Raw genomic sequence first — 144,179 nt, forward strand, 5'->3', positions numbered from 1 at the left:
TACTTTGGATGACCCAAACTCTTAAAGATTATGGGATATATGTGAAACATGTTCCATTGCTTTGTGACAATGAAAGTGCTATTAAGATTGCTCACAATCCCGTGCAACATTCTCGAACTAAGCATATTGAAGTTCTTCATCATTTCATTCGAGATCATGTTGCTAAAGGGGACATTGGTCTTAAGCATGTTCGTACTGATAAGCAATTGGCGGATATATTCACCAAACCGCTTGATGAGAAAGTATTTTGCCGTTTGAGAGGTGAATTGAACATCATTGATGCTTCAAACTTGGAGTAGAAACTCCATTGATACATGCAAGGCATGAGCCTTTGACTAATCCTTGATATTTCTCTTATGATGATGATCATATGTCTTGGATATATACTTGCACCTTTGCATGCTATCTAAACCTTGTAGGTACTTGGATGAATCTAAATCTATGAGATTGCAAATCACTCACATCTCGAGCAATCTCTACATCACCAAGTCTCTACAATATGGTGGTTGAAGCCAAGGAAGCATGAATCCCTTTAAACATATCCTTTGACAAATCCTATATATCAAATTTCATTTGGCATCAAATTCATGATTGTCATTTTGGATACACAAGTGCTCTTCCTTGCAAGACTAACCCATGTAGGTAGATGAACTCAAACTACAAGTGGTTCTCCCAATTATTGATGAGCTACATCAACCTTGAGCATCCTACAAAAGTTCAACTACATGATCAAGATCAACACCACCACCCAAGGTATGTTATTCCATCTTAGAGAAGCTTTACCCCAAGTCTAAACGATTAGTATGACCTACGATCAAATGTTCTCACTTGAATCCTCAGTCAATATACTCTAACATAGGTGACTTTGTCTCCGATCAATTCTATATGAAGTTCTCTAGTGTTTCTCTGAGTTCTTGCATTTGTCTCTTGCATATTTGTTCCCCTTCTTTATTCAAAAAAAACTTCATCTAGATCTATTTAATTTCTCTGTTTGTTTCTGCATTCCCTGCATCCAATTCATTGCAAATCCTTCAGTTAATTCCTTGTAAACCTTTGTGAGATCTTATTTGCCTAGTGAGCTGAGATGACAAGTGTTCTCTCTGTGTGAAACTCGGACACACCGGCTTGCCTCTTTCGGTCTAACCGAACCATCTTGGTGCTACCGAAGAAAACAACTCGGTGCTACCGATCTCAATGTTGAGAAGACACTTTGCCATTTGCATCCTACATATTTGTTCCAGCTCCACTCAATGATTCTTGTCCTCTATCTGCATCACATTCTATATGCTGCTTTGCTATGTGACTCAAGGACCAAACCCATTCGATTCAAACTCCAGAAGACCCTTCTTGGAAATTGATGTCAAAGGGGGAGAGAGAGATCACATCAAAGCTTAATCACTTCAAAAGGAGGAGAATACTTCAAAGGCGGAGAGTGCTCAATCACATCAAAAATCCCAGATGCTTGGTATTCAAGAGGAGATAAGTCACATGTCTTTAAGAGGGGAAAGACATGATAGCTTGTGTTATGATTATTGTTCTCTGTTTTATTTTTTCTCTGATTTCCTTTTTCCTACCTTCTCCATTATCCAATATAAGATTCAGGGGGAGAATGACCTCTAAGGGAAGGAAATCTTTGAATTCTTTGCATATCTTTACCTTTGGGGACATGTCTATATCCAATAAAGTACTTCGTACTCACTCTCTACATGTCATCCCAATCTTGGTACTCTCGTGGTTTACCGTTTGCTCTGTTTAGTAGATGTATCTGTGTTATCTAACCTTATTTACTCAGGTTCATCTCTTCCAAAGCCAGCTCAAGACCACAAGGTAAGTACATGCATCACACTCATGTGCATGATGATCTCTTGCTGATGTACGTATTGTTTGCAAGAAGGACTCATGAACATGAAGGTACAATTCCTATGTTCACATCATTTGCTCTAATGCATATAGCCAAGATACATGTAACTCATTGCTTGCTCTGTCATGCTTATGCATTCACATGCTCTTATATTCCATATTTACTTGATTGCATACATGTAGGGGGAGACTATGCATGTTACATGTTCTTCCAAAGCTTTACTTGCTATTATTTATATCTTTATCTAGAGCTTTAATGTATGTTGTCATCAATTACCAAAAAGGGGGAGATTGAAAGCACAAGTGCTCTCTAGTTGGACTAATACTTTTATCTAGTATATTTCACATAAGTTCAACAGTCGAGTGGTGTGGACAAGAGGATGTGGAAACCCCTTCAAGATGCTAAGGACAGAAGATTGGCAAAAGCTCAAGTGCTTAGGACTCTACATTTTCATTTTAGTGATCCAAGATCACATTGAGTCCATAGGAAAAGCCAATACTATTAAAAGGGGATGAGGTGTTGCTTAATGACTTCCTTGCTCAAAGTGCTTAGTGATATGCTCCAAAGCCCTCAACCACTTTCTCATATCCACATATGTCCCAAACCAAAAGTCAAACTTAGCCCTACCGATTTGATCTACCCGGCGCCATCGAGTTCTCTTGACATATCCACTGCCAGAAACCCTGATCAATTCGGTCTCACCGATGGGATCCCGGTCTCACCGAGATGGGCTTGCAAACTCTTTGGTTCCTGTTGCAATAATTTCGGTCTCACGGAGATATGTAATCAGCCTCACCGAGTTTGCTTAACCAACTCTCTGGTTAGCTTATTACCAAAATCGGTCCCACCGAGTTTGTGTAATCGGTCAAACCGAGATGAGGTTTTACCCTAACCCTAGCACATCGATCCCACCGAGCTGATCATATCGGTCCCACCGAAAAGCCTAACGTTCACATTTTGAACTAAATTGGTCTGACCGAGTTTTATGATTTGGTCCCACCGAGTTTGGTAAATTGTGTGTAATGGTTAGATTTTGTGTGGAGGCTATTTATACCCCTCCACCCACTCTTCATTTGTGGAGAGAGCCATCATAACGTGCCTACACTTCTACAATTCATTGTCTGAGAGAGAACCATCTACTCATGTGTTGAGACCAAGATATTCTAATCCAACCATAAGAGTCTTGATCTCTAGCCTTCCCCAAGTTGCTTTCCACTCAAATCATCTTTCCACCAAATCCAAATCTTTGAGAGAGAGGTGAGTGTTGGGGAGACTATCATTTGAAGCACAAGAGCAAGGAGTTCATCATCAACACACCATCTATTACCTTTTGGAGAGAGGTGTCTCCTAGATTGGTTAGGTGTCACTTGGGAGTCTCCGTCAAGATTGTGGAGTTGAACCAAGGAGTTTTTACGGGCAAGGAGATCGCCTACTTCCTGAAGATCTACCCTAGTGAGGCAAGTCCTTCGTGGGCGATGGCCATGGTGGGATAGACAAGGTTGCTTCTTCGTGGACCCTTTGTGGGTGGAGCCCTCCGTGGACTCATGCAACCGTTACCCTTCGTGGGTTCAAGTCTCCATCAACGTGGATATACGATAGAGCCACCTATGAGAACCACGCCAAAATTTCCGTGTCTCCAATTGCGTTTGCACACTCCAATGCCATCCCTTTACTTTCTTGCAAGTTGCCTGCTTTACTTCCGCTGCTCATATACTCTTGCCATGCTTGCTTGAAATGTATTGTGAATGTTTAAACTTGTGCCAAAACTCCACCTCAACTTAAAGAAATTGAAAACTGCTACTTTTCCTTATTGAGGGTCCCCCTCTAGACACCTCTTCTCAATCCTACAGGGCGTGTGAATGACAGGGTAGTGTCTTGACTGGTGGATAGATGGATTCATGCACAGTACTATGGGGGCCCAATTAGATGTCATGTCTACTCGACTCCCAATTAAATGGCTTCATGCATCTGTGTGTTCGCACATCAAGCGTCTTGAAAATTACAGGTGATATGAAGCTTTCCATGCTCCCATGATACGGGCTTCCGAGAGCCCTTCGATCTGAGATCGAACGGTTGCATGGCGTGATTCTCTACCTATGGGTGAATATCCTATCCTGAAGGGTTATTCTACAAAGTTTCAGCAACTTAGCATGCGACCGTTCGATCTCAGATCCAAGTGCTGCCAGCAGCCCGTATCATGGTCGCGCCTACCACGACTGTCACCTCGCTCGCGCGGTCGCGCCCTTGGAAATTTTACACGGCTATAAATGAGAATTTTTATTGCCTACTCCCTCCATCCATTTTTATAGGGCCTAACTTTTGAATCTCCCATACCAAGGCTGGTGTGCAAAGGGAGGAGCAGATTTTGGGCGCAGTGTAAATCTTGCATGCAACCTCATTTAAATGCCTAACCCACTCACCTCCCTCTCTACTATTAGCATCTCGCATGCAACTTCCTCTCATCAATTTTATGCATGCATTCAATTTAATGCGGCATCTAGCATGATTTCACAAGGAGGGCTCACGACTTGCGAGAGAGAATTGAAAGGGAGACACGTTGGGTATCTAATCCGTCCTTGTATAGATGGAAAAATGAAATTTGGGGTTATGCCTTGTATAGATGCATAGAGGGACTACTTCGCATGCATGAAACTACTTCCTCCATCCAAGTGCGTTAGGCTATCTGATATTGGCATGTCATACATAGTCATCACTTAGTCACTCATACAACAAGATTAGCTATAAGGTTGGTTATAAGAGTATTTTTTAGTTCTCTCTATCTCTTTCTTAGTAGTATTTATTGCATTTGCCAAGGAGCAATCTCTTCCAATGAAATGGTGCTTAGATGAGGTGCTAAGGGCATTAAATGGCTTAGCAACTCAAGTCCCCAATGCATAGGTGCTTAGTTTTTTGTTGCTAAGCTTGCTTCATTTAATTAGCTATAGACTCAAAATTGTCTTTTCACCTAGGTACACGCGCTTAGCACCGTTTCTTCCTGGGGTCACCAAACTAGTCTCTCTCTTCTTAATTAACTTGCCACATCAGACTTTATGCCTATGTGGCAGGCTTAGCACGTGGACGAGCAAGTATAATAGTGGGCTAAACCCCCTTACATGGCATTTTTGCATATGTGGAGGAGAGAGGCAAGGAAAAAGTAGAGGAGTGGGCTCTCATGCAAGAGCCAGCCTCTCCACGTGCTCCTAGACAAAAGCATTTAATACAAGGAGAGAGATAGAGAGAAAGTGAGAAAAACCTTATAGCCAACCATATAGCCAACCCTAGTGTATGACTAATAAATAATACTACTAACTTTTGATGACATGGCATGTTTATATACTCATGCAGCACTAGCAGCTGGCTATACTATTAACCATGCTCTACATGGTGGAGCATTGGGTAAGGCACCTGTATACCATGGAGGTGGTCAGGAATCAGGAGACTCACGCCGGTCGTAGCCCCGTAGTTAAAATGATAATGGCAAGTCAAATCACACAGCCCCACCTGTCCAGCAGTAATTCGTTGTCAAATCACACAGCCCTACGTTTGCAGCAGCCTACTCCCTCATCTTCCCGCGTCTCTGTCGAACCGACTAGGCGGAACTGCCCTGCCTACCGCGTGCGAAAAGCTCCGCCCTCAACTTTTAAATATAATTTCATATCCATGGATTGTGCCATGGAGCAAAGCCTTAAGAAAACGGCGGTACACATGTACGGAGTATATAGCACGCATGTCGCGTTTGTGTCGCACCCTAGATGGTCGGTCCGTCTGGCACGCCGCTCTCCGAATGGAACGCGCGTCATATTGCGTTTGCACACACATGTGGGACCGCAGTTGAGAACCGACCATAGGCACACTCCCCGGCCCCGCAAGTCAGGTGAGTTAATAGAAGAGAGAGACGAGCGATAGTACTGGAGCAGTGTTGTATAGATGTCAGTGCCTGGACTATCCCTGCATGACATGGAAGATCAGTTCCTCCATGCATGTGACCAGACTCTAGTAGACACGGCTAGATTGGCTATCGTCTACATATCGTGCAGGTTGTGTTGTAGAGGGTTGTAGTTCTGATGAGAAATCTAAAAAAAGGTTTCTTGTCATCTCGCAATATTAGGTGTCATGTGAGGGGGTCCTGGACTGAGGGGTCCTTGGGCGTCCGGCCTGTTAGCCATGGGCCGGACTGATGGGCTGTGAAGATACGAAGACCGAAGACTGCACCCGTGTCCGGATGGGACTCTCCTTGGCATGGAAGGCAAGCTTGGCGACCAAATATGTAGTTTACTTTCCTTTGTAACCGACCTTGTGTAATCCTAGATCCTCCCGGTGCCTATATAAACTGGAGGACTTAGTCCGGAAAGGGGAGAGACTCATTACCATAGTCATACAGGCTAGACTTCTAGTGTTTAGACATTACGATTCCGTGGTAGACCAACTCTTGTAATACTCATATCCATCAATATCAATCAAGCAGGAAGTAGGGTATTACCTCCACCGAGAGGGCCCGAACCTGGGTAAACATCGTGTCCCCTGTCTCCTGTTACCATCGACCTTAGACGCACAGTTCGGGACCCCCTACCCGAGATCCGCCGGTTTTGACACCCACATTGGTACTTTCATTGAGAGTTCCATTGTGCCGTCGACGAAAGGTTTGATGGCCCCTTCAATCATCGATAGTGATGCCGTCCAAGGAGAAACCTTCCTCCCCAGACAGATCTTCGTGTTCGGCGGCTTCACACTGCGGGCCAACTCATTTGGCCACCTGGAGCATACCGATAGCTACGCCCCTGGCCATCAGGTCAGATTTGAGAGTTTGAACTATGTTGCGGACATCCATGGAGATTTGATCTTCGCCGGATTCGAGACCGCGGCGACCGCGTCCGGTCACCTTGACGAACATGAGCTAAATCTATCGTCAGACCACATCCAGGAGATAGCTCATGTGACCACTCCGGCCTTAGATCCAGAGCACACTGTGACATCCAAGGATTGGAGGTTCAATCCCACCACGGAGGCCACAGACTCCCCGGCATTGGAGCCGCACATGGACTTAATGTCACGCAATACTCGTGTCACCAGAACTCCGGACTCTTCTCTGGGTATAAGTTCCGAACCATGCGAGTCCGCGGATACTGAACTTGATCATTTATCGATCTTCGAGTTCAGCGCCGCAGACATCTTCTAGCACTCGCCCTTGGGCGATGTTCTGAACTCATTAAAGAACTTGTCCTTGGCGGGGGACTCACAGCCAAACTATGTACGGTTCGAACTAGAGCTGATGATGGGGAATTTTGCTTCCCACCCGCCACCCACTTCATAGCCACTGTCGAGGATTTAACCGACATGCTTGACTATGGCTCCGAAGACATCACCAGTACGAACGACGATGCTGACAATGAGCAAGGCCAAAACCCGCCATTCACTGGACGACGGACGGCCACTTCTTCCTACAATGTATACATGGTGGACATGCCTGGAAAAACTAACAACGATGACAAAGAGGATCCAGTTGAGGATAAACCTCTTGAGAGACAACCCAAGCGCCAACTTCCTCGACGCCGCTCTAAGTCACGTCATTCCAAAGACTGCAGTACGGGCACCGGAAAAATTAATACTCCGGACGATGCCGAAAATAATGAAGACCCCGTCAAGGTAACCTCCGAACAGGGGGAACGGGATAATGGGCAAGTTAGCCCTGATGAACAGGCCATACACGGAGATTCGAAGGATAGTAATTATCTTCCGCTCTCTGAGGAAGAGGAGAGCCTCGGCAACAAGGATTTAATCATGCCTGAGGAACCTCTCGAGCAGGAACGCTTCAAACGCCGGCTAATAGCCACTGCAAGGAGCCTGAGAAAGAAGCAGCTGCAGCTTCAAGCGGACCAATATCTGCTCAATGATAGATGGACCGAAGTCCTGGCCGCCGAAGAATACGGCCTTAGTGGCCCAGCCAAAAGCTACCCGAAGTGTAGATTGCTACCTCAATGCAATGACAAGGCGCCGGTGCCCGTACCATCATCGCACAATGCGGCAAAGTCGACCACAACTCGGTCCAGATAAAGCGGGAACTCAAGCCGAACACCAGACCGCCCCACCTTGCCGTAAAGGCAAGAATAAAACAACTCGGGGTTGTACATACGACCTCCAACAGGACTTGGATAGTAGACCAGGACACGCAAGATCGGTCTACGGATCGCAAGGATATGCCTCGACACGCGACGACAACTACCTATTCGGAGGTGACAAACCTAGCCACGCCCGGGCCGAAAACCGCAAATGGACTCCATCGGAGGTACATCGCAGTGTGGTCCAACATAGAGGTGCCGCACACCCTCTTTGCTTCACAGACGAAGTAATGGAGCATGAATTCCCAGACGGGTTCAAACCCATGAATATCGAATCATATGACGGAACAACGGATCCAGCGGTATGAATCGAGGACTTCCTCCTCCATATCCACATGGCCCGCAGAGATGACCTTCATGCCATAAAATACCTACCACTAAAACTCAAAGGACCAGCTCGGTACTAGTTAAATAGTCTGCCAGAAACTTCTATTGGCAGCTGGGAAGATTTGGAAGACGCCTTTCGTGACAACTTCCAAGGAACATATGCCCGGCCATCGGACGCCGATGACTTAAGTCACATTGTCCAGCAGCCTGGAGAGTCAGCCAGGAAACTATGGACTAGATTCTTAGTTAAAAAGAACCAAATCGTTGACTGTCCGGACACGGAAGCCCTTGCGGCCTTCAAAGACAGTGTCTGGGATGAATGGCTTGTACACCACCTCGGTCAAGAAGGACCTAGATCCATGACAGTCCTTACCGCTCTAATGATCCACTTTTGCGCGGGAGAAGATAACTGGCTCGCTCGTAGAAGCAACAGAGCCAGCGACTCGGGCACTTCCGAAATCTGAGACGGAAATGGCAAGCCACGACGAAGCAAACACAACAGTCGCAATGATAATGAAGGATCAGCGACACAACGATCAACGCGGGATTCAGCAATCCAAAACCCGGTGAACGGAAAAAGCTATTCAAGGCGAACCGAGACGTACCATCCAACCTAGACAGGATACTGGACCGACCCTGCTAGATTCACGGCCACCCCGATAAACCAGCTAATCATACCAACAGAACCTGTTGGGTCTTCAAGCAGGCTGGCAAGCTCAACGCCGAACACAAAAGGGAGGAGGCCGCCAGGCGATAGGAACGATGGAGAGGTTCACCAACCAAATACTGGGGTCAGAAGCAATTTCCCCCCGAGGATCGATCAACCCCGGAGCGGAAATAGCAGTTCGGCTTCCGCCGCCCACCTCATATACCCACAAAATTTGTACCGCGCATACATCACTACGCACTTAAGATAGGTGACGCAAAGGACAAACATCTAAACCGACTCCATCGGAGTTCGGATCCGTACACTCACCTAAGGGGCTACTTCCGTCAAGGATTCATTCCACCGAGGACAGGCGGCGCAGACGTGCGACATGAGGTCCAAAATAAACTTTTTGTAGACCGCACTCTTTATTTCGAGCCTGTAATATGCCGTTTTCCTCCGCCTTCAACCCCGGGCATGTCAAATAGTCGGGGTCGAGGTCTTTTTATATATAAAGTAACCATTGGCGTACCGCTCAGGTCCCAGTAAACATTATCTGAATTAATCATTCGTGTCTTTTCGCAAATGAATATGGCCCCTGTGGTTGTTTCATAGATATACCTTGGCATAACCTGCCAGGGGCTCGGTATGGGAACAAATGAGTTGCCAACAAAGTCCGAACAGCTTTATAGCGTACTTCGGCGTCGCGGGTTTGGCCTTATATGCATCAGCTCCGAATCATGTCTTGGGTCAATGGTTGGGTTGCCCGGCTCCTGTGCTTGCTACCTTATGTTCCGCTCTATCGGCTAAGGTAGTAAAGGGATAACTACTGCGATTGTGCTTTCGGTTCATCTGGTCAAGCACCTCAGTAGAGAAAGCCAAAAATCGACTGTCATGATGATGCGAGAGCTGGTTAACCACTCGATGACTTATCAGAATCTGTCGCGATTCCCTCCGTATCACACGAAGGACCCTTTTTTCAGGTCATATATGTAACGCACCATATTGGAATAAGTCGTACGCATACCAGGGGCTATACCGTAGTCCCCCGTATTAAACTCCTATGGCTAAGTGAAAGTGTTAACGCCCTATAGTCTGATTGCCTGGTTTGTCGCATTATCACCTCCTTCATGGACCAAGACGTTGGATCAAGAGTGATTAAATGCTTTTCCGAACACCCCCGTACTTCCTACGAGGGGGCTGAAGCCGACGACTGGAAACCTTTCAGATTATATTAAAACGTCCCACACAGCAGGAACACAAGCTTTCGAGCAAAACATAAAAAATAGATTAACTATAAAATGTCTTTTACAATTCTCATATACCTCACTCGAACATTATGTCTTTCGAGCATTGACCCTCTATCAAGCGGGCGGCCTCTAGGACGTCTTCAAAATAATGCTCCGATTCATAATGGTCCTTGCCCTTGGGTATACTCTTCTTCGCAACATCGATGGCCTTCATCTTCCCCCAGAATGTCTTGACTCGGGCAAAGGCCATCAGTGCACCCTCAATGCACACCGACCGCTTCACAGCGTCGATACGTGGCACCGCATCAACAAGCCGCTGCACTAAGCCGAAGTAGCTATTCGGAACAGGCTCAGTTGGCCACAACCGGATTATGACGTTCTTCATGGCAGCGCCAGATATCCTATGAAGCTTGGCCCATTGGGACATCTGTTCATTCAGCAACAGAGGGCGCTTCGACGTGCCAAATTGCGACCAGAAAAGCTTCTCCATTGCATACCCCTCTCGTGCCTAGTAAAACTATGCCGCATCGGAAGAACTCTTTGGCAAGTCTAAAAACTCGTCTGGAGAACTCCACACTTGATTAAGCTGAGCATAGTTTGGATCGCCGAACTTAGTCTGTAGCAAAAAGGGCCTACTGGCCACAATCTCCCCAGCTTGCCGGATGTCCTCACGGGCTGCTCTGGATTAGGACCGTGCTTCTCTCGCCTCTCGTAAGGCCTTGTCAAGTTCAGCCATTTTGGCTTCATTCTCCTTCTCAAGAAGGCCACAGCGGCTAGCAGCATTTTTTAGTTCGAGCCCCATCATGGATATCTTCTCCTCGTCTTGCTGCCGAGCAGCCTGTTCGGATTTTAACTCAGCCGATGCCCTTTCGGCAACCGCATTGCTAAACCAGGCCTGCTCCTATCCCGGGCCTGCTCCGCCCGAAGAATTTCAATAGCGGCAGCACCATCTGCAGCCATGCATATTCCAGCATAGAACTTTCAGCGTCATGCTTATATCACAAAAATGTATGTGAAGGGACTGCCCCGAATACATACCTTGCGACTCGTCAAGATGCATATTGATTAACGCAATGTCATCCCTGGCCACATCAAGCTTCCGCTGCAGCACGGCAATATCCATAGTCTGGTAAGTAGCCAGGGGGGAAGCAACCTGTGTTCAAGTTAATCAAATTAGTCCTTGAATATTTCTTTTCGATCCTCCGTTCGCCTCCCATGAGAAGCCAACCCGAGTCTCAGGGGCTACTACCTATACACAGGTGGATCTTTGCAAATAAAATATAGTTGAAAACATTACATCACAAACATCGAAGCCTCTTAGCAGGCTCATGAAGGCTTAATTCAATCCGCTCTTCATGGACAGAATCTTCTCAACCACCATACCCATCAAGGTACAATGTTCCCCTGAGACAGATGCTTTTCACAGCATATCCCTCAATATATCCGGCGCCGCCGGGTCTCCGGAAGCCGCTGTAGGAGCACGACCATCCTTTGAAGGAACCCATTCACTCGTCTCTAGAATCATCATTGGCTGAAAACCGGACAGTCTGGGGCCTTCATTATTGGCCCCCGAATCCCGAACTGTAGCGACCCGACCTCAAACTATCAAGTCTCCGTGCTTCAGTGTCATCCCTGGGTCGGTAATGCTGACACACATAGTACTCGAGGATTTATAAAAGAGTAGCGATCACACACTTATTACATCGAATTTCTCAAAAGAGAACTTATTACAATAAATATGGCTTAAGGCCATCTAATACGATAACAACGGAAGGCTTGGAAGATAAAGTGAGTCCATCAACTCGAACGGCATAGCTGAGCTGCACGACAACGACCTAATGAACCTTACTCCTTGTCTGAAAAGTCTGCAACATAATACGTTGCAGCCCGAAAACGGGTCAGCACATGGAATATGCTGGCAAAGTAACACAGTAGAGCAAGAACAGAATAATACTATCACTACATGCATATTTGGCTGGTGGAAAGCTCTATTGTTACAGTTTTTTGAAAAGCCAATTTTTCCCTACAACAAAGGAACATATTTTATTTAACTATCATGGTAGTTGAAACATCATTGAGAAGGTTCCTCCAACTCAATCCCAATTAAAGTAATTAACAACCCAACAATATTATTTTAGAGTGATGACATACTTATGATACTCGAAGTAATAGATACTCAAGATGTCCATAACCGGGGACACGGCTAACCATGATTAGTTCATACAGTCTGCAGAGGTTTGCACACTTTTCCCCACAAGACCCGATCTCCTCCGTTGGATTTCTCGCACTACATGGTGTTTGAGAAACGGATGACCGAGAAACAGTGTTTCAAAAGCATTAACCCCTTACTCCGGGCAGACCATACCAACCTACATCCCTCTACCTGCTGATCCACCTCTTCAGGAGCTTCACGCAACTTACTCAACTATGCTAGAGCACATAATAGCTTGTGGCTGCACACGGAAGTTTCTAGCATGAAAATATCTCAGTTCCCTTTGAGCCTGGGTGGCGGACCATTGGATTATCACACGGGTACTCCGGGATATCCTAGGACAACACTGGATTCCCCAAGTGCCCAACAAACAATCCACCCAGATGTGTAGACAAGTTGCCACCTTAAGTTGAACTATTAATTTAACAATCTCACATCTGTCATGGATTTCACTCATCCAACCATGTCTACGAGCATAGCATAGCAATAAGCAACACGTAGAAGTAACTCCCAAGGGTTTGATAATAACAGGGCAATAGGTTCTACCTCATCAACTACTTCCCAACCCACATGTTAATCACAACCTAACCATGCAATGTTTGAGGATTGGAACTAATGCATAAAAACTGGGTGAATAAGGGATATGATCAAAGTGTTACTTGCCTTGCTGATGATCCGCAAAACCTAGGGATTCGTAGTAGCACGCTTCGCACTCCGGGTGTTCTATAGCAAACAAACAATAGCATACATAAGCAATCAAGCAAAGATACACGGGTAAATCTCAAATAAGAAGATCTAACCAGAAAGTTCAACTTAAGAACTCCGGTTTGCGAAAAGAATCAAATCAAACGGAGCAACGAAACTCAAACTGCGAAAGAAACAAGATCCGTTTACTAATATGGACTAAGGTCAAATTTTACAGTAGCAAAAACTTGTTAAAGTTGGTTAAACGGAAAGAGGGTTTCCTGACAAAGATCTAGGCGCTTGAATCGCCTGATTCCGACAAACGAGCGAAAAGATAAACTAAAACAAAAATCGGATCAGAAATCACGATTGAAAATAATCGCAGAAAATCCGAGAAAAAGAAAACTGACGAACAGGCTAACGAACGAGCGTTCGTTGTCTGTGGCTAACGAGTGAACTCCGTTCGTTAAAACGAACGTACGGACGAACGTCCGCAAAGTAACTAAACCAAAAAAACGGCGAACCGATCTATCCAAAAAACTAGGGTTTCTAAAAAAACCGAATCGGTTTTTATTAAAAAAACCAAACGGCGCTATACCTCCGGCGAGCGGGGCGTGGTGGCGCGATGCAACGGCGGCGCGGGGCAGCGGCAGCAGCGGCGAGCGGCAGCGCGAGGCGGCGGGGTGGCGGCGTGCGGTGGCGGGTGGCGCGGGCAGGCGGCGGCAAGCGGCTCGGGCTCCAAGGGGGGGGGGGCGAGGCGCAGCTTATAAGGAGGGGGGCGACGTCTTGGGGGAGGGGCAAGGCGCGCGGGAGTCCCAGCCGGACTCCGCTTCGCGGCGGCGGCAGCGCTCTCGGTCTCCCGAGCGGAGATGAGGCGCGGGCGGCTAGGCCGGCTCGACTAGGCTTCGGCCGAGTCGGGCGCTAAAACTTTTTTTTAAATAATTCCACCGAAGCTAAAAAAATCCTAGAAAATAAAATAAAAATCTAAAAATGCCAAAACAAATTTTCGTCATCTAAATAAAATATTTAGAACGAGATGAACATTTTCTTGGCCCTAAAATGCAACTTTGAAAAATGTGCAATTTTTCTAATTCAAATAAAATAGCAATAAACTCCGAATAAAATCAAATATTTGATTTTAGTATTTTCCCTCCAATGTTTCATTTATTTTGGAGAAGTCATATTATCTCCTCTCATATATTTTAACATGAAATATTTCGGAGAGAAAAATAATTAAAACCAAAAATCATTGTTTCGATATTTGGTAAAACCCAAATATGACAACAGTGAAATCCCCAACTCTCTTCGAGGGTCCTTGAGTTGCTTAGGATTTCTAGGATCGCGAAACGAAATGCAGTAATATATGATATGCATGGATGATCTATGTATAACATTCCAAATTGAAAATTTGGGATGTTACAAACCTACCCCCTTAAGATGAATCACGCCCTCGAGATTCGGGTTGGCTAGAGAATAGGTGTGGGTGGTCTTTGCGAAGATCATCCTCTCGTTCCCAGGTGGCTTCATCCTCAGTATGGTGGCTCCACTGAACTTTGCAAAACTTGATAACCTTGCTGCGGGTGACTCGGCTGGCAAATTCGAGAATCCTGACTGGCTTTTCCTCATAGGTCAAATCACTGTCCAACTGAATCGCCTCTAAGGGTACTGTATCTCTTAACGGTATATTGGCCATCCCAGCATGACACTTCTTCAGTTGTGAAACATGAAATACATCATGGACTCCTGACAGTCCTTCAGGTAACTCCAACTTGTAGGCAATTTCTCCCATACGCTCCAAAATTCGATACGGTCCTACAAATCTTGGGGCTAACTTTCCCTTAACTCCAAAACGTTTCACTCCTCGTAGGGGTGACACTCGCAGATATGCTCTGTCTCCAATTTCATAGGTTATTTCCTTGCGTTTCGAATCTGCATAACTCTTCTGCCTGGACTGAGCTATCTTCAGTCTATCTCTGATCAACTTAACTTTCTCTTCAGACTCTTTGATCAAATCTGGTCCAGACAACTGTCGTTCTCCAACTTCATCCCACATCAACAGTGTTCTGCACCTTCGTCCATACAGGGCTTCGAACGGTGCCATTTTCAAACTAGCTTGGTAGCTATTGTTGTATGAGAACTCCGCGTAGGGCAAATTGTCATCCCAACTAGATCCATAATCTAGTGCACAGGCCCTCAACATATCCTCCAGAATCTGGTTGACTCTCTCGGTCTATCCATCTGTCTGCGGGTGAAATGCTATACTGAACTCCAGCCTTGTCCCCAAAGTTTGGTGCAGCTGATGCCAAAACTTTGAAGTAAAATGTGTCCCTCTATCTGATACGATGGTCCTCGGCACTCCATGTAGACATACGATCCTGGTCATATATATCTTGGCCAACTTTGCACTTGTATAGGTGGTTTTCACTGGGATAAAGTGAGCCACTTTGGTCAAGTGATCAACTACTACCCATATAGAATCACATCCTGATTTGGTCCTGGGCAATCCGGTGATGAAATCCATGCCAAGTTTATCCCACTTCCATTCTGGTATCGGCATAGGCTGTAACAATCCTGCTGGCTTTTGATGCTCAGCCTTCACTCTCTGACATACATCACATACGGCTACATACTCGACAATATCCTTCTTCATACCAGTCCACCAGAAACGCTCCTTCAAATCCAAATACATCTTGGTGTTTCCGGGGTGTATCGAGTATGGTGAGTCATGAGCCTCTTGAAGTATTAAGTTCCTGATCTCTGTGTTATTGGGCACATAAACAGGGTCCTCGAACCATAAGGTGTCGTGCTCATCCTCACGAAAACCTTTGGCCTTTCCTTCGCTCATTCTTTCTTTTATCTCGGCAATCTCTTTGTCATCCTTATGAGCTTCTCGAATCTTTCCTAACAATGTAGATTGTACCTCCATTGTTGCCACAAAACCTTTAGGAACAATCTCCAATCGAAGTTCCCTGAGATCCTCTGCTAAATCCTTCGGCAATCCCGTGCTCACTAGGGTATTAGCATAACTCTTCCGGCTCAAGGCATCTGCTACGACATTGGCCTTGCCTGGATGATAGTGAAGCTTCATGTCATAAACCTTATAAGCTCCAACCATCTCCTCTGCCTAAGGGTCAGCTCCTTCTGCGTGAAAATGTACTTCAAACTCTTATGATCCGTGTACACATCACAACGATTTCCAATAAGGTAATGTCTCCATGTTTTCAACGCATGCACTACGGCTGCTAACTCCAAGTCATGCGTGGAATAATTCAACTCGTGCAGTTTCAGTTGTCGCGAGGCATATGAAACAACCCTTCCGTCCTGCATAAGCACACTTCCAAGTCCTAGGCGAGAGGCATCGCAATACACTTGAAACTCCTTGCGTATATCCGGCAGAATCAGCACTAGGGCTGTAGTCAAACGTTTCTTTAACTCCTGAAAACTTGCTTCACATTCTTCCGTCCATTTAAATTTGGTATCCTTCTTCAATAACTCCATCATTGGCTTCGCAATTTTGGAAAAATTCTCAATGAATTTTCGATAGTATCCTGTGAGTCCAAGAAAACTGCGGATCTCGCTAACTGAAGTGGGTGCCAACCATTCAGTGACTAACTAAACCTTCATAGAATCTACTGCTACACCTTCTCTTCATATAACATGTCCAAGGAATCCAACTTCCTTCAGCCAAAACTCGCATTTGCTGAACTTGGCATATAACTGATGTTCCCTGAGTTTCTCGAGAACTAAGCGCAAATGCTCTTCGTGCTCCTCCTCGTTCTTCGAGTATACCATTATATCATCAATGAACACCACAACGAACTTATCCAAATATTCCATGAACACTTTGTTCATCATGCTCATGAAATAGGCAGGGGCGTTAGTCAGTCCAAATGACATGACCGTATATTCATATAACCCGTACCGTGTGGTGAATGTTGTCTTTGGTATGTCCTTCTCTCGTATCTTTAGCTGATGATATCCAGATCGTAGATCGATATTTGAAAACACCTTGGCTCCTTGCAACTGGTCGAATAAATCATTGATCATCGGCAGTGGGTATTTGTTCTTGATCGTCACCTCATTTAACGCACGATAATCAACAACCATTCATAAAGACTTATCCTTCTTCTCGACCAAAAGCACTAGGGCTCCCCACGGTGATGAGCTCCGTCGAATGTAACCTTTCTCTAATAACTCCTTGATCTGTTTCTTAATCTCCTCTAGATCATTTGCGGGCATCCGATATGGTCTCTTTGATATAGGCCTGGTGCCTGGCAATAACTCTATCAAAAACTCGTTGTCTCGATCTGGTGGCATGCCTGGTAACTCTTCTGGAAAAACATCCTGGTAATCCTTGACTACAGGCACTTCCTCCTGAACAACTCCCGTGAGGGTATTCACTTGGCTACTTCTTGGCGCATGCCTAGATACATACTTGATCCCTTTTCCCTCCGGGGTGGTGAGACAAATTGACTTACTAACACAGTCAATGCTTCCTCCATACTTTGACATCTAGTCCACTCCTAATATCACATCCAATCCTTGTGACTCCAAGATTATTAGGTCGGACGAAAAAACATGGCTACCAATGGTTAAGGGTATCTGGTCGCACCATCGACTAGCCATATACTCTGCTCCAGGTGAACTTACTAACAGATGGATCCTAAGGGTTTGGGTTGGTAGTTTAAACTTATCCACGAATTCCCTTGATATATATGAATGCGATGCACCAGTATCAAAAATAACAAGGGCGGTAAAAGACTTAACCAAAAACTTACCAATAATCGCGTCTGGCTGCTCTTCAACCTCCTCCACGTTGACGTGGCTCACTTGTCCTTTGTTGAATGGATTGTGCTTCTTTCTAGCGCTCCCATTGCCATTTCCATTCTTTGCTTCAGGGCACTCCGTGGCATAGTGTCCAGTCTTCCCGCACTTGAAACAAGTAACATGGCTTAGGTCTCTCTTCACGGGTGTGGCTGGATTGGAGCGGTTCTGATTGTTGCTTGCTCCATTCCCATTCCCATTCCTTGGGCCAGTATGACTATGGTTAATTCCTCCATTATGGGTGTGGCCTCCATGGTTATGAACAAGTCCTCCCGAGTTCGGGGTTAGGCGAGACTTCTGCTGAGCTCCTGAATTATACCTTCCTTGTCCATACTTCCTCTTACGGCTCTCAAAATCCTGCTGCTTCCCTTCAATCATAAGAGCTTTATCTACCAACTCCTGGTAGTTGTTGAATGTTGCCACCATCAACTGCATGCTCATCTCATCATTCAGACCTTCCATAAACTTCTCCTACTTTGCGGCATCTGTGGCCACATCATCAGGGGCATAACGAGATAACTTGCTAAACTCATCCGCGTATTGGCCACAGTACGGTTCCCCTGGCGTAAGTTGCAAAACTCACGCTTCTTCATACTCATAGCTCTGGTTGAGACATGGGTTGTACGGAAATCTTGCTGAAACTGATCCCATGTAACAGTGGCTATAGGGTAGGTGACAGTGTAATTCTCCCACCATGAGGCTGCTGGTCCATCCAACTGATGTGCGGTAAAACACACCTTCTCAGCATCGGTACATCCTGCAGTGGTTAACTCCCTTCCAATCCTGCGGAGCCAATCATCTGCTACTATGGGCTCGGTGCTACTAGAAAACACCAGTGGCCGCAACCTCAGAAATCGGGCTAAGTTATCAACTGGTGGGGGTGGCGGTGGATTGTTGTTGTTGTTATTGTTGTTGCCTTGGTTCTGAACTAACAACTGCATCAGGGTATTCTACTGCTGGATCAAATGAGTGAGCTCTGGTGAAAAGGTAAATCTGGGGTCACGTCTCCAAGGCATCTAATGGGTTTAGAGGGGAGAGAATAGAATGAAGTCTAATGATAAAGCACTACCCATATGCACATGAGACAAACACAGTCATTTCACTCAATCAATCAAATAAGGGCATACAATCGATCTAACTATCGTTACAAAAGTGCTCGGTCTATACTATTTACATGGTGGAATACTACTACTGATGTGGTGGTCTACTAAAAATATTCTTTGGTTAAAGACTCCATGATGCCTGCTCCAGCTTCGTCTTCATAGTCATCGTCACTATTGTCGGGGTCCGAGTCGGTGTCGTCGATGACGATGTAGTCCTCCGGGCGAATCTCATTGGGTTCTTCGTCTTCTCCTCCTGGTGTGGGGTATCCCAGGAATACTCCTAGCTTCATTACCATGTCAGCATTCTTATCCACTAGTACGACGATTTCCTCCTCATAATCTTCACGTGTAGCCTTGAGTTCTTCCTCCAGTTCCGTGATCCTAGTCATTGCCTTCTTCAGATCTATCATTCCTGCGCACATCTGGTTCTCCTGGCGACGAATATGTTGGTTTAACTCCTAGATGAAAGCTGCAATTGATCTATCCTTCCTGGTGCTAATCATCTCCCATTGCTCGTCTCGGCACCCACAAATCTAATAGATAGTATCCTTAAGCTCCTTCTGATAAACTTCTCCAATGCGTCCCATGGTGATGTGAGCTGCCATACTCTTTCCTAGACTCCAGGTTGGTGCATCAAAGGAAAACTCTATGGGTTTAGTGACTGGCGTGAATGTCCTTCCGGGAACTTGAACTTGAATCATCCATCGCTCCTCTTTTGGTAAAGCGGTGTTGTAAGTCCCGGTGAAACTTGGTATTCCAATGTTCAAGTACCTAGTGACTTCCTTCAAGTGTCGTCCAAAAGGTGCTTCTTCATCCGGTTGTGCAAACTTGTTCCTTGCGTCCGCCATCCTAAAGAGTAGAAAGTGGAGAGGAGTCAGAAATGAGAAGAGAATAGTGATATAGGGCTTTTAGCTTAGTGGTCGTCTCCTACACTCAGCGTGTGCTCTGATACCATCTTGTAGCGACCCGACCTCAAACGATCAAGTCTCCGTGCTTCAATGTCATCCCTGGATCGGTAATGCTGACACACACAGTACTCGAGGATTTATAACAGAGTAGCAATCACACACTTATTACACCGAATGTCTCAAAAGAGAACTTATTACAATAAATATGGCTCAAGGCCATCTAGCACGATAACAACGGAAGGCTTGGAAGATAAAGTGAGTCCATCAACTCCAACGGCATAGCTGAGCTGCATGGCAACGACCTAACGAAACATACTCCTCGTCTGAAAAGTCTACAACATAATACGTTGCAGCCCGAAAACGGGCCAGCACATGGAATATGCTGGCAAAGTAACACAGTAGAGCAAGAACAGAATAATACTATCACTACATGCATATTTGGCTGGTGGAAAGCTCTATGGTTACAATTTTGTGAAAAGCCAATTTTTCCCTACAACAAAGGAATAACTTTTATTTAACTATCATGGTAGTTGAAACATCATTGAGAAGGTTCCTCCAACTCAATCCCAATTAAAGTAATTAACAACCCAACAATATTATTTTAGAGTGATGAGATACTTATGATACTCCAAGTACTAGGTACTCAAGATGTCCATAACTGGGGACACGGCTAACCATGATTAGTTTATACACTATACAGAGGTTTGCACACTTTTCCCCACAAGACCCGATCTCCTCCGTTGGATTTCTCGCACTACATGGTGTTTGAGAAATGGATGACCGAGACACAGTTCTTCAGAAGCATTAACACCTTACTCCGGGCATACCATACGAACCTAGATCCCTCTACCTGCTAATCCACCTCTTCGGGAGCTTCACGCAACTTACTCAACTATGCTAGAGACCATAATAGCTTGTGGCTGCACATGGAAGTTTCTAGCATGAAAATATCCCAGTTCCCTTTGAGCCTGGGTGGCGGACCATTGGATTATCACACGGGTACTCCGGGATATCCTATGACAACACTGGATTCCCCAGGTGCCCAACAAACTATCCACCCAGATGTGTATTCAAGTTGCCACCTTAAGTTGAACCATTAATTTAACAATCTCACATCTGTCATGGATTTCACTCACCCAACCACGTCTACGAGCATAGCATAGCAATAAGCAACACGTAGAAGTAACTCCCAAGGGTTTGATAATAACAGGGCAATAGGTTCTACCTCATCAACTACTTCCCAACCCACATGTTAATCACAACCTAACCATGCAATGTTTGAGGATTGGAACTAATGCATAAAACTGGGTGAATAAGGGATATGATCAAAGTGTTACTTGCCTTGCTGATGATCCGCAAAACCTAGGGATTCGTAGTAGCACGCTTCGCACTCCGGGTGTTCTATCGCAAACAAACAATAGCATACATAAGCAATCAAGCAAAAAAACACGGGTAAATCTCAAATAAGAAGATCTAACCAGAAAGTTCAACTCAAGAACTCCGGTTTGCGAAAAGAATCAAATCAAACGGAGCAACGAAACTCAAACTGCGAAAGAAACAAGATCCGTTTACTAATATAGACTAAGGTCAAATTTTACAGTATCAAAAACTTGTTCAAGTTGGTTAAACGGAAAGAGGGTTTCGTGACGAAGATCTAGGCGCTTGAATCGCCTGATTCCGACAAACGAGCGAAAAGATAAACTAAAACGAAAATCGGATCAGAAATCGCGATTGGAAATAATCATGGAAAATCCGAGAAAAAGAAAACTGACGAACAAGCTAACAAACGAGCGTTCGTTGTCTGCAGCTAACGAGTGAACTCCGTTCGTTAAAACGAACGTACAGACGAACGTCCACAAAGTAACTAACTGAAAAAAACTGGCGAACCGATCTATCCAAAAAAACTAGGGTTTCTAAAAAAATCGAATTGGTTTTTATTAAAAAAACCGAACGGTGCTATACCTCCGGCAAGGTCCGGCGCGCGGGCAGCTCCGGCGAGCGGGGCGGGGCGGCGCAGTGCAACGACGGTGCGACGTAGCGGCGGCGGCGACAGCGCGAGGCGGCGGGGCGGCGGCTTGCGGCAGCAAGCGGCTCGGGCTCCAAGGGGGGCGAGGCGCGGCTTATAAGGAGGGGGCGTCGTCTTGGGGGAGGGGCAAGGCGCGCGGGAGTCCCGGCCGGACTCCGCTTCGCGGCGGCGACGGCGCTCTCGGTCTCCCGAGCGGAGACGAGGCGCGGGCGGCTGGGCCGACTTGGCTAGGCTTCGGCCTAGTCGGGCGCTAAAACTTTTTTTAAAAAAATAATAATAATTCCGCCGAAACTAAAAAAACTCCTAGAAAATAAAATAAAAATCTAAAAATGCCAAAACAAATTTTCATCGTCTAAATAAAATATTTAGAACGAGATGAACATTTTCTTGGCCCTAAAATGCAACTTTGGAAAATGTGCAATTTTTCTAATTCAAATAAAATAGCAATAAACTTTGAATAAAATCAAATATTTGATTTTAATGTTTTCCCTCCAATGTTTAATTTATTTTGGAGCAGTCATATTATCTGCTCTCATATATTTTAACATGAAATATTTTCGGAGAGAAAAATAATTAAAACAAAAAATCCTCGTTTCGATATTTGGTAAAACCCAAATATGACGACAGGGAAATCCCCAACTCTCTCCGAGGGTCCTTGAGTTGCTTAGGATTTCGAGGATCACGAAATGAAATGCATTGAAATATGATATGGATGGATGATCTATGTATAACATTCCAAATTGAAAATTTGGGATGTTACACGAACGATCGGAGGTCCGCCTTCGGGTACTGCCTCTTTCATCCCCTGCAAAGCTTGTTGATCAAGAAAAACCCTCCGAGATGACACTTCGGAGTCGTCTGCCTTATTGGGCGAGGAGGTCAGGGGAGGCGTCTCGCTTTCCATCATCTCTGGGAGGAGATCTCCCGAAGAAGAGGATTGCCCAGAAAAACTCTGTGCTGAACTGTAAAAATACACAGGCGCGTCACGTATCTCTTCGGTAACAGGAAAGGAGCAGGACGCTATCAAAGCACCCTGGATTCACTTACTTACGGTTTGGTTGAGGCCTTGTCCTCATGACGGAGCTGTTCAACGGCGTCGCCTTCCAGTCCCGAGCTGCTCGACGGTGGCATCTTGCCCCTCTTAGGAGATCGCCCCTCCCAACCTTTGGAGGCGACCCTTTTCCTCCTGAATGGAGAAGGGATACTGGCTTCTCTTTCGCCTTTGTCTTCGGGCGAGGAAATGTCGATTTCTCCGGACTCAGTATCTAATTTACCTCTGGAACGAAGGTCCTCTCGGGTCCTCTCACTCTCCACCTTGTCCTCCCCTACCGGCGCCTGGTGCGGTGTCGGTGCCAGCATCCTTGTAACACGGGGTATGTTGAGTCCTCGGGAAGAGGGGTCGGACACCTAATCTGTTCCGATTTCTTTATGCAACCCTGGAAAAGGATGGTTTGGTCAGTGTCTTACCACCGGATAGCTGATTATGAGGTGTTCGTTGGACGAGTACTTACCAGGGTGTCCGGATGGTTATAGTCTAGGCCGGTATCTTCGGTGGTGTCCGGCCATTATTTTCGTCTCCCAAATAATAGTTTCCACATTTCTTCGTGCATAGTGCCGAAGAAGTGCTGAAGAGTTCATGGCCCTTCTGGGTTAAACTCCCACAGACGAAGAGGCCGTCGCTGGCACGGCAGGGTCCGGCGGACTAGCATTACTTGAATAACATTGACAATATTGATATCCTTCTCAATGAGGCTTCGGATGCGACTTTGCAGAGTCCTGACCTCGTCAACTGATCCCCAGTCCAACCCCTTATTTATCCACGATGCAAGCTGAATTGGGGGGCTGGACCGAAACGCAGGCGCAGCTGCCCACTTGGAACTGCGGGGCTCGGTGATATAGAACCACTCCTCTTGCCATAAGTCGGAAGATTCTTTGAAAGATCCTTTTAGCCAGATAGCACCGGTAAGCTTTCTCACTGAGGCACCACCGCACTCCGCCTACTCCCCCTCTATCATTTGCGGTTTCACATTGAAGGTCTTGAGCCACAAGCCAAAGTGTGGAGGAGTTCAGAGGAAGGTTTCGCACGTGACAATAAACGCTGAGATGAGAAGAACAAAGTTCGGGGAGAGATCATGAAAATCTAACCCGTAATAGAACATGAACCCCAGACAAAGGGATTGAGGGAGAACCCAATCCTTCGAGGAAGTGAGAAATGAACATGACCCTCTCACCAGATCTGGGGGTAGGGATAACCAGCCCCTCCGCGGGAAGCCTATGGAGGATTTCTGCGGTCAGGTATCTGGCCGCCCGAAGCTTCGTGATATCCTCCTCTGTGATAGAAGAAGCCACCCACTGGCCTTGATGGATGGATCCGGACATGACTAAGGCTTACGGAGGGTGAAACCTGGGTGTTGGAACTCGAGGTAGTAAGAGTCGAGGAAGAAGCAAGCGTGGAGAGGAAAGGCGGGTCTGTGCCCCTTTATAAAGGCCGAGAATATCGAACGCCTCCTCCCGGGCCTTAAAATTCGCCTATTCCCAAGGAGTTGTGCCCTAAGGATGGTTGGGTTACTCACGTCTGTATCGATAAAAGAATTCCTTAATAAGGGGACACGATCTTTGCTGGGATGAAATGTGTCGATGACAACCGCGTTTCGGAATGTGGGGCCGCGGGCGAAACAACGGTTCGAAATAATGAAAGAACTGACATAATGTCGTATTGTAAAAAGTTGCCAGAGGATAGGATTCATAAATTATTATGCCCTCTGTGGAAGTATGTGCTGCTCGCCAAACTGATCATCTGAAGACCGCTGCAGAGTATCTGGAAAGAAGGGAACCCGCCTTGCAATGCCGAAGACAAATCCGCGCGCCGGACTCCTCGTCATTGAAGCCAGGTTTAGGGGCTACCGAGGGAGGCCTGGACTGAGGGGTCCTCGAGCGTCCGTCCTGTTAGCCATGGGCCGGACTGATGGGCTGTGAATATACGAAGACAACACCGCACTCGTGTCCGGATGGGACTCTCCTTGGCATTGAAGGCAAGCTTGGCGACCAAATATGTAGATTCCTTTCCTTTGTAACCGACCTTGTGTAACCCTAGATCCTCCCGGTGCCTATATAAACCGGAGGACTTAGTCCGGAAAGGGGAGAGACACATTACCGTAGTCATACAGGTGTTGACACACGAACACGTCACGTGTACCCTCGACGCCGGGGGTGATGCACCGCAGCTCACGTCGAAGGAGACCCGACCGACAGCGCGATACGCAAGACAGTCGACGGGCGTTTTGCAGACCCGAAAACCCCACACCCCCGGGAGGGACCCCGTCAGGGAGTGCGGCAGCTATGGGCTGCCCTAGGTCGATTCGCTCGCCCCTAGAGCCTCGGGATTCGCAGCTCTCAAACACGAAGAACAGCGAAGAACGAGAGAGAAAAATGGTGGAGAGATAAAACGTAGATGAAAAAGTAGTATATTGATTTGTTCGATTGTGTGTTGTTCAATCGGCCGTCACCCTCAACATATATAAGAGGCGGCTGGACTGCCCGTACAAGTAAAGGATTCATCTAGGCTTTCCTTACAAGAAAAATTGCATCAATTCACGTCCTAGAGTCCTAATTCTATTCCAACTCGGATTCAGTCTGAATCTGGCCCAAACTCTGCTTCCTTCTTGCGTGGGCCGCCGGGCTTGCATATGATCTCCGATTGAGACGGCCCAAATATCAAACTTGTGCGCCTCGACGATACGAACACCTCTCATGTTGATCATTTTTTCAAATAAGGCCATCTTGAATACTTTTTGGGGTCATCTTTATCTTCAAGTCGGACTCGGTTTTGCAGTAGACTGAATTATCCAAGTCTCGTAGTGAATTTGTAGGCTATATATTATCTCTGATGATGATGACTCCAAAATCAAAATTTACCGTCTTGATGATACGCACAACTTCTGTATTGAACACTTCTTCATCTAAGGTTATTTTGATAAACTTTCGAGCACATGTTCAATTTCACTCGGACTTGAGCTCATCCACTCGGATATTAGATTCTTTCACTCGGATCGTCCGATTGGACTTTTTCACTCGGAAGACAATCTTTCACTTGGATGACTATATTTCCACTCGGATGACTATATTTCCACTCGGAAGGCACTATCTTATTCACTCGGATGACTATATTTCCACTCGGAAGGCACTATCTTATTCAATCGGCAAGTTTTCGTCCCGATGGTAATCTTTTCACTCGGAATATTTTCACCTGGACGACAATTTCACTCGGATGATCATATTTTCACTCGGATGACTATATTTCCACTTGGATAATAATAAGTTCATCCGGTCAGCAAACTTTCACTCGACCGTAAACTTTTCACTCGGATTTCCGACTGAAAACATAGCCCGATCTTGATTTGTCTCTCCAGGCCTCATATGATCTCGGATTGAGACGAATTATATATGAAAATCGATCGGCTCGACGAGACAAAACTTTTCCATGTTGAAGGTTTTTCGATTCAAGGCCGTATTGATGGCCGAATTACTCGCGCAACCTATCAGACAAGTGTCTGGCACCTCGCGCCATATTTCCGTTGAGGTTCGGTCTACAGTATATTGCCTCTAACTTTTGCATATGAACTCGGATTGAGATGATTTATATATCAAAATCGATTGCCTCGACGAGACGAAGATAATTCCTTAAGAGTGCTCCTTCATCCAAGGTCATCTTGAAGACGTGATTGGCCAAAAACCACTCGGAACATTGAACTATGCCACTCGGAGTATAGTTTCGGTCCGTAAGATAAAGTCGAATGAATATAACCGAAACATCAAAGTGGTTCCACTCGGTGACGTGAATATTTTTATGCTGAAAACTCATTCGCTCGAGACCATCTTCGTTGCAATCTGTATCTTGCCAAAATCAGGCGTCAACACATGCCCCCCTGTTTTTCGGCAAAGCTTGCATGCCGAAAAATAATATGCATAGTGTTTGTTCTAAGGACGATATCAACACTCCATCGACCATTTATTTTTCTCAGGGCGATAATTATGTATCGGCCATGTTTGTGCTAAGGGAGATAATCGTATATCGGCCATTGCCCACTTAGGCTTCCTGCCACACACTCGGGTGGTACTTCTTCAAATATTTGCCATTGAGAGCTCGAGGTAACAATGCCCCTTGTATTGATTCCACCAAATATGAATTTCCGGGAACAACTCTTGTAATTCTAAAAGGACCTTCCCAACTCGGAGACCACTTGCCGAATTTTCTATCTCTTGAACCAATCGGCAGAATCACTTTCCAAACGAGATCACCAACTTGAAAATTCTTCAACTTAACTTTCTTATTGTAAGCCCTTGCCACCCTCAACTTATCTCTCTCTATGGCGTTCAAAGCAGCCAAATGTTTATCAGCAACCTCATCAATGTTGTCCATCATCAAGTTATAGAAGTCTATTGCCGATAAATCATTTTGTTTGGCTATTCTCAAAGCATTCAAATTTACTTCCACCGGTAAAACAGCCTCCTGACCATATACTAGCTCATATGGAGTTACTTTCGTAGCACCATGCCTTGAGATTCTATGTGCCCATAATGCCTTAGACAACAAGTCATGCCATCTCCTTGGATTATCCTCAATCTTCTTCTTGATGAGTTTGATTAAAATTTTATTGCTAGACTCAGCTTGTCCACTAGCTTGGGCATAATATGGAGAGGAATTGAGCAACTTTATGTTATAAGATTCGGCAAACTCTCTGACTTGGTGTGACATGAAAGATGAACCTTGATCTGTAGTTAACGTTTGAGGAATACCGAATCTATGAATAATGTGCTCGGTTATGAATTGAATTACCTCCGTATGCGTCATGTTCTTGAGAGGTACTGCTTCAGACCATTTAGTGAAATAATCAGTTGCCACCAATACGAACCGATGCCCTTTTGAGGAAGATGGATGGATTTGTCCAATGAAATCTAAACCCCAACCTCTGAAAGGCCACGGTTTGATAATAGGATGTAGCATAGCAGTAGGAGTCAATTGAATATCACCAAACTTTTGACAAGCTTCACACCCCTTATAATATCTGAAGCAATCATTAATCATAGTCGGCCAATAAAACCCAGCATGTCGCAATAACCATTTCATCTTGGGAGCCGACTGGTGAGTGCCACAAATACCTTCATGTACTTCTCCCATAGCAACTCTTGCCTGGTCCTCGTCCAAACACTTTAGAAGAACATCATCGACGGTTCGGCGATAAAGACCATCATCTCTCATTGTATACTTGAAAGCCATACGCCGAACAGCCCTGTCCACCCTTTCACTTGGATTGCACAAGTAATCAACAATGGGCTTCCTCCAGTCGGGATTGTTACCTGCACTAGACTTTTTGTTAATGGCCGAATCAGTGGGTTCAGGTTCGGCCTCTCCCATATTGGCAAGACAAGACATCGGTCTTTGAGAGATATGAAACATGCCATGACCAACATGATATCCGGATGCTTGTTGTGCCAATTCATTTGCTTTCCAATTGTCATGTCTAGATATATGAGCAATGCTAAAGCAATCCAAAGTAAAAATTATATCTAGACATCTATCAAGATAAACATTAAGTGATTCGTCCAAACACTGAAAGACTTTGGATATTTGCTGCACCACTAGTAACGAATCACCATAAGCCTCAATATGTGTAGCACCTATAGCAAGTAACATCTCTAGCCGAATAACAATGCTTCATATTCAGCTTGATTGTTTGTGCAAAAATATTCTAAGCGGCATGAGGCTTCAAAAATAGCACCATGAGGAGATATATAAACAATACCAACACCTTGGCCATTGCTACAAACTGAACCATCAAAGTATAATCTCCATGGTACTAATGAAACAAGGTTCATATCAACATCATGCTTGTTATTAATCCGATGTTCAACAATGAAATTAGCAACAATTTGGCCTTTCATGGATTTTAGAGATTCATAAGCCAAATCATATTCAATCAAAGCATAAGCCCACTTGCCAATTCTACCACTAAGAATTGGCCTATGCAACATGTATTTAATGACATCGGTTTGACAAGCTACTACACAAACACTCGGCACTAAATAATGTCTCAGTTTTGTGCAAGCATAATATAAGCATAGACATAATTTCTCAATAAATGTATACCTTGTCTCTGCGTCCAATAAACGGCAGCTCAAATAAGTGATGGCATGCTCTTTTCCTTCGGTCTCTTGAGTTAGAACAGCACCAATAACTCCTTCCTCTGCTGCAATGTAAAGTCTGAAGGGTTCCCTATGCTTGGGTGCTTTCATCACCGGAGGAGTGCATAAATAATTCTTGATCATATCAAATGCTTCTTGCTGTTTTGCCCCCCAAGTGAAATCAGCATCATTCTTTAACCGAAGGATAGGAGTAAATGCATCAACTTTCCCTGATAGATTAGCTATGAACCTTCTCAAATAATTGACCTTGCCAAGGAACTTTTGCATATCTCTCTTGCATGTTGGAGCCTCCACCTTCTGTATAGCCTCTATCTTTTTTGGATCAATCTCTATACCATCTTCATGAATAATGAAACCCAAAAACTTGCCAGCTGACACGCCGAAAGCACACTTTAAAGGATTCATTTTCAGTCCATACTTTTTCATTCTTTCAAAAGCTAAACGCAAATCGGCCAAGTGAGATTCAAAAGCATCCGATTTGACAACAATATCATCAATATAAACTTCAAGTATGACACCGAGTAAATCATGAAAAATTAAATTCATAGCCCTTTGATACGTGGCTCCAACATTTTTTAATCCGAATGTCATCACTGTCCACTCGAATAAACCAAGGAAACCAGGACATCGGAAAGCCGTTTTGTACATGTCCTCTTCGGCCATAAAAATTTGATTGTATCCGGCATTACCATCTAGAAAGCTAATAACCTTATGTCCAGAAGCATCATTAATAAGCATATCGGCTATTGGCATAGGATACTCATCTTTGGGTGTAGCCCTATTCAAATCTCTGAAATCAATGCACACCCTCAACTTGCCAGATCCTTTCTTCTCTACCGGGACAATGTTAGAAATCCACTCGGCATACCTGCAAGGTCGAATGAAATTAGCTTCAAGCAGTCGACTGATCTCTTCCTTGATCCGGTCATATGTTTTCGGATTAAATTTTCTAGCCGATTTTTTATAAGGTCTAAAACCGGCCTTTATAGGCAACCGATGCTCCACTAGCTCTCGGCTTAACCCTGGCATCTCATGATATTCCCATGCAAAGCAACAAACATATTCTTTCAGTAGCTCGATTAACTTAGCCTTACAATCGGCTTTTAAATTTTTGTTTATAAATGTCGGTCGAGTGACTGAACCATCTCCAATATCTACCTCTTCTAACGGATCGGCTGATGTAAAACCTTGTCCAAGTTTATCCATGTCATCCAACTCCTCTATAGACTCATACATATCATTCTCATTGGACCGATACTTTACAAGACGTTTTTGTAACCACTCGGAATTAGGATCCATTTAAACATATCATACCTTGGAGCCGATTGCATTCACTCGGCTTTAAAGAGACGGGCACAAAACCATTCTTGGTCACGCTGAGAAAATCAAATTCTGATAAGTCACGTCCCGTCAAGCAAGTAGCGTTGGGATGTTGCCAATCCACCGATGCATCGGCCAAAGCAACACAGGCCGAGTTATCCGCGTGAATAACTTCCACTTCATCATCAACCCACTGAATCAAAAACTGGTGCATAGTGGATGGCACGCACTGGTTTGCATGAACCAATCACGGCCTAGTATGACATTGTAGTTACCTTGCACCTCAGCGACAAAGAATGCAGTAGCCAAAGTTTTGTTTCCGACTGTAAGCTCCACATACATTACACCTTTGGCTTCAGTTTTCTCTTTGCCTTCAAACCCGTTGAGCACCATATTGGTCTTGATCAATTCTTCATCAGGCAAACCCAATTTCTTGAAGACCGAATAGGGCATAAGATTTACCACAGCACCACGATCAACAAGCATCCGAGTGAGCGGCGACCCATTGATATGACCTTTGAGATATAATGGTTTCAGATGTGTTACTGGTTCTTTTGGTTTCTCGAATATTGCGTTTTTAGGGCCAAAATCCAGCTGAGCCACCTCCCCTTCTTCGTCTACAGCACGAAACTCAGCAGGTAAGTAATACACCATGTTGATATCCATACCTTCATGAACCGGCGTAGACTCATAGTCCAACATATCAGCCTCCTCCTTGAGTGCATCCATAGATTCTGAAATTTGTCCGAGTGAAGGAGAAGTAAGAAGTGTCGCAGACGATGTCATATCTGTTGCATGGTCCTCCTTTGGTGATGTAGGTATTGCTGTGATAGATGTAGAAGTTGCTGTATCTTGTATTTGTTTAGGCCTCCATACTTGTTTTGCTGGAACCATGGGTCGAGTGTCACTGAACAACTTATCCCTTTGTTTCTCGGCCTCCTTTTCTTCCATCTCTTGACTCCTTAATCTCTGTAGTTTCCTCTTTTGTGTCTTTGTTAGCCCTGGAGGACACCACTTTGGCTGAGTGTATTTAGGATCTCTCATTTTTACCTAGCTGGTGCTTGCTTCATGGTCATTGGCCGAGTGCTTTGGCGCGATAGCAAGTATCGGCTCAGTCAGATTGCTATGCACAATCGGCTGTCGTATGGCGAATGTTTCGGTGCCCAAGATAAGTGAGTCGGCATCCATTTTCTCCTTGCCTTTTGCCGACTCAATTGCTGCAACACTTGGTGATTTAACACGCCATTCTTTTCGACTTTCCAGATGCATGAAATTTCCACTCGAGCGCACCTTTTTACTCGGATGGAATCCACTCAGATGGAATTCACTCAGATGGAATCCACTCGGATGGAATTCACTCGGATGACTTCCACCTGGGTGCATTCTCACACTCGGTTGCATATTTTGACCAGTCGACTGATAGTCACTGATGTTGAGTCGGCCATTATATGAGTAGTCAAGTCGATCCCAAATAGATTGCGTATACTCTCCTGGAAATTGCGCCCTTGGTCCACTCGGTTTTGTATACCGACTGAACATATCAGCTGATGGTGACCTTGGTCGTTTCAGATGAGTCGGTCAATTGAAACTAGAACCGGCCGAGTGGTTAGCATACTTGGACAGCAACATATCAAAAGTTGGCTTGATCCGCTTGCGCTGCACTTTAGCTTCATTCTTCTTCCACTTGCCAACTTCCGGACTCTTCGGCTTGACAAATTTAACACGAGCATTTTCTTGCACTTGCGGTTGCCTACCGAGTGTAGGGTTCTTGATGGTGATTTTGATCACTTCCTTGCCATCGGGTTGCTTATAAAGCACAACTTGTCTCCCCAAGACCTTGCTGTCCTCCTTGTCTTTCCTGGGCTCACCAACAATGACATTAGCTTTATTAGCAGATTTGGCTACCTCCGGCCGAATGAGTAGTTTCTTCCCCTCCAATCCCATGGTATTCATTGGAAAAGGTTGTTTATCAACTTGCATCTCAGAAAAGTTCAATCGTCCGTCATTAATGGCCGATTGTATCTGTCATCGAAAAACATTGCAATCATTAGTAGCATGAGAAAAAGAATTATGATACTTGCAATAAGCACGCCGTTTTAGCTCTTCAAACGGCGGTAAAGTATGAGATATTCTAATAATCTTAGCCTGCAGCAAAGCATCAAATATTCTATCACACTTAGCAATGTTAAAAGTAAACTTCATCTCTTCATCACGATTCTTATGAATCGGTTTCAGATCATTGCAAGTAAAGGGTTTGTCCTTAGATGGCCAAACAAATTCAGTAGAAAAAACATCACCCTCATCGTCCGAGTGATCACTGTCATATTCCACCATATTCATCTTTGGACGATCGGCTTTGTATCTATGCACTTCTTTGAGGTCTTTGCTTCGGCTTTCCTGAGCCAAAGCCCTTTGTAAGACTTGGTTGATATTTAAGAACTCGTAGCCTTCTAGCTTTTCTCTAATGGGAGTTCTCAAACCACTCAGCACTAGGTCTGCCATGTCCCTCTCGGTTATCACCAAACTAAAACACCGGTTTTTTGTTTCTCTGAATCTCTTGACGTATTCGGAGACCGATTCATCATGCTTCTGTTTAACCGATGTTAGATGTGACAACTTGAGTTCATTGTCGCCGCTATAAAAGTGATCATGAAACTTCTGCTCTAGCTGCGACCAAACCCGAATGGAACCATGGGGTAAAGAAGAAAACCATGAAAATGCGGTACCAGTTAATGATAAAGGAAATAAACGCACTTTCAATTCATTCAATGAGCCTGCCTCACCCAATTGTGCTAAATATTGACTAACATGCTCCCATGTGGTTTTTGTGCCTTCTCCATTAAATTTAACAAAATCTGGAATTTTATATCCCGGAGGGCACTGGATGGCATCAAAGTACTCGGGGTACGGCTTTTGGTAAATCTGATTCCGAGGTAACTCAACTCCAAAATTCTCTCGAAGCATTTTAGCCATCTCCTCTCTAAGATTAGCTAGACCATCATCCATAGTGGACGATGAAGCTTGTGGCAGTGGCATAGGAGGAGCAGGGTTACTAGCTGTAGGTAGGAATTGTGGCATGTACGTCGACCCATAATTTGGTAATGGTCGAGTGGATGTAGCTGTAGGTAGGGTTTGGTTCAGCGTTGCCACCGAACCTGGCATGCTCATAATAGGATTAATGGGTGCAGCCACAATCTGATTTGTTTGGGTAGGATAATAAGTCATCGGCATGGGAGGCGCCGATGAGATGGGCAAAGACAGATTAGGGTTTTGCACACTAGCAGCTACACCATCATTACCACTAGACGATTGAGATATATTCTTCTGAGCATTAGTATTTTCTATGAAAGTTTGATAGACTAGATTGTTACCATCAGCAATACGACTTTCAATCTCAGGCCACTGCTCAGGAGAAAAGGCAATACTTACAGAAGGTTTAACCTGTTCAGTTTGAAGAGGAGGGAACTTGATTTCTTCAATCGGAGTGATGTTGCCTTGGTGATCTTTCTTGAATTTTGCAAGGAACTCCCGCAGGTCCTTCTCCTCGTGCGCCTTCTTGTACTCCTCATAGACTTGGCGATGATCGGCCGATATCTCATCAAGACTGGGCTTAATGATGTTATCGGCGTCTACCTCAGATGGCTTGGGAAGATTGGACATGGTGGATGATGATGATTGATCTTCGTTCCCCAGCGGAGTCGCCAAAAAGTGTGTTGACACACGAACATGTCACGTGTACCCTCGACGCCGGGAGTGATGCACCGCAGCTCACGTCGAAGGAGACCCGACCGACAGCGTGATACGCAAGACAGTCGACGGGCGCTTTTGTAGACCCGAAAACCCCACACCCCCGGGAGGGACCCCGTCAGGGAGTGCGGCGGCTATGGGCTGCCCTAGGTCGATTCGCTCGCCCCTAGAGCCTCGGTATTTGCAGCTCTCAAACACGAAGAACAGCGAAGAACGAGAGAGAAAAACGGTGGAGAGATAAAACGTAGATGAAAAAGTAGTATATTGATTTGTTCGATTGTGTGTTGTTCAATCGGCCGTCACCCCCAACATATATAAGAGGCGGCTGGACTTCCCGTACACGTAAAGGATTCATCTAGGCTTTCCTTACAAGAAAAATTACACCAATTCACGTCCTAGAGTCCTAATTCTATTCCAACTCGGATTCAGTCTGAATCTGGCCCAAACTCTGTCTTCCTTCTTGCGCGGGCCGCCGGGCTTGCATATGATCTCCGATCGAGACGGCCCAAATATCAAACTTGTGCGCCTCGACGATACGAACAACTCTCATGTTGATCATTTTTTCAAACAAGGCCATCTTGAATACTTTTCGAGGTCATCTTTATCTTCCAGTCGGACTCGGTTTTGCAGTAGACTGAATTATCCAAGTCTCGTAGTGAATTTGTAGGCTATATATTATCTCTGATGATGATGACTCCAAAATCAAAATTTACCGTCTTGATGATACGCACAACTTCTGTATTGAACACTTCTTCATCTAAGGTTATTTTGACAAACTTTCGAGCACATGTTCAATTTCACTCGGACTTGAGCTCATCCACTCGGATATTAGATACTTTCACTCGGATCGTCCGATTGGACTTTTTCACTCGGAAGACAATCTTTCACTCGGATGACTATATTTCCACTCGGATGACTATATTTCCACTTGGAAGGCACTATCTTATTCACTCGGATGACTATATTTCCACTCGGAAGGCACTATCTTATTCAATCGGCAAGTTTTCGTCCCGATGGTAATCTTTTCACTCGGAATATTTTCACCTGGACGACAATTTCACTCAGATGATCATATTTTCACTCGGATGACTATATTTCGACTTGGATAATAATAAGTTCATCCGGTCAGCAAACTTCCACTCGACAGTAAACTTTTCACTCGGATTTCCGACTGAAAACATAGCCCGATCTTGATTTGTCTCTCCAGGCCTCATATGATCTCGGATTGAGACAAATTATATGTGAAAATGGATCGGCTCGACGAGACGAAACTTTTCCATGTTGAAGGTTTTTCGATTCAAGGCCGTATTGATGGCTGAATTACTCGCGCAACCTATCAGACAAGTGTCTGGCACCTCGCGCCATATTTCCGTTGAGGTTCAGTCTACAGTATATTGCCTCTAACTTTTGCATATGAATTCGGATTGAGATGATTTATATATCAAAATCGATTGCCTCGACGAGACGAAGATAATTCCTTAAGAGTGCTCCTTCATCCGAGGTCATCTTGAAGACGTGATTGGCCAAAAACAACTCGGAACATTGAACTATGCCACTCGGAGTATAGTTTCGGTCCGTAAGATAAAGTTGAATGAATATAACCGAAACATCAAAGTGGTTCCACTCGGTGACGTGAATATTTTTATGCTGAAAACTCATTCACTCGAGACCATCTTTGTTGTAATTTGTATCTTGCCAAAACCAGGCGTCAACAACAGGCTAGACTTCTAGGGTTTAGCCATTACGATCTCGTGGTAGATGAACTCTTGTAATACTCATATCCGTCAAGATCAATCAAGCAAGAAGTAGGGTATTACCTCCATAGAGAGGGCCCGAACCTGGGTAAACATCGTGTCCCCTGTCTCCTGTTACCATCGACCTTAGACGCACAGTTCGGGACCCCCTACCCGAGATCCGCCGGTTTTGACACCGACATCATGTGCTTCGGATCACTACGAGGGTTAAACAATGACAATTGAGTTCCTCCAAGGCGCTGGTCATTGGGGGCACATGCACGAAGACTACTTGGCTGCCATCTAGGTCAAGTCGGCTATGTTAATTAGGACATCTATCGATGGACTCCTTTTTTACAAGTTTATCTTTAATTTGAGCTTTGATCCTAGTCTAGTTTGTCCGTCGGGATTCATGTTGTCTCCTTGGGGCAGTGAGGTTATGGTTTCTTGTCATGTGGCATTTTTTCGTGTTATATGTTAATCCGGTGCTTCAGATCAAAATGACGAGAACTGCGCCTCCGGGGCATGTGCATGAAGACTTCTCGACAGTCATTGACAAGGTCAAGCCGGCTCCGGTAGATAAAAGAAAACTACTCCAGTATATAGGCAGGAGCCTCCATGCTTGCTTGCTAGTGTTGCTCTCTTCACACTATCTCATCCTCTCCAGATCTAAACACGACAGCGATGGCCACACTCTCTCTCTGCTCACCGCTGGTCACATATCCAGCAGGAGCCTCTGTGCTTGCTTGCTAGTGTTGCTCTCATAACTTCCTTCGAAACCGGCCTTGCTCTACTTCCCCAGCTCCTTACGTCGTTCCATTTGTATCTTTTACTATTTCTAAGTCCCCCTCATAGATAGGATCGATCGCTATTCGAAAGCCACCTAAATTTTTACTGTTAAGAGGTAAAACTAGTTCATGCACTCGAATCTAGTACTACTTGGTTCAAACAAGGAAGAAAGGGGATGGGGTGGGGGAGATTTGTTACCTGAATCTAGGACTTGGTCGAAAGAGGAAATAATGCGGGCGAAAAGTAGTAGAGACTGGCTATCCAACTGGTCTCTTGGTCTAATAGGGAAATAAAGGGAAACGCAGTACAAACTCAATATAAACCCGATCTATTGGTTGAAAAAGGAAAGAAAGTGGGGACTGGGGGACAAGTCAACAAAGTATGTCCAGCACTAGATTTGCTAGCCTCACACAGTATAAGGTGGCTATACCGAACAAAAATGGGACCAACCCAGATATCATGTTCTGATGTTTGTTGCCCCGAGCCGCTCTTATGTAATGCCACTGGTAAAATGTAGCAGTCGCACTGTTAAAAGTAAGGACACGTTAAGCCAATGTTGTTTTCAATGTAGTGCCTCCACTAATATGAATCAATGGCACTGTTTTTCATGTCCTGCTAAATTTGCCATGAAGATAAGTTGCTTCTTTTCGTTAGAAATGCAACTGTCCTGGTCCGCCTACTCTCCCGTGCCCAAATACCAACTCTGTAGTAGCTGTTAATGTAATGTTGCTGGTAAAATGAAGCAATGGCACCATTAAAGTAATGTTGTATTTAACAGTTGTCATAGTTAATCCTAATTAATGCCCACACTAATATCTAGCAATGCTGCTGCTTTAGAAATTGCTACTGTCCTTGTAGGATTGCCATTCAGATAAGGAACATGATTCTTTTCATTTGATGTATGTTTCATCACTTGTTAGTCACCCTCCTTTCCACCTTTTCATGCAAACAAAGATATGCATTTCACGCTTGATCTTAGTTGAACTGCACAAATGATATCCAAATTATAGTTGAACATTTCACGAGCTTCACAACAAACCTTGATGTTGCTCAATTTTATTGCAACTAATGAAGAAGAAGCTGCTAGCTCATGGGACATCGGTTCATTTTAGGTGAACTGTGCAAAAAGGTCCCATGAATTGACTCATCCATGTTGGCGAATGGTGTCATCCTTCTACGATGGCGCTGACTGCAGATATGGTTCCCATCATGAGGTATGTTCCTTTTTGGTCCGACCGTTTGCCAAAGATCCTGCATGTTGAGTCTGCTCTTGTGCTACTGTTTTAGCACTGCCATGATAAAGCAGTAATGTTATTATTTTGCACCTTAATCTAGTGGAACTATTAATTTGAGGCAATGTTTTGGCACCGCTAGTGCCACTGATTTTTTATATATATCGAAAGAGGGGGTTTCCTCCGATTTCATTAAACAAACCCAACCACAGAGAACCATTATCCGACAATATCTCAGTGTAAATGGGAAGTTATGCAACTACTACTAGAACGGACTGACTACTAGCAGGAGACAAGTTCACCACATAAGCTAGGCAGGTAGGGGGATGCAGCACCAGCTCGACCAAGTTTGGATCACAATCCAAATGCTACCACAGAAACATTAGGGGGGGAGATAGGGACCGAAAGAGCCAGCTTCAGCATCCAAGTCTAAGCACCCCCGGCCTCCATCCTTGCGACGAACGATACACCTTGCTTGCCACCTGATCGACCCTAGTGCCACTGATAAAAGTAATAATACAATTAAAATAGAGTGAGTGACCTCTATCATTTTATTTCCAATGTAGATAAAGAAAGTGCTTCTCTTTGCTAGTATATGTTTCATCAACAAGTCCCATTGTTAATGTTTAAGCGTTTCTGCAAACTGGGGTGCTTAATTTTAGTTGATCCGCACAAAAATAGAGATTGGAATGTCTCAAGGCCCCTCCTTGTACTACTGATGTACACTAATGTTCATCGGGGAGAACTGGGTCGATTTCCTGTATGAGGCCTACCATATGAGGCGTCGCAGGGCCCATCTCGCCCTCGCAGCATGGCATACTATGATACCATCGCAATATTTTCTTCTATTTATTAGTGTATGTTTCATCAACTAGTGCCACTATAATGTAATCATGCTTTTTCATAATCTATGCAAACAGGGTTATTCAGCTGCATTTCGGTGGAACTGCACAAATGTACAGATGGAACTGGCATATATGCAGAGTGCGAGGTGTGCCAAGTAAAAATTACCGACACCAACCATGCTCCATATGCACGCATTGGAATCCACCACCACCAGTGGGATGTGTGGCGCTCTCTATGGATGGATCTCTCTTGGCAACAAATCCTCTAACCAAATACTAGTAGCTTATATTGGCAGTTTTCTAGGGAGTACTCTTTTCTGAAAGAAGCACCAATCTATTTTTCTTTATTTGTACATAGTGCCACAACTTTGACCCAAAGGTCCAGAGCTATTTTAGGGTGATTGGCATAGTACTCGGAGACTGATTGTAAGCATGATTTTCATTAGCCGTCACACTGATTGTAAGCATGAGCAGATGGAAGATTAGGTTAGTGGGAAGCTTACCTTAAACCCTACCGCCATCATTGAAACGAGGCGAGCGTCGAGGGAACCATGGAGAATGGTGGGGAAGCGACATCACGCCATCCGGCCTCCTCTTGCGGTGGGAGAATGAATAATCCTATGGCTCTAGATGGCTCTGCACTCATACGCCTCTGTAATATTATACTTAATGTTATGGTTGGGTTTCATGACCTTAATGATCTTTAGTAGTTGCAGATGCTTGCTAGAGTTCCAATCATAAGTGCATATGATCCAAGTAGAGAAAGTATGTTAGCTCATGCCTCTCCCTCATGTAAAATTGCAAGAATGATTACCGGTACTTGTTATCGATTGCCTAGGGGCAAATGACTTTCTTGTTGACAAAAGATATCCACTTTTATTACCTTGCAATTTATTTGTAGTTTTATTCTCGCAAAGTACTCATAGTTTTATCCTTGCTAAATAGTTTCATACTTGTTTCTGGTAAAGCAAACGTCAAGTGTGCGTAGAGTTGTATCGGTGGTCGATAGAACTTGAGGGAATATTTGTTCTACCTTTAGCTCCTCGTTGGGTTCGACACTCTTATTTATCTAAGAAGGCTCCAAACGAACCTCTATACTTGTGGGTTATCAAGACCTTTTTCTGGCGCCGTTGCCGAGGAGCAGTAGCGTGGGGTGAATATTCTCGTGTGTGCTTGTTTGCTTTATCACTAAGTAGTTTTTATTCCCTGTTCTAAGTTGTTCTCTATCCTTAGTTATGGATATGGAACACGAAACACCAAAAAAATAGTGGTACTTTGTACTCATGGAGATGGGGAACCTCCTAAAACCCTCGATGCTTGTTATGTGAAAGATATTATGCAGTCACTACTGCAGGATGCTGCTAATGCGACACTACGACCAGAGACCCTTCGACGAAACTGTGTGCGATCCAATAATCGCAAATGGTGGTGTAAAAGAACCGTAAAAAGGTGCAAAATGTTTGCGATGGCAGAGCCATCAAACATGGTTCAGATTTTAGTTGCGTGTGCGATGCAGGGCATACGGTTCAGTTCAATGAACTGTTTGCGATGAGGCGGAACAAAAGAAACGGGCAGCCAGATGAAGGCGTGTGCAATATACAACATACGGTTCACTCGGATGAACTGTTTGTGATGAGGAGGAACAATAGAAATGGGAAGCTAGATAAAGGTGTGTGCGATTGAGGGCATACGCTTCAGAAGGATTAACTGTTTGCAATTAGGCAACATAACAGAAACGGGTCAGCCAGATCAAATTATCTGTGATTGATGGCATACACTTCACACGGATGAACTGTTTGTGATTAGCCACAACAAACAGAAACAGTTAGATAGATCAACGTGTGTGCGCTAGACGGGCACACACATTCTAATTAAAAAAGCGTGCGCGATGGTAATAGTGAGCGCGCACGGTTGTTGGAACAAGACGTGTGCTGACATTGCCTATTGCCGTGCACCTTATGGTGCAAACGCCACGTACGCGGACGAGAAGGTGTACGTGCCCATGTCACGCCTTCCGGGAATAGTGCCGCACTTATAACCGTCAGTAAATTTTGAGCCTGCATCCCGTCACATTCCAAATTGCAAACCCGTTCACACCGATCAAAACCTAAACGGTTTCCCACTTAGGAGCGTATTAGTACTCGGTTATAAATCCTACTACTCCAAGATGACTTCACATTCCTCCTCAACTCCTCATCCACAAAAACAAACAAGTCATTCATCATCGTTCCCTTGCGTCTGCCATGGCCAGCGTGAGTTCTGGGTCGAGAGATTGCCAGTAGGGAGATGCGAACATGGAAGCGGAAGCACAAGAGATGTCCCGCCTTGTCGCGAACGCAACCGGCTTTTCCTGCCACACAGCCGTAGCAGAACAGAGGTCCCGTCGTGCCGCCGAAGCAGCACGGAGGTCCCGCAGCACCGTCGATGCAGCAGACTGGTCCGGCGCGCCACGGAAGCATAAGAGATGTCCAGTCGCGCCGCGAATGCCGCAGAGATGTCCTCCCGCGCCGCGGTGGCCTAGGAAAATGTCTCGCGGGTAAGCGAGGACTCTTACAGGCGCATGCATGCGATCATCCATAGCCAGATGGATCAGATCTTCAGCTGGGCGAGGTTGCAGGACGACATTAAAGCCTCCTTTGAAAAGGTACCGGTGTCATCCGGCAGCTAAATGAGAGCAATGTGAAGCTCTTGGCCGAGTGCGACCTGCTGAGGGCTAAGATCATCAGAAGTGCGGAGCAGTAGGAGGAGACCACTGCCCTTTTGAAGAGGATTAGCGTCATCGTTGAGAAACTTATGGACGAGAATGCCATGCTGTGCATCGAGCGCAGAAGGCTGGTGGAGGAATCCGTGGATGCTCTCAAGCAGCATCTTGAGGACAAGAAAGAGCCCATCACCGCTTGCTGCGGAAACTAGCTCCCGTGGCCTACAGCAAAGCATCAAGAAAGTAGAGATCAGTGAGCCAGATGATTGTCTTCTTTCTTCTTTTGCCCTTGTGTATTTCGAATGTTGCCACATGCGGATTTTTTTAATTATGTTCCTAAATATGTAAGACAATTATTATCCATTGTCAAGATCCGTGCAAAACTTTCATTTCAGATTTTCATTTTTCTCTCTTAAATCCCAGTCCAGTGAGACATATAGCCACGCCGTAGAACAGGGGCTCGGGCGCCATTAATGGAGACATTGGGAGGGAGGTGCGCGGAGGGTAGAGGTCAAAGGGCTCTCCTCCCGAGAGCACGTGCAGGGGTCTGATCGCATGCCTCCCGTACTCAAATAGCTACCCCACACAGCACCTCCTAGCCAATAAAAAAAGGGGACATGTGGCGGCACGTAACTGATAAGTAGAACGCCCACGATTTCAATAATACTTGTGTTTCTGACTTGTAACGTGACAACACTTGTTCCAAAATGACTTTGTTTATTGTTAATGTGTGCGCCTTCCCAAATCGGATAGAAAAATTACCACAACATGTTGCTGCCATGTCATGGCACCATGCCAAGTTTCATCATTTTCAGGCGTGTTTGGGATTTCCAGGAATTAAAAAACCAAGTTTCTCAATCTTTCCGGCCGAGCCACGACGCACAGATGTTTGAATTTCATTCCCATTTCTTGCATGGGACCTAGAAATTCACCCCAAGGACACACATGTGATTTTTCAACCAGCTTTGGTGCACTGGAGCATGTGCTTGTAGTTGAAATTTGAATTATGCACATTAAATGCCCCAAAACTCAATTAATGTACAAAAAGGCAAAACGAGCCCGGACTAATTCCAAAATTTATCATGATACTTCTATTTGGTCTAATCTACCTCTGTAAAAAAATTAAGGTGGGAGAAGGCAATGTACGTATGTCGTTTCGCACACGAGGTGACACGTTCCCTCTCGGAACGACGAGCCTTCTTGAGGGAAGCTCCGGTTTGCAAGAAGCTTACACCAAATCTTGTCCCAATTCGGCCAAAAAAATTACCGCAACATGTTGGTGCCATCTCATGACATTATGCCAAGTTTCATGATTTTTAGGCATGTTTTGGATTTACAGGAATTAAAAAATCAAGTTTCTCATTCTTTCCGGCCGAGCCACGACGCCCAGATGTTTAAATTTCATTTCCATTTCTTGCATGGGACCTAGAAATTCACCCCAAGGACACACATGTGATTTTTCAACCAACTTTGGTGCACTGGAGCATCTGCTTGTAGTTCAAATTTGAATTATGCACATTAAATGCCCAAAACTTAATTAATGTATAAAAAGGGCCAAACGAACCTGAAATAATTCCAAAATTTAGCACGATACTTCTATTTGGTCTAATCTGCCTGTGTAAAAAATTAAGGCAGGAGAAGGCAGTGTACATATGTCGTTTCGCACACGGAGGTGACATGTTCCCTCTAGGAACCACGAGCCTTCTTGAGGGAAGCTCCGGTTTGCAAGAAGCTTACACCAAAGCTTGTCCCAATTCGGCTAAAAAAATTACCGTAGCATGTTGGTGCCATGTCATGACACCATGCCAAGTTTCATGATTTTCAGGCATGGTTTGGATTTACAGGAACTCAAAAACCAAGTTTCTCAATCTTTCCAGCCGAGCCACGACGCCCAAATGTTTGAATTTGATTCCCATTTCTTGCATGGGACCTAGAAATTCACCCAAGGACACACATGTGATTTTTGAACCAACTTTGGCGCACTGGACCATGTGCTTGTAGTTCAAATTTGAAGTATGCACATTAAATGCCCAGAAACTCAATTAATGTATAAAAAATGCAATCTGATGTTCAGTTATCAGTTTGGTCCTCTGAAATGTAATGTTCAGTTAAAACTTTGGTCCAACAATTGCTACATTTCATAGTATTGTTCTCAAGCCTTTTTTTGTTTTATTAACTGTCTTATCTTCTAGTACATGTTTCTATTCTGCAGTGTCGTGCTCAGTTAACTATTTTAGTTCATTTGGTCCGTTGTCCATTTAACTGTTTGGTTTAGTTCTGCAATTTGACTTTCATTTTCTATGGATACAATTTTGTATTCTTATGCATGTGACACCAATCGAATTTGGCTGTACTCAATACATATTCTACTGATAGTATGGCAACTCTCAGTTAACCTGATCAAGATCTTCCTTATGTGTGTTGCAGGGAAACAATGGGAGACACTGCGGTTTACCATCGATGTTTGTTCAAGCATGGTCCTTTGGCTAATAGCACATTATTGCGCATTTGCAGGAATCATTCTAATATTTAGGTTTCTTACAATTTGGTCTTGCACATGTAGGTCCTGCTGTTAGAGGCTGAGGGAGTCCTGGATTAGGAGGTATCCGGACAGCCGGACTATATCCTTTGGCCGGACTGTTGGACTATGAAGATACAAGATTGAAGACTTCGTCCCGTGTCCGGATGGGACTCTCCTTGGCGTGGAAGGCAAGCTTGGCAATACGGATATGTAGATCTCCTTCCTTGTAACTGACTCTGTGTAACCCTAGTCCCCTCTGGTGTCTATATAAATCGGAGGGTTTAGTCCGTAGCACAACAAACAATCATACCATAGGCTAGCTTCTGGGGTTTAGCCTCTTCGATCTCGTGGTAGATCAACTCTTGTACTACTCATATTATCAAGAACAATCAAGTAGGACGTAGGGTATTACCTCCATCAAGAGGGCCCGAACCTGGGTAAACATCGTGTCCCCCGCCTCCTGTTACCATCCGCCTAGACGCACAGTTCGGGACCCCCTACCCGAGATCCGCCGGTTTTGACACCGACATTGGTGCTTTCATTGAGAGTTCCTTTGTGTCGTCATCGTTAGGCTGGATGGCTCCTTTAATCATCGATAGCGATGCAGGCCGGGGTGAGACTTTTCTCCTCGGACAGATCTTTGTATCCGGCGGCTCCGCACTGCGGGCCAACTCGCTTGGCCATCTGGAGCAGATCGAGAGTTACGCCCCTGGCCACCAGGTCAGGTTTGGAAGCTTAAACTACACGGCCGACATCCGCGGAGACTTGATCTTCGACGGATTCGAGCCCCTGCCGAGTGCACCGCACGGTCACGATGAGCATGATTTAGCTCTACCATCGGACAGTGTTCAGGAGACCGCACCGGCAACCGCTCCGACCCTCAATTCGGAGCCAATTGCGCCATCCATGGATGGGTGGATAGACCCCGCCACGGAGTCCCCATTCTCAGCGGTGATCGAGCCGAGTATCGACCTTACCCTTCACGGGAGCCGTGACGCCGAACTACCGGATTCTTCCCCGTCCACGGACTCCGAACCGCCTGCGCCCGTGCCTATCAAATCCAACTGGGCGCCTATCATGGAGTTCACCTTCGCGGATATCCTTCAGCACTCGCCCTTTGGTGACATACTGAACTCACTAAAGTCTCTCTCCTTGTCAGGAGAGTCCTGGCCGAACTATGGCCGGCCAGATTAGGATGCAAACGACGAAGAAATTCGCCACCCACCCACCACCCACTTAGTAGCCACTGTCGACGATTTGACCGACATGCTCGCCTTCGACTCCGAAGACATCGACGGTATGGACGACGATGCAGGAGACGAACAGGAGCCACTGCCCACAGGGCATTGGACGCCCACTTCATCATATGATGTATACATGGTGGACACACCCAAAGAAAACGATGACGAGGAACGGAAGGACACAGCGAAGGATCGTTCTCGTGAGAAGCAGTCAGAGCGGCAGCGTAAGCGCCGCTCCAAATCCCGCCTCGGCAGAATGAGTGATCATATAGACCCAGCGATAGAGCAGGGTGAGCCAGCGGACGACAAACACGGCATTGAACCACCGTCCGACCACGGCAACACGGAGAATCAAACCGAACAACCCGACTCCGGCGAAGATAACAGTCCGGATGACATCACACCGGACAGGCACCCGGAGCAACAAAATACCCATCAAAGGCTTGTTGCCACTGCGAGGAGTCTGAAAAGGTAGAAGCAAAGGCTCAGGGCTGCACAAGACACACTCAGAATTAGATGGAGTGAAGTACTCAACACTGCAGCAAAGTACGGTGGTAGTCGCCACACAAAGAGCTACTCGAAGCGAAAGCTGCTACCTGAATTCGATGAGGAGGCCTTAGATCCCCCACAATCAAAAAACAAAACAGCCAACCGGTCGGGTAGACGAACTCATGGCCAACATAGAGCGGCAAACGACGCCGCACACAAGCCAATACGCGATCCACGTGAGGGCTCGCATCAAAAGGACGGCGCAACCAGATCCATCTACGGGCCAAGCAAGCGTGCTCCAACACGCAATGCAACACAACAAAAATCCGAACACCACGGTACACCCAAATACAGGGGTGCTGCACCCCCCCTATGTTTCACCGATGAGGTGCTGGACCATGAATTTACAGAGGGATTCAAACCCATAAACATAGAGGCGTACGACGGAACGACAGACCCTGGGGTCTGGATTGAGGACTACATCCTCCATATCCACATGGCTCCAGGAGACGATCTCCATGCCATCAAGTACTTACCCCTCAAGCTCAAAGGGCCAGCTCGGCACTGGCTTAAAAGCCTCCCCGAAAACTCCATTGGAAGCTGGGAAGAGCTCGAGGACGCTTTTCGGGCAAATTTTCAAGGGACCTCGAAAGTGCGTTATATCGACTAGAGGGGGGGGTGAATAGGCGATTTTTACGAAAGTCTTCAAAACATGAGAGTTATGAAGACAAACAGCGAAGATTATGCCTATTACTATGCAGCGGAACTTAGATTACACTAGGCCAGCCATGGTCATGTATTCAGTAGAGTGAAAGCACAAGGACAAACAACTGTAGTGTAATAAGGATCAGGTAGGAAGAAGTTATGAAGCCAAACAGTTCATACATTCACGTTGTGAAGACTAAAGATAAAGCAAGCATGCAATGGCTTCACAATGTGTGACAGTAAGAAGAGGAAGTGAAGATGAAACCAGTGACTCGTTGAAGACAATGATATGTTGGACCAGTTCCAGTTGCTGTGACAACTGTACGTCTGGTTGGAGCGGCTAGGTATTTAAACCTTAGGACACCACAGTCCCGGACACCCAGTCCTGAACACACAGTTCAGGACACCAAGTCCTCACCGTATTCTCCTTGAGCTAAGGTCACTTAGTCCTCGCCCAATCACTCTGGTAAGTCTTCAAGGTAGACTCCCAAACCTTCACAGACTTCGTTCACTGGCAATCCACAATGTCTCTTGGATGCTCTGAACGCGACGCCTAACCGTCTGGAGGATTCACAGTCCTCAAGTGTAATAAGTCTTCAGATCACACAGACAAGAAGACTTAAGTGATGCCCAATTTACTCTGGCTCTGGGTGGTTAGGGCTTTCTCCTCACTAGGAATTTTCTCTCAAAGGCTTCGAGGTGGGTTGCTCTCAAACGACAAAAGCCGTGCACTGAAATCTGAGCAGCCAACCGTTTATGGTTGTGGGGGTGGGCTATTTATAGCCACTTGGCAACCCGACCTGATTTGTCCGAAATGACCCTGGGTCACTAAGGAACTGACACGTGTCTCAACGGTCAGATTTCGAACTCTCATGGCAACTTTACTTGGGCTACAAGCAAAGCTGACTTGTCCGGCTCTGGACAAGATTCGCTCTCATTGTCTTCACTCGAAGACATAGGTTTTTGATTTAGGCATCACTTCAGTCATTCTGACTGGTTCTCCTGGACCCCACTTAACAGTACGGTGGTTCCTATGACTCAACACAAAATAAAAAGAACTACGAAAGATCTAAGTCTTCGAGTTCCATAGGCTTCATAACGTGTCTTGTTTTGTCATAGTCTTCAATGTGAATATCTTCATATACCACCTTTGTCTTCAATGTCTTCATACATTTTTAGGGGTCATCTCTGGTAGTAAAACCGAATCAATGAGGGACTTCTACCTGTGTTTTCCTGCAATTCTCACAAACACATTAGTCCCTCAACTAGGTTTGTCGTCAATACTCCAAAACCAACTAGGGGTGGCACTAGATGCACTTACAATCTCCCCCTTTTTGGTGATTGATGACAAACTAGTTGAAGTTTTCAATGGGGAATATAAAGTGTGAAGTTTGTAAAGGAATTGTCTTCATAAGTTGCAAGGGCTCCCCCTGAAGATGTGCATATAAGTTAATTTGCTTTTGGAATGCAAATGCACATGGCAGGTTGTACTTGTGGAGATCCGCTTCAGCTTATGATGACAATCCACTATGCATGTGAAGGTATATGAAGATAATGACATGCATAATGGAAAATGGACGTCTGCAGAATGAGATAAGTGCGGAATTTATCGTCGCACATGCGGAATTTATCTTCGCAAACAGAGTGGTAAACAAGCAGCAGACGATCGAGTTTTAGTGTTTACAACTCAAAGAACCAAATGAAGCAGAAACAAGAGTTGTAAACACGAAGCAAAGTATAACAAAACATAAGGCACCCGCCCATATTGACCCGCTTGAAGACTATAAACATCATATGCTTCTCCCCCTTTTGTCAGGAATGACCAAAAAGGTTTGAAGACATAGAGTTTTCTACGCGTTCCCAGGCGCAACAGGGTCGGTGGAGTTGTTTGGCGGTGCAGAGCTTTGAGGTGCTGAAGCAGGTGGTGGTGAAGTAGCATCGTCGTCTTCATCAATGATCCTTGCAGTAACTGTGGCAGCAGATGAAGAAAACTCAGAGTCTTCAAGTGACGGTGTGTTGCGCATCACAGCCCTTCTAGGAGGTGTGGTGTCAAATTTGAAGCGCTCTGTGAAGCCATCCTCTTCAAGTTCAGCTTCAGTGCAGATCATTGAGAGCCCTTTCCACGTACGACGGCAAGTCTCATGTGTAACGAAGGCATTCTTGGTGGCAAGGTTTCGAAGACGATTGACATCCACCAAGAGGCTCTTCATCTGACGTTTCAGCCAGTCATGATGCCTATCTTGCTTTTGGTGAAGGGCCACAAGAAGCTATCGGTCAGTGAGGACACGAGCACGCTTCTTGGGTCTTGGAGCATTTGTGCTATCTGTGGCTTCAGTAGATGCCGGTGCACGTGTAGTGCCAGCCATCGGATAGACCCTGGACATGGCTTCAACACCTTCAACATTCTGCCTGAAGCTCTGGTGTTCGGCATTATGAAGACTTATCGGTTGCTTGGCAGGCTCAGGGTATATTGCTTCAGCAGAGATATCCACATCTGGCAGGAAGATCCGATGGTTTCGGGCTGAGGGCTGATACTGGATCGTAGAGTGCAGTTTGATCAGCCTCATCACCCAAGGGGCATAGAACTTTAGACCAAATAAGTCCGAGCCTAACGCTGCAAGTTGGCGTATGAAGAGATCCTGTGCGTTGAAGCATTTGCCATGCATGATATAGAATATGAGAGTCTTCATTGCACCCTCAATCTTGGCATGTGGTGAGTGTCCCTTAATGGGCCAGAGAGTCCGCCGGATAATGTGATATATGGTCCTGGGCAGGTACTCTAGGTCTTCAACGAAGAACTCAGTTGGATAGGGTGCATCCTGAGGCAATGGCTTCATCATTGAGAGCATCTGACTCATATTGGGTTCAGGTCTCTGAAATATACTCTCAATAGCTTCAGAATGAAGTTGACAGCCTTCCTCGAAGAATTCGCCTAGAGTGGGCAGGCCGGTGAGCTCAATGATATCAAATGCATTTGCTTCATGATGGACATTTCCGGTCATCCACTCCAGGATCCAAGTCTTCGGATCTCTGTTGTATCCTTTGATATGGAGAGTGGCATAAAACTGAAGCAGAAGCTCTTCGTTCCAGTGCTCTTCATCAGTCACAAACGGCAGCAGACCCACTTGCCTGAAGCAGTCCAAAGCTTCCTCAAGACATGGCAGACCAGCAATGGCTTCAACCTCAAGGCGCTTGTGAGGGAAGATGCGACCTTGGTTGTATAAGATGCATGAATAATAGCTGCGCTGTGAATAGCTCCAGAACCTGTCTGATACAATCCTTTCCCTTGAATAGGGGTTCTTGGAGCTATTGAAAAATGTATTGTCTGCCTTGAAGCTGTTTATATCAAAGGAGCCAGGTGCTGATGCAGGACCTGGGAACCTTGGAAGCCTTGGGACTGGCTTCTGGACATGAGGCCTGTGCTCTATGTGATAATCAAATTGTGGACCTGCAGCAGACTCAGGAACTGAAGTGTCTGGCTCAGTGGCTTCACTATTCGCTGAAGCAGTTGGTGGGGCGGGCTCCACATTGGCTTCAGTGTTTGTGGTGGCACCCGCAACATTTCCTTCCTCCGCTTGTGTAGTTGGAGGGGCAACTTCAAGCACATTCTCCCGGAGAACTGCATCTTGATGGAGCGGGGGAGTGGGTTCTGGAGGTGCTTCTTCATTGTCTTCGGCTGATGCAGCCAGAATTTCTGCAGACTGGACTTGAGGCCGTGGACCTTTGCGAAGCCTACGGAACGCAGACGACGCTTGTGGTGTCGGAGTGGGCTGGGCCTCAAAGTCTTCTTCCTCCTGAGGGCGATCCGCCCATGACTCATCTTGTGCCATTGGCGTCAGAGGACGACCAATACTGATGAGTTCGCTTGTTTCAAGCTGAGGAAGGGCTGCATCATCTTGCACATTGTCCTGATGACCAATGTCTTCAGCAGCTATTGGGTCGGCTGCTGGAATATCTTCAACGTCAGAAGCCTCTGTGGGAGCAGGCTCATGAACTGTCAGTCTTCTTTCTGCATTGGGGTGAATGACAGAAAGGGGTTCAACCATCAAGGGCTCTGTGGGAGCAGCCCTAGATTTCTTGACCTTGCGCTTCTTTTTGCTGGGGGCAGTAGGAGAGGCTTCAGAGCTCTTCCTTTTTCTGGCTTTAGCTTCTGCAGCTCGTGTCTTCTTTAGCTCTGAATCTGTTAACCGGCTCTTTGGCTTCGAGCCAGTCGTGGCGGTTGGGAAGACAATCGGAATAGCTGCTTGTCTTGATGCCTCTGGTTCACTCACAGCAGGCTGCTTCTTCTTCTTTGCGGCCATCTTGGGGTCGATGCCAGGACGCCCAAGTGCCTTGCGCTTTTCAGCCTCGTTGTAGGCTTGAACACATTTGTCTGCCAAAGACTTCATCCTTTCACGCGAGCCCTGAGCTTCAGCACGCTTCTTCAGAAAGTTTTCTTTGAGCTCATGCAGCATGATTTTGAATCTCCTCACTTCCTGCACGCTGAGGCTGGCCATGTGCTGCTTGAACTGAGCCTTTTGGTGATCAATTTTCTACTTCAGCTCAACAATGCGCTGAGCAATGGCCAGTTCTGAAGCAATTGCGCCTTGGAAGGCGACGCTGAGTCCAACAGGCAGCTGCAGATCATTGAAGCTTATGTCTGGTGAGTCAAACCATTCATCGATGAAGCTGTGGATGATGGCGACATCAAAGAGAGGCAGATTGTTGAAGATTTCCGCTTCTTCCTTGCTTTTGATGAGCTGCTCCAGTGCGTCATCGCCCAGATCTTCATCGCTTGATAGATCAATGGCTTCACTACGCAGAATGGCAGCAGCAGTGAGCTCTTTGCCTGTTTGTTGCTGGGGCTCCTTTTCCTTCAAGGGCTTGGAGACGCGGGATATGTCTTCAGACTGCACACTGACTTCAGGAGGTGCAGTTTTCAATGGCTTCACCCTTGAGACTTTTGAGGCAGGGGCCGGCTTTGAAGCTTTTGGTTTCTTTGTCTGCTTTGGCTTCGGCACAGCAGGAGCTTCATCAGACTCAGAATCAGCTGGAGGGTCATTCACAGCAGTCCCTTGGACTAAGATGTGGGTGATCAGGCCCTCAAGATTGGCAAACGGACCGATGATATTGGGTTCCGCATCGCGTGTGCCATCTGCCCTTGGTGAGGAGGGACCAGGGTTGAAGTCAAGCCCAAATTTCTTCTTGTTTAGCTTTGCTGACTGTTGGGCAAACTGAAAGTTGCGCTTGAAGAGATTGTCGTCACGACACCAGAGAAGTGACGACGGATGTGCATCATCAGGCTGTGGTCCTCGGACCATGCATGGGTAGAAGCCTTGAGCAATGGCTTCATCTCTGGTCCTGGGTACAAGGTTCTTGTATAATATATCCCCCCATGGACTCTTGATAGCATTCTTTTCAGCATACTCCTGGGTGATGAAGCGGTATTTGAACCACTGTTCTGCCCAATAGCGTCGAATCCATTGGATTCGGGTCTTGCACTGCCCATAGCTCTCTTCTGGATCTGTTTTGTACATTTCTGCCAAGTCTTCAGGCAGATCCTTGGAAGTTCCCTCACGTCTTTGTCTGCCCCCCTTTCTTGCTGCTGCTACTGAAGCCATAAACTTTAACTTGAAAGGCTTCAAAACTTTCAAAGGCTTTCTTTTTCTGGACCAACAGGAACTGGCTTCAGGAGAGTTTATGTGATGCTGTAGGAATTCTGCAAATGAATGCAGACTATGAGAACCGAAGGATTCTCCCACGGACATGTACCTGTGACAACATTAAGGTGCGAGGGAAGGGGAAGAGGTCATATGCATTCTTAGAAGGTTTTGAAGATTAATCAGTTTAGAAGACATTGACCTCATCATGCGAAGACATTCACTTATAGACAAGAAGTTGGTTCCAGATTTGTACGAACCCACAGATCAGTACAAGTGAGGAATCTAACTACTTTATGAAGCACAAGTGAATATACTAGGCATGTTATGAGATGCAGTGAGAGATCTAACTAGTGTAAAGAGAAACTTCTTATGGTAGAAAGTGACAGAACCATGAGATCAAAAGAGGCTGTAAAAAGAAGTTTTATTTACCACACTGGAACTGCTAGACGGAAGGAAGTTGATGCCGAGCAGTTCAGTCCTTCGTGCCCTAACTTGGCGACGGAAAACACCTACGGCGACGGCGGAGAGGACGATGTCCGCGGTCGGCGTGAGGACGGCGTTGGAGAGGTTGCGGCAGCGAAGCGCTTCGTCTCCGGCGTCGTCGAGTGCTAGCGGTGGCGCTAGGGTTCGTGCGAGGGTGGAAGAAGGAGATAATGACCGCGATAAGTGTGAATTTATAGACTCAGGGGCGGCACTGTGCTATTACGCAGGTGCCCCTCGCGGTTCGCATTTGAGGAACGCGTGGCCAGTTAGCGGAAATTTGGGGTTTGTTCCACGTCCCACGCACGCCTAAATTGTCGGGCGGTCGTTCCTGCTTCTCCGGATTTTATGTGGAGGAATGAGCATTAAAATGGACTTTATGGTTGTCTCTATGTCTTCAGCTGACAAGGACACAGTGAAGACATTCGACAGTTTCAACAGAATGCATATGACTTGGAGAGATAGAGTTTGAGATAGAAAGCATAGAGAGATTAGGGTCCGATCACATTCACTTAGTTTAAAAGATTCAACCAAGAAGACATAGCTATAAGTGAATGCTGTAGAGGACAGAACACTAGAGTATATATCTATATAATCAACGTAATGAAGATAATCATGAAGACATGTTATGTTCGAAGCCAAACCAAATGTGAAGATATTGCAAGGTAACGCCATGAGTTAAACACTTCAAAATGGAACGTTTGGTGGTGGCATTACCCACCGTATAGGAATTATTAGACCCAGACACGGCGCTCAATTATCGTGGTGCTCCGAAGTCAAATTCCACATTAATGTATTCACACTTAGAATGTATGTCTTCATTGATTGAAGATATACTTTACTTTGTGTGTTGCACATCTAAGTCATCAATATGCATAAGTGTTAGGATGTGTGCCTGATCACAGGACATTTGAGGATTCCAAGATATTTAGCTCACACCGTAACTTGCAAAACCTCTTCTCATCCAAGGGCTTGGTGAAGATATCTGCCAATTGCTCTTCAGTGTTGACGTGTATGATATCAATGTCTTCCTTCACAACATGATCTCTGAGAAAGTGATGACGAATTTCAATGTGCTTTGTCTTCGAGTGCTGAACTGGGTTGTTGGCAATCTTGATGGCGCTTTCGTTGTCGCAGTAAAGTGGCACTTGCTTCAGATGAATGCCATAATCCTTGAGAGTTTGCTTCATCCACAGAAGCTGAGCGCAGCAAGATCCAGCAGCAAGGTATTCAGATTCAGCAGTGGAGAGAGATACACAGTTCTGCTTCTTTGAAGACCAACATACAAGTGATCGTCCCAGAAAGTGACATGTGCCTGATGTAGACTTGCGATCAACTTTGTCACCAGCATAATCAGCATCCGAAAATCCAACCAAATCAAACTCTGAGCCCTTTGGATACCATAATCCTAGAGTTGGGGTGTGAGACAAATATCGAAGAATTCGCTTCACAGCTAAGTGATGCGACTCCTTTGGTGCCGCTTGAAATCGAGCACACATGCAAACACTAAGCATGATATTTGGCCTAGATGCACATAAATAAAGCAAAGACCCAATCATGGAGCGGTATACCTTTTGGTCGAACTCTTTACCATTGTCGTCAGGACCTAGATGATGTTTGGCTGGCATTGGTGTTGTGAAGCCTTTGCAGTCTTGCATACCGAACTTCTTCAGGCAATCTTTGAGATACTTCTCTTGAGATATGAAGATGCCATTGCGCTGTTGTCGTATTTGAAGACCAAGGAAGAACTTCAGCTCCCCCATCATGGACATCTGATATTGCTCTTGCATCATATATCCAAACTCTTCACTGTACTTCTGATTGGTGCAGCCGAAGATAATGTCATCCACATATATTTGGCACACAAACAGTTCACCATCATATGTCTTCGTGAAAAGAGTGGGATCAAGGGAACCAGGTATGAAGCCTTTGCTCTTCAGAAAGTACTGAGTGTATCATACCAGGCCCTAGGGGCTTGTTTGAGGCCATACAGTGCCTTGTTGAGCTTGTATACCATGTCAGGATGTTTTGGATTTTCAAAGCTAGGCGGTTGTGCAACATACACTTCTTCAATCTTGCCATTGAGAAAGGCACTTTTCACATCCATTTGATATAGAAGTATGTTATGATGATTTGCATAGGCCAGCAGTATGCGTATGGCTTCAAGCCTAGCCACAGGAGCAAATGTTTCATCGAAGTCAATGCCCTCCACTTGAGTATATCCTTGAGCAACGAGACGAGCTTTGTTTCTGACAACTTGACCATGCTCATCTTGCTTGTTGCGGTATATCCATTTGGTGCCTATTATGTTGTGCTTCCGTGGATCAGGACGCTTAACCAGTTCCCATACATTATTCAGCTCAAACTATTGAAGTTCTTCTTGCATAGCTTGAATCCATTCAGGTTCCATGAAGGCTTCTTCAACTTTCTTGGGTTCTGATATTGAGACGAATGCGAAGTGCCCACAGAAATTTGCTAGCTGAGTTGCCCTTGAACGAGTGAGTGGACCAGGTGCATTGATGCTGTCAATTATTCTATCAATCTGCACTTCATTTGCAACACGAGGATGTACAGGGCGAAGACTTTGCTCTTGCTGATCTACGTTGTTGTTTGGAGGAATGTCTTCAGGCTGAGCATTGTCTTCATGTTTATCAGGTGCTGAGATGATAAGTTCTTCTTCAGGATGAGCTTCAGAAGGCATAATCTCTCCAGTTCCCATAAGCTTGATTGATTCACTAGCTGGAACTTCATCTAGCACATTTGGCAGTTGCTCTCTTTGTGAACCATTTGTCTCATCAAACCGCACATCCACTGTTTCAACCACTTTGTAATGGAAGAGATTGAAGACTCTGTAGGAGTGTGAATCCTTTCCATATCCAAGCATGAAGCCCTCATGTGCTTTTGGTGCAAACTTTGAGGTGTGGTGTGGGTCCTTGATCCAGCACTTTGCGCCAAATACTCTGAAGTAACTGACATTTGGCTTCTTGCCAGTTAGGAGTTCATAAGATGTCTTGTTCAGAAGCTTGTGAAGATAAACACGATTGATTGTATGGCATGCAGTATCAATGGCTTCAGTCCAGAATTTTTTGGAGTCTTGTATTCATCTAGCATTGTTCTGGCCATCTCAATGAGTGTTCTGTTCTTGCGTTCGACGACGCCATTCTGCTGTGGCGTGTACAGAGCTGAGAATTCATGTGTGATGCCCAAGGTATCAAGATATGTATCAAGGCCAATGTTCTTGAATTCAGTGCCATTGTCACTTCTGATGTGCTTTATTTTGGCGCCAAAATTGTTCATAACTCGATTGGCGAAGCGTCTGAAGACATCCTGCACTTCAGTCTTGTAAAGGATTATGTGCACCCAAGTATATCTAGAGTAATCATCAACAATGACGAAGCCATAGAGGCAAGTAGAAGTAGTAAAAGTTGAGTAGTGAGTGGGACCGAAAAGATCCATGTGGAGCAGTTCGAAGGGTTGTGTAGTAGTCATGATTGTCTTCGAAGGATGTTTTGCCCTTGTCATCTTCCCTGCTTCACAGGCACCGCATAAGTGATCTTTCTTGAACTTGACGCCTTTGATGCCTATGACATGCTTCTTCTTCGCAAGGGTGTGGAGGTTCCTCATGCCAGCATGCCCAAGCCTCCGATGCCAAATCCAGCATTCTGAGGCTTTTGCAAGAAGACATACTGCAAGTTGTGGTCCTGCTGAGAAATCTACCACGTACAAATCACCTTTCCGATACCCTTCAAACACTAGAGATTAGTCAGATTCCATTAGTACCAGGCAACGATATTTTCCAAACATTACGATCATATTCAAATCACAAAGCATTGAGACAGACATTAAGTTGAAGCCAAGGGATTCAACAAGCATGACTTTATCCATGTGTTGATCCTTTGAGATTGCAACTCTACCTAGACCCAATACCTTACTTTTACCAGTGTCAGCAAATGTGATGTGGCTCATGTCGGATGGACGTAATGTTGAGTCCATAAGAAGGCTTCTTTTGCCAGTCATGTGATTTGTACACCCACTGTCAATAATCCATTCTGAAGACTTTGAAGTCGCTGGTGTCGTACCCTACAGTGCAGTTAGGGGGATAGGCTTCACGAAGAGAATTGTGAAGCATAAACATTTGACGAACCAGTGGGTTATGAAAACTTAGATCCAGATTAGGACTAATAGGGAGAGTAGCATGCGATTCAGGAATGAAGTACATAATGATGCCATTCGGGCATTTCATCTTGCGCCCTACAAGATTTTTAAGGTCCCCAGCAATAGCATCAGAAGATTTTGTTTTTCTGCTGGAGACCTTTCCCTGCAAAAGAGAGTTAAGCTTTCTTAACCACCCACATCTTCAAGGGTGGCTTAGAAGCAATAAGTCTAAGTGCAGCATCTGAGAATTTTTGGCTTTGAAGCCTTAGCAAACAGTCTAGCAGGTGGACAATAATACTCATAGGAATAGGCAGAATAATTTTTGGTCATATGAACATGACGGTTCGATGAACCACTCTCATATTCATATGCCTGAGTATGGTTTCCCTGCAAAACATTTGCGTTAGTGTGACTCAGGTGAGTCCTCTGTTGGTATGAAGCCATTGGACCGTATGAAGCCTTTGGTCTGAGGTTTGTCTTCTTCAAGTGAGGTGTCATGAAGACATTCACAGGAAGATTTTCCAGACACTTTTTGGGAACCCAGATCTTCTTCATAGGCGGTCCATTCCTGTAGTTAGTACCAATGTACCTGGCAAACACTTCACCATTCTGATTCTTAAACAGCTTATAGTTTGCATCAAAGGATTCATCAATGATAATGGGGTTAGCACAAGTGAAGCCAGATAAGTTGGATGGATCTGCTGAAAGTTCCTTTGCAGCAACCCATGTGGTTTTGGGGTACTGCTCAGGTTTCCAGTAAGAGCTATCTGCATTGATTTTCCTCACAAATCCAACACCCTCTTTCCTAGGGTTTCGGTTCAGGATCTGCTTCTTGAGGACATCACATAATGTCTGATGTCCTTTAAGACTTTTGTACATCCCTGTTTCAAGCAATGTCTTCAACCTAGCATTCTCATCAACAATAGCAGTGGTATCCTCAGCAGAGGGGTTAGTTACCACATCAACAGTTGAAGATATTGCAATAGCAGTAGCAGTGGAACATTCAGCAACAGAATTAGCATTATCACGCTCAATGCATTTAAGACATGGTGGTTCAAATCCTTCCTGAGCGGGACTGATCTGTTCGGAGCGAAGTGACTCGTTTTCCTTTTGAAGATCTTCATGAGCCGCTCTCAATTTCTCAAGTTCTTGCTTCCTTTGAAGATAATCATAGGAAAGCTTTTCATGAGTTGTTGAGAGAGTATCAAGACGATCTTCAAGTTCCTGATACTTAACGTGAAGGTTTTTTATGTCTTCAATTAAGGATTCAGATCGAGTCATTTCAGCACCCAACAGATCATCGCTTCTGTCTAACAGTTTTTGAATATGTTCCATAGCTTTCTGTTGTTCAGTTGCAATTTTAGCAAGTGTTTTGTAGCTGGGTTTTGAATCACAGTCAGAGTCATCGTCACTAGATGTTAGATAGCGAGTAGTGCGTGTGTTTACCTTGGCACCGCGTGCCATGAAGCAGTAGGTGGGAGTGGATTCGTTCTTGTCATTTGCGTCGGTGTCGGTGATGCAGTCATTGTCTTCAGTGTTGAAGATGGACTTGGCGACGTATGCTGTAGCCAGACTTGCAATGCCAGAATCAGACTCCTCCTCAGACTCCACCTCTGCCTCCTCAGATGTAGACTCCTCCTCTGAATCCATCTCCTTTCCAACAAACGCACGTGCCTTGACAGATGAGCTCTTCTTGTGTGATGAAGACTTTGATGAAGACTTGGAAGAAGACTTTGAGTATTTCTTCTTCTTCTTGTCGTCAGAATCATATTCCTTGCTCTTCTTCTTCCTTCTGTTCTCATTGTCCCACTGTGGACACTCAGAGATGAAGTGTCCATTTTTCTTGCACTTGTGACATGTTTTCTTCTTGTAGTCATGAGCAGAAGCTTCATCATTCCTTGAGCTTGATCGTGAAGATTTTTTGAAGCCTTTCTTCTTGGTGAATTTTTGGAACTTCTTCACTAGCATTGCAAGTTCTCTTCCAATGTCTTCAGGATCATCAGAACTGCAGTCAGATTCTTCTTCAGATGAGGAGACAGCTTTTGCCTTCAAGGCACGAGTTCGCCCATAGTTTGGACCGTAGATTTCTCTTTTCTCAGAAAGCTGAAACTCATGTGTGTTAAGCCTCTCAAGTATGTCAGATGGATCGAGTGTCTTGAAATCAGGACGTTCTTGAATCATCAGGGCCAGGATGTCAAATGAACTATCAAGTGATCTCAGCAGCGTCTTGACGATTTCATGTTTGGTGATCTCAGTGGCGCCGAGGGCTTGAAGCTCATTTGTGATGTCAGTGAGCCGGTCAAATGTGTGCTGGACATTCTCATTGTCATTTCACTTGAAGCGGTTGAAGAGGTTGCGAAGAACACTGATTCTTTGATCTCTCTGGGTTGAGACGCCTTCATTGACCTTGGAGAGCCAGTCCCAGACCAGCTTGGATGTCTTCAAGGCACTCACACGGCCATACTGTCCTTTTGTCAGATGACCACAGATGATATTTTTGGCAGTAGAGTCCAGTTGAGTGAACTTCTTGACATCAGCAGCAGTGACACCTTCTCCAGCCTTGGGAACGCCGTTCTCGACGACGTACCATAGGTCGACGTCAATGGCTTCAAGATGCATGCGCATCTTATTCTTCCAGTAGGGATATTCAGTTCCATCGAAGACGGGGCACGCAGCGGAGACTTTGATTATCCCTGCAGTCGACATAGCTAAAACTCCAGGTGGTTAAACTAAATCACACAGAACAAGGGAGCACCTTGCTCTGATACCAATTGAAAGTGCGTTATATCGACTAGAGGGGGGGGTGAATTGGCGATTTTTACGAAAGTCTTCAAAACATGAGAGTTATGAAGACAAACAGCAAAGATTATGCCTATTACTATGCAGCGGAAGTTAGATTACACTAGGCCAGCCATGGTCATGTATTCAATAGAGTGAAAGCACAATGACAAACAACTGCAGTGTAATAAGGATCAGGTAGGAAGAAGTTATGAAGCCAAACAGTTCATACATTCACGTTGTGAAGACTAAAGATAAAGCAAGCATGCAATGGCTTCACAATGTGTGACAGTAAGAAGAGGAAGTGAAGATGAAACCAGTGACTCATTGAAGGCAATGATATGTTGGACCAGTTCCAGTTGCTGTGACAACTGTACGTCTGGTTGGAGCGGCTAGGTATTTAAACCTTAGGACACACAGTCCCGGACACCCAGTCCTGAACACACAGTTCAGGACACCAAGTCCTCACCATATTCTCCTTGAGCTAAGGTCACTTAGTCCTCGCCCAATCACTCTGGTAAGTCTTCAAGGTAGACTCCCAAACCTTCACAGACTTCGTTCACTGGCAATCCACAATGTCTCTTGGATGCTCTGAACGCGACGCCTAACTGTCTGGAGGATTCACAGTCCTCAAGTGTAATAAGTCTTCAGATCACACAGACAAGAAGACTTAAGTGATGCCCAATTTACTCTGGCTCTGGGTGGTTAGGGATTTTCTCCTCACTAGGAATTTTCTCTCAAAGGCTTCGAGGTGGGTTGCTCTCAAACGACAAAAGCCATGCACTGAAATCTGAGCAGCCAACCGTTTATGGTTGTGGGGGTGGGCTATTTATAGCCACTTGGCAACCCGACCTGATTTGTCCGAAATGACACTGGGTCACTAAGGAACTGACACGTGTCTCAATGGTCAGATTTCGAACTCTCATGGTAACTTTACTTGGGCTACAAGCAAAGCTCACTTGTCCAGCTCTGGACAAGATTCGCTCTCATTGTCTTCACTCGAAGACATAGGTTTTTGATTTAGGCATCACTTCAGTCATTCTGACTGGTTCTCCTGGACCCCATTTAATAGTACGGTGGTTTCTATGACTCAACACAAAATAAAAAGAACTACGAAAGATCTAAGTCTTCGAGTTCCATAGGCTTCATAACGTGTCTTGTTTTGTCATAGTCTTCAATGTGAATATCTTCATATACCACCTTTGTCTTCAATGTCTTCATACATTTTTAGTGGTCATCTCTGGTAGTAAAACCGAATCAATGAGGGACTTCTACCTGTGTTTTCCTGCAATTCTCACAAACACATTAGTCCCTCAACTAGGTTTGTCGTCAATACTCCAAAACCAACTAGGGGTGGCACTAGATGCACTTACAGACCTATGTCCGACCACCGGATGCAGGCGATTTAAGTCATATAACTCAACAGCCCGGAGAGTCAGCCCGAAAGCTTTGGAACAGGTTTCTCACTAAAAAGAACCAAATAGTCAACTGTCCGGACGTCGAAGCCTTAGCGGATTTCAAGCACAGCGTTCGAGATGAATGGCTTGCCAGACACCTGGCTAAGAAAAGCCGAGAACAATGGCAGCATTAACAAGCCTCATGACCCGCTTTTGCACGGGCGAGGACAGCTGGTTAGCCCGATGCAGCACCAGCAAACCAAGTACATCCGAAGTTAGGGACGGAAATGGGAAGCCATGACGCAGCAAAAACAAGCGCCAGAATTGTAACACCCCGGATATGATTTACCTAATATGTAATCCAACTCTTGCTGTTGCCGGCCTTAAAGTTATTTTATTTTGTCGGGTTCGGGTTTCTGTCTCCGTGTGTGATATCATTGTCATGCATCTCATATCATGCCATCATGTGCATTGCATTTGCATACGTGTTCATCTAATGCATTCGAGCATTTTCCCCGTTGTCCGTTTTGCATTCCGGCGCTTTGTTCTCCTCCGGTGGTCATTTCTACCTTTCTTTCGTGTGTGGGGATTAAACATTTCCGGATTGGACCGAGACTTGCCAAGTGGCCTTGGTTCACTACCGGTAGACCGCCTGTCAAGTTTCGTACCATTTGGACTTCGTTTGATGCTCCAACGGTTAACCGAGGGACCAAAAAGGCCTCGTGTGTGTTGCAGCCCAACACCTCTCCAATTTGGCCCAAAACCCACCATAACCCTCTCCATCATCTAGAGTGTTCGATCACGATCGCGTGGCCGAAAACCGCACCTCATTTGGACACTCCTAGCTCCCTCTACCTCTATATATAGACCACCTCCTCGAAATTCCGGATCCCCTTCGTCCAAACCCTAAAAACCGGCTCCCCTCGCCGCCGGACGTGTCCGAATCGGGCCGGACACGTCCGCCCGTCGCCGCCAACCACTCCCGCGCCGCCACGTCACCGCCGCCGACCCGCGCGCCGCCGCGGCCCGACGGGCCCAGATCCGGCCCCCGCGGCCCGGCTCTCCTCCGACCACGCCGCCTCCCGTCTTCTCCACGGCTGGCGCCTCCCCTCCCGACCGGCCGCCGCGCCGCCATTGCCAGCTGCCACCGCGAAGTCCTCTCGCCGGCCGGACCTCGCCTGCGACGTCCGCGGCAGCGCCGCCCCGCGCCGCCCTCTCCTTCCACGCCGCCCACCGCCCTCCGCTTGGATCCAGCCGGCCCAGCGACCGCTCCCCTGCCGGCCTTGCTTCTTCTCCAGCGAACAGGACCTCCCTGTCGAACCTCGTGGAACGCGCCGCCGCTACAGTACACCTCCAGATCCAGATCGGGATCGGGTTGACTTTTTGTCCGAAACCCTAATATTTTGCCCTTGTTCATCGCATCGTAACATTGCATCCGTAGCTCCGTTTTGGGCATATAGCATATCAAAATGTTCGTCTCAGAGAGCACATCATTTCATCTCATTGCATCATTTTCATTTGAGTTCATCTTGATGCCCGAAATGCTGTTAGAAGAGTGCTATTTGAGATAATTGTCAGATCTGCTGCTCCAATTAGATATTTGTCTTTTTTGCCATGATTATTGTGTGCATGATATGCCCCTGAGCTCTTCATGAGTTTTGTTATATGTTTTGCCATCTATCCAGAGGTTCAATCAATGTATTTTTGTGATGTGTGGTGTGACTAGCACAAGCTTGCAAAGTGGTGCATTCGTTAATGCTGATTTCAGGGACATCATTTTCACCAAGTCCTTGATCTGTTTATCTCAATATGCCATATGTTCTTATTGTTTCCTAGTGATCCGTGCCTCTTTTGAGGATGATCAGTAAGGATGTTTTGTTAATCTTGTAGTGCTATATCCATCCATGTCTTTGTTTGCAATTATGGAGCACCCTAGCTTGAGTCAATCGAGCTCTACGTTTGCTATTTCGTGAATCTGGGCAGATTGTCTACTTGTTAGCAATTTTGCCGAGGATGTTGTAGTTGATCCGTGCATGCTATGTTATTGTTCTTGCCATGTATAGCTTGTATTTTGTGTATTATTGATGGGTGTATGCTTAGTTTTTCATGACTTGCTATGTAGTGAGTGCATCGAGCTTGTAAACATGCCTACTTGATATCTGTTTCAGCATGCTCCAGTTTTCACTAAGTCTGAGAACTGATTATGTTTTTGCCATGTTCGCATGCTTGCAAATGTATTTTCTGATCCCTTTTGGCTCAAGGTCACTAAGGGACTTTTGTTAAGCTCTTTCATTAGCTCCATGCCATGCTTTACTTTGCCATGTTCAGGCCCTGTAGCATATAGTTTTCATGCTACAAAGGGTGCTATCTGATCTGAAATTCCAGGCAAGTGTTAATTTCACTAAGTCTGAAATCTGTTTACCAAATGCATTTTTGCCATGCTTGTTTGAACCTGTTAATGAATGATTTGGCCGTAGCTCGGTGCTAGTATTTTTTTAAGCATCATGAGTGGATTCCTTCCATGTATTTTGTTGCCATGTTTGAGTGATGTAGCATGTTCATCTTGTTGCATTTAGATGGCTACTTGCTGTATATCGTAGACCGGTGCCATATTTGATTTGCTTGCCATTTCCAAACCGTAACTCCGATTCCGGTGTTCTTTATATCGTTTTCAAGCGATTTCATCTCACCTTTCTAGTGGAACAATTGTAATTCCAAGTTGAGGCTAGGTTCATTCATTCCTTGTCAAATCTTGCATATGCATCACATATTGCATCCCGCATAGCATACCATCTTTGCATCATATTGTTTGAGCCTTGCACGTGGTTGATCGTGTCCTTGTTGTTTGTTTGTCTTGTTTGGGTAGAGACAGGAGACGAGTTCGCTAACGAGGAGCCCATTGAGTTTGCTTTCAAGGATCCAGTCAACTCTGACAACTTTGCAGGCAAGATGATCATACCCTCGAAATCACTACTATCTTTGCTTTGCTAGATGCTCGCTCTTTTGCTATGCCTCTGCTACGATGCCTACCACTTGCTTATCATGTCTCCCAAATTGCCATGTCAAACCTCTAACCCACCATGTCCTAGCAAACTGTTGATTGGCTATGTTACCGCTTTGCTCATCCCCTCTTATAGCGTTGCTAGTTGCATGTGAAGATTGGAGACCGTTCCTTGTTGGAATATTATTTACTTGTTGGGATATCATTATATTGCTTTGTTATCTTAATGCATCTATATACTTGGTAAAGGGTGGAAGGCTCAGCCTCTCGCCTAGTGTTTTGTTCCACTCTTGCCGCCTTAGTTTCCGTCATATCGGTGTTATGTTCCCGGATTACTGCGTTCCTTACGCGGTTGGGTGATAATGGGAACCCCTTGATAGTTCGCCTTGATTAAAGCTTTTCCAGCAATGCCCAACCTTGGTTTTACCATTTGCCATCTAGCCTCTTTTTCCCTTGGGTTTTCGGAGCCCGAGGGTCATCTTATTTAACCCCCCTGGGCCAGTGCTCCTCTGAGTGTTGGTCCGACTGAGCTGCCTGCGGGGCCACCTCGGGGCAACTTGAGGGTTGGTTTTACTCGTAGCTAGTCTCATCTGAGTGTGCCCTAAGAATGAGATATGTGCTGCTCCTATCAGGATTTGTCGGCACATTCGGGCGGTGTTGCTGGATTTGTTTTAACTTGTCGAAGTGTCTTGAATAACCGGGATACCGAGTTTGATCAGAATGTCTCGGGAGGAGGTCTATTCCTTCGTTGACCGTGAGAGCTTGTCATGGGATAAGTTGGGACTCCCCTACAGGGATTTGAACTTTCAAAAGCCGTGCCCGCGGTTATGGGAAGATGGGAATTTGTTAATGTCCGGTTGTAGATAACTTGAACCTTAACTTAATTAAAATGAATCAACAGTGTGAGTTACCATGATGGTCTCTTCTCGGCGGAGTCCGGGAAGCGAACACGGTGTTGGAGTAATGCTTGCCGCAGGTTGCTCTCTAGTTTCTCGTTCGCGCTTTGCCTCCTCTTCTCGCTCTCTTTTGCGAACAGGTTAGCCACCATATATGCTAGTCGCTTGCTGCAGCTCCACATATTTACCTTGCCTTACCCATAAGCTTAAATAGTCTTGATCGCGAGGGTGCGAGATTGCTGAGTCCCTGTGGCTCACAGATTACTTCCAAACCAGATGCAGGGCCTGATGATTCCGCTCCAGATGACGCGCTTGAGCTCAAGTGGGAGTTCGACGAGGACTCACGCTGATACTACGTGTCTTTCCCTGATGATCAGTAGTGGTGCCCAGTTGGGGTGATCGGGACCGTGTCGCATGTTGGGTTTGTCTTTTATTTTGGCGCCGTAGTCGGGCCATGAGTGTTTGAATGTTGTAATGCTATTTATGTACTTTGTTTGACGTGGCGAGTGTAAGCCAACTATGTATCTCCCCTTTTATTACATATTTTACATGGGATGTTGTGAAGATTGCCTAACTTGCGACATTGCTTTCAATGCGGTTATGCCTCTAAGTCGTGCCTCGACACGTGGGAGATATAGCCGCATCGAGGGCGTTACAGGAATAAAGAAGACACCCCGAAGAGCATGGCGGTAAACGACGGATTTAGAAGCTCTCGGCCAAGTCAGCAAAAGCTGCCCTCCGAAGGCAACAGAGATGAACTGTCCAGCCTGAACAAGATTCTGGACAAACTATGTCAGATCCACAGCACCCCCGATAAACCTGCAAATCATACCCATAGAGAATGTTGGGTCTTCAAGCAGTCCGGCAAACTCAACGCCGAACACAAGGGGCAGGATACACCAAGCGAAGACAAGGACGAGCCTCGCAAGCAAAGCACTGGGGAACAGAAGAAATTCCCACCAGAAGTCAAAACAGTAAACGTGTTACACGTGATGAAGGGGAGAAAAAAAGCGGCACTCCTAGAGACACATGCCCCAGGGCCTATCACCGCGGAGTTCTGTCACTGGTCGTCCAAACCGATCACCTTTGACCATCGGGATTACTCGGCAAGTATCCGGCATGCAGGATGGGCTACCTTGGTGTTAGACCTGATAATTGACGGATACCACTTCACACAAGCCCTGATGGACGACGACAGTAGTTTAAACCTGATATATCAGGACACAGTCCACAAAATGGGGATAGACCCAACAAAAATCAGCCATAGCAATACTACCTTTAAAGGAGTAATGCCAGGCCCAGAAGCCCATTGCACGGGCTCCCTGCTACTAGAGGTTATATTCGGCTTTCCCGATAACTTCCGTAGCGAAAAGTTAACCTTCCACATCGCTCCGTTCCAAAGTGGCTATCAAGCACTACTCGGACGCGAAGCTTTCGCTCGCTTTAACGCAATACCGCATTACGCTTCCCTCATGCTTAAGATGCCCGGTCCATGTGGCATCATTACAGTAAATGGAAATATTGAGCACTCCTTGCGCGCGGAAGACCGTGTGGCTGCCTTGGCAGCCGCACACTAAACGGCCTCACCAACTAGAGCATCTGACAGGTCGTTAAGACCAAGGACACGGTTAGACGAGTCTGGTGTAGCTATATATAATTGATATAGGTTTGATGGCTATACCCCTATAACAATGCAAGGGGTTCAACGCGTGTAAACAAGTGGCAATTAGGCTCAACTTTACTCATCTTGAACTGTACATGGTTTACTTAGTATAACCTACCTTTTGCACGACAACTTTTCAGCTAAGTTCCTCTCTTTTACAGATGACCATCGTGCTACACCCATCCAGGATACGGCACAACGGAGACACAGGCGCAGACGTGCAGCAGGGACCCGTTCCAAGGATTCTTTTTAGATTAAGACCCTGCGTAAACCTTTTTTACTGTCTCTTGTTGATACACATCCCCCGGATTCTCAGTACAATTGAGAAGGATGCTGACATATTGGCATGTGGCCACGTCAGAATATTGCACGTACCTGGACACCAGGGGCTTATTACAAAGGGCACTATTTAGCCTGGTTTACATAAAGACCGAATACCTTAGGGAGTGTTCGGCGTCGCGAGTTTGGCCACCTTATATGCATCAGCTCCGAATCATGTCTTTGGTCAAATGTTGGGTTTGCCCGGCTCCTGTGTTTTGCTGCCTTATGTTCCGCTCTATCGGCTAAGGCGGCACCAGGAGAACTACTGCGATTGTGCCCTGGTTCATCCGGACAAGCACCTCAGTAGAGAAAGCCGAAAACTGGCTGTCATGATATAGCGTGAGACTGGTCAACCACTCGATGACCTAGCGGAATCTTCGGGATTCCTCTGTCTTAACGAAGGGCCGTTTCCCGGCCAGGCATGTATGCGCCCCAAATTCGGATGAGCGCGGAGCCACCAGGGGCTATATAGTATCCCCACTGTGAAACTCCTCTGGCTAAGTGAAAGTGTTAAAGCATTATAGTCCAATTGCCTAGTTCGCTGCGCTATCACCTCCTTAATAGACCAAGACGTTGGATCAAGTGTGAACATGTGTCTTCTGCGAGAACCCCCGCATTATATGCGTGGGGGCTGAAGCCGATGACTGCCATCTTTCAGGTTATATACATATATACATAAACGGCCGCACAGGAGATATTATAATTCTTTCAGGCACAAGTATAAAATAGCCTTTACAATTCAGTAAAACATTGTTTTTCAATGGGAATACATGTCATTAGAACATAATATTCTTCGAGCACTGCGCTTCTATTGAACGAGCACCCTCAAGAACTTCTCGAAAGTAGTGCTCGGCTAGTACTCGGCTCTCGTCCGAATCTTGGGCTGCAATGGCGGTGGCCTCCATCTCCGCCCAATATGTCTTCGCACGGAAAGGGCCATCCGCGCACCCTCTACGCACGCTGACCTCTTCATCACGTTGATGTGCGGCATTGCACCAAGGAACTACTGCACCAAACTAAAATAACTGTTCGGCTTTGGCCTTTCCGGACACAGATGATCCACAACAGACCTCATGGCGAGTCCGGACAACCTATTCAGCTCGGCCCATTCAGCCAACCGATCAGTCAATGGAAGTGGACGCTCTGGAATGTTAAATTGTGACCAGAACAGCTTTTCCACTTCGCGATCTTTTTGATCTCAGAAGTATTCGGCCGCATCGGCAGCACTCGCCGCTAAGTCTAGATATGCGTCCGTAGAACTCCACAGCCGGTCCAAAGGGGCATACCTAGGATCTCCGAACTTCATCCGCAGCATAAAGGGCTTCCCAGCCACGATATCCCCGGCTTGACGCAGCTCCTCATTCATCGCTCTCATTGCAGAGCGGGTGTATTTGGTCGCCATCGTGGCCTTGTCCAGGTCTGTCCTCTTCGCTCGATCTTCCTTTTCAAGAAGCTTCTAACGGTCAGCGGCATTCTTCAATTCCACAGCCATCCTGGCTATCTCCTCCTTGCTTTGGCAGTGAGTAGCCTGTTCGGCTTTCAGCTCCTTAATTGCCTTTAGGTCAGCCGCATCACTTTTCCTGGCTTGTTCTTTGGCTCGGGCAAGTTCCACCCGAAGGTTGTCCACGGCCGCAGCTCCATCTGCATTCACACACATGTTATAGATACTGGCATCATGCTCCTCTTCCATGTGTCGCCGGAGGAATCACATACCTTGTGCCTCGTCAAGCCCCTTGTTGACAAGTACGATGTCGGCATCTGCCATGTCAAGCTGCCGCTTTAGCTCGGCAAACTCATCAGTCCGGCTGGCCACCGGACCCTCCGCCACCTGCATATTAAGGCAGCACGATTATTCCTGGGACTATGATCCTCTGTGCGCCGTCGTCTTTGACAGCACCCAGAGTCTCAGGGGCTACTATCTACACATGGCACATCTAAAAATGTGCGGTACTGTCAAAAATGTACATCATTTTGTGTACCTCAAAACCTTTCAGTAGACTCATAAAGGCTTCATGCAACCCACTTTCGGCGGACGAAATCCTTTCAATCACCGTACCAATCAACATGCGGTGCTCTTCTGAGATAGCCGCTTGCTCTAGCAGATCCCTCAGTACGTCCGACCGTACACCAGACGGTGCCGGACTCTTTTGATTGCCCTCTTCAAAAGCCGGATACTGAGGACTTCGGGTGGCCATAGGATTACCTTCTGGCCTTGCCGGATCAGGAGAAACCCTCCGCGACGACACCTCGGGGTTGCCCGCCTCATGAGGCGTTATGGCAGGGGGAGGCGTTTCGCTCTCCATCATCTCTGGAAGAAGATCCCCTGAAGACAAGCTCTGCTGAGAAGGGCTAAGATCCGAACTGCAAGATAAATGCTTCGATTATTTTCCTCAGAATTAAGGCGAGATATTTTCATTATTAAGTACCCTTTTACTTACAGCTCGGTGGAGGGCTGATCCCCTTGAGGGCATAGTGCGGCCGGGGTATCCCCCAGGGCAGGACCCTCCGGCGAAGATTTCTTCCCCCATTTGGAGACCATTGTCTCCGGGTCCTCGGAGGCGGTCCTCTTCCTTCCCTGGGGAGAGGAAGTTTCAGTCCCTCCTCCCCGGCTAACCTCCTTCCCAGAGGCGCTAGCTTCCTTGTCCCCCCCTTCATCTTCTCCTAAGGGCGCTTGATAAGGCGCGATCTCCAGCATCCTGGTTAGCACGGGATTTGGTGAGGTCTCAGGGAGGGGGGCCGGACACCTGATCAACTTTGCCTTCGCTATCCAATCCTGGTCAAAGAGCGGCTTTTTTAGGGCGACATTGCGATAAATAAACGGATAGTGTGTTCGGATGCGGGGCTACTTACTTGGGTATCCGGGCGGTTGCAGCTCAGACCTGCATCCTCAGTGATGTCCGGACACATTATTTGTGGTCCGAAGAACAATTTGTACATCTCCTCGGGCGTCATGCCGAGGAAGTGTTGGATAGCTCGCGGTCCCTCTGGGTTGAAATCCCACATGTGGAGGGGACGACGTTTGCAAGGCTGGACTCGACGAACTAGCAAAACTTGCACTACGATAACCAGACTGAAACCTCTCTCAAAGAGATCTCGGATACGGCTTTGCAATATTGGCACGTCCTTGGCTGGACCCCTGCTCGCCCCCCTGCTGATCCATGACATCAATTATGGTGGGGGGCCTGAGCGAAAGGTGGGGGCAGCTACCCACTTGGCACTTCGGGGAGTTGAGATGTAGAACCACTCCCGCTGCCACAATCCGTACACCTCTGGGAAGCTACCCTCGGGCCATGGAGCGTCAGCGATTTTGCTTATTGAAGCGCCTCCGCACGCTGCATGCTGCCCCTCGATTATCTTCGGCTTCACATCGAAGGTCTTGAGCCACATGCTGAATTGAGGGGTAATGCGGAGGAAGGCCGCACATATGACAATAAATGAGGAAATGTGAAGAAGGGAATCCGGGGCCAGATCGTGAAAATCTAGCCCATAATAGAACATAAGACCCCTAACAAAGGGATCCAGAGCGAGGACTAGTCCTCGGAGGAAGTGGGAGACGAACACGACGCTCTCGTTGGGTTTGGTAGTAGGGACGACTTGCCCTCGGGCAGGCAGCCAATGCGAAATTTCGGCAGTCAGATATCTGGCCTCTCTCAACTTCTTGATATCCTCCTCCGTGACGGAGGAAGGCATCCACCGACCTTGAAGGTTGGATCCGGACATAGTTGAAGGTCCGAAGTGCCTAAACATAAGCTTTGGGTGTTGGAACTCGAGGCGGGAGGCGGATTCGATTAAGATCGAGAGGAAAAAGCCTTGTCCCCTTTATAAAGAGGGTGAATATCAAGCGTCCTCCTCGTGGCCATTTGGGACTTACCTAAGATCTAGGAGTCCTACCCATAGGCACGGTTGGGTTACCCACGTCCGTATTGATGAGAATCCCGTGATAAAGGGGACATGATCTCTGCTTCAACAAGACGTGCCAAGGAAACCGCCTCGCGAAACACGCTGAGATGGGTTATGAAAAACGATTCGAATAAAGACTTGGCTATGGTGTGATGTCACACTACGGGGTACGTCAGCAGATTAGATTTGTGGAAATATTATTCTCTCTACGGTGGTATGTGGAACTCGTTTTGTAGAGCCGGACACGATCCTCGTGTTCAAAATCTTCTATGAAGTATTCGGAGGAGGAACCCGCCTTGCAATGCCGAAGACAATCTGCGCACCGGACTCATCGTCATTGAAAGCCTGGTTCAGGGGCTACTGAGGGAGTCCTGGATTAGGGGGTATCCGGATAGCCGGACTATATCCTTTGGCCGGACTGTTGGACTATGAAGATACAAGATTGAAGACTTTGTCCCGTGTCCGGATGGGACTCTCCTTGGCGTGGAAGGCAAGCTTGGCAATACGGATATGTAGATCTCCTTCCTTGTAACCGACTCTGTGTAACCCTATCCCCCTCCGGTGTCTATATAAACCGGAGGGTTTAGTCCGTAGAACAACAGACAATCATACCATAGGCTAGCTTCTAGGGTTTAGCCTCTTCGATCTCGTGGTAGATCAACTCTTGTACTACTCATATTATCAAGAACAATCAAGCAGGACGTAGGGTATTACCTCCATCAAGAGGGCCCGAACCTGGGTAAACATCGTGTCCCCCGCCTCCTGTTACCATCCGCCTAGACGCACAGTTCAGGACCCCCTACCCGAGATCCGCCGGTTTTGACACCGGCGCAGGCTTAGACCCAATGTTCGACCCATTTTGCATATGGGGAAATGATATGTCCATGAATATTAGTCAAGTCAAGAAACTCAGAAAGATTGTCAGGATGAAGAAACTTGCGACGAATTACAACAAGATCTTTCTTTGCACAATGAAGAAGACATCAGTCAACTATAGGATGGTACTAACTCTTTTACCTTGTTTTTACCCCTTGTGCCATTTCAAAATTTATAAGAGTGATTTATGCATATCTTTGTTTTCAGTACTTTTCAAAGCAGTTCACCGATGATTACCTCTCAAACCACCTGCATGGTCAAGAGGCGAGGAAGGTATTCATTCAACACCCACGGTACAATATTGAAGTCTTGCTGAAGAGGTGTAACATCCCAAATTTTCAATTTGGAATGTTATACACTAGATCATCATTGCATATCATAATTTTTGCATTTTGGTTGATCCTAGAAATTTCACACAACTCAAGGACCCTCGGAGAGTGTTGGGGATTTCTTTATTTTCATATTTGAGTTGCCTCAAATTTTGAAAATAGGATCATTTGATTTTATTTATTTTATCTTCAATTATTTCTATTATAAAAATTATGAGAGAGGGAATAAAATGACTTTCCCAAAATAAAGAAATATTGAGGATTTAATGAAAAAAATCAAATAAGATTTTATTGGGTTTTATTCGCTATTTTATTTGAATTTAGGAAAAATGTGTGTTTTCCAAAATTGCATTTAGGCCCCAAATAAATGTTCATCCTGGGCGGCTTGATTTTAGAAGCCGGGAAAAATTTATTTCGGGATTTTTGGAGTCCGTTTAGTAGTCCTTTTGTTTTTTTTCTGAGTGTAACTATTTAAAAAAAATGCGCAACCGACCTACGGGCCGTGTCCGACCCGGACACTAAGACCCGTCCGGCTTTAAAAGCCGGGGAGGCCCAGCCGGAAGCCCCCCCAAACCCTAGCCGCGCCGCGCCGCCCTAGCCCCGCGCCGCCGCCGCCTTCGCCGCTGCCGCCTTCCCCCCGCGCCGCCGCCGCTGCCACCGCCGCCACCGCCGTCGCCGCCGGAGCCGGAGCTGCCGCCACCGCCGGACCCGCCGCCGAGGTTTACCTCGATCCCGCCGCCATTTTTTTATAAAAAACCGTTCGGTTTTCCGACGGTTTTGTCATTTTTTTAGTTTCGTTTTTTTAAATAGATCGGTTTTCCAGTTTATTTAAATAGTGAGCGTTCGTCCGTTCGTTTGTTTTAACGAACGTTCGTCGTTTTTCTTTTTCTCGGATTAAATCCGTGATTTTTTTGATCGCGATTTCTGATGCGATTTTCGTTTTAGTATAACTTTTCGCTCGTTTATCGGAATCAGGCGACTCAAGCGCCTGGAGTTTCGTCTCGAAACCCTCTTTCCGTTTAACCAACTTAAACAAGTTTTTGCCACTGTAAAAATTGCCTTAGATCCCGAATAGTAAACGAAGCCTGTTTCTTTTGCCGTTTGTTTTTCGTTGCTTCGTTCGATTTGATTCTTTTTGCCAACCGGAGTTCTTAAGTTGAACTTTCTGGTTAGATATCTTATTTGAGTTTTACCTGTGCATTAGTCGAGTAATTATTGTATGCTTGTTTGTTTGCGATAGAGTACCCAGAGTGCGCCGCTTGTTACTTCGAATCATTAGGTTTCCCGGATCATCAGCAAGGCAAGTAACACTTTGATCATACCTCCTACTACCCAGTTTTATTGCATTAGATCAATCCTCACACCTTGCATGTTTTAGGATCTAATTAAATTGTGGGCTTGGGGAGTAGTTGAGGTAGAACCTATTACCTGATCATTATCAAACCTTTGGGAGTTACTCTACGTTTGCTTATTATTGCTATGCTATGCTAGTAGATGTGGATTGGGTGAGTGTATCCATGATAGATGTGAGATTGTTAATTAATGGTTTATTTAAGGTGGCAACTTAAACACACATCTGGGTGGATTGAGGCACCTGGGTATTCCAGGATTTGCCTGTTTTCTTTTGCACCGCCACCTAGGCTCAAAGGGATCATGAGATTATTCATGCTAGAAACTTCCGTGTGCAGCCACAAGCTATTATGGGCTCTAGCATAGTTGACTAAGTCGTGCGAACTCTTATAGTGGTAGACTAGCAGATGTAGGGGATGTAGGTGGTACGGTCTACCCATCGTAAGGTGCTAGTGCTTCTGAAAGACTATGTCTCGGTCATCCATTTCTCAAACACCGTGTAGTGCGAGAAATCCAACGGAGGAGATCGAGTCTTGTGGGAAAAAGTGCGCAAACCTCTGCAGAGTGTATAAACTAATCATGGTTAGCCGTGTCCCCGGTTATGGACATCTTGAGTATCTAGTACCTGGATTATCATGTGAATCTCAACATGTTACTCAAAAATTAATTTTGCTGGGTTTGTTTAATGATGATGTTTAACTGGGATTGAGAATGCTGTCAACCATTCTCAATGTTTAACAACCACCATGATAGTTAAATAAATTTTATTCCTTTGCAGTAGGGAAAATTTGGCTTTATGCAAAACTGTAACCATAGAGCTTTCCACCAGCCAAATATGCATATAGAATAGTTGTTTCATTCCATTACTCTCTATGTGTTACATTGCCAGCATATTCCATGTGCTGACCCGTTTTCGGGCTGCAACGTTAATGTTGCAGACTTTTCAGACGATGATTAAGGAGTTTTTGGTCGTGGTTCTATACTCAGTGATGCCATTGGAGTTGATGGACTTACTTATCTTCCAAGCCTTCTGCTGTTATCGTTATTAGATGGCCTTAAGCCATATTTATTGTAATAAGTTCTCTTTTGAGACACTCGATGTAATAAGTGTGTGATTGCTACTCTGCTATAAATCCTTCAAGTGCTGTGTGGTGTCAGCATTACTGATCCAGGGATGACACCGGAGCACAGAGATTGGACCGTTTGAGGTCTGGTCGCTACAAGATGGTATCAGAGCACACACTGACTGTAGGAAACGACCACTAAGCTAAAGACCTAGATCACTACTCACTTTCTTCTCTTCTGACCTCTCATCTTTTCTACTCTTTTAGGATGGCGGATGCAAGGAACAAGTTCACTCAACCGGATGAAGATACACCCTTTGGACGTCACTTGAAGGAAGTCACTAGATCCCTGAACATAGGAGTACCAAGCTTCACCGGAACCTACAACGCCACTCTACCTGAAGAAGAGTGCTGGATGATTCAAATTCAAGTTCCAGGAGCTACGTTCATGCCAGTCACTGATCCCATAGAGTTTTCTTTCGATGCACCAACTTGGAATCTAGGAAAGAGCATGGCAGCTCACATCGCCATGGGACGCATTGGAGAAGTCTACCACAATGATCTCAAGGATACTGTCTACCAGATTTGTGGGCACCGAGATGAGCACTGGGAGATGATCAGCACTAGAAAGGATAGATCCATTGCAGCTTTTATCCAGGAGTTAAACCAGCACATTCGACGTCAGGAGAACCAGATGTGCGCCGACATGATAGACCTGAAGAAGGCAAAGACAAGAATCAAGGAACTGGAGGAAGAACTCAAGGCTACACGTGAAGATGTTGAAGAAGAAATTGAAGTATTAGTGGAAAAGAATGACAATCTGATCAAGAAGATTGGAATATTTATGGGAGGCCCTACACTAGTAGAAGAAGACAAAGAACCCAAGGAGATTTGCCTGGAAGACTACATCATCATCGACGACACCGACTCAGATCTAGATGATAGCGATGATGACTATGTTGATGAAGCTGGAGCAGATATCATGGAGTCTGTAACCGAAGAATATTTCTAGTAGACCACCCCAACAGTAGTAGTAGTCCACCATGTAAATATAGTAGTCCGAGCACTTTTGCGATAGTTAGATCGATTGTATGCCCTTGTTTGATTGATTGAATAAAGTGAATTGTTTGCCTTTGCCTCATGTGCATATGGGTAGTGTTTTCTCTTTAGACCCCCCCTCTATTCTTAAATCTCATCTTTTCTAAACCCTCAGATGCCTCCGAGACGAGACCCCGGATTTACCTTTCCACCGGAGCTCACCCAGTTGATCCAGCAGCAGAACACATTGATGCAGTTACTAGTCCAGAATCAGAACCAGGGGAACAACAACAACAACCCACCACCACCACCACCTGTTGATCACTTAGCCCGTTTTCTTAGACTGAATCCGCCGGTGTTTTCCAGTAGCACCGAGCCAATAGTAGCAGATGATTGGCTCCGCAAGATAGCTAGAGAGTTGAGCACAGCAGGATGCACGGATGCGGAGAAGGTGAAGTTTGCCGCACATCAGCTTGAAGGACCCGCAGCCTCATGGTGGGAAAATTTCACAGCCACTTTCCCTGTCGATACTATCACATGGGACCAGTTTCAGCAGGCTTTTCGTACTGCCGATGTCTCAGCAGGAGCTATGGCCATGAAGAAGTGAGAGTTTCGTAACTTGCGCCAAGGAGGATGGACAGTTGGCCAGTATGTGGAGGACTTTAGTAAATTAGAACGTTATGCCCCAGATGACGTTGCTACGGATGCAGCAAAGCAGGAGAAGTTTCTAGAAGGACTGAATGATGAGTTGAGCATGCAGTTGATGGTAGCAACCTTCAACAACTACCAGGATTTGGTAGATCATGCTCTTATGATTGAAGGGAGACAACAGCAAATTGAGAATCGCAAGAGGAGGTATGCACAAGGAAAGTACAATTCAGGAGCTCAACAGAAGCGACGATTTACCCCTAGGCCGGGAGGACATTTTCAGCATACCCATGGAGGAGGAAGCTTGCACAATCACAATGGCCCCAGGAATGGTAATGGGAATGGAGGAAGCAACGGCCAGAACCGCACCAACCCATCAACCCCATCCAAGAAAGACCTGAGCCAAGTCACTTGTTTTAAGTGCCAGAAGACCGGACATTATGCCAATGAATGTCCTGAATCCTAGAATGGAAATGGCAATGGAAGCTCTGGGAAGAAGCCGAACCCTTTCAACAGGGGACAGGTGAACCATGTTAACGTGGAGGAGGTTGAAGAGCAGTCGGATGCAGTAATCAGTAAGTTTTTGGTTAAGTCATTTACTGCACTCGTTCTTTTCGATACTGGTGCATCGCATTCATACATATCAAGGGGATTTGTGGATAAGTATAAACTGCCAACCCAAGCCCTTAGGTCACCCATGTTAGTAACTTCGCCTGGAGCAGAATATATGGCTAGTCTATGGTGTGATCGGTTACCATTAAGAATTGGTAACTATGTTTTTCCCTCAGACCTAATAGTGTTGGAATCCCAAGGATTGGATGTAATATTAGGCATGGATTGGTTGTCAAAGTATGAAGGGAATACTGAATGTGCCAGTAAGTCAATTTTACTTACCACCCCAGAAGGGAGAAGGATCAAGTATGTATCCCGACATGTGCCAAAGAGGACTCAAGTAAATTGTTTAACCGGAGTTGTGCAGGAGGAAGTACCAGTAGTGAAGGATTTCCCTGAAGTATTTCTAGAAGAGTTGCCAGGCATGCCACCAGATAGAGATATTGAGTTTTTGATTGAGCTTTTGCCAGGCACAGGGCCAATATCAAAGAGACCATATAGGATGCCTGCAAAGGATTTGGTGGAAATTAAGAAGCAGATTAAGGAGTTACTGGATAAAGGATATATTCACCCAAGTTCATCACCTTGGGGATCGCCAGTACTTCTAGTAGAGAAGAAGGATGGATCGTTAAGGATGGTTGTCGATTATCGAGGATTAAATGAAGTAACCATCAAGAACAAGTACCCACTACCGATGATCAGTGATCTGTTTGATCGATTGCAAGGAGCTAAGGTATTTTCCAAGATCGGTCTGCGATCAGGATACCACCAGTTGAAGATTCGGGAACAGGATATACCCAAGACGGCTTTTACCACCAGGTATGGGCTGTACGAGTATACCGTTATGTCATTTGGCCTGACTAACGCACCTGCATATTTTATGAACATGATGAACAAGGTGTTTATGGAGTTCTTGGATAAGTTCGTCGTAGTGTTCATTGATGATATCCTGGTTTACTCGAAGAACGAAGAGGAGCATAAGGAACATTTGCGTTTGGTTCTTGGAAAGCTCAGAGAACATCAATTACATGCCAAGTTTAGCAAATGTGAGTTTTGGTAGAAGGAAGTTGGATTTCTCGGACACGTTATAACCGGAGAAGGTATAGCAGTAGATCCCACTAAAGTTGATACCGTGACCAAGTGGGAAGCACCAACCACCGTGGGAGAGATCCGGAGTTTTCTTGGACTCGCAGGATACTACCGGAGGTTTATTGAGAGCTTCTCAAAGATTGCGAAGCCTATGACGGAGTTGTTGAAGAAGGATACCAAGTTCATATGGACGGAGGAATGTGAGGCTAGTTTTCAGGAGTTGAAGAAATGTTTGGTTACCTTACCCGTGTTGATCCTACCGGATCAGACCAAGGATTATGAGGTGTATTGCGACGCTTCACATCGAGGACTTGGATCAGTGCTTATGCAGGAAGGCAGAGTTGTTTCATATGCCTCACGACAGCTTAAGCCTCATGAGTTGAATTATGCTATGCATGATTTGGAGTTAGCAGCCGTAGTGCATGCATTGAAGACTTGGAGACATTTTCTGATTGGAAACCATTGCGAGGTGTACACGGATCACAAGAGTTTGAAGTATATTTTCACACAGAAGGAGTTGAACCTCAGACAAAGGATATGGTTGGAGCTCATCAAGGATTATGATATGAAATTGCATTATCACCCCGGAAAGGCTAACGTAGTAGCTGACGCATTAAGCCGTAAGAGCCATGTCAACACCCTAATGACGGGAGATTTACCAGGGGAGTTAGCCGAAAATCTACGAGAGCTACATTTGGAAATAGTTCCAAGAGGCTATGTAGCAGCATTGGAGATTCAGTCTACTTTGATGGATAAGATCAGAAAAGCTCAAAGGACTGACAAGGAAATTGCTTCTATTAAGGAGAAAATAAGCAAAGGAAAAGCTAAGGGATTTCGTGAGGATGAGCACGATACCTTATGGTTTGAAGACCGTGTCTATGTACCAAATGATCCGGATATTAGGAAGCTAATTCTACAAGAGTCCCATGACTCACCATACTCAATTCACCCAGGAAATACCAAGATGTATTTGGATTTGAAGGATATTTTCTGGTGGACTGGAATGAAGAAGGATATTCCTGAATATGTAGCAGTTTGTGATGTATGTCAGAGAGTGAAGGCAGAGCATCAGAAGCCAGCAGGATTGCTACAACCATTGCCGATACCCGAATGGAAGTGGGATAAGCTAGGCATGGATTTTATTACAGGATTGCCCAGAACATGTTCAGGCTATGACTCGATATGGGTTATAGTCGATCGTTTGACAAAGGTAGCTCATTTCATTCCAGTGAAGACTACCTATACCAGTGCAAAGTTGGCAAAGATATACATGACCAGGATCGTATGTCTGCATGGAGTTCCAAGGAGCATTGTTTCAGATAGAGGAACCCAGTTTACCTCAAAGTTTTGGAATCAGTTGCATGAGACTTTGGGAACCAGACTGGAGTTTAGCACAGCTTTCCACCCGCAGACAGATGGGCAGACCGAGAGAGTCAATCAGATTTTGGAGGATATGCTAAGAGCTTGTGCGCTAGATTATGGATCTAGTTGGGATGAGAATTTGCCATATGCAGAGTTCTCTTACAACAACAGCTATCAAACCAGTTTGAAGATGGCCCCTTTCGAAGCCTTGTACGGAAGGAGGTGCAGGACCCCATTGTCTTGGGATGAAGTTGGAGATCGCCAGTTGTTTGGACCGGATCTGATAAAGGAGTCTGAACAGAAAGTGAAATTGATTCGCGATAGGCTGAAGGTAGCTCAGTCCAGGAAAAAGAGTTATGCAGATTCTAAACGCAAGGAGACAGTTTACAAAGGAGGAGACCGAGTTTATCTTCGAGTATCTCCACTTCAAGGAGTTAAGCGCTTTGGAGTTAAGGGAAAACTAGCGCCACGTTTTGTAGGCCCATACAACGTTTTGGAGCGTATGGAAGAAGTAGCCTACAAGTTGGAATTACCCGAAGGACTATTAGGAGTTCACGACGTGTTTCATGTATCCCAGTTGAAGAAGTGCCACGCAAAAATGGCTGACATACCGCTGAGGGATACGGTACCACTGGAAGCAATTCAGTTGGACAGTGATTTGACCTATGAGGAGAAACCAGTTAAGATTCTAGAATATGCCAGTCGAGTCATCCGCAGCAAGGTTATCAAGTTTTGCAAGGTTCAGTGGAGCCACCACACGGAAGATGAAGCCACCTGGGAAAGAGAGGAAGATTTGCTGAAAGACCACCCTCACCTATTTTCTAGCCAACCCAAATCTCGAGGGCGAGATTCATCTTAAGGGGGGTAGGTTTGCTACATCCCAAATTTTCAATTTGGAATGTTATACACTAGATCATCATTGCATATCATAATTTTTGCATTTCGGTTGATCCTAGAAATTTCACATAACTCAAGGACCCTCGGAGAGAGTTGGGGATTTCGTTATTTTCATATTTGAGTTGCCTCAAATTTTGAAAATAGGATCATTTGATTTTATTTATTTTATCTTCAATTATTTCTATTATAAAAATTATGAGAGAGAGAATAAAATGACTTTCCCAAATAAAGAAATATTGAAGATTTAATGAAAAAATCAAATAATATTTTATTGGGTTTTATTTGCTTTTTTATTTGAATTTAGGAAAATGTGCATTTTTCAAAATTGCATTTAGGCCCCAAATAAATGTTCATCCTGGGCGAGTTGATTTTAGAAGCCGGGGAAAATTTATTTCGGGATTTTTGGAGTCCGTTTAGTAGTCCTTTTGTTTTTTTCTGAGCGTAACTATTCAAAAAAATGCGCAACCGACCTATGGGCCGTGTCCGACCCGGACACTAAGGCCCGTTCGACTTTCAAAGCTGGGGAGGCCCAGCCAGAAGCCCCCTAAACCCTAGCCGCGCCGCGCCGCCCTAGCCCCGCGCCGCCGCCTTCGCCGCCGCCGCAGCCTTCGCCCCGCGCCGCCGCCACCGCTGCTGCCGTCGCCCGCCGCCGGAGCCGCCACCCGCCGCCGCCGAGGTTTACCTCGATCCCGCCGCCATTTTTTTATAAAAAACCGTTCGGTTTTCCGACGGTTTTGTCATTTTTTTAGTTTCGTTTTTTTAAATAGATCGGTTTTCCAGTTTATTTAAATAGTGAGCGTTCGTCCGTTCGTTTGTTTTAACGAACGTTCGTCGTTTTTCTTTTTCTCGGATTAAATCCGTGATTTTTTTGATCGCGATTTCTGATGCGATTTTCGTTTTAGTATAACTTTTCGCTCGTTTATCGGAATCAGGCGACTCAAGCGCCTGGAGTTTCGTCTCGAAACCCTCTTTCCGTTTAACCAACTTAAACAAGTTTTTGCCACTGTAAAAATTGCCTTAGATCCCGAATAGTAAAGAAAGCCTGTTTCTTTTGCCGTTTGTTTTTCGTTGCTTTGTTCGATTTGATTCTTGTTGCCAACCGGAGTTCTTAAGTTGAACTTTCTGGTTAGATATCTTATTTGAGTTTTACCTGTGCATTAGTCGAGTACTTATTGTATGCTTGTTTGTTTGCGATAGAGTACCCGAAGTGCGCCGCTTGTTACTTCAAATCACTAGGTTTCCCGGATCATCAGCAAGGCAAGTAACACTTTGATCATACCTCCTACTACCCAGTTTTATTGCATTAGATCAATCCTCACACCTTGCATGTTTTAGGATCTAATTAAATTGTGGGTTTGGGGAGTAGTTGAGGTAGAACCTATTACCTGATCATTATCAAACCTTTGGGAGTTACTCTACGTTTGCTTATTATTGCTATGCTGTGCTAGTAGACGTGGATTGGGTGAGTGTATCCATGACAGATGTGAGATTGTTAATTAATGGTTTATTTAAGGTGGCAACTTAAACACACATCTGGGTGGATTGAGGCACCTGGGTATTCCAGGACTTGCCTGTTTTCTTTTGGACCGCCACCCAGGCTCAAAGGGATCATGAGATTATTCATGCTAGAAACTTCCGTGTGCATCCACAAGCTATTATGGGCTCTAGCATAGTTGACTAAGTCGTGCGAACTCTTACAGTGGTAGACTAGTAGATGTAGGGGATGTAGGTGGCACGGTCTACTCATCGTAAGGTGCTAGTGCTTCTGAAAGACTATGTCTCGGTCATCCGTTTCTCAAACACCGTGTAGTGCGAGAAATCCAACGGAGAAGATCGAGTCTTGTGGGGAAAAGTGCGCAAACCTCTGCAGAGTGTATAAACTAATCATGGTTAGCTGTGTCCCCGGTTATGGACATCTTGAGTATCTAGTACCTGGATTATCATGTGAATCTCAACATGTTACTCAAAAATTAATTTTGCTGGGTTTGTTTAATGATGATGTTTAATTGGGATTGAGAATGCTGTCAACCATTCTCAATGTTTAAAAACCACCATGATAGTTAAATAAATTTTATTCCTTTGCAGTAGGGAAAATTTGGCTTTACGCAAAACAGTAACCATAGAGCTTTCCACCAGCCAAATATGCATATAGAATAGCTGTTTCATTCCATTACTCTCTATGTGTTACATTGCCAGCATATTCCATGTGCTGACCCGTTTTCGGGCTGCAACGTTAATGTTGTAGACTTTTCAGATGATAATTAAGGAGTTTTAGGTTGTGGTTCTATACTCAGTGATGCCGTTGGAGTTGATGGACTCACTTATCTTCCAAGCCTTCCGCTGTTATCGTTATTAGATGGCCTTAAGCCATATTTATTGTAATAAGTTCTCTTTTGAGACACTCGATGTAATAAGTGTGTGATTGCTACTCTGCTATAAATCCTTCAAGTACTGTGTGGTGTCAGCATTACTGATCCAGGGATGACACCGGAGCACAGAGATTGGACCGTTTGAGGTCTGGTCGCTACAAGAGGACGAAAGTTGGGCGGGCAATTATCAATAGCCTCTGGCCTAAAGTTGCAAGGACATTCAATATCACTGAAGGCTCAATATTTGCCTTCATCTTCTGCAGTTTCCCAAATGAGATTCATTTGTCTATTTACCATGTATGATGCTACTTTCCAAAGGGTTTTGATGTTGCATGTGAAACTTGGTGCTGTTGTGTAATGGCGTAACTGAGTGCCGAAGCTATCTGATGTAATTCGATTTATGAAATCCTGGTTGCTATTATACGGATATGAAATATCTGGTGTGTTTTATAAGAAATATCAATTTGATTGGTACATGGATTATCAATAATAGGCTAATTACCCTGCTTATTGGGGCTTTCTATTGCAAACGGTTACTCAGACATCACCGTGGGCGATGAACTCAAACAACCCACACGGTTTCTAGAAAGTAGGCGTGTTCGATCAACTAACAATCACACACGACTTCCGGCAGAGAACTGTTTGCGTTAGGCCACCTTGCACAAACGTTTCCACACAAAAAACCGTGTGTGATATACATACGAACGGAAATGATTTTCTGGGGTTCACCATGTGGGATGTACATACAACCGAAAACAATTGGGTTTCCATGCCCCGCTAGATCGCACACAAGCTCATTTTGTGTGCCATGAGGGCATATCCCCGACGGTTTCTGGGTCGTGTGGGAAGGACCCCCCTATCATCGTCACTCACCAGGCGATGGTTCGAAATGACGTCGCGGAAAGGGGTTAAAACCCGTTTGTATAGTGCGTCACTGTACCAGTGACTACTTTGATAGTCTTGAGAAAACCCCATTCAACTATATAATGGGAGTAATGTTGGATCAACGTGAATACTTTAGGGATTATCGCTTGACACAAAAAGGGAAATTATTATGGGATCAAATTCATATGTTGCATTGGTATGCTTGGGAGCTATGCTTGAGATATGATTATACTTGGTGCTCTAGGATGAACGCTCCACACCTTCCCTTTTCATGCAAATTTAATGATAATCAAACCTTGGATTCTTATGCTAATGGTATATATGATTACTATGATGTGGAACGAATAGAAGAATTTGTTGCTTTTAAGGGTGCTTATGAAATTGAATCTTTGTTTGGAAAGTTTGAAGATTTTGATAATTTAGTTTATAGACCTGAAAATTTTGGTATCCTTAAATATTGCTATGATAATTATAAATACGATTCCGATATTGATGCATTTATTGAGAAAGTCTCTGTTGTGCAGGAAGAGACTATTATTTTGCAGGAGTCTATGGAAGAAGGAATTGATGAAACTGTGAGCTCGTTGGCTGAAAAAGATGATGAGGAGAGCAAAGAACAAATGGAGGAATAGCGGATTTATCAACCATGCCCACCTTCTAATGAGAGTAACTCTTCAACTCATACATTGTTTAGTTTCCCTTCGTTTTTACCGAAGGATGAATGCTATGATAATTGTGTTGGGGAACGCAGTATTTCAAAAAAAATCCTACGATCACGCAAGATCTATCTAGGCGATGCATAGCAACGAGAGGGGAGAGTATGTCTACGTACCCTCGTAGACCAAAAGCGGAAGCGTTAAGAAACACGGTTGATGTAGTCGAACGTCTTCGCGATCCAACCAATCAAGTATCGAACGCACGGCACCTTCGCGATCTGCACATGTTCAGCTCGGTGACGTCCCTCGTACTCTTGATCCAGTTGAGGCCGATGGAGAGTTTCATCAGCACGGCGGTGTGTTGACGGTGATGATGAAGTTTACTGGCGTAGGGCTTCGCCTAAGAACTACGACGATATGACCGAGGTGTGTATCTATGGAGGGGGCACCGCACACGGCTAAAACAATTGTCAACTTGTGTGTCTATGGGGGCCCCCTCCCCCGTATATAAAGGAGGGGAGGAGGGGGCCGGCCGGCCCTCATGGTGCACCCCCAAGGGGGGATTCTTACTCCTACTAGGAGTAGGTTTCCCCCGTTTTCTAGTCCTAATAGGAGGGGGGAGGAAGGGGAAGAGAAGAAGAAGGAAAGGGGGGACGCACCTTCCCAATTCGGATTGGGCTTGGGGGCGCGCCCCCACCTCTTGGCCACCTCCTCTCTCTTCCACTAAAGCCCATGTAGGCCCATTAAGCCCCGGGGGGTTCCGGTAACCCCCCAATACTCTGGTATATGCCCGAACTCATCCGAAACCATTCCGGTGTCCAAACATAACCTTCCAATATATCAATCTTCATGTCTCGACCATTTCGAGACTCCTCGTCATGTCCGCGATCACATCCGGGACTCCGAACTATCTTCGGTACATCAAAACACATAAATTCATAATAACCGGTCGTCATCGAACGTTAAGCGTGCGGACCCTACGGGTTCAAGAACTATGTAGACATGGCCGAGACTCATCTTCGGTCAATAACCAATAGCGGAACCTAGATGCTCATATTGGTTCCTACATATTCTAAGAAGATCTTTATCGGTCAAACTGCATAACAACATATGTTGTTCCCCTTGTCATCGGTATGTTACTTGGCTGAGATTCAATCGTTGGTATCATCAGACCTAGTTCAATCTCGTTACCGGCAAGTCTCTTTACTCGTTCCGTAATGCAACATCCTGCAACTAACTCATTAGTCAAGTTGCTTGCAAGGCTTATAGTGATGTGCATTACCGAGAGGGCCCAAAGATACATCTTCGATAATCGGAGTGAAAAATCCTAATCTCGATCTACGCCAACTCAACAAATACCATCGGAGACATCTGTAGAGCATCTTTATAATCACCCAGTTACGTTGTGACATTTGATAGCACACTAAGTGTTCCTCCGGTATTCGGGAGTTGCACAATCTCATAGTCATAGGAACATGTATAAGTTATGGAGAAAGCAATAGCAATAAACTAAGCGATCATAGTGCCAAGCTAATGTATGGGTCAAGTCAATCACATCATTCTCTAATGATGTGATCCCGTTTATCAAATGACAACTCATGTCTATGGTTAGGAAACTTAACCATCTTTGATTAACAAGCTAGTCAAGTAGAGGCATACTAGTGACACTCTTTTTGTCTATGTATTCACACATGTACTAAGTTTCCATTTAATACAATTCTAGCATGAATAATAAACATTTATCATGATATAAGGAAATATAAAAAACAACTTTATTATTGCCTCTAGGTCATATTTCCTTCAGTCTCCCACTTGCACTAAAGTCAATAATCTAGATTACATTGTAATGATTCTAACACCCATGGAGTCTTGGTGTTGATCATGTTTTGCTCGTGAGAGAGGCTTAGTCAATGGGTCTGAAACATTCAGATCTGTATGTATCTTGCAAATCTCTATGTCTCCCTCATTGACTTGATCGTAGATGGAATTGAAGCGTCTCTTGATGTGCTTGGTTCTCTTGTGAAATATGGATTTCTTTGCCAAGGCAATTGCACCAGTATTGTCACAAAAGATTTTCATTGGACCCGATGCACTAGGTATGACACCTAGATCAGATATGAACTCCTTCATTTGCTGCTTCCGAAGCAGCTATGTATTCCTCTTCACACGTAGATCCCGCCACGACGCTTTGCTTAGGACTGCACCAACTAACAGCTCCACCATTCAATAAAAATACATATCCGGTTCGTGACTTAGAGTCATCCGGATCAGTGTCAAAGCTTGCATTGATGTAACCGTTTACGACAAGCTCTTTCTCACCTCCATAAACAAGAAACATATCCTTAGTCCTATTCAGGTATTTTAGGATATTCTTGACCGCTATCTAGTGATCCACTCCTAGATTACTTTGGTACCTCCCTGCTAAAAAAATAGCAAGGCACACATGAGGTCTGGTACACGGCATTGCATACATGATAGAACCTACGGCTGAAGCATAGGGAATGACTTCCATTTTCTCTCTATCTTCTGCAGTGGTCGGGCATTGAGTCTGACTCAAGTTCACACCTTGTAACACAAGAAAGAACCCTTTCTTTGCTTGATCCATTTTGAACTTCTTCAAAACTTTATCAAGGTATGTGCTTTGTGAAAGTCTAATTAAGCGTCTTGATCTATCTTTATAGATCTTGATGCCCAATGTATAAGCAGCTTCACTGAGGTCTTTCACTGAGGTCTTTCATTGGAAAATTCTTATTCAAGTATCCTTTTATGATATTCAGAAATTCAGTATCATTTCCAATCAACAATATGTTATCCGCATATAATATTAGAAATGCTATAGAGGTCCCACTCACTTTCTTGTAAATACAGGCTTCTCCAGAAGTCTGTATAAAACCAAAGATTTAATCACACTATCAAAGTGTATATTCCAACTCTGAGATGCTTGTACCAGTCCATAAATGGATCGCTGGAGCTTACACACTTTGCTAGCACCTTTTGGATCAACAAAACCTTCTGGTTGCATCATATACAATTCTTCTTTAAGATATCCATTAAGGAATGCAATTTTGACATCCATTTGCCAAATTTCGTAATCATAAAATGTGGCAATTGCTAACATGATTCGGATGGACTTAAGCATCGCTACGGGTGAGAAGGTCTCATCGTAGTCAACTCCTTGAACTTGTCGAAAACCTTTCGCAAGAAGTCGAGCTTTATAGACAGTAACGTTACCGTCAGTGTCAGTCTTCTTCTTGAAGATCCATTTATTCTCTATGGCTTGCCGATCATCGGGCAAGTCAACCAAAGTCCACACTTTGTTCTCATACATGGATCACATCTCAGATTTCATGGCCTCAAGCCATTTTGTGGAATCTAGGCTCATCATCGCTTCCTCATAGTTCGTAGGTTCGTCAAGGTCAAGTAACATGACCTCCAGAACAGGATTACTGTACCACTCTGGTGTGGATCTTACTCCGGTTGACCTACGAGGTTCGGTAGTAACTTGATCAGAAGTTTCATGGTCATCATCATTAGCTTCCTCACTAATTGGTGTAGGAATCACTGGAACTGATTTCTGTGATGAACTACTTTCCAATAAGGGAGCAGGTACAATTACTTCATCAAGTTCTACTTTCCTCCCACTCACTTCTTTTGAGAGAAACTCCTTCTCTAGACAGGATCCATTCTTAGCAATGAGTATCTTGCCTTCGGATCTATGATAGAAGGTGTACCCAACAGTCTCCTTTGGGTATCCTATGAAGACACATTTCTCCAATTTGGGTTCGAGCTTATCAGGTTGAAGCTTTTTGACATAAGCATCGCAGCCCCAAACTTTAAGAAATGACAACTTGGGTTTCTTGCCAAACCACAGTTCATAAGGTGTCGTCTCAACAGATTTTGATGGTGCCCTATTTAATGTGAATGCAGCCGTCTCTAAAGCATAACCCCAAAACGAAAGCAATAAATCAGTAAGAGACATCATAGATCGCACCATATCTAATAAAGTGCGGTTACAATGTTCGGACACACCATTACGCTATGGTGTTCCAGGTGGCGTGAGTTGCAAAACTATTCCGCATTGTTTCAAATGAAGGCCAAACTCGTAACTCAAATATTCTCCTCCACGATCAGATCGTAGAAACTTTATTTTCTTGTTATGATGATTTTCCACTTGACTCTGAATTTCTTTGAACTTTTCAAATGTTTCAGACTATGTTTCATCAAGTAGATATACCCATATCTGCTCAAATCATCTGTGAAGGTAAGAAAATAACGATACCCGCCACGAGCATCAACACTCATTAGACCGCATACATCAGTATGTATTATTTCCAATAAGTCTGTTGCTCATTCCATTGTTCCGGAGAACGGAGTCTTAGTCATCTTGCCCATGAGGCATGGTTCGCAAGCATCAAGTGATTCATAATCAAGTGATTCCAAAATCCCATCAACATGGAGTTTCTTCATGCGTTGTACACCAATATGACCTAAATGGCAGTGCCACAAATAAGTTGCACTATCATTATTGAACTTATATCTTTTGGCTTCAATACTATGAATATGTGTATCACTACTATCAAGATTTAGTAAAAATGGACCACTCATCAAGGGTGCATGACCATAAAAGATATTACTCATATAAATAGAACAACCATTATTCTCTGATTTAAATGAATAACCGTCTCGCGTCAAACAAGATCCAGATATAATGTTCATGCTCAACGCTGGCACCAAATAAGAATTATTCAGGTCTAAAACTAATCCTGAAGGTAGATGTAGAGGTAGCGTGCCGACGGCGATCACATTGACTTTGGAACCATTTCCCACGTGCATTGTCACCTCGTCCTTAGCAAATCTTCACTTAATCTGTAGCCCCTATTTCGAGTTGCAAACATTAGCAACAGAACCAGTATCAAATACCCAGGCGCTACTGCGAGCATTAGTAAGGTACACATCAATAACATGTATATCAAATATACCTTTCACTTTCCCATCCTTCTTATCCTCCAAATACTTGGGGCAGTTCCGCTTCCAGTGACCAATCCCTTTGCAGTAGAAGCACTCAGTCTCACGCTTAGGTCCAGACTTGGGCTTCTTCACTTGAGCAGCAACTTTTTTGCTGTTCTTCTTGAAGTTCCCCTTCTTCCCTTTGCCCTTCTTCTTGAAACTGGTGGTCTTGTTGACCATCAACACTTGATGCTCCTTTTTTATTTCTACCTCTGTAGCCTTTAGCATCGTGAAGAGCTCGGGAATTGTCTTATCCATCCCTTGCATATTATAGTTCATCATGAAGCTTTTGTAGCTTGGTGGCAGTGATTGAAGAACTCTGTCAATGACACTATCAACCGGAAGATTAACTCCCAGCTGAGTCAAGTGATTGTGGTACCTAGACATTCTGAGTGTGTTCACTGACAGAACTATTCTCCTCCATTTTGAAGCTATAGAACTTATTGGATACTTCATATCTCTTAATCCGGGCATTTGCTTGAAATATTAACTTCAACTCCTGGAACATCTCATATGATCCATGACATTCAAAACATCGTTGGAGTCCCGGTTCTAAGCCGTAAAGCATGGCACACTAAACCATCAAGTAGTCATCAACTTTGCTTTCCCAGGTGTTCACAACATCTGGAGTTGCTCCTGCAACGGGTTTGACACCTAACGGTGCTTCCAGGACGTAATTCTTCTGTATAGCAATGAGGATAATCCTCAAGTTACGGACCTAATCCGTGTAGTTGCTACCATCATCTTTAAACTTAGCTTTCTCTAGGAACACATTAAAATTCAACGAAACAACAACACGGGCCATTTATCTACAACAACATAGACATGCAAAATACTATCAGGTACTAAGTTCATGATAAATTAAAGTTCAATTAATCATATTACTTAAGAAGTCCCACTTAGATAGACATCCCTCTAATCATCTTAGTGATCACGTGATCCATATCAACTAAACCATGTCCGATCATCACGTGAGATGGAGTAGCTTTCAATGGTGAACATCACTATGTTGATCATATCTACTATATGATTCACGCTCGACCTTTCGGTCTCAGTGTTCTGAGGCCATATCTGCATATGCTAGGCTCGTCAAGTTTCACCCGAGTATTCTGCTTGTGCAAAACTGGCTTGCACCCGTTGTATGTGAATGTAGAGCTTATCACACCCGATCATCACGTGGTGTCTTGTCACAACGAACTGTAGCAGCGGTGCATACTCAGGGAGAACACTTATACCTTGAAATTTAGTTAGAGATCATCTTATAATGCTACCGTCGTACTATGCAAAATAAGATGCATAAAGGATAAACATCACATGCAATCAATATAAGTGATATGATATGGCCATCATCATCTTGTGCCTTTGATCTCCATCTCCAAAGCACCGTCTTGATCACCATCGTCACCGGCTTGACACCTTGATCTCCATCGTAGCATCGTTGTTATCTTGCCAACTATTGCTTCTACGACTATCGCTACCGCTTAGTGATAAAGCAAAGAAATTACATGGCGATTGCATTTCATACAATAAAGCGACAACCATATGGCTCCTGCCAGTTGCCGATAACTGTGTTACAAAACATGATCATCTCATACAACAATTTATATCATCACATCTTGACCATATCACATCACAACATGATCTGCAAAAACAAGTCAGTTTACGTGGCTTCTACGGGCTTAGCAAGAACCGTTCTTACCTACGCATCAAAAACCACAACGCGGTATAGTGATTGCTTTTTCATCTTCAGAAAGAACCCTATTCATTGAATCCGATTCAACTAAAGTTGGAGAAACTGACACCCGCCAACCACTTGTGTGCAAAGCACATCGGTAGAACCAGTCTCATGAACGCGATCATGTAATGTCGGTCCGGGCCGCTTCATCCAACAATACCGCCGCATCAAGAAACAACTAGTGATGACAAGCAATATGTATATACCCACGCCCACAACTCCTTTGTGTTCTACTCGTGCATATAACATCTACGCATAGACCTGGCTCGGATGCCACTGTTGGGGAATGCAGTATTTCAAAAAAATCCTACGATCACGCAAGATCTATCTAGGAGATGCATAGCAATGAGAGGGGAGAGTATGTCTACGTACCCTCGTAGACCGAAAGCGGAAGCATTAAGAAACGCGGTGGATGTAGTCAAATGTCTTCGCGATCCAACCAATCAAGTACCGAACGCACGGCACCTCCGCGATCTGCACACATTCAGCTCGGTGACGTCCCTCGTACTTTTGATCCAGTTGAGGACGAGGGAAAGTTTCATCAGCACGACGACATGTTGACGGTGATGATGAAGTTTACTAGTGCAGGGCTTCGCCTAAGCACTACGACGATATGACCGAGGTGTGTATTTGTGGAGGGGGGCACCATACACGGCTAAAACAAATGTCAACTTGTGTGTCTATGGGGTGCCCCCTCCCCCGTATATAAAGGAGGGAAGGAGGGGGCCAGCCGGCCCTCATGATGCGCCCCCAAGGGGGGATTCCTACTCCTACTAGGAGTAGGTATCCCCCCTTTCCTAGTCCTAATAGGAGGGGGAAGGAAGGGGAAGAGAAGAAGGAAAGGGGGGACGACCCCCTTCCCAATTCAGATTGGGCTTGGGGGCGCGGCCCCACCTTTGGCCTCCTCCTCTCTCTTCCACTAAAGCCCATGTGGGCCCATTAAGCCCACGGGGGGTTCCGGTAACCCCGATACTCCGGTATATGCCCGAACTCATCCAGAACCATTCTGGTGTCCAAACATGACCTTCCAATATATCAATCTTCATGTCTCGACCATTTTGAGACTCCTCGTCATGTCCATGATCACATCAAGGACTCCGAACTACCTTCAATACATCAAAACACATAAACTCATAATATCGATTGTCATCGAATGTTAAGCGTGCGGACCCTATGGGTTCGAGAACTATGTAGACATGACTGAGACTCATCTCCGGTCAATAACCAATAGCGGAACCTGGATGCTCATATTGGTTCCTACATATTCTACGAAGATCTTTATCGGTCAAACTGCATAACAACATACGTTGTTCCCTTTGTCGTTGGTATGTTACTTGGCCTCGATTCGATCGTCGGTATCATCATACCTAGTTCAATCTCGTTACCGGCAACTCTCTTTACTCATTATGTAATGCAACATCCCGCAACTAACTCATTAGTCACATTGCTTGCAAGGCTTATAGTGATGTGCATTACCGAGAATCGGATTGACAAATCCTAATCTCGTTCTATGCCAACTCAACAAACACCATTGGAGACACTTGTAGAGCATCTTTATAATCACCCAATTATGTTGTGACGTTTGATAGCACACAAGGTGTTCGTCCGATATTCGGGAGTTGCATAATCTCATAGTCATCGGAACATGTATAAGTTATGGAGAAAGCAATAGCAATAAACTAAACGATCATAGTGCTAAGCTAACGGATGGGTCAAGTCAATCACATCATTCTCTAATGATGTGATCCCGTTTATCAAATGACAACTCATGTCTATGGTTAGGAAACTTAACCATCTTTGATTAACGAGCTAGTCAAGTAGAGGCATACTAGTGACACTCTGTTTGTCTATCTATTCACACATGTACTAAGTTTCTGGTTAATACAATTCTAGCATGAATAATAAACATTTATCATGATATAAGGAAATATAAAAAACAACTTTATTATTGCCTCTAGGGCATATTTCCTTCAAATTGCTATGATCCCGTTGATTCTTTTGAAATATCCCTTTTTGATGAACTTGATGATTGCTATGCTTGTGGCCAAGATGCCAATATGAATTATGTTGATGGAGATGAACTTGCTGTAGTTCCTTATGTTGAGAATGAAATTGTTGATATTGCACCCACACATGATACTCCTATTATCTTTTTGAATTCTCCAAACTACACTATATTGGAGAAGTTTGTACTTATTAAGGATTACATTGATGGATTGCCTTTGTAGCGATCCGACCTCAGATGGTCAAATCTCTATGTATAAATGTCATCCCTGGATCGGTAATGCTGACACACATAGTACTCGAGGATTTATAACAGAGTTCAATCACACACTTATTACATCGAATGTCTCAAAAGAGAACTTATTACAATAATATGGCTTAAGGCCATCTAAATAAGATAACAGGGAAAGCTTCGAAAGGTAAATGAGTCCATCAACTCCAACGGCAGAGCTGAGTGCACGACAACGACCTAGCGCACCTTACTCTTCGTCTGAAAACTCTGCAACATAATACGTTGCAGCCTCTGTAGGCCAGCACATGGAATATGCTCGCAAAATAACACTATAGAGCAAAGAACATGAAACGGCTATAAATATATGCATATATGGCTGGTGGAGGCTCTATGGTTATTTTTGCAGAAAGCTAGTTTTTTCCTACAACAAAGGAATATATTTTATTTAACTACAAAGTTTGTTGAAAACATTAAGAATGGTAACCCCATCTCAATCCCAAATTAATAATCAATAACACAACAAGTTAATTAAGTAAAGTGATGAGATCAACATAATAATTCAAGCACCAGATACTCAAGATGTCCATAACCGGGGACACGGCTAATCATGATTAGTTTGTACACTCTGCAGAGGTTTGTGCACTTTTCCCCACAAGACTCGATCCCCTCCATTGAATTTCTCGCACTACATGGTGTTTGAGAAACGGATGATCGAGACACGGTCTTTCAAAAGCATTAGCTCTTTCGACGGGTAAACCGTACCACCTACAATCCCCTACATCTGCTAGTCTACCACTGAAAGAGGTCACACAACATACTCAACTATGCCAGAGCCCATAATGGCTTGTGGATGGACATGGAAGTTTCTAGCATGAATAACATAATGATCCCTTTGAGCCCGGGTGGCAAACCATAGGAAAATCACACGGATACCCCGAGATCTCCTTTGGACAACACTGGATTCCCCAGGTTCCCACAAACTAATCCACCCAGATGTGCGTTAAAGTAGCCACCTTAGGTAATCCCTTAGTTCATAATAATACCCACATCTGTCATGAATCACTCAAACCAAACCACGTCTACGAGCATAGCATAGCAAAGTATAATAAGCGTAATGTAGTAACTCCCAAGGTTTGAATAATAGGGCAATTGGTACTACCTCAACAACTACTTCCCAAAACCCACATGTTAAAATAATGCATAAAAATTGGGTAATAAGGGATATGATCAAAGTGTTACTTGTCTTGCTGACAATCTGAAAACCCTAGTGACTCGTAGTAGCACGCTTCGCACTCCGGAAACCTCTATTATAGACAAAAAGTAGCATACATAAGCACTCAAGCATAAGATGCAAGGGTAAACTCAAAGGAAAAGATCCAAACTGAAAGTTCAACTGAAGAGCTTCGATTTGCAAAAGAATCAATCGAATCGGAGCTACGAAACTCAAACTACCATCAAAAGAAGTTCGAATTCAAATCTGCTCGAAACCAAATTTTAAATTGTCAAAACCACATTCAAGTTGATTAACTGGATAGAGGGGAACAAGACGAAGATTTCTGCGTTGGTTTCACTGGATTTGGACGAACGAGCAAAAAGTTGCGAAGGTTCAAAGAATAGGGACTAATTTGTGATAAAAGTAATCACGGATAGGTCCCTGGCCAAAAAATAAAATAAAAAGAAAAATCTACCGGACGAATGTCTGCTAACAGAGGCTAACGAACGAATCCGTTCATTAAAACGAACTAAATAGAGAACGTTATCTAACTAGCAAACCCTAAAAAAACAATCTAAAACCGATGAACCGAAAAAAATAAACCGAAAAAACCCTAAAAACCGATCTAGGTTTATACCTAAAAAAATGAAAACCGGCGGGGTCGGCGGCGGTTTCCGGCGAGGCGGCAGCGGCGTCAGCTGCGGGGCAAGGCGGCGGCGTGACGTCGGCGGGCAGCGGCGCTGGCGGCGATGCGGGCGGCGGCAACGGCAACGGCGTGTGGCGGGCTCGCGGCGGCTGCGGCTTGTGGGGAGGCGGCGACGACGGTTGTGAGGAGAGGCGGCGGGGCGGGCTCCAGTTATAAAGGGGCCGGGGGAGCTGCTTGGGCGAGGGGGCGGCGATGGGGAGTCTGGCTCGGACTCCCTTGAGCGGCGGCGGCGAGGTGAAGTCCTCTGCCTGGGAGGAAGGCGGCGGCGCGGCTGCGGGCCGGCTCGGCTGGGCCTTCTGCCCAGTCGGGCGACGAACTTTAAAAAAAATTCAGCCAAAAGAAAAATCCTAATAAAATATAAAAAAATTCTAAAAATACCAGAAACAATTTTCACCGTCTAAGTCTAATATTTAGAACAAGGTGAACACTTTTCTGGCCTAAAAGTGCAATTTTCAAAAATGCATATTTTTCTAATTCAAATAAAATCCAAATAAAATTTTAATTTGATTTTAAAATTTCTTCTCCAATATTCCTCTCTTTTGAAGAAGTCATTTTATCTTCTCTCATTTATTTTTATTTTTTTGGAAATAATTGGAGAGAAATATATTTAAAATCAAATTGATCCTCTTTTCAAATTTGAGAAAAATTCAAATATGAAAATGAATGAAACCTCCAACTCTCTCCTTGGGTCCTTGAGTTGCTTAAGATTTCTAGGATCACAACTAAAATGCAAATAAAATATGATATGCATATGATGACCTATGTATGACATCCAAATTGAAAATTGGGATGTTACAAACCTACCCCCCTTAAGATGAATCTCGTCCTGGAGATTCGGGTTGGCTAGAAAACAGGTGTGAGTGGTCTTTCCGTAGGTCTTCTTCGCGTTCCTAGGTGGCTTCATCCTCGGTATGGTGGCTCCACAGAACTTTGAAAAATTTGATAACCTTGCTGCGGGTAACTCGGCTGGCAAACTCGAGAATCTTAACGGGTTTCTCCTCGTAGGTTAGGTCACTATCCAACTGTATTGCTTCCAGGGGCATTGTATCTCTTAGAGGAATATCGGCCATCTCCGCATGGCACTTCTTCAACTGGGAAACGTGAAACATGTCATGAACTCCTAACAATCCTTCAGGTAATTCCAACTTGTAGGCCACTTCTCCCATACGTTCCAGAACTCGATATGGTCCTACAAATCCCGGGGCTAACTTTCCCTTAACTCCAAATCATTTAACTCCTCGCAGTGGTGACACACGAAGATATGCTCTATCCCCAATCTCATAGACTACCTCCTTGCGTTTAGTATCGGCATAACTCTTCTACCTGGACTGAGCTACCTTCAATCTATCTCGAATCAACTTAACCTTCTCCTCAGACTCCTTAATTAGATCTGGTCCAAACAACTGGTGGTCTCCGACTTCATCCCACATTAACAGTGTCCTGCACCTTCTTCCATACAAAGCTTCGAAAGGGGCCATCTTCAAACTAGCCTGGTAGCTATTGTTGTATGAGAACTCTGCGTAAGGCAAGTTATCGTCCCAACTAGATCCATAATCTAGCGCAGCGGCTCTCATCATGTCCTCCAGAATCTGATTGACTCTCTCGGTCTATCCATCGGTCTGTGGATGAAAGGTTGTACTAAACTCTATCCTAGTACCCAAAGTCTGGTGCTACTGATTCCAAAACTTCAAGGTAAACTGTGTTCCTCTATCTGATACGATGGTCCTCGAAACTCCATGCAGACATACGATCCTGGTCATATATATCTTGGCCAACTTCATGCTTATATATGCGGTTTTCATGGGGATAAAGTGAGCCATTTTGGTCAAGCGATCAACTACTACCCGGATGGAATCATAACATGATCTTGTCCTGGGTAATCCGGTGATGAAATCCATGCCAAGCTTATCCCACTTCCATCCGGGTATTGGCATAGGCTGAAGTAATCCTGCTGGCTTCTGATGTTTTGCATTCACTCTCTGACATACATCACATACTGCTACATACTCGGCAATATCCTTCTTCATTCCTGTCCACCAGAAACGTTCTTTCAAATCCAAATACATCTTGGTGTTTCCGAGGTGAATCGAGTATGGCGAGTCGTGAGGCTCCTGGAGTATTAACTTCCTGATCTCTGGGTCATTGGGCACATAAACATGATCCTCAAACCATAAAGTTTCGTGGTCATCCTCACGAAAACCCTTGGCTTCTCCTTTGCTCATTTTCTCCTTTATCTCAGCAATTTCATCATCCTCTTTTTGGGCTTCTCGAATCTTTCCCAATAATGTGGACCGAACCTCCATTGCTGCAACAAAACCTCTTGGAACTATCTCCAAACGAAGTTCCTTGAGATCATCGACTAACTCCACGGTAATCCTCCGCTTACGAGTGTATTGACATAACTCTTGCGGCTCAAAGTGTCTGCTACGACATTGGCCTTTCCTAGATGACAATGCAGCTTCATATCATAATCCTTTATTAGCTCCAACCATCTCCTCTGCCTGAGATTCAACTCCTTCTGTGTGAAGATGTACTTCAAAATCTTATGATCTGTGTATACATCACAACGGTTTCCAATCAGAAAATGTCTCCAGGTCTTGAGCACATGCACTACGACTGCTAGCTCCAAATCATGCGTGGCATAATTCAACTCATGAGTTCGAAGCTGACGTGAGGCATATGAAGCAACTCTTCCGTCTTGCATGAGTACACCTCCAAGTCCTAGGCAGGAAGCGTCGCAATAAACTTGGACATCCTTGCGCATATCCGGAAGAATCAGCACTGGGGTTGTAACCAAACGTTTCTTCAACTCCTGAAAACTGGCCTCACATTCCTCGGTCAATTTGAACTTGGTGTCCTTCTTCAACAACTCTGTCATGGGTTTCGCAATCTTGGAAAAATTCTCTATTAACCTCCTATAATATCCTGCGAGTCCCGGAAAACTGTGGATCTCTCCTATGAAGTGGGTGCCAACCACTCAGTGACAGACTGAACCTTAGTGGGGTCTATTGCTATACCTTCTCCTGATATAACATGTCCAAGAAATCCAACTTCCTTCAACCAAAACTCACGTTTGCTAAATTTGGCATATAACTGATGTTCCCTGAGCTTCTCGAGAACTAATCGCAGATCTTCCTTGTGTTCCTCTTCATCTTCGAATAGTTTTACACTCTACAGAGGTTGCACACTTTACCCACAAGATCTGGGGAACTGCCGTGTCATCCACGACCCGCGGTACCTCAAGTACCCGGGGTAAGCACCCGATCATTACCTTTCCCTAGACGACACTAACATAGAGTCCACTCGATTGGTAGCAACCCCCATGCCCAACATTTCTCATCTTAAAAATTTGGAGCCACGCTCCCATATTCATCTCATACCACAAGCACAGGGTACCAACAGTGTGTCCGGTGCCCTATAAAAACAGTCATGTCTGCCCTACCTGGCATGACCCCGTCCCGAGAGAGCGCAACAACAACTCTCTCGTCACTAGTAATGCGGGCTCCAAGCTAGTATCGGCCTAGGTAATCAATAATGCCCTTTCCCATATAAGGGTAGAGTGGTTGCGCATCTAAGGTTGGAATAACGGCTGCAACTTAAACCAATCCGTTTTGAAAACAACACACACACTTGCCTCAGTACACCACTTCGTCATCAAGTGGTTACCCAACTCATTATCTCCCTCGGGCATAAGTGGCACCCGACGGGGTTTTCGAAAAGTTTTTGAAAACAATCTTGCTTCCATCACCATGCATATACCCAACCCATTTGCGTAGCAGCTACTTAGCATCCTAAATACACCCACTCGCATAACCCTCACAAAAAGGTAGGGTCATGCATCATGCAAGTGTCAACGAGAAAAGCAACGGAGGCAAACCACCTCAAGTGGTCACCATTTTATCATGACTTCGATGCAAGCAATGAAAGTGCCATATGACATGCATAAAAAGGGTTTCTTAGACATGGTCAAAGGGTTGCTTGCCTTGTCCTTCAGAGTCTTCAAACCTTCTGGTCCATCTCCAAGTACTCCGTCTACGTCACCAACTAACGACGAAGACAATCACAATAAGCAACACAACAAGGCAAAAATGAAAGTGCTCTAAAAATGTGAGTTGGACTTTTCTAGGATACCTCTGGTCATATGAGGACTGACCTAGGTGATTTCATTGGAAGTGGATCAATGGATATTTCTAAACATTTTGATATGATGGAATCAAGGGGTTTATGGATTTGCAAGAAGTGTACAGAAGAACTATTTGAAAAATGATCAAAGGCATCCATTTAACAAGGAATAATTTTAGAAGCATATAGGAGTTTGTTTCACTGGATTTGGAGTTCAAATGAATTTCCTATAAATTTGCAAAGTTGGCTAATATGAAGAAATGGCTCATTATTTTGTGTGGCACATAAAGTATTAGGAAAAATGTTGAAAAACTAAGCTATGAACTTAGAAGTATCAAGGAGTTTGAATCATGGCATCTGGATCAATTTTGAGCTCCCTGTGATTTTCTAAAGTTCATCACAGAATTGGAAAATGGGGTTTTATTGGATTTGTGCGAAGAGAGGTGTTCTGGGAAAATGTGAATACTACACCGACAGGTAGATCATGATTTATGAAGTCACCAAAAATTTGAATCATTCAATTTGGAGTTAATATGAATATTTGGGAGATTTTACAAATTTCTGGAAAAAGAAAAGGACAAAGAAAGTGGGGGTTAGACCTATATCGCGCACCGAGCGCAGCATAGCGCCACAGCGCACTGGGCCGGCCCAGCGGCTCGGCCACGCGGATGACAGGGCAACGTCAAAGGCGCCCAGGCGGAGTGCGCCTTCGCTGTGGGGACGCGGGAGAAGCCGAACGCGCCTCCACTTGCCAGCGTGGCCCGGTGGCTGGGCCATTGACGAGCGGGGCCTGCCTGCAGGTTCGTCCTCAACCTCCCGCGCGGGCGCGAAGGGAGACAAAGGAGGTGTTCGACGCCTGCCGTCGGTGCTACAGGGCGTCTCCGGCGATGCTCCGCCCATCGGCGTGCTCAGGGGACCCCGACGCGTCCAACCGTGGGTGGCACGATCTCCCGGGGGCACAAGGTTGAGCAGGGTGTTGGCCACGGCGGACGAGGCCGGGGGTGATGGGGGGCACGGCACTACGGCCACCAGGAGGAGTAACCGGAGTGCGGGGGAGATACGGGGGGTCGGTGGAGATGCATTGAGACGCATAGGTGGAGGGGACGGGGCTCGGGCGTCGTGAATTTAGCCCGGTGCCAGCGGCGGCTCTCCGGCCATGGTGGGCTATGGAGGGCATAAGGAGGGGAGTGGCTTCGTCCAGGGGGTCGCTAGGAGGGAGAGAGAGCGAAGGAGATCCATAGGGGGCCTGGGGCGGCTTTATATAGCCGGCCCGTGGCTCACTGTGGTCCAGTGCGCCGGCGAGGCTGTTGCCATTGCTGCAGGTCACGAGGGCTCATGTGGGCGTGTCTGGGGCGTTATTGGAGGAGGTCTACGACCAGGGGAAGGGAGAGAGAGCGGGGAGGGCCAGAGGCATCGCGTGTGTGAGCTCGTCCATTGGAGCTCTCGGGCGGCTGGTGATACGTCTCCAACGTATCTATAATTTTTGATTGCTCCATGCTATATTATCTACTGTTTTGAATGTTTATGGGCTTTATTATACACTTTTATATCATTTTTGGGACTAACCTATTAACCCAGAGCCCAGTTCCAGTTTCTGTTTTTACCCTGTTTTAGGGTTTCGAAGAAAAGGAAAATCAAATGGAGTCCAATTGACCTGAAACTTCATGGAACTCATTTTTGGAAGGAAAGAATCCCAGAAGACTTGGAGTGCATGTCAGGGGACCTGTGAGGAGGCCACGAGGCAGGGGGCGCGCCCTCCACCCTTATGGGCCCCTCGTGGCCCCCTTGACGTACTTCTTCCGCCTATATATCTCCATATACCCTAAAAACATCCGTGAGCACAATAGATCGGGAGTTCCGCCGCCAGAAGCCTCCGTAGCCACCGAAAGCCAATCTAGACCTGTTCCGGCACCCTGCCGGAGGGGGCAATCCCTCTCCAGTGGTCATCTTCATCATCCCGGTGCTCTCCATGACGAGGAGGGAGTCGTTCTCCCTCGGGGCTGAGGGTATGTACCAGTAGCTATGTGTTTGATCTCTCTCTCTCTCTCGTGTTCTTGAGGTGGTACGATCTTGATGTATCGCGAGCTTTTCTATTATATTTGGATCCTATGATGTTTCTTCCCCCTCTACTCTCTTGTAATGGATTGAGTTTCCCCTTTGAAGTTATCTTATCGGATTGAGTCTTTAAAGATTTGAGAACACTTGATGTATGTCTTGCCGTGGATATCTGTGGTGACAATGGGATATCACGTGATTCACTTGATGTATGTTTTGGTGATCAACTTGCGGGTTCAGCCCATGAACCTATAAATAGGGGTTGGCACACGTTTTCGTCGTGATTCTCCGGTAGAAACTTTGGGGCACTCTTTCAGGTCCTATGTGTTGGTTGAATAGATGAATCTGAGATTGTGTGATGCATATCGTATAATCATACCCACGGATACTTGAGGTGACATTGGAGTATCTAGGTGACATTAGGGTTTTGGTTGATTTGTGTCTTAAGGTGTTATTCTAGTATGAACTCTAGGGCTGTTTGTGACACTTATAGGAATAGCCCAACGGATTGATTGGAAAGAATAACTTTGAGGTGGTTTCATACCCTACCATAATCTCTTCATTTGTTCTCCGCTATTAGTGACTTTGGAGTGACTCTTTGTTGCATGTTGAGGGATAGTTATGTGATCCAATTATGTTATTATTGTTGAGAGGACTTGCACTAGTGAAAGTATGAACCATAGGCCTTGTTTCCTAGCATTGCAATACCGTTTACGCTCACTTTTATCATTCGTTACCTTGCTGTTTTATATTTTCAGATTACAAATATCTTTATCTAATATCCATATACCACTTGTATCACCATCTCTTCGCCGAACTATTGCACCTATACAATTTACCATTGTATTGGGTGTGTTGGGGACACAAGAGACTCTTTGTTATTTGGTTGCAGGGTTGCTTGAGAGAGATCATCTTCACCCTACGCCTCCTACGGATTGATAAACCTTAGATTATCCACTTGAGGGAAATTTGCTACTGTCCTACAAACCTCTGCACTTGGAGGCCCAACAACATCTACAAGAAGAAGGTTGTGTAGTAGACATCAAGCTCTTTTCTGGCGCCGTTGCCGGGGAGGTTAGCGCTTGAACGTATATCTTTAGATCTTGCAATCGAGTCTTTTAGTTTCTTGTTTTATCACTAGTTTAGTTTATAAAAGAAAACTATAAAAAATGGAATTGAGTTTGTCTCATACGCTTCACCTTTTTAATATCTTTCGTAAGTATGATGGAAAGGATAATTGTGCTCAAGTGCTAGAAGAAGAAATCTATAAAATGTTTGGCACTAAATATTTGAATGATGAGCATGATTGCAATGTTGTTAATATGAATTCCTTGAATATCCAAGATGCTAAGGATATGCAAAGCCACAAGCTTGGGGAAGCTATGTTTGATGAAGATGATATTTTTTGTCCCCCAAGCTTTGATGAGCAAATTTACTATGATGAAAGCATGCCTCCTATCTATGATGATTATTGTGATGACACGTATGCTTTAAAAATAATGATAACCATGAAACCTGTCATCTTGATCTTAATTTTCAATCACATGATAGTTATTTTGTTGAGTTTGCTCCCACTATTATTCATGAGAAGAAATTTGCTTATGTGGAGAGTAGTAAATTTTCTATGTTTGTAGATCATGAAAAGAATGCTTTAGGTTCTGGTTATATTGTTGAATTCATTCATGATGATACTGAAAATTATTATGAGGGAGGAACATATGCTTGTAGGAATTGCAATAATATCAAGTTTCCTCTCTATGTGCTTAAAGTTTTGAAGTTATGCTTGTTTTGCCCTACTATGCTAGTTGATTATTGTTCCCACAAGTTGTTTGATCACAAAATACCTATGCATAGGAAGTGGGTTAGACTTAAATGTGCTAGTCATATTCTTCATGATGCTCTCTTTATGTTTCAATTCTTATCTTTTATGTGAGCATCATTGAAATCATCATGCCTAGCTAGGGGCGTTAAACGATAGCGCTTGTTGGGAGGCAACCCAACTTTATTTTTGTTCCTTACTTTTTTTCCTGTTTAATAATAAATAATTCATCTAGCCTCTGTTTAGATGTGGTTTTATTCTTTTAATTAGTGTTTGTGCCAAGTAGAACCTTTGGGAAGACTTGGGGAGAGTCTTGTTGACCATGCTGTAAAAAAACAGAAACTTTAGCGCTCACGAGAATTGCTGCCATTTTTATTTGGAGAGTGCTATTTAGTTAATTATTTTTGCAGATGATTAATAGATAAATTACTCAGGTCCATCAATTTATTTGAGAATTTTATGAGTTCCAGAAGTATGCGTTAGTTACAGATTACTACAGAATGTTCTGTTTTTGACAGATTCTATTTTTCATGTGTTGTTTACTTATTTTGATGAATCTATGGATAGTAAAATAGTTTATAAACCATAGAGAAGTTGGAATACAGTAGGTTTAACACCAATATAAATAAAGAATGAGTTCATTACAGTACCTTGAAGTGGTGATTTACTTTCTTAGACTAACGGAGCTTACGAGTTTTCTGTTAAGTTTTGTGTTGTGAAGTTTTCAAGTTTTGGGTAAAGATTCGATGGACTATGGAAAAAGGAGTGGAAAGATCCTAAGCTTGGGTATTCCCAAGGCACCCCAAGGTAATATTCAAGGACAACCAAAAGCCTAAGCTTGGGGATGCCCCGGAAGGCATCCCCTCTTTCGTCTTCATTCATCGGTAACTTTACTTGGAGCTATATTTTTATTCACCACATGATATGTGTTTTGCTTGGAGCGTCGATTTATTTTGTTAGGATTTCCTTGATGTTATTTATAACAATGTTTTGCAGCTTTTATTTCAATAAAAGTGGCATTGATAGCCTTTATTATGCCTATGTTACAAGTATTCATGTTGCTGTTTGAAAACAGAAAGTTTACCGCTGTTGCAATAATTCCCTAGAAAATTCAGAATGTGATAAAATGTTGAAACCTTTTTAATATTAAGCTATGAGAAATTTACTACAGTGGGAATTTTCTTTCGTAATTTTTGGAGCTAGGGAAGTATGGATGTTGCTGCATTCTTTACAGACTATCCTGTTTAGGCGGATTGCTGTTATGTTTGCATTGTTTGCATATGTTTGCTTCTTTAATGATTCTATTTGAGGATAGGACTATTAAATATGCAGAGACATTTAGTATTCAATGTTGAATAATAATTTTAGTGATTTTGTACAGTAGAGTATGATAAGGTTTTGGCAATGGTTTATACTAACTTATCTCACGAGTCCTTGTTGAGTTTTGTGTGGATGAAGCTTTTGAGATTTAGGGAGACCGTGATATGAGAGGAATTAAGGAGACACAAAAGCTCAAGCCTGGGGATGCCCAAGGCACCCCAAGATAATATTTCAAGAAGTCTCAAGCGTCTAAGCTTGGGGATGCCCCGGTTGGCATCCCACCTTTCTTCTTCAACAACTATCGGTTGGTATCGGTTGATCCTAAGTTTTTGCTTCTTCACATGATGTTTGCTATTCTTAGAATGTCACTTTCTTTTGCTTTGCTTGCTGTTTGAATAAAATACCAAGATCTGAAATTATTAAATTTTAGAGTCTTCACATAGTTACATAATTATTCGACTACTCATTGATCTTCACTTATATCTTTCGGAGTAGTTTGTCGTTTGCTCTAGTGCTTCACTTATATCTTTTTAGAGCACGGTGGTGGTATTATAGAAATAGATGAACTCTCATGCTTCACTTATATCTTTTTGAGAGTTCTAAATATCATGGTAATTTGCTTAAATAATCCTAATATGCTAGGCATCCAAGAATAGTAAGAACTTTCATATAGAGTATTGAATACTAAGAGAAGTTTGATGCTTGATGATTGTTTTGAGATATGGAGGTAATAATATCAAAGTCGTGCTAGTTGAGTAGTTGTGAATTTGAGAAATGCTTGTGTTGAAGTTTGCAAGTCCCGTAGCATGCACATATGGTAAATGTTGTGTAACAAATTTCAAACATGAGGTGTTATTTGATTGTCTTCCTTATGAGTGGTGGTCGGGGACGAGCGATGGTCTTTTCCTACCAATCTATCCCCCTAGGATCATGCGCGTAGTGCCGAGGTTTTTGATGACTTGTAGATTTTTGCAATAATTATGTGAGTTCTTTATGACTAATGTTGAGTCCATGGATTATATGCACTCTCACCCTTCCATCCTTGCTAGCCTCTTCGGTACCGTGCATTGCCCTTTCTCACATTGAGAGTTGGTGCAAACTTCGCCGGTGCATCCAAACCCCGTGATATGATACGCTCTATCACACATAAACCTCCTTATATCTTCCTCAAAACAGCCACCATACCTACCTATTATGGCATTTCCATAGCCATTCCGAGATATATTGCCATGCAACTTTCCATCATTCCGTTCATCATGACACATTCATCATTGTCATATTGCTTAGCATGATCATGTAGTTGACATAGTGTTTGTGGCAAAGCCACCATTCATAATTCCTTCATACATGTCACTCTTGGTTCATTGCATATCCCGGTACACCGCCGGAGGCATTCATATACAGTCATCTTTGTTCTAGTATTGAGTTGTAATCATTGAGTTGTAAATAAATAGAAGTGTGATGATCATCGTTATTAGAGCATTGTCCCAAGTGAGGAATAAAAAAAAGAGAAAGGCCATAAAAAAAGAGAAGGCCCAAAAAAAAGAGAGAAAGGCCTTAAAAAAGGAGAAGGCCCAAAAAAATATAAAAAAATAAAAAAAAATGAGAGAAAAAGAGAGAAGGACAATGCTACTATCCTTTGCCACACTTGTGCTTCAAAGTAGCACCATAATCTTCATGATAGAGAATCTTTTGTTTTGTCACTTTCACATACTAGTGGGAATTTTCATTATAGAACTTGGCTTGTATATTCCAACAATGGCCTCCTCAAGTGCCCTAGGTCTTCGTGAGCAAGCAAGTTGGATGCACACCCACTAGTTTCTTTTGTTGAGCTTTCATACATTTATAGCTCTAGTGCATCCGTTGCATGGCAATCCCTACTCCTTGCATTAACATCAATCGGTGGGCATCTCCATAGCCCATTGATTAGCCTCGTTGATGTGAGACTTTCTCCTTTTTTGTCTTCTCCACATAACCCCCCTCATTTATTCTATTCCACCCATAGTGCTATGTCCATGGCTCGCGCTCATATATTGCGTGGAAGTTTATAGGTTTGAGATTACTAAAGTATGAAACAATTTCTTGGCTTATCATCGGGTTTGTGCATGATGAGAGCATTCTTGTGTGACGAAAATGGAGCATGACTAAACTATATGATTTTGTAGGGATGAACTTTCTTTGGCCATGTTATTTTGAGAAGACATAATTGCTTAGTTAGTATGCTTGAAGTATTATCATTTTTATGTCGATATGAACTTTTGTCTTGAATCTTTCGAATCTGAATATTCATGCCACAATTAAGAAGAATTACATTGAAATTATGCCAAGTAGCACTCCGCATCAAAAATTCTGTTTTTATCATTTACCTACTCGAGGACGAGCGGGAATTAAGCTTGGGGATGCTGATACGTCTCCAACGTATCTATAATTTTTGATTGCTCCATGCTATATTATCTACTGTTTTGAATGTTTACGGGCTTTATTATACACTTCTATATCATTTTTGGGAATAACCTATTAACCCAGAGCCCAGTGCCAGTTTCTGTTTTTACCCTCTTTTAGGGTTTCGAAGAAAAGGAAAATCAAACGGAGTCCAATTGACCTGAAACTTCACAGAACTCATTTTTGGAAGGAAAGAAGCCCAGAAGACTTGGAGTGCACGTCGGGGGACCTGCGAGGAGGCCACGTGGCAGCGGGGTGCGCCCACCCCCTGGGCGTGCCCTCCACCCTTGTGGGCCCCTCGTGGCCCCCCTGACATACTTCTTCCGCCTATATATCTCCATATACCCTAAAAACATTTGTGAGCACAATAGATCAGGCGTTCCGCCGCCAGAAGCCTCCGTAGCCACCGAAAGCCAATCTAGACCCATTCCGGCACCCTGCCGGAGGGGGCAATCCCTCTCCAGTGGTCATCTTCATCATCCCGGTGCTCTCCATGACGAGGAGGGAGTAGTTCTCCCTCGGGGCTGAGGGTATGTACCAGTAGCTATGTGTTTGATCTCTCTCTCTCTCTCTCGTGTTCTTGAGGTGGTACGATCTTGATGTATCGCGAGCTTTGCTATTATATTTGGATCCTATGATGTTTCTTCCCCCCTCTACTCTCTTGTAATGGATTGAGTTTCCCCTTTGAAGTTATCTTATCGGATTGAGTCTTTAAAGATTTGAGAACACTTGATGTATGTCTTGCCGTGGATATATGTGGTGACAATGGGATATCACGTGATTCACTTGATGTATGTCTTGCCGTGGATATCTGTGGTGACAATGGGATATCACGTGATTCACTTGATGTATGTTTTGGTGATAAACTTGCGGGTTCCACCCATGAACCTATGCATAGGGGTTGGCACACGTTTTCGTCGTGTTTCTCCATTAGAAACTTTGGGGCACTCTTTCAGGTCCTATGTGTTGGTTGAATAGATGAATCTGAGATTGTGTGATGCATATCGTATAATCATACCCACGGATACTTGAGGTGACATTGGAGTATCTAGGTGACATTAGGGTTTTGGTTGATTTGTGTCTTAAGGTGTTATTCTAGTACGAACTCTAGGGCTGTTTGTGACACTTATAGGAATAGCCCAACGGATTGATTGGAAAGAATAACTTTGAGGTGGTTTCGTACCCTACCATAATCTCTTCGTTCGTTCTCCACTATTATTGACTTTGGAGTGACTCTTTGTTGCATGTTGAGGGATAGTTATGTGATCCAATTATGTTATTATTGTTGAGAGGACTTGCACTAGTGAAAGTATGAACCCTAGGCCTTGTTTCCTAGCATTGCAATACCGTTTACGCTCACTTTTATCATTCGTTACCTTTCTGTTTTTATATTTTCAGATTACAAATATCTTTATCTACTATCCATATACCACTTGTATCACCATCTCTTCGCCGAACTCTTGCACCTATACAATTTACCATTGTATTGGGTGTGTTGGGGACACAAGAGACTCTTTGTTATTTGGTTGCAGGGTTGCTTGAGAGAGACCATCTTCATCCTATGCCTCCTACGGATTGATAAACCTTAGGTCATCCACTTGAGGGAAATTTGCTACTGTCCTACAAACCTCTGCACTTGGAGGCCCAACAACGTCTACAAGAAGAAGGTTGTGTAGTAGACATCAGCTGGCGCGCGTGCGAAGGGAGGCAGCAGGAGGAGGAAAAGGAGGGGCCCGACCAAGTAGCGTGTCGCGGACGTCGAGGCGGCCTCGGAAGACATAAGGGGGAGGGCGGAGGTCGTCGGGGGCGTCGGGCAGGGTGCGGCTATAGTGCGGGAGCACACTGTAGCGCGCTCCAAAGTGCGTGCGTGGCCGACATGGCCATTTTTTAGGCAATGTGGGCGCGGCCAAGTGCGTCTGGTAGTGCTAGGGAGAAGTAAAGAAGAGGGGAGGGGCATTGGATGCCCTGGGGAGCCAGTAGGAGAGGAGTGGGGTTGAGAGAGAGGGGGAAGGGGCTGTCTAGAGAGGGAAAGAGAGGTTTACCCCCCCCCCAATAATGGAGTTGTGGACTTGCAATTGTTACTGGGCTGCAAGGTGACCAGGGCCAGCTGTGGTAAAAATATGGAGTCATGGAGAAGAGTGGAAGAGGTCAAAAATGAAGTTTTGGTAAAGTGGCAGAAAGTGTTTGTTGTTGGTTTGGGAAGGTAAATGAATTCCATTTGGCATGAGACTCCACAGGGCGAAATGGAACATACAATTAGGGCCTTCCACCAACTTTGAGCTCATTTGGGAAAATTTCACAATGTAACTTTTGTAAACCCTAGAAATCAACAGAAATGCATTTACCAAGATCTAGTCATGCAAAACCAATCCCCATGATGCACTACTTTGTGTAGTATCATCATTTGGGCTTTTGAGCATGACCACAAGGTTTGGGGGTATTTGGAATAAGTTGGCGATGTAAAGTTGTTCAAATTTGAACCTGAACAGAGATGGTTTTGGGGCACTTTGTGATCCAAAACAATTTGGATTGAGTTGAAACTCTGTAATATCATCACATTATGCATATGTGACTTGCTAGAATTTTTCTGGATTTATTGGAAAATATTTCTGGTAGAAATATTTCAAATATTTGAAATGGATAGAAATGGTTTTGGGAGGTTTTGTCCAATATTTTGAACATGACCACGTGTTGAAACTCTTATATATGGAAAATATAGAGTTTCCCTGATTTTTGTCAAATATTTTTGAAACAACAAAATAATTTTTCCCTATTAAATACCATTTCTGGCCTTAAGAAAAAGCTTTTACATAAAATAGGAAAATAACTTTTAAAATTATATTTTTGTGGTTTATGGGAATCGTATATCTAATAGGTTTCAAATATACTCTTTGAAATATTTTCATACCCCAAATCAAGTACTTGTAGTGCAAACCTCAATTCAGGGGTTTTTGGAAAACTAATTTTTGAAAATACTATTTGGACAAATTATTTTTGTAAGAAAATACTACATTGCACTATACACATGGCATGATCATTGGGAAGAAGTTTGGGGCAAGGAGATGAAGTACAGAAGGTGGAGTAGTTGACTTTAAAGAGCACTTGAAAAAACCACACAGAGAAAACCAACTCAAAAATAAAAGCCAAATAATGCAAAAGTTTTTGGCAAACCACACTTTATCATGATTTATTAGCTTAAGTGTTGTGGCATGAAAATCAGGGTGTGACAGACCTACCCCCTTAACAGAATCTCATCCCCGAGATTCCCAAACTAGGCATGGAAAGGAATACAAAAACTGGACCTGGGGTAGTCTTCACGTCCTCATACTGCTTGTGCTTCCGAGTGGTGCTTCATTGAACCTTGAAGTATTCAATGGTGTGGCTCCGTGTATGACGTCCTGCTTGGTCCAGGTTGCAATTGGGGTCTCTCACATAGGTCATATTGGGCTGGAGGTCGATGACTCGGTGATCGATGTCCTTGTAGAGACCAGACTAGTTAGGGAGTTGGAAACATTTTCAGAGTGGTGTTGTGTGGAAAAATGTTGTGCACAGTGGGTGACTCAGGTGGTAACTCTAGCTGGTAGCTGTCTATTCTTCGTCTTGCAGTGATCTTGGAGAGGGCCGATAAATCTTGGTGTGAGCTTCCCTTTGATATGGAAATGCTTGATTCCTTTGAGAGAAGTGGCTTGCAGATACACCTGGTCTTTGATGAGAAATTTCACTCCTTGACGATGGTGGTTGGTATAGTTCTTTCTCCTTGGCATGGCAGTCTTCAAATGTTCCTTAACCAGCTGAACGACTCTTCTTCCGTCTTCGGGTAGACAAGTAGGTTACCAAATAATGATGACAACTATCTTGTCTAAGTACTCCATGGAGACTTGTTCACGGGGTACATAAAGTAGGCTGGGGAGTGGTGGTGGTCACGGTTGAGTGTTGGTCAGGGTCTACTTGACCTAGAGCCAAAGCTCATGGTCATAATCCGACCATGTTGTGGCTTGGTAGGGCTTAAGGGTTTCAAGGATTCTAGTGTGCGAGTGAACATCTATCATCTTATCCTTAAGCACGGCTTCTGAGATGCCAATAGTCTATCTAGTCCCTCAAACAAATAACCTTATACCACCGAGAGCATTATTTCGTATAGGTCAAATCCAATCATCACTCATGTGATCCACATTCTCGTGACTCCCAAGAGGAGGTCTAACAAAATCATATATGTCTACGATCCCCAAACTCATATGTATGGCTACCCCTAAAAATCCATGGGCAGAGCATACAAGCTTCCAAGCTGGAATAAAACACAACAATCCAAGTGCTCATCCTATTCTTCCAAGGTCCATGTTAGTGTATATCTATCCTAAGGAAACACGTCGTATGCCACTCCAAAATCTTGTTTCCTTCCTATGAATCAACTCCAACAATCTGTTAACTTCCATTAATCACTACATAATCCTTTAATTCTACAAATCCTAGTGTCTATGGTGTTCCACATGATCTCCTAAAGTCCATATAATCCCCAAATACTTGAAAGGGCTACCTTACTATAGTCATTCCACCAATTTCCATTATCATGGTCAAGTAAACTCCAAGGTCAAGCTTATATAGAACCCTAAATCAACTCCAACAGTTAATCCAATCTCCTAGTTTATCGTCCACCGAGAAACATGGTATCATGATCGAGATCATCAGTCTAAATCCAATTTACTCCGAACCATGTAGACTTACTCACCACCTATACTCCACTAGGATCACCTATTTAAATACAAATCTCATGTCCAACGATAATTCCTACATGTTCCCCCAAAGTCATTGTCGTAAAGTCTATAATCTCCTTATCATCTGATCAAGTCAAATTCTTATCCCCCCAAAATCTCAGCTTGTGATCTTAATTGTCCCACTAAATCCAATTTATCCAGGGGTAATGAAAGCTATGCTACTCTATAATAATGATCCCACCAAGTTCATCTACCAACATGAAAGCCTCATAATCCACCAAATAGTCTCACATAATTCCTCAAAGTCATTGATATAAACTCATCAAGTCATTTGTACTCTATTCCTATATCCTCAAATTGGTCTTCCCTATGGTACCGTCAGTTCTGGTGCTATATTAGGATGATAATGTGCTTGTTCACTATGTCCACTAGTTCCATAATGAACTCAGTGCTGTGCAAGGTTTACAGAGGCTTAACTGGTTCTCTTGCAATTCTGTGGGTTAAGCACATGGTTAAGGACTCGAGCTGGGGTATCTCATGAAGTCTCGAAGGGTCTAGGAATGGGTTTCTAGTCTAGAGGGTTAAACATAACTCTACGGGGTTTCACTTGGTCGAGGAGGCTGTAGAAAAGTTCTTCAGTGCTAGTTGGTTGTCGAAGTGGAATCCTTGGTGCATCTTGTCTTGCTTGTCTTTAGTTGAGGAGATAGATGAGAGGGAAAAGTAGCATAGAGGGGGATTCCTAAAGGGGGTTCTATAGTGCAAGTGCAAACAAACAAGTGCCGAAAGGGCCAAACACAAACAACAAAATAAGGCATGTGATATAGTCGTGTACTTGTTGCCTAGGGCAAGAGTGCGACTTGTATCAAAACACAAACAAATAAAAACAAGCAACACACAATCATGGTTCTATTCGAACCATCATATGGACTCGACTGCGCATCGGGGGTACACGACTCATCCTACCCTACGGGTTCTCGGATTCAGTAGTCGTTCTTTGCTCCGTGCCTCGTGAAGTCTTCTGGGTTTTCCTCAGGTGTTGCTATGTCTCTTGTAGTTGTTCGATGAAATAATCCGGGTTGAGCCTGAAGATTCTTCAACAACTTCTCGCCTGTTGAAGTGATGGGGTGAAGGTGGCTCCTCGTAGCAGGCATTGACTCGGTCTTCTGTTGTCTTCTTAATCATTATGATCCCTTTTTGTCTTCTAAGGCGTTGATGGTACCAAGTAGGTAATCCTTTATGCAATGACATTAACAAGGCATAGTAGAGGTCCAACATGTCGGTTACGTTGATGACAACATCAACACCAAGAGCGGGGGATGAGGAGAACCATTTTCCTGCTCAGTATAGTGAGGCGGACCAAATGGCGAGGTTCTCATCCGCCGGTGGTTGCCGATACAACAACGGTAAGGACATGATTGCTCTGTTAGCGATGTATATCATGATCCTGCATATCTTACACCCTGATCGTCATAGGATCAGGTGGCATCATCCTGGGGCAAATTCAAAGGTGTCACCATCTTCCGAGTCTTGGTTTCCTCAATCATTGAGAAGGCATTTTCCATCTTGTCGTGGTGTCGCCAAGCTTGTGTTCAGAAGGTATGGGTGAATGTCTGGCAAGACGTCTTCTTCTCGGTTACCCACGAGGATTACAGGGAATCCAATGGTCAGGGGCTTAAAGGTACTAGCGACCATTAAAAATCTTGAAGGGGAAGAGATCAATAAGGAAAGTATATCTTAGTTTTCAAAGAACTGAGAAGGGGAAGAGAAGTATAGATAGTTTTGAAAATTAGTAATATTTTTGAAAATAGTTTCACCCTAACTAACGACCATGCTAACTAAGGCTTCCTACAGTCAGGATGGATCTGATACCAGCTCTGTGGGGACCCCGACTCATAAGTCGTGATCACCGAATGCACGTGTATAGTGATCCCAGAGATCAATGCTCACTGAACACACAGAAGCTGTATAACAAGAGTCTTACATCCATACATACAGTATTACATAAATCATGACCATTATTGTCAAGTCTTGAGTATAACTTCGCAGAGGAAATCTTCGTCGATAACTTGGACCCATGCCATCTGCCTTAACCCTACAGGCATTCTGACTGGGAAGCGTCCTAGCTCGCATGATCGTCTCCAAAGAACTCTTCTTCGAACTCCTGTTCTTCCATGCCTGGCAAATTAAATAAACAGTGGCAAGCCAATGAGTACTTTGAATGTACTCGCAAGCAACCCATGTTTTGGTTCAAGACACAACAATGCATGATATAGGTAAATTTTTGCAGAAAGCTAGTTTTGAGTGCAATGACATGTTCAACAACTTGTAAAACATGCAACATATGAATTCAAGTAACCTTACGAACTGGTTACAGATATCAACATAAAGGGAGTGGGCTCCAACCCAACTCATCCATGTCAAGTCCTCTGACTTGACCCAAGTAGTTCTTCCCACACACTGGTTTGTAAACAAGTGGACATAGCCCAAGAGCGGTTACCCAACTGTCCTTGACCATGGACACGGCTATTCGAATAGTTTTACACTCTGCAGAGGTTGCAAACTTTACCCACAAGATCCGGGGAACTTCCGTGTCATCCACGACCCACGGTACCTCAAGTACCCGGGGTAAGCACCCGATCATTACCTTTCCCTAGACGACACTAACATAGAGTCCACTCGATTGGTAGCAACCCCCGTGCCCAACATTTCTCATCTTAAGAATTTGGAGCCACGCTCCCATATTCATCTCATACCACAAGCACGGGGTACCAATGGTGTGTTCGGTGCCCTGTAAAAACAGTCATGGCCGTCCTAGCTACCTGGCACGACCCCGTCCCGAGAGAGTGCAACAACAACTCTCTCGTCACTAGTAATGCGGGCTCCAAGCTAGTATCGGCCTAGGTAATCAATCATGCCCTTTCCCATATAAGGGTAGAGTGGTTGCGCATGTAAGGTTTGAATAACGATCGCAACTTAAACCAATCCGTTTTGAAAACAACACACACACTTGCCTCGGTACACCACTTCGTCATCAAGTGGTTACCCAACTCATTATCTCCCTCATGCATAAGTGGCACCCGACAGGGTTTTCGAAAAGTTTTTGAAAACAATCTTGCTTCCGTCACCATGCATATACCCAACCCATTTGCATAGCAGCTACTTAGCATCCTAACTACACCCACTCGCATAACCCTCATAGAAAGGTAGGGTCATGCATCATGCAAGTGTCAACAAGAAAAGCAACGGACGCAACCCACCTCAAGTGGTCACCATTTTATCATGACTTCGATGCAAGCAATGAAAGTGCCATATGCCATGCATAAAAAGGTTTTCTTAGACATGGCCAAAGGGCTGCTTGCCTTGTCCTTCAGAGTCTTCAAACCTTCTGGTCCATCTCCAAGTACTCCGTCTACTTCACCAACTAACGACGGAGACAATCACAATAAGAAACACAACAAGGCAAAAATAAAAGTTCTCTAAAAATGTGAGTTGGACTTTTCTAGGATACCTCCGGTCATATGAGGAATGACCTAGGTGATTTCATTGGAAGTGGATCAATGGATATTTCTAAACATTTCGATATGATGGAATCAAGGGGTTTATGGATTTGCAAGAAGTGTACAGAAGAACTATTTGAAAAATGATCAAAGGCATCCATTTAACAAGGAACAATTTTAGAAGCATCTAGGAGTTTGTTTCACTGGATTTGGAGTTCAAATGAATTTCCTATGAATTTGCAAAGTTGGCTAATATGAAGAAATGGCTCATTATTTTTTGTGGCACATAAAGTATTAGGAAAAATGTTGAAAAACTAAGCTATGAACTTAGAAGTATCAAGGAGTTTGAATCATGGCATTTGGATCAATTTTGAGCTCTCTGTGATTTTCTAAAGTTCATCATAGAATTGGAAAATGGGGTTTTATTGGATTTGTGCAAAGAGAGGTGTTCTGGGAAAATGTGAATACTACACCAACAGGTAGATCATGATATATAAGTCACCAGAAATTTGAATCATTCAATTTGGAGTTAATATGAATATTTGGGAGATTTTACAAATTTATGGAAAAAGAAAATGACAACGGAAGTGGGGGTTATACCTATACCGCGCACCGAGCGCACCATAGCGCCGCAGCGCACTGGGCCGGCCCAGCGGCTCGGCCACGCGGACGACAGGGCGACGTCAAAGGCGCCCAGGCGGAGTGCGCCTTCGCTGCGGGGACGCGGGAGAAGCCGAACGCGCCTCCACTTGCCAGCGTGGCCCGGTGGCTGGGCCACTAACGAGCGGGGCCCGCCTGCAGGTTAGTCCTCAACCTCCCGCGCGGGCGCGAAGGGAGACAGAGGAGGCATTCGACGCCGGCCGCCGGCGCTACAGGGCGTCTCCGGCGATGCTCCGCCCACCGGCCTGCTCAGGGGACCCGGACGCGTCCAACCATGGGTGGCACGATCAGAGCAGGGTGTTGCCAACGGTGGACGAGGCCGGCGGTGATGGGGTCATGGCACTACGGCCATTGGGAGGAGTAACCGGAGTGCGGGGGAGATTCGGGGGGTCGGTGGAGATGCATTGCACTACAAAAAATACACTTCCGTGATGATACATGTTTGTCACAGTAGGTCGCTTTTTTGTCATGCATGTACATCCATGACAAATTTATGACAGAATCAAGATAGTCATACTTGTGCTGTCGTAGAAGTGTTCCATGACATTACCAAAATTATCATCATGGAAGTGTCCACTTCCATGATGATAAATCGCGCGTCACAGAAGTGCTTTCATCAATGGTGACCGACACGTGGCATCCACCGTAACGGAACGTCATTAAGCTATCGGGTCGGGTTTTGGATCCGATAACCCGTTAATAGCCCCGACCAATGGGGATTTTCCACGTGTAAAATCATCATTGGCTAGAGGATACACGTGTCGGCTCATCGTCGGGACAGATGTCATCCACTCACTGGACAGAAGGCGCCTATGATACGTCGACACGTGGCACGGCCCAACAAGTTTAAATGGGCCGGCCCAACTAAAGGCCCACAAGATTTTGTGGACCATAATGGGCTGGCCCAGCTAAAGGCCCACGAGATTTTGCGGACCATAATGGGCTGGCCCAGCTAAAGGCCCACAAGATTTTGCGGGCCATAATGGGCCGGCCCAGGTAAAGGCCCACAAGATTTTTGTGTGCCATAATGGGCCGGCCCAGGTAAAGGCCCACAAGATTCTTGCGGGTCATAATGGGCCGGCCCAGCTAAAGGCCCACGAGATTTCACCGACATTAATGGGCCGGCCCAGCTGTAGGCCCACAATATTTTGAGGACCCTAGTAGGCTGGCCCATTAACTGGCTGCCATGTTTTGGGCCAAATGCCAGCCCATATTTGATCCGGTCCATTAATGGCCTGCCATGCTCCGGGCCTAATAGTGGCCCATATGAGATCCGGCCCGTTAAAAGCCTACCACGTTCTGGGCCAAATTACGGCCCAGATCAGGTCCGGCCCTTTAAGAGGCTTTGGGCTCAATTATGGCCCATATCAGATTCGGCCCGTCAACTGGACACTATGCTTTTGGGCCCACTTGCTAAAGGCCCACTTAGTAATTCGGCCTGATATTAGTTTTGGCCTGTTAAGGGCCCATTTAACATTTCATCCCTATATTAATTTCGGCATGTTAAAAGCCCGTCATATAGTTGGGCCTAACTACGGCCCGGTTTGCATCCGGCTTGCTCGCAGCCGATATCTGATTGGGCCAAACAAGGACCCAGACAATTTTGGCCTGTTAAAAGCCCGTGATTTGATTCGCACAATCATGGGCCAAGGTTCATTTCGGGCTGCTGCGTAACTAGTAGGAATTAAGAACAAACCTACTCTATACAATAAAGAAATTACGGCATAGTAACTAAGAATAAACCTACACTACACAATAAAGGATTTAAGGTATATTACATCCACTGGGCATCAAAGTTCGCCACCAGTGATCATAAAGCGCAACGAAGAAGCAGATTACAAAAACTAGGCACCATTGCAGCGTAACAAAATAATACTGAACCGAGACCACTTCCAAGACAGGTCAAGAAAGGTTAGCCTTGTGGGGGAACTGCTGCGCAAGCTGCTGAGCAAGGCTGTGAGCCGGCCTAGCATGTCGGTCATAGCTTCTAGGTGTAGCTGTTTAGCGACGAGGTTCTCATTGGTGTTCTCCGCAATCTTTCTTAGAGATAGGACTTCAAGTCGAAGTTGAGTTGCAGAATGCCTTTCTGCTAGAACTTGGGACTGAAGAAGTCGAACTGATTCAGACAACGAATTCTGTGAGCTTGTCTGACTGTTAGTCTCAAGTAACTTGAACACTGCATCAAGACAAGACTTTGGAGTTGTCTCACTATCTTCAAGATGTTTTGCCTTCTTTGCTGCAATATATGTTGGGTTTGTCTCACAGCCTTCAGCAGACTTGTGCATGCCATAGGCATATCACCCTGAAACAAAGCAGAGAGATGACAAGTTTTGCATGTGTATAAACAAAGATGATAATTGTTCTGCCAATTATATCCAATTTCAAATTAGAAAATAAAGAGTAGGTTCAAATATCAATAGCATAATTTGGCATTGTTCATAATGCGGGGAGCTTCACCACACTACTGGATTACCATGTCAACATAACAAGCATAGATGAAGGGCAAAGAAAATCGTTGTATCTATTTTGGATAATGTGCATGGCATGTTGTTCATATCATCAGCCACATCAGTAAGATAAAACAGGAGATGACAAGGTGCAAACGTGGGCTGCTTCACCACACACTGGATTATAGATCCACAAAAACAAGCATACATATAGGGAGTATTAAGTAATGTGCATGGTATGAATAAGGAATTTGGTTTTACAAGTAAAACTTAGAACTTACGGTTCTTACGAACATGCATTTTGGTAGAAACAACAAACTAAACAGCAGTAAACGATAGGGAGTATGAGAAAATTAAACAGCAGTTGAGGATAAAGGCTTTAGAAGGACTGGCTTACATTAACAGTTAACACCGGCTTTATAATTCCCTTCTCCATGGCAAGGGAAGGATAACTCAAGAATTTCAGCACAAAATCTTCTTCATAAGCATTTCCTGTACTCTACATTTTGTAGAGAGTAATTATAGATATGATAATACTGGAAGGGATAGAGGATAATGAAGATAAGATGCAGATTGATGCTACATAATCAACTACCAATCCCTGGAAGTACAAGCGTTACAGGACAAAATGTACTAACAAGAACAATGGGCTACACTTCTGCACTGGCATTGTCTGTGTATTCTACTTGTTGGTAAGATTAAATATAGATGTGATCTTTTTTAGTAAATGGTGGGCGAGGGAGATAAGATGCAGAATGCTACAAAATGAACCAATCCCTCTTCCCATAATACAAGAGTGTTTTGAACATTGGTGTACTGTACAAAACGTTCTTATATTATGGGACGGAGGGAGTAGCTGTTAATGTAAGTACAGTGATAGACCACGTTCAGTCCTTACAAGAGGACTGCAGAGCTAAACCTCTTCAAAAGCATTGGGTTGATTCTAAATTTATGTAAGAGTCCATATGGATCTTATAATGTCCACCAAATGGACGATTACGAGGCTAACATGTGCAGTGATGCTACATAATCAAACAGCTATGAAAGTAAGTATGGTCATACAGGGCAAGAGGTACTCACAAGAGCAATACAGTGTGCAGTATAGTTGCGAGATTCTGTGGTTCCTTGAGAACGAATGTTCTTCTGCTAACAGTTTTCGTACAAGTGAGACATTAAGGCAAATGCAGAAATGTAGTTCAAATTGTGATGTGATATCATAGACAGTACCTTACGCTGTAGTCGAGACCAATGTGTAACAAGATGATTCCAGTCATCACCAGATAAATGTAGCACCGGAGACTTTACAGAAATTTCGTTCAGAGGCTTGCCATCGAAGTGCACTTGCCTTAGGTAGGAACGATACTTCATCAACGAGTGCTTGAAAAGCGCAACCAACCCTTGCTCGTCATCACAATCCAGTTTGTGCCTCGCCTATTTAAAAGAATGAAATCTTGTGTCTTTTGTCAGCAGAAACATATGCAGTAATGACCATGAATAACATTAGTACATTACTTACACGTAAGTTGCGGAGGAAGACTGGAAATTGTTCTGTGTCTGTGGTATAATCTTTCCATGAAGGAAAGATGCGCACAAAGTTCCTGACAACAACATAAGCTTCGTCTTCTAAACTGGGAAGAAATGGGACATGGGTCCTATTTGCTGCAATTAGGGCTCTCTCTGGTTCGAAAAGAGATTTGGCAACTGGATTTGGTGTACTCTTTGCTGGAATGGGGGTTTTGTGTCGTACAGCTGGTGCTATGTCAACTGGCATAATCATACTGTTTGCTGCAGTTGGGGTCTGCTGAATTGGGGCATCAGAAATGACCAGTGTAGTAGGGCTAGAGTCTGCTAGAGTTGGGGTATTTTGTGGGTCAGGTGATATTGCAACTACACCTAATGGGCTATTTGATTTATCAGGTGCCACTACCTTTTCCAAATACTTTGCTTGTGCTGCTCCACGATCAGCAATCACCCTCTTCCTTTTGAACGTCTGATACACAAGAACAACATTTGAATGGATAAATATGGTATGATGACAGATGGAATATGTACTGAAAATGGATAGGCAGGCATATTCACATACACGATGTGTAAACTAAGCTAATGGCAGTTCAACAAAGTAGAAGCAATGCAAAGCATCAGTTGCAAGATATGTTCGAGCAATGTAACCTTGGAAAGTTAGAGCAAGTACCTTGATGGGTGAATAAGATAGGGCATCTTCCTCTGACTCCTCCACTAGGGAGCTACATTGACTTAGGTCTCCCTCTAGCTCAGAATCACTGTTAGGATCATATTCTGAGCATGAATCTATAGGTGGAGAGTGTTTGCATTGCATTGCATCCAGACTTGATTTCAGTCCCTTAATGCCAAGTTTGACAGCCATGGCATTGTTCTGCTTTTATTCTTTTCATGCGCGCAAGCTCATAATCATTATGATGCTGTTCAGAATTTGAGATTCATGAAAACATAAAAAGTAGTCAGATTATCTATGGAATGCATTGCGGTTTCAACTCGGAGAGTGTCTCCCTATAAACCCCTGCATATGCAAAGTTCACCTCCCCAACCGTGCTGACCAGACCACACACAGAGATACACACCCGAGCGGCGAACATGCATTTTCGAAAATAATTTAGGAACATTTAGCTGACCAATTAAACAACTCTGTTTTAATAATATCATATTCGTATTTGAACAACTAAGCTTGTTTAGCTTGATGGGTGGAGCAGTGTTATTATGACACGAAGTATGTATTCTGATCGTATAGTGATCATAAAAGGGGGAAACTCTAAGCATATATTTTTTAGGAAAAGAGGGTTTCCCCTCTGATTTCTATTAAAGAAACCACCACGGAACCAACATGCTCAATTAAACCCTAAGCATGATCAATTAAACCGTATTATGGCTATGCCATGGCAGATTTGAAGCTGCAAACCAGAGATATGATATTTAGCATCCATTGTTTGCTTCGAACTAAGAACTAAATTCTAAGAGCTGAAAAGAAAGTAGAGTAACCAAGTTAAGATCTATTTTCTGGTTGAGATAAAAAAGTTGAGGAGATATGAAGTACCACCTCTCTTGCGGCGTCGTGTAGGCATCGGGGGTGCGATGGCTGTCGGTGGTGTTGAAGCAGATCTGCGACGGTAGACGGGTGCATCGGGGGATAAGTCCCGTTGCGGTGGAAGAGAAGGTCGTGTGAGAGGCCCCGACAAAGAGGACGACTGCGCCGATGAAGCGAGAGGACACAATGTAAGGCTATTGGTCCGTCGCCATGGATGAGAAACGTCCATCTCTAGCAGTGGACGACGCGGTCTTGGTAGGCGCTCCGGCATGGTGGAGGACGGTGGCGATGGATGTGGTGGAGGACGGCGGTGATGGATGGGGTGGCGGACAGAGGCTGGTGTGGGAATGGGGTGTTCTAGCGCGGACGGAGTATGAATGGGAAAATGGAGGGAGAGATATGGGGAACCATGTTTTTGGGACACGCCTGTCTAAAATATGGGAAAGTTACAAACTTATCCCCCGTTTCAAATTTGGGCATCTCGTCGGTTGGGGATAGGACGGTAATCTCGCATCTCCCAAATATTTGGCGGTAACTATTTCGGGCGAGGATAGGGTGTTTTGCCGCCCACGGTTGGCGCCCACGGTGTATGAATGGGGCTGACAGGTAGGGCGGTTGTGTCACGTCTGATGGAAGTTACACATCTGTCCCTATTTAAAATATTAGCCTACATCTATTTCGGACGAGGAGAGGGTGTTTTGCCGCCCACCGTGTATGGATGGGGAATGGAGGGATAAATAGAGGTCTTTCGGACGAGCTTGAAACAAATGAGTTTTGCCGCCCATGTTTGACGCCCACCGTGTCGGAATGGGCTCAGAGGCGGTCTTGTCACGTCTAATTGAAGTTACTAACCTACCCCTATTTAGAGTACTGGAAATCGGGCCGATGGATTGTCCGTGTAATGGGTAGACAGTAATTTCCATCTCCCAAACACTTGGCTTCGGGCAGCCGATGTGGGAGTGGACATTTTGCTATTTCTTTCGAATTTTGGGACAATAAGCATCCACGTTTACCCTGGAAACTAAATTCGAATCCATTTTGTATTCCTATATGAATCTTTATAAATCATTCTATGTGTTTCTATATATCTAGAAAAGGACGACAAAGATGTATTCCACTGTCATATATGAATATGGCTTACAAATGCCGATACTCAAATTCAGAAACTAGAATCCAGTTTAAGGTGAATTCGAATATTTGGAACACTTCATGTCCAACTCAAATGTCACACGCAGCATAATGTGTACGCCCATTTAGATATGTACACAAACGATGTATCAAGATTCAAATACCGAGTCAATCAACCAAGAATGTACGGAACTAATAGACATATAAACACTTATAGAGTATATGGATCAATAATATCAACTAACATACATAAGCCAGGCCGCTGTACTTTTTTTTGGCTACAACATCATCCTTTTTTAGCCAGCATCTTGTCGCTTTCCGATGCGTGCCACTTATGGTCCATCTATACTACTATTGCTGAATGCACATTCAGCCCGATTGGCATATTTGTAGGTCTGGCACAGCAATCCAAATGAAATGTCTCCGAGTCTTATCAATTAATATAGACTTGTGCTCAAATAAAATTACAAACAAAAAACAAAAAAACAATTATTACATGATCTCTAAAACAAATGGTTTGATTGATTACATGAACAGACAACAGAAAGGTTATTCAACTATGGAAAGAACATTTCACCTATGATTTACCAAGTAGGAATTTAATTTCTGTTTTTCCTTCAGGACCTTAACAATCTGGTCAGTCTCAGCTTGCTTCATTTTGCAATCCACCAAATATTTAATGGTTGTCTTGAGTACTGCTTGTGATTGTGCTGTTTGCTTCCTCAACATGTCAACTTCATCTCTAAGTGCAGAAGCAGAATCTCTTTCTACCACTAGTTTAGCCTCTAGAGCGTCAGCAGTTGGCAATTCATAATGCACGATTGGGCCGGTGCAATGCTGTGGGATGATGCAACGTCCATGGGGACCTCGCTCTTTGATCTTGGGCTAACCTGTTTTGCCATTAAAGTTCCGATTGGATTCAGAAAAGTTGAAGTTAGCAAAACATCTCAACTGGGAGTTATAACAGCAAACCAGTTAAACAAACAAGGAATTAAAGAGTTTCAATTGGATGCTGAAAAGTAGTTATTAACATCATTGTAACACATTGTTGCAGCAGCAAAGCAGTTAAACAAACAAGTAAATATTTACGTTAAGGCAAACAAGTAATTATTAACAGTAAGTATCAAACACATAGATAGGCGCAGTCTACAATATGATTAACAGGCTATGCCATTATGTAATTAGTAGCAAACTAAATTAAGCCAAGCAACGTAATTGAACAATTTTGCAATAAGTGGCTAACTAAAATTCCGAGAAGCAGGTAACTGAACTTACGCTAGTTCTTTGTACAGGCACACTGCAACTTCTTTTTCACTTACAAGGTTGTACGAAGGAGTCCATGGCATCAATTGCTTGGATACGCAGTCCCAATACTTCTTTCTTCCCACACTGCATGGGTAAGTCGAATGGTTAATCTAGTAAGATGGTGCGTCCTTGAAATGTTATATGAGGACGTGTAGTCAGACTAGTTGTAGCCAAACACATCACACTGGCTTTTACTGTATATTTCATGCTATTACTTTTGGCATATCGAGATCTAAGCAATCTACAATAGGATGAAAAGACTGGCATCCTTCACATTATTGGCGAACTCAGTTCATAGAAACAAGCAATTCAACCATTTTGTGGGTAAATCAAAAGCACCACTGGAATATTTTTCACTATCCAATCATACACGCAAAAAAGGGCGACGCCATCATAGGGGCTGGTATGGGCGGGCGCCTCGGGTGGCTGGAAAGTGTGCACCTAGTTTGAGTCGTCCAGGTTGGCCCACGCTAGTTTGTTCGTCCCAACGCACGAGCAGGCAATGTAAAAAATGAAGAAAAATGTTTCAATTTGGATGGGCCAATAACATAAGTGCAAGGCAGGCCCTATAGCAGGCTCGCGGCCCTAACGAGCGCCTCCCATATCGATCGACACCAGGAAAAATCCCAATTCATTCGCTCCAGCCTCCCGTCTGGTTCGCTCCTAACCTAGCCGCGGCTGGACAGACCGACACAGCACTTCCTCGCACCCTCGTTGGAGGGCGGTCGCCGGGCTTCAAGCGAACGGATGGACAAGAAGATGAAGATCCAACCCTGGGTGTAGCCTGCGTGGGAGGCAGCAGCGGCGGCATGGGCATGGCATCGAGCTTGCGCAAACGGACAGTCGCAGCTTGCAAGAGTAGCATGCGCAACGAGCAGGTACATCACATCCCTGATTATATTTAATTCAACTCTTCAATTTTTGGCCATTAGTTAAACCTGACGGTGTTGTAAAACTGCTTGTATGTAGGGAATCTATGAGAAAATGAAACCAATTTCTACTTATTTTATAACTCCCCCAATCAATACTGAACTGACTGAATCTGATGTATCTAATCAAGTTTCCGGTGCAAACATACAAGCTCATGTTGTTCTTGAGCCTGAAGTGTCTAATGAACAGACTGCTAATGAAGGATTTGATGCAAACATTTTACATGCTCCTAGTGATGAACATATAGTGTCTAATGGGGGATCTAATGCAAGCATTTTGCAAGCTCATTGAAGGATTTAGTGTCTAATGATGATCTACTATGTTGAGAGAGACAGAGATTTGCAGGCATTGATGACAAGCAAATTATAGTGCATTTTCATAGCTTGAGGAAACGTCGAGGACATCTACCAGAAAGTCCCCGTATCATGAAAACATAGCATAAATACTTTTCTAATCTATTGTTTGAAACTATTGGCATACTTATGCAGCATAGATATATTGATATGCAGTTTGCGCACTGGTTATACGTGCAATTACACTTCGATATTTTCAGCCAGAGAACGAATAATTCAAGCAGGTACAGAACATGTTTGTAGTCCTTGTACACCATGTTGCATTTTGTGTTTTATGGTGCTTGCATCATTTAGTGTTTATAATCTGAACTACTTTGGATCATTAGCTGGTTTTCAAAGTGCATGTAGCTTCACATTTCTCAAGTTATGTTGATTTTCCAGAGTGCAAGTGCCTTCGTATTTTTTAAGTTAAATGTTCGCCCCTGGTAACTTGAATTCGTGGATCAGCCACTGCACACAAATCATACACGAATGCCAGTACGAATTAAATGAAATGCAGGGACTTACGCTAGCTCGTTGTACAGGCTCACTGCAGCTCTGCTTGCGCTTGGGATGTTCCATGTACAAGTCCATGTTACCACTTGCTTGGATGTGCAGGCCTTGTGCTCCTTGCATCCCCCTCTGCATTTTTGACACGGCGAATGGTTGATCAAATAAGAGGAACCGACCTTGATGTTGTACCAGAGGACAGATACTTACAAGGTTATATGGGTGTGTAGGATATGTACCAGATCTCGTAGCGCCGTCATGCTTCGTTAAAATATGGATGTGCTTGTTTCAGATGATATCTCCAGAAGAAATAAGAGTTAAGGTCAGAGTTGCATAGGCGTGTAAGCTAAGAGAGCAGTGAAAGGGTATCCAAACATCATCGGAACAGTGCACAAGGGTGTGATGTGTGGATACCTAGTTCGGGCCGGCGTTTGGGCATGCTCGCCTAGCTAGAGTGCGGGTCACTTCAGAGCCGTTGAGGGTGATGCCCTGGCGTTGGCTGGCCGCGCACGGATGCAGATCTTGTGTGGCAGCAGAGCGCTATGATGCGGTGGACGATACCATTGGTGAAGCCCCAACGGCCTCGGAGGGCGGAGGTGCGACGATGTGCTCGGTGAAGTAGCCCTGGTGATCTGGGAGACAGCGTCGGTGAAGCGCACCTGATGCGGTGGAACTCGGTGTCTGTGAGGCACATTAGTTGCGGCGGCCGACGTTGTCGGTGGACCACCCGGTGCGGTGGACGAGGGCGCAGATGAGGTAGCTCCGGTGCGGTGGTGAAGCGCAACTGTCATCTTCGTCGTCGTCGTCCGGCACAGAGGTGGGGAACGGTGTGGAAAGAGACGAGACGAGGGGTGATTCGAGGGTTGGCGGCGAATTAGGGATTTGAGCAATCTGGGCGTGGAAGGGGACGGTGGAGAAGAGAGATTGCAGGGCTGGAATTGGGGCTGCCAGATATTTCAATCCGAAACGTGGAAGTGCGAACTTATATTGTCGTCATCCTTTTTTGGGGGGAGGGGGGGTGGCTGGCTGGGTGCTACGCGTCCGTCCGACACACGCGACCACCCCGACAGGACTATGCTTCGGTGCCTTAAGGCACCTGCCTTTGTGTCCATGACATATGGGCCCAACAGGTGGCTGGCCCACATGTCTGTGACCCAAAGGCAGTTGCCTTTAAGGCACCGAAGCAGCGTCCACCCCGACATGACCCTAGTTTGCCTAGTGCGCCTACATTTGAGAATGCAAACGAATCTTCTTTCATTTGCAAACGAATCTGTATGTATTACCATGCCCGTGTTTTCCTTGCAATAATTAGTCATTCGAAACGAGATACTCCATCCGTTCACTTTTGTAAGTCATTTCAGACAACTTAAAATGAATTGTTTTGCACATTGTCTGAAATGTCTTCAAGGTCTTATAAAAGTGAACAGAGGGAGTACTATAAATTAATTAATGAGGAGTTATTTTAAAAAATCAAAACGGTACCCACGCTAACGTGGATTAGAGTGTGTGTCACATAATTAGTTATTTGAATTAGAGTGTGTGTCACGTAGTTAGTTATTTGAATTAGAGTGTGTGTCACGTAGCGATCTCCAATTCTAACGTGGATTTCGCATTTCACTGTATCCACGCTACTTTTTTAATACGAATTCATATGTATATGATGAACACCATGGTAGTGAGAAAACTTTTGGAAGGATTCAAACATATGACCTACAAAATAGCACAATAAACTGAGTCAATGTCAACTTTTCGAAACTTAGTATGGCACGAATTCGAAATAATTACCCGTATGCCTGGTCCTCGGTTCAAATCTTACAATGTACACCGAATTGAAACATCGATATTAAGTCTCGTACTATGTACATTCAAATGTTGTTTTTAGCCCCCCCCCCCCCGCACAAATGCTACATACTTCCTGTATCGGTCAATCTTCCTCTCCTAACCACCTTAGGAAGCTATCGGTTTCCAACACACGTTCATTCTTTCTCTCCATGTTTCGATCTCCAAGTCTCTCAACTACACAACCCCTTTTTCCACTCTGTTACCAAATGTATTTACCTCACACACCCGCCATTGCACCCCATGCCGAGCTCTCTCTCTCTCCCCCCTCTCCCTCTCACCCTCTTGCACTAAATACATGCATTGCCTATCTAGCCCCCAACCTCTCGTGCATGCGCACACACGCATGTTGTATATCTAGGTCACTCCCTCGAGACTATCTCACTCTTTCTTCCGCACGGCGGGCCACACTCGCTCAATCTCGCTCTCTTTATCTGAGTCTCATTTAACCTTGTTTTCTTTCACACACAAATGATATATCTCCCTGTTCGGGCCTCGATCGACACACTCTATACTCTCTCACACAGATTGTCTATCTAGGTCCGTCCATGCAAGTCGCCACCACTCTTTCGACCTCATGGTGGGCCACGCTCACTCAATATCTCTCTCTCTCTCTCCGTATGTCTCGATTGACCTCGCTCTTTCTCAGACAAAAATGATATATCACCATGTTTGAGCCCAATTTGACCTATTCACATTGTATACTCTCTCACGCACATTGTCTATCTAGGTCACTCTCTTCAACCCGTCTCACTCTTTCGATCGCACGGCGACCCTATGTGATCGGTTGACCTTGCTTCCTCCCACGCACAAAATATATCTACATGTCTGTGAATGGATCATCTCTCAAGCTCTATCTTACAGCCCTCACCCTTGCCAAAAAGCTCAATCGGACAATATCTCTCCAGAGCATATATATTTGTTCAATGAATGTCGGACCACACTCACTTTGTCTCTCTATCTATATGTCTCTCGATTGACCTCGCTTTCTCACACCGTATCTTCCATGCGTTGAAGCTACTACCTCTCCATCCCTCGCAAAGCCGGAGCTATTTACATTGCGAGGGGCACTCAAACCTTGGATTAATTTGTGTAGGCATTTATTCCGGTCGGTTTAGACTATATTTTCGTAGCATTCGGCCCACAACTAATCCAATCACCGTAGCGGGTAATTAAGCTACGGGGAGCACCTAATATGAGCACCGGGGAGCCGTTAGATCGAAGATGCAGTGGCACACACGAGGCCTGAATGTTTTATTTGCAAAAAAAACCTTTGGAGAGTTTGAAAATTGTGCATAATTACAAAGACTACTCCCAAGCCATTGGATCTCACTTCCAACGGTGTAAAAACTCGTATCACCATAGTATATAAGCTGCGGGGTGGATGTGATATTCTATGCCGCTATCATTTTTGTTCGTAAACTTGCAAAAAACGTGTAACTCGTGCCATTACTTGTCTAACCGCGCAAAGTGTTTGTTCAAAAAAAACCATCCTACACTGAAATATCAGAACAACACACGGGGGTCCCACTTGTCATTAATCAAATTTGGACCTAAAACTAACAAATCTAAAAGACGAGATTCGAACTGGCAACCTGGACTACAAAGCGTAAGTCGATAGCCTGAAAAAACGAATGGTTGTTGGCTTTGTCCCATAACTTGATTTTATACAGTACTTGCGTTGAGTAGAGTAGAGGGAGTGCCTCGTCAACACGTGCATGACCGTTATCTCACTTACTGGTGGGTCCCAGGTCTGCGATCTCAATCTCTCTTCTCTCCATCGTCTAACCTTTGCACGGGCACACACGAAGAGCGGCGCTAGCTTGCCGTGGTGTTATTACAACTAAAAAAACTTGGAAAATAGAAGAATCGCCTAGAACAAGGGACGTTGTGGCTGGTCGAGATGGAGCTAACCACATCTATCCTCCATGCCACGTTTGCATGATGAAGCTATGTGGCTAGTGGGCTGTTTTCAACCGACTGGCTGGGTCCCGAGGTCAAACCATAGGTACTACGTCTGATACAGTATATTTTTACACGCACATTTTTCCTCCGTGCCGAGACGTGGCACACCCTACCGCGCGGTGTCGGGGTCCTCCCGGGTGGTGCACGCATATATTCTTCTTGACGTGGGACGCCCTACCGCGCGTTTTTGGGTCCTCCACGGTCGTAGCGCTGAAGCAAGTAAATGAGTCGTCAAATCACGGAATACCACCTTTTCCGCCGAGTACATCAGTGAAGCACGGTGGCTAGCTAGTTGGGCTAGTTCGACCGATTAGCTAGGCCGCCGCCACATTTGTTTTTTCACCCCTTTTTTATCTACTTGCCGGCAGGTAAATTTAAATATCCACCGCGGCGTTGCTCTGGTGTTTGGGTGCGGCAGGATTTTTAATTTTTTGATTGACTAGAGCAGGCGCGGCGGGATTTTTAATTTTTTGATTGATGGAAGCAGGCGCGGCAGCAATTAGTCACGATGACTTTGCCTGTACCCACTGCTCCCTGATGTGAGAAGTCGTCGACTGGTGTTTTACCGTGGTGAAAACCAAAAGATTCCCCGCTCCCTCCGCCTTCCCGTAGATTGCATTGCCTTTCAGCCGTTTCGCCCCCTTTGCTTCCTCTCCCCATTGATTCTACCTAGTGCCATGGTGGCACAGCAGATCACGGAGTCCGAGGTGAGGCTCCTAACACAGGAGCTCCATGCCAAGGATGTGGAGCTCAGGGCCAAGGACGTGGAGCTCCGTGAGCTCAAGGAGGAGAGGAGTGCCATGCTCCTCCGTTATGTGCGGGAGTTCACGGAGCTTCAAAGGCGATAGGCGTCCACCACAAAGATGCTCGAGGCGTCGGCGGCGTTGCTGCAGAAAGCGGGAGATACGATAGGACGTCAGGGGAGCCGGCTGGAGCGCGAGCGGACCGATCATGACGAGGTCCAGGATCGCCTCAGCCACTTGGTGAACCAAGTTGCCACACACGTGTTGCGGCTGCACGATGCCTACCGTCGTGCCAGCGCGACGATGCCGGCTGTTGGGCTAAACCCGTTTGACCACCCGGTCGACTTCAACGAGCTGCGGCTTCCTGACCTGGTCTCCTTCTTCACCTATATCTCCGAGGAGCTGAGCCGTCTCCGTGCTATGGTGGGGGCTGAGCTGGACAAGGAGGGGTTGCGGGCTTCCGTCACCGTTGTGAGGCGAATCCTTTCAGGGCTCCGTCACCGGAATCCATTCGTGCCATTGGACGCCGTCTTTGACGAGCTGGCTCCCGTCGATCGGGAGCGGGCTCTGCGGGCGGTTCCACCCTGCATCACCAACGTCGTGTGCCTCGAGAAGCAGAGGGACTTCAGTGGTGTTTAGGCGCCCTCTGCATGGGCATGTCCATGTCTCGGCGCAACATGACCGTTGGATCAAACTCAGATGGTGCAGATCAGTCACTGTAGCACAAAGCGTGTGGGTGTGTTTGGTTGCATTCTCATCTCAATATAGTTGTTTCCTCTTCATATATTTTTGTCAACCTACTAGTGTGGACTCATTCACCCTTCATGCACTCTGCCAAACACCCAAAAGTGGGTCGAGAAGGGAACTTTTGCTCCCATCCCATGCACCCTTCATACACCCTGCCTAACACTATTCGTGCTTCATATGGTTCATGTTTTGTGGAGTACTGTAGCACCGTACTCTCCGTGCGCTGTGGACCTAGTTATGTTAACATTGATCTCACCGTCCATTCTCGACCGGACAGTCGAAAAGCGGTACTATGTTACATATAGGAGTAGTTGACATGCGCACAACATCATTTGTTATCGTCATATCTTACTACACTAGCAACAAGATTGTGTAGTACTGACGTATGAACCACTGCACATGCCTAGTAGTAGGAGCACTGTGTATGTTCAAGTGGCTGCTGTGTTTCGCACTCCTCCGTCCTAAGAGTGGAAAAGCTTGCTGTAATCATTTTCTTCTTCTGAAAAACAGTGGACACGCTCTACCGTGCGGATCCTCCTCCAGCCATGCACTAAATTACTCACTTTCGCCGACGTGTGGGACAGCCAGCATCGGGGTCCACCAGCCATGCACTAAATTATTCCATAGTAGAGTGACGGTAGACTACTGTAACACCCTCGATGCGACTATAGCTCCCACGTGTCGAGGCACGACTTAGAGACATAATCGCATTGAAGGCATATGTCGCAAGTTAGGCAATCTTCACAACATCCCATGTAATATGATAATAAAAGGAGAGATAACATAGTTGGCTTACACTCGCCACGTCAATCAAGTACATAAATAACATTACATCATCCAAACACTCATGGCCCGACTACGGCGCCAAAATAAAAGAGAACCCAACATGCGACACGGTCCCAATCACCCCCAACTGGGCACCACTACTGATCATCGGGAAAGGAAACATAGTATCGTTGAGAGTCTTCGTCGAACTCCCACTTGAGCTCATACGCGTCTCCTGGAGCGGAATCATCGGGCCCTACATCTGGTGTAATAGTAATCTGTGAGCCACAGGGACTCAGCAATCTCGCACCCTCGCGATCAAGACTATTTAAGCTTATAGGTAAGGCAAGGTAAAATATTAGTGGAGCTGCAGCAAGCGACTAGCAAGTATGGTGGCTAACTTATTCGCAAAAGAGAGCGAGAAGAGGAGGCAAAGCACGAGCGAGAAACTAGAGAACAACCTGCGCAAACATTACTCCAACACCGTGTCCACTTCCCGGACTCCGCTGAGAAGAGGCCATCACGGCAACACACTCAGTTGATTCATTTTAATTAACTTAAGGTTCAAGTTATCTACAACCGGACATTAACAAATTCCCATCTGCCCATAACCGCAGGCACGGATTTTGAAAGTTCAAATCCCTGCAGGGGAGTCCCAACTTAGCCCATGACAAGCTCTCACGGTCAACAAAGGAATAGACCTCCTCCCAAGACGTTCCGATCAGACTCGGTATCTCGGTAATTCAAGACACTTCGACAGGTTAAAACAAGACCAGTAACACCGCCCGAATGTGCCGAAAAATCCCGATAGGAGCTGCACATATCTCATTCCCAGGGCACACTCAGATGAGACTAGCTACGAGTAAAACCAACCCTCAAGTTTCCCCGAGGTGGCCCCGCAGGCAGCTCAGTTCGGACCAACACTCAGAGGGAGCACTGGCCCGGGGGGGTTAAAATAAGATGACCCTTGGGCTCCGGTAACCCAAGGGAAAAAGAGGCTAGGTGGCGAATGGTAAAACCAAGGTTGGGCATTGCTGGAAAAGCTTTAATCAAGGCGAACTATCAAGGGGTTCCCATTATAACCCAACCGCGTAAGGAACGCAAAATCCGGGAACGTAACACCGATATGACGGAAACTAGGGCGGCAAGAGTGGAACAAAACACTAGGCGAGAGGCCGAGCCTTCCACCCTTTACCAAGTATATAGATGCATTAAGATAACATGGCAATATAATGATATCCCAACAAGTAAATAAGAGATGTTCCAACAAGGAACGGCCTCCAATCTTCACCTGCAACTAGCAACGCTATAAGAGGGGCTGAGCAAAGCGGTAACATAGCCAATCAATGGTTTACTAGGACAATGGTGGGTTAGAGGTTTGACATGGCAATTTGGGAGGCTTGCAAGCAAGTGGTAGGCATCATAGCAATGGCATAGCAAAGAGCGAGCAAACTAGCATAGCAAAGATAGTAGTGATTTCGAGGGTATGATCATCTTGCCTGCACAGTTGTCAGAGTTGACTGGATCCTCAAAAGCAAACTCAACGGGCTCCTCGTTAGCGAACTCGTCTCCCGGCTCTATCCAAACAATACAAACAAGCAACAAGGATACAATCAACCACGTGCAAACTCAAACAACACAATGCAAAGATGATATGCTATGCGGGATGCGATGCGGGATGCAAAATGCAAGATATGACAGGAAATGCATGAACCTGGCCTCAACTTGGAAAACCAAGTGTGCCACTGGAAATATGAGATGAAATCGCTTGAAAACGATCTAAAGAACGTCGGAATCGGAGTTACGGTTTGGAAATGGCAAGCGATTCAAAAATGGCACCGGTCTGCGATTTACAGCAAGTAGGCATCTAAATGCAATGAGATGAACATGCTACAGCACCCAAACATGACAACAAAATACATGGAAGGGATTCACACAAGATGCTTAACAAAAGTCTAGCACTGAGCTACGGCCAAATCATCCATTAACAGGTTCAAACAAGCATGGCAAAAATGCAAATGACAAACAGATCTCAGACTTAGTGAAATTAACACTTGTCTGGAATTTCAGATCATATAGCCCTCTTCGGAGCAACAAAACAACATGCTACAGGACCTGAACATGACAAAGAAAGACATGACATGGAGCTACTCAACAAGCTTAACAAAATTCCCTTAGTGACCTTGAGCCAAAAGGGATCACAAAATATACTAACAAGCACACGAACATAGCAAAAACATAATCAGTTTTCAGACTTTGTGAAAACTGGGACATGCTGAAACATAACTCACGAAGGCATGTTTACGAGCTCGATGCACTCACTACGGTGCAAGTCATGGCAAGAAAAGCATACATCCCTTAAGAAGGCACAAATTCAAGATATACATGGCAAGAACAATGGCATAGCATGCACGGATCAACTACAATAACATCGGCAAAATCGCAAACAAGTTGACGATCTGCCCAGATTCGCAACGAAGCAAAAGTAGAGCTCGATTGACTCAAGCTAGGGTGCTCCATAATTGCAAACAAAGACATGGATGGATAGAGCACTACAAGATTAACAAAACTCCCTTACTGATCATCCTCAAAATAGGCACGGATCACTAGGAAACAACAAGAACATATGGCATCATGAACTAAACAATCCCAGGACAATGAAATTACTAAGTCCCTGAAAACAGAATTAGCAAGTGCACCACTTTGCAAGCTTGCACAATTCACCACACACATCCTAAAAATACATGGGTTGCACCTCTGGAAAGATGGCAAAACCCTTAACAAAACATATGAAGAACTCACGGGCATATCATGCACACATTAATCATGGCAAAAATGACAAAAGTGCTAAATGGAGTAACAGATCTGACAATTAACTCAAGTAGCCCTCTTCTAACAGCATTTCGGGCATCAAGATGTGCTCAAATGAAAATGATGCAATGGAATGAAATGATGTACTCTCTGAGATGAACATTTTGATATGCTATATGCATGAATCGGAGCTACTGATGCAAAGTTACGGAGCCGCGAACAGGAGCATATGGACTGAAAATTTAGGGACTTAGGGAAAATTAGGTCAACCCTAAAAACAGATCTGGATCGGGGCGTGCCTCCCGAGGCGGGATCTGGCGAGGTCGCTCGTCGGCGACGATGGACGGTGGCGGCCGGAGTCTTGCTGGACGGAGGGGAGGCGAGGCCGGCTCCGGGCGGCGGCCACCGGAGCGCCGGAGGCGGCGGCGTCGCGGCCCGCTGCCGGGCGGCGGAGGCGCGTGGCGGCGAGTGGCTGCGGCGGCCGGGCGAGCTCCGGCGACGGCGGAGCGAGGCGGCGGCCACCAGAGCGAGGCGGCGGCGTCGGGGAGCCAGGCGGCGGGGCGAGGGACTGGGCCGCGGGGGCCCGCGCTGGGCTCGGCGGGCCTCAGCGGCGCCGGCGGCGAAGCGGTTCCGCACGGGACACGTGGCGGCTGGCGGCTGGGTCGGACGGATCGGGCGGACACATCCGGCCGTCCGGATTTTGTCCGGTGGCTGGAGGAGGAGGGGGACTAGGGTTTCGTCCGGATTTGGAAATGGGGGAGGTATATATAGGCATAGAGGGAGCTAGGAGAGTCCAAATGAGGTGCGGTTTTCGGCCACGCGATCGTGATTGAACGCTCTAGGACATGGAGCAGAGTTTGGTGGGTTTTGGGCCAAATTGGAGGGGTGTTGGGCTGCAACACACATGAGGCCTTTTCGGTCCCTCGGTTAACCGTTGGAGTATCAAACGAAGTCCAAATGGTACGGAACTTGACAGGCGGTCTACCGGTAGTAAACCAAGGCCGCTTGGCAAGTCTCGGTCCAATCCGGAAATGTTTAATCCCCACACACGAAAGAAAGCTAGAAATGACCACCGGAGGAGAACGAAGCGCCGGAATGCAAAACGGACAACGGGGAAAATGCTCGTATGCATGAGACGAACACGTATGCAAATGCAATGCACATGATGACATGATATGAGATGCATGGCAACGACAATAACACACGGAGGCAAAAATCCGAACCCGAGGAAATAAATATAACTTAACGCTGGAAACGGCAAGAGTTGGAGTACAAAAAGGGAAAGTTACATCCGGGGTGTTACAACTACCCCGATCGAAGTGCCGTAGTAATGCCCAATGAGCCGTAAAATCACAAAACCCCCTCCTTTCCATCAGTAAGTTGGACGGATGAAGCAACCATCATTTCACTCTTCTCTCTCAGCTTCCTCTCTAACCAACCCTCGCTTCTGCCTCATCTTGTTCCTCATTTCTTCAAGAAAACCCCGACCTGCTTCTGCCATTATTATTCTCTCCCAAAGAAGGAAAGGTGAGCGCATCAATGGTGTTGATTCCGGCCAAGGCCCGGTCTTGCAACCCCGAGACTGATCCTATAACTCCCTCTCTTTTCTTCTTTTGGGTTTGTGATTATGGTTTCTTTTCTTTTATTTCTATTTGACAGTTTCTTGATGGACGCTGGAGCACCGGCCGAAGTGATGTCTATGGCTCCGGCCAAAACCGTCGAGGCTCATGGTACGAAGAAGCGCAAGCACCCCGCCGAGACTACCGCAGACAAGCTCAAAGCCATCGCCCTGTCCAAGCCCCCCTCTCTGGGATCCCTCATTAATCAAGTCCAGGTAATATCTCTTCTTGACGATCTTTTTCTCGATCTTGATCGTGTTTTTTCATCTAACACGCAGTACTAGTACTAGTAGTACAACTTTCTGGGTGATCTTGCATGTGATTTTTGTGTGCCAAATGACGGTTCTAAATTCCTCTTTTGACCAAAACATGCGAGAGGTTGACACTGATTTCTTAGAGATTACTTTCAACTACTCCCTCTGTCCCAAATTTCTTGTCTTAGATTTGTCTGGATACAGATGTATCTAATACTAAAATGTGACTTGATACATCTGTATCTAGACAAATCTAAGACAAGAATTTTGGGACAGAGGGGTACTTTATGAACATCAATGCTACCTTTTAAGAGGGTATATTTGCCTCAGTAACTTGTGTTATGGATATTGCATGTAATCCCTCTGCTCTCATGCCTTTGAAGACATGTTCTAGTGTCTTTGTTCACTCATTTCTGTGCGTATATGTAGTCATATATGGAGTATAATATCTAAAATCATCTTATATTTCTGAACGGAGGTAGTAATAAAATATGGTTTCTGTTTGAATTAGAACCAGGTCCGCGGTGGAGATGAAGTTCTCAAAGTCATGTCGTGTGAACTGGAAGACCTGATGATGCGTTCTACTGCTGAACTATCCAGCCGTTGTGTCCTTGTCGCCACGTGTCCTGAACCAGTGTTTTCCTGTAGCATTGTTGTCAGGCGTGTTCTCGAGGCTGTACTTGACCACAACAATTTCCTGGTTGTGCCTTCGATTACGAAGGGTGTGGTTCTTGTAAAGCTTCCCAACAAATCTGATGCAGCCTGTCTTCATCATCATGTTTATGAGTGGAAAGACCACTCTGTTAGGTTCTCCAAGGTTGACAAGATGGTGATGGTGCATGTAGACATCTCACACGAAGTCCATGGCCTAGTCAGTTATGCGGGGTTCATCCCGTAGGTCGGTGGCAAAAAATAGTCTGCAGAGTTTAGTTAGTGCAACTTAGCTTGTCTATAGTAAGTACTATTGTTCAGTACTTGATTTGTGTTTGTGAACCCTGTATTATTTATTAGTACTGCCGCTTTTGGTGTGTGGTCAGTCCTGAGAACGGTCTATGTTAATGTCTGTCCACTCAATCCAGTCTGTATATTTTGAAGTATCCATATCATATTTTTTGTGAGGACGGTCTATCAATTATGGTTACACTCCAATATCTGTATGCATTGCAGGGTTTATCGCACCCACAAGGATTTCCAGCCCCATGGATGTTTGGTCCATACGATTTGTCACGACCTTTGGATTGTCCTGCTTGTGGGAGTAGGCGGGGCCCCTGCATGCCACGCGTAGTTGGACGATCAATCTTCTGTTTAGTACTTTAACATAGTGATTTCCTGGTAAGGATTCACTCGTGTCACATCAAGTAAATCTTATTGATTTACTGTCTAAATCTTATTAATTTAATGTCATGTTTTCTTTCTTTTCCTGCAATTTTACGATGCAGGTTTTGCCATGTGACATTCATCACAGAATAAACTGTTTGGTTTGCTCTACGATGGCTATTTTTGCAGGTTTCACTTCTTATGTCGTGTCAGTAACGAAGGCACTGTCCATCACTTCTATTACTGTAAAAAATTGGATCAGTCTGTTGTCTGAGTACAAGCTGAATCCCTATGATGAACTACAGTTTGGTTTAACAAAAACACCACAATTAGTCCTTCTCGCGTTTAAAAGAAATGAAGAAAAAAACTGGACCACGGTCACAGATCCTAGTCAAGTTAGAAAGCTGATCATAGCAGACCAGACACGATCGCCGCTATCTCGCACAGATCGAGCACCGACAGTTGCTCTAGCACTGACAGCGGCAGCAGCTCAGTCTGATCCAGCTGAGGATTGGGCACCGACCGCGTCAGCGGATCAGTCTGATCTACCGGAGGATCGGGCATCGACACCGGCACCTGCTCCGACACCGGCACCAGCTCTACAAGGAGCACCATCTCCGGCAGCAGCAGCGGCTTCGGCACCTGCACCAACACTTGCACTTGCATCTGCTCTGGCCCGTGCAGTTGCACCGGCAACAGACTGGGCTGCAGTTCGCACTTCATATACCAAAGTCCTTACAAAAACCGACATGTCCACCTTCTTGGTAAGCATTGCCCGCCCAAGTGCTTCGTTCTTTTTTCTTTCCATGTTGTTTCACATGATTCACTGTGTTGATCTAACTATTTGTGTATGTCTTCTTGTTTGCAAACAGAGAATTCCTAGAGCAACGAGGGAGTCGTTCAACAATCCGGGCGACCGCGGCCAAGTTTCTCTTACCATGCGCAACCTTGGTGTGAATGAACCTGCTCAATATATCGTAAGTACAAAGGATGGTCGCATGATGATTGATGCTAAAGGATGGTCAAGGTTCAAATCTAAATCATATCTTGTGGTAGGGGATGATGTCAAAATCGAACTTTATCGGCAAGGAGAGTTGGTCCAAATCAACTTTGAAATTCTTCAGTAGCAGCATGCAACTGCCTAACTGATCTATCCTCCGGGAGATTTTGATGTAATAATCTGGCATGGTGAAACAAGTGTCCTGTGTGTATAAGTAGTACGATAGTATTATTTATCACATGGTATATCGTTGATAGAATTGCAACTCTGATTGCTGGTTAGGAATTGTCGTTCGATTTCATTCCAGCCGCTGTCGTGCTTTATTCAATTTTGTGTATTCGCCTTGTGACAGCATCTAAAACCAGCGTCGTATCGATCGCTTGCAATATGAAAAGCGCTGAGATAGAACACATGGGCCCCCAAACATGCAGGGTCGGCCTGCGGCCCAAAGTCCAGAACCTGGTTTCGAGAAGCACTAGCTCAGTGCAGAAGTGGTGTCCTCCTCCTGCTGTGGGTTGGGCGAAGATGAATGTCGATGCTACGTTATCTCGCAATGGTGAAAGGGAAGCCCTGGCAGTTGTGAGCCGGGATCATACATGCTTCTTCCTTGGAGCATCGGCACTGGTGTGCGAAAGTGTTACTAATCCAGAGATCCTAGAGGCAATGGCATGTTGCGAGGGGCTATCTCTGGCTCTTGACTTAAACCTGCAACAAGTTCAGATTAGCACCGATTGTTCAGCAACAGTCAAGCATATCGGAGAGGCATACTTGGGGCCCAGCAAAGTTATTATGGACGAGATCAAGATGAAGAAGAATATGTTCCAGACCATGGAGATCATACATGAAAAACACGAGTGTAATGTTGAAGCGCATGTGCTCGCAAAAGCTGCTACTTCTTTGCCATGTGGACGCCATGTTTGGCTCACAGGAACCCTCGAAATTAGTTGTATACCTATGACTGTTAATCTTCAATAAAGCAGCTTTTATCCCTCAAAAAAATCTGAGTATTATATTCTCAGCTGAACCCCCATAATGCTCGTGCGTTGCAGAGGGAGTATATTCTCGGCAAGGTGAGCCTATGATATAAAATATTTGTATATTTCTGTACAAAGGGAGTATCTCTCTATCAAAAAAAATATTTATGTGTAACTAGTTACTCCTGTCTTTCTACTTCCTTTCGCTGATATGTGGGGCAACTGGCAACGGGGTCCACGTGCCATATGCACAAATTAGAGTGCACAACTTCACGGTAGACACACCCCGGTCGTAGCGCCGCAGTAATGCCCAATGAGCCGTCAAATCACAACCCCCCCTTTCCAGCTTTAGCAGTAAGCTGGACGGACGAAGCGGCAATATTTCACTGGGCCTGAATCCCCTTCTCCCTCGTCTGCTTGTTCAGAGAAAACCCCCTCTCGGCAATTGCATAGGGTTTTCTCATGGAGAACCAGGTACGAATTCTTCATCCATCCCCGATAAACCCAAGTCCCTTGGTCGTAGGTAATCCTAGGATGGCAACCACCGTTGTTGATGCATTTTTCTTCCTACTGAATCTAGTGTGTTTCATTTGCAGTGCCCGAAGTGCGAGTACCCTATAGGTTTCTGCGCCCTCGGCGAGATGCCACACTTGTTCCTTCTCATCCTAACACAGCATTTTGAAACACGCACAGTATGTTCCTAGAATCCTCTTTTCTATCCGGGAGGGTGGGGTTTTTTTGAACATGTTGTGTTCTCATATTATTTTTCCTGCAGTGTATTATTTGCTCTGCCAGAACACATGTACTCAAGATGCTCGGCCTTGCCATAACTGAATACACTAGTGTAATGGTCACAGTGAAGACAAGCCATGGATATAAGTTCCGAGTTGGGTTCATGAACCATGAAGATCGCTGCTTTTTTTATGGCCAAACTTGGATAAACTTTCTCAAGTGTTACGGACTGAAAGTTGGCGCACGAATGTTGATGGAAATAGCAGAATCTGGTCTTATCTTCACTTCGATCTTCCACCCCGACGTCGTTCCAATTGTTCATCCATGTTAGTTTTGTATCCGGTTCTTGCTTGTTGCCTTGATTCCTTCTTAATCCACCTATTCTGTCTAACTAATCACAATTTAACTTTAGAAGTAGCAATGAATCTCTCACGAAGATGCTACTTCTAACTAATATTTTCTTATAATTGGTGGCACGTGTAGGTTTTTTCAGAGTTAAGCAGTCTGTTTGTTTGTTACTCTGTAATAACTCGGCTATTACTAATGGCACACTAGTGCAGAACCGGGAAATAGCACTGGTTCGTAAGGCCCTTTAGTGCCGGTTTGGTAACCGGTGCTAAAATGTAGGCACTAAAGGCCCCCCCTTTAGTACCGGTTCAGCACGAACCGGTGCTAAAGGGAAACCACGTGGCACGAGCCAGCTTCGGGGGCAGGGAGCCCTTTAGTACTGGTTGGTGTCACCAACCGGTATTAAAATGTTGGGGGGGGTTGGGTTTATGATTTCTTTTTCATTTAATTTTGTGTTTTCCATTTAATTCTTTTTCGTTTGCTGGTATTTTACGATACTACATATTGTACACGTTATGCATATATATAAATAGAATTTCTAGTAGAACTAGTCATAATATATATATATATCATCGAATGTCTCACACAACCACCATTAATTAATTCACACATATATACACACATGTATATATATACAATTTCTCCTAATTGGTGCCTTCGGAGCCAGTGGCATTAGCCTAGCTAATTGGTGCCTTCGGAGCACGATAACAATTGGAAGTGGTTCATGGGGGCGGTAGCGGGTAATAGTATTCTCCTTTGGGATCTATGACCTGGTCGAGCAAAAATCCCGCTATTTCCTCTTGAATTGCTTCTATGCGGTCCTGTGCTAGGAGCTTGTCCCGCACCTCTTTGAACTATTAAGAAGGAGATCAATATACATGTGTATTAGTTGTGTGACTAGATATCGATAATGGTGTAAAAATTGTGAATAGTGTTCTGACAATCGATATCGTACCCACTCCTGTCTTTGAGATTTGCTTCTTTCGGATGCCATCATGCGAATGTTCTCGCAAACGTAGTATGCACATAGATCATTCCCCGGCGCCTGCTTCAGGGCCTTTACGAGAATGGAATTTGATCAGATAATAATTAATCAAGCATGATAATTAAAGAGATGGTAGCTAGCTAGTACTACTTAATTACTTACCTTGGGTCGATACCATTTCAGCTTTTGTTTCCATGCGCCTGGAGTGGCCCTGATGAACTTTGCCCAAGCCCTGCCCCACCGACAAAGAAAATGAATAAATGGGTTATTAAATAGTTGTTATCAGGAAATGACAAACTAATTAAATAGGCCGAGATATAGTTAATAATGATTGAAATTACCTGTTGACTATCCCCTTCATGATGGTGTAGTCACTTGCTTTCTTAAGTAGCGAGTCTAGTACTTCAACTGTTCCTTCATCAACTTCAATGATTAACAAGATCCGGTGAAATCTGCATGCACACACGTTTGCATGTCTTAATTAAGCGGGCATATGTAAGCAAAAACATGTAGCTATAGCTAGTAGGGAAAAACAGAATTTGTAGTACAAGACCGTGTGACTCACTGGAAGTTGTAAGGAAGTAGTATATATTCATTGTATTTGAGTTCCTTGAAGAAATGTAGCATGCTTTCCTCTACACATTTTTCGTGATATGGATCTATTTTCCATGTGTATTCATTAATGGTATTTGGGTCAACGAACCCAATGCCATAGCGTCCACCTTTTTTCATTTCATAAATCTTCATCCTGCATAATACCACAGAAAAGAATATAGTGAGGATAATTACAGGTAATGATTGATCAAAATGATCAGCTAGCTTGAGACTTAAATTACAGAAAGAAATCACTTACAGACAATAGAAACTGACAATAGATTTGTCGAGTGCGTCTTTATTGTATAGCTGAAATAGTTCTGAATACTCAATGGTCACAGCTTTCTTATGGTAGTAATGCTCCTCGTTGACATTCACCATGAGGGACTCTCGATTGGAAATCTTGGTAATGTCCATGTACCATTGATGCAATTCATACATTCTCATTGGGAGCTTATTGACCTCCTCTAGCTCGACCAAAGGTTGGCTCCGGGCATATTTCCGTTTTATTTCCTCCTCTCTAGTCGGAGACATGGGCTCGATATCGAGGAGTTGTCCAACAGTGATCCCGATCGATTTAGCCTCCGCAATATGCTCCTCGGTTATTACCACATCGCCCACCCCGGGAACGTTAACAGTTTGCCCACAATAATATTGGGCACGCCTACTCTCATGTGTTGTTGGCACAACAAGCGGGGGGATTGATTGCGCCGCCTGTTCTCCCAGCTGAAGAACGGTTTTACCGCTCCTTTTGCTAGCTGATTTTCTCGAGCTCGAGCTCGCCTCTTTCTATAGACGTGCTCGATTTAACTTCCTGAGGTGGCACTCATAGTCTGTGTCAACAGGCTTGGGAGCTAGTGGTCTAGCCATACGAATGAAGTGGTCAATCTTTTCCACGGGCACTTTCTCCCTTGGCGGCGGTGGCGGTTTCAGTGCAAAATGGGCTTCCACCTCGGCCTTCGATATGGCTACGTTTTCCTCCTCGGACTTGTCGTAAGGCCTCTGCGGAAGAGGCGCGAGGCTTGGACCATATTGAAATCGCTTGCCTCCGCCTGTACCTGCAGTACTACCTCGACTTGTACCGCTACGCACCATAGCTGAGGCGGCTCTCTTCCGTGATTTCTAAGGCGGCGAAGACGGCTGACATGGCTGAGTTGGAGGAGGAGGAGTGGCCTAAAGTTGTGCTGGACTTGGAGGAGGAGTGGCCTGAAGCTGTGCCGGACTTGGAGGAGGAGTGGCTTGATGCTTTGCCGGACTTGGAGGAGTGGCCTGAATCTGTGCCAGACTTGGAGGAGGAGTGGCCTGACGCGTTGGTGGACTTGGAGGAGCGGGAGTCTGCTGACTCAGTGGCGGACTGCGACGAGGAGTCGGATGACGCGATGTCGGTGGCCTTCGAAAGATGATGCAATCCTTTCTCCATAGGATGATACGATGGTTGGCCTCTCCTAGTGTGTGCTCATCGTCACCTCCAGGAATGTCAAGCTCTAGCCCCGAATATTGGTCCACCACCTCATCAACCAAGACACGAGCATAGCCCGCTAGAATCGGGTTGCAATGGAAGGTTGCCTCAGGAGGATTTGTAAAAGCAAGGGCATCCGCCACCTTCATGGATATGTTCTTCATTTTGAAGTGTAGCTCGCAGTTAGTGTTCTCCATGATGTCATCCACTGGGTAGCTATCCAGCAATGCATCGCCCGGGGCGGAACCCACGCTGCTTCTCGGCATGGATGGGACGGTGCTATCCATTGGTGGATCATCCGCTAGCTGCTGAGACCCCCTTTGCTGGATAAGGGAGTCGATCTGCTCCTGCTGCCGCTGGAATTTGATTGCCAAGTCCGCGTGCGCTGATTCTAGGCCTTGAAGGCGTTCATAGTCTAGCTTCCTCTGCTCCTCCTCCATCTTCCTCTTCTTCTCCTCCGCAATCTTATTTCTCACACGGGTTCTGTAGTTGGCGTTCCAGTCCGAAAACCCCTCATACCACGGAATAGCGCCCATGCCTCATGTTCTTCCTGGGTGTTCAGGACTTCCCAGGGCACGCGTAAGCTTGTCGTTCTCTCTGTTGGGCTCAAACAACCCGGATCGAGCCTCTTCTATTGCAACAAGTAGCTTATCTTCGGCTCCGTCCAGACATGCCTTCTTCGAAACTTTGCCTGTGTTCGGGTCCAACTCCCCCCCATGCGCATAGAACCAAGTCCTACACCTGGGGGGGGGCCAGCTCAATGTTTCTGGAGTGACACCTGCATCCAGCATCTCTTTCTCAGACTTATCCCACTTAGGCATTCCCACCGCATAGCCACTTGGCCCCAGCTTATGGAACTTATCCTTTTTTGCGGCATTGGCCTTGTTTATTCTCGACTGTTC

This window comes from Triticum urartu, chromosome 2 (genome assembly GCF_003073215.2).
Source record: "Triticum urartu cultivar G1812 chromosome 2, Tu2.1, whole genome shotgun sequence".
In the NCBI taxonomy this organism is placed as follows: domain Eukaryota; kingdom Viridiplantae; phylum Streptophyta; class Magnoliopsida; order Poales; family Poaceae; genus Triticum; species Triticum urartu.